The following is a 144,179-nucleotide window of genomic DNA, read 5'->3' as shown; positions in this document are numbered from 1 at the left end:
ATTCGGGCGCATGACCTTTAACGCGCCGCCCCTAAAGATTACAACCAGAACCTTTATCATGTTGTTGCTAATGGACACTCCTACACCAAAGGTTCAAGTTCAAGACTTCAGTTCACTTCGTTCTTGTGGGGGTAAAGTTAGTCAACTAAGGTAGTGGTTCAAACCGGAAGGTACCATTGCTGAAAGTATGATATGTTTTATTGCAGAATGTCTCTTTTTGCGCCTTGGTTTCCTCCCGTTTCATTCTTTGAATTTGTGGGGGAATGTTAGGTGTAAGAAAGAAGGGAGAGAAATTCAAAGAAGAAATGGGTTGTTTAGAGATAGAGGTCTTGATGAGGTAGAATAGTCTCATATTGCTTTTGCTTGAGTTTTCTGAGGGCTTTATAAGCAACTAGTGAACTCATACACTTGTTCCTGAGAACAAGGGAGTGGGATGGCCACCACACACACACACGCGCGCGCCCGCCGCGCCGTGTCGTGTCGTGCCGAGCCGAGCCGGGCCGGGCTCGGGCTCGGGTTCGGGTAATTGGCCCTTTAGGGCCATATCCAATCAAGACAAAGTACCTTTTTACCCAAAGTTTCTTTGGATTTGGATTCGGTAACGGGTTATGGGAATGGATAACGGGGCACGACTCCTCGGATTCCGTGCCCGTTATGAAACTTCGGATTCCGTAACGGATCTCGATCTTTCGAAGTCCGTTAACGGATCATGTCCCCTCGGATTCCGTAACGGGCTCCTTCCACGTTTCATAACCGTTCGTGGGTTATAAAAGCGTGGTCAGGGGTGGGGTTACGGAGAGGCTGAGCCGGACGGATCTCTGAAGTAGAGTTCTGCGATTTCCTGTGAGTTATCCCGAAAGGGGTGGTTCTACAACTGTGGTTCGAAGAGGCTGTTTTCGAAGGACGATCCGCCGGAGTGCACCGTTCGGTTCGTCGTGGCTATTGTATCCTGGGGGAAGGACGCCGGACCCTGATCTGCACAGTATGTGGGGGCGAATCTTCTCTAAGGGGAGTACTTTCGTACGCCTTAGCCTATTACATAAACTAAACATGTTCTTGTTGTTTTCTTTATGTTTTGTGCATATGTTTGTTTATATGCTGTCGTCTGGATTTTGGTCTGTTGCGGAAACCGACATGCCTGCACCCTGTTATTGTTTTTGTCGTCTGTTAATCATGCTATTTACACTGTTGTATTTTATTATTTATTTCGTGTTTTATATCATGATGACGATTGTGAAACTGTGTGATCCGAAAAATGATCCAACATATACATCTTCTAAAGCACTGGTTCTACCATGAGGGGCATCTTTCCCTACGCATGGTGGCCTTGGTGTGCTTCTATTGGGGTATGAACTTCTTTGCTTATCGTCAGGATAAGTACTTAGGGAGCAAAGTCCTGTTTGACATCTGGTTCTACGAGCACATTCTCGATCTACAATTAGAGCACATCTTCTTTACTATGAGTCTATAGTGAAGGTGTAATGGCTCAGAGGGGGCTCTAAAATGTCAATCCTTAAAGAAGTGACAGTCACTGTTGGACGGCTCGATCACTTGGAATGTCACGTCAGCTGACATCTACAGGAAGACCAAGTTCACAAAACCTTATCCCCAGAGGGTGCTCTAGCTAGCAGGACCATTCTACAAGGTCTCTTATCATCCAGATAGGTGTTTGTGTCAGTTCTTGCAGATCCAAGGAACGATGAATAACAAAGTCGCAAAGGACAAGCTGGGGGAGGTCGACATCAATTTTGTTGAGTGGAGTATCTGCTTGAAGGTAGTGTCTTCTTCCTGGGATTATGCAACTCCTTTCTTGGCTTGTAAGGGTCTAAATATTTCTCAAATTATCAACTAGTGAGGCAATGTCTGCCCTATTTTTTATTTTCATTATTCCCCTCGAGGAGCTTCCAATTGGTCTCCATGAATGAATAGATAAATGATTTTCTTGATGAATAAATGGAAATTTTATGAATGAATGTATTTTTTTGTCTTTTTCATGCAATTTATGGATGAATGAATGTAAATGTTGAACAAAATGAGTGCAAATGTATAAAAACTTAACTTTTGGGATCTTCTGAGAGATCCTGGAGGTCATAAGAACAGAAAAGTGCTAATAACAATTCATGACAAATCACTAACTACTAACGACAATCATGTTTGTCATTAGTCGACTACCCAAAGTCCTGATGACAAATGCAACTAAACTGCTAACGACATTCAAATGGTCCTAACGACACTCAGGTTGACTAGAATTGTCATAAGCACTTGAGAGAGTAAAAACCTTCTCTGGGCCTGGTTTTTGCCAATTTTTGAAAATCTTCCATTTTTCTGGGGTGAAATGACCATCACCCCAATAACGATGAGTTTGTGGAAGACCTTGATGATTTCGATGGGTCCAAATCCAATGGTGACCTAAGGTGATGATCTGATTAGGATCTTCTGCCATATACCTCCTTTTGACAACAAGCTCCATATGCATTGGTTGCGAGGAGAGTGTGTGAACTTGGAGGGTCCGGGCATAGCTCTGATGTATATCATCATCGAGCAACTTATCTTTTATACTTGATGGGTGCAATGATCTTTCCTTCTAGTGACAGGACCCGCGTGCCTCTCTGGTACATGGAGTTTGTGGAGGAGCTGATTGGTGTAGCAGTATGTTGGCCCACTCATTCTTCTACTTTAATCAGCATGTTTTGAGAAGAACAACTGACACACTGATGGGCTGCACTCTTCTTCTTGATGTATGAATCATGTTCCTTCTTTTTCTTCCATTTCTCTCCTACTCTCTTGGCTTTTGACATTTTATAACCGAGTTTGTTTTTTTATATCTTTTCAATTGTGAGGATACACTCGGATCCCTATTAGAAAGGTGGTCATTTCACCTCCTTTTGCTTTTCCTCGGTTGAGCTGGTTGTCAGCTGAGCATTTGAGGGATGAATATCCTTGAGTGACAGTCAAGGAGGAGATCAACTGTTCCAAGGTATGATGTTTCTGATTTTCTTTTCATTATATGATCCTTCATTGCATTTTTCTTTTTCTTTTTCTGCCCTTGCCTTCTTTTTTCTTTTCAAGTGACATGGCGATCTTACACTATCGAGGAGTATGAGGGTTGTGATGCTAGACTCTGCCCCATGCATTCTTTTGTTTGACCAGATTGAGGAGTTGTATTAACCAGATCGGGTGATGAGGTAATTTGGTCTTAGACAAAAGATCCTGACATTGTCAACAGGACATAGACTCTTTACTTGTCCCTATACAGAGGTTAGAGTAGCAAAGATGGCAGATGCTAGAGATGTTTGAAGACACTGGGGAGTCCTAGTGATCCAAGCAGCACCTTGAGAGCGTTCAAAGGATGATGCAGAGTACCTGGGTTGATACTCTATAGTCTACCTAGGCCTACTTTATTGTCGGTTGGCTAGGTTCAAAGCAGAGGATGCAGTCACAAAGTAGAGAGCAAAGGCACTGGAGCAGAATATAACTACCTCTAGTGATGTCACATTAGAGGGGGAGGTGAGGATGGATGGTGATCCTACCATCTTTACCTATGCTGAGCTGATATGCGACTCACCAAGACCTCAATGTACTCATGCTAGAGATGCAAAGGCAGAGGAGCCACCCCGACAATGTCAATGTGTAGAGTGTGTCTTAGATCCACAACCTTCTAGAGGGCTTAAGGTACTTTTCTTTGCTTTTCTTGCTCTGCGACTGTTTTCTTTTCCTTTCTTGTGTTTTTGTTCTATAGTGTAACCAATATCTAGGCTTGCTGACCTTGAGGAGGAAAGAGAGATGTACAAGGCTTAGCTCCAGAGCTTTGAGGAGATAGTAGCTGGTCAGGCCGGGGAGAATGAGTAGCTAATTAAGGGCTACTATGGAGCAATTGTGGTGTGCCTTGGAGGAGGCTCGGACGGCTTTGGACTATGCTTATGCAAAGGCCCAGGTGGCGGCAGAGGCAGAGTTGTTGCGACTTCAGGCAGAGGTTACACTCGAGTTACTTTTTCTTCTTCTCTCCTCTTTCAACTGCTCTTTTTGTTTAGAAATATAGGTCTTTAGCACTTACGATAGTGATATAGAAATTGTATCATGTTTATTCTCATAGACACACTTTATTTTTTTGTACAAAATTTGACAAAAATAAATTAATTTTGAAGATTACACTAATTTTCTGAAAATGCTCTTTTGCAGAAAGGAAAAGCATGTGGAGTATTATGAGAAACTAAGAATTGGGCTTAGAACGTTGGCATTGTACGCTCATTGTCACTTCTCTTGGACAAAGTGGAGTCCCTTGGTGTTCAGGTTTAGACACTAGGAGTCAGCTCATACTGGGGAAGGCCACTGATACTTGCGAGGAGTGGTGTGAACCCATAGACATGCTTGGAGGACACTGGGCGAAGATTTCTGAGCTCTTGCCTGAGGTATGAATTCCCAGGTACTTGTTTGAAAATGTATGGTCTTCTCAATTTGGATGTCATTTTTCCAAGGGGTGAAGCTCAACATGGTGAATGAACTTCATGACCATTTTGTTGATTTGGAAGGTTCATTCAATCACATGTTTAGAGTAATATCGTTCAATTTTTCTCATGTATTCATCATTATGCTTAGTTGCTAAAAGCCTTTTCTCATCTAAAAGATCCAGCTCAGCCAACCTAAGCTCTTTTTGTTGGGTTTCTAAAGGCATTTCTAAGGTAGCAAATATCTTGAGTGAGGGTAACTACATTTGCAAGGATAACATGGCCTGAGTTCCATACACCAACTCAAATGGAGTGGTGTTGGTGGGTGTGGGAATATTAGTAAGATATGCAAGCAATGCATCATACAACTTATCATGCCAATCACAACCAATTTTCATGGTTCTCTCAATGATACAAAAGATGGTTTTGTTGGTGGCTTTGGCCTGACCATTACCTTGAGGGTAATAGTAGGTCCAAAACTGATGGGTTATACTAAATTTCTTACTCATCTTTCTAACTTTCTTATTTTTGAAATGTGGTGCTCCATATTTCCTTGTCTACTGTTGGGCATCACGTAGTAGCAGGTACTAGTACAAAACTCGATGGAGAAACCATATATAGGACTAGGAGTACCAAATACTAAAAGAAACTCTTTGCATTTGTATTTAATTTAAAAAATATAAAACCATGATCCATTATGTTGTGCAATAACGGATTATTAAATACAATAATAATGAAAACGACTTATTGCCCCTGAATAATATGATTATAATCCTATATAAAAGGAGCATGAGTCACTTCAAAAGTACGAACATCAAGGCATGCTAATTATTTAGCAAAATATGTATATAATAAAATGCACATCTTATTATTTTTAGCATGAAATTGTGAACTATTCCACAAGTAAATTAATTTGAATCTGTATAGCGTAAGTGATTCGTCTGAAGCGAGCAAATGGTGAGATTAAATATACAAAATAGCTACTATAATTGTTCAATATCTTTACATAAAATATATCATGCAATTCTTCTAAATAATGAATCTTTTTATTGTTAGTACTTGTATCAATTGTTTTTACAAACAAAATCAATTTCATTAAAATCTTGTGGCAAACATTTTTTAAAGTTACACCACTATATTATCAAGTGAAGCCATGCCCTAAACATTTAGACATATGCATACCAGTACCAGTAACCCATATCCAACTCTGGCTACAATGATTATAACCCATAGGACAGGGTCAAAGTTGACCAGGACCTATCATGTAACTAATAACCAGGTTCAGATTTTGTCAGGTCATGAAAATAGAATTTCAAACTCAGACCCACATAATTTAAGAACTTTATTATTATTATTATTATTATTATTATATTATTATTATTATTATTATTATTATTACACGTTGGCACTTTCCATGCTCATGCCCCAAAAATTCAGATTCGGGTACTTGATACAAACCAGACCCGTTGACAGCCCTAGTGGATCCGACCTTATTTTGAGCGATTGCGGTGGGATACTAAATTACTAATGTGTTAAAACCTAAAACAAAATATTTAAAAAATAACTAATTTTTTGTGAATATTGCATTTTTTAACATTGAATGGATATTGAAAATATCACGTTAAATTGCTATGTTGTCAAAATATCGACGATATTCGTTGCCTTGAACAGAACATCCCGATTCGAGAAAAGTCAACTCGGCTCACGATTCATACCGACGATACTCCGATTGACGAGACGAATCGGATCGCCACTAGGGCTCCCGCTTTCTTTGTTCCTCCTCAATCCGCTCGAAGGCGGGAAACCTCTCTCTCTCGCCACTAGGGCTCCGGCTTTCTTTGTTCCTCCTCAATCCGCTCGAAGGCGGGAAACCTCTCTCTCTCTCTCTCTCTCTCTCTCTCTCTCTGCAACTCGCTTCATTCGTTCAATTCCACCATGGGAATCAAGGTAAAGTGATGACAAAATCTCTCTCTGGAGGGATTCTTTCAGGTTTTTAGGGTTTTGTCTTACTGTCTTACTGCATTTTAGGGTTTGACCAAATTGATCGCCGATAACGCCCCGAAGGCGATGAAGGAGCAGAAATTCGAGAGCTATTTCGGCCGCAAGATCGCCATCGATGCCAGTATGAGCATCTACCAATTCCTGGTTAGCATTTTTTCGCTTTTTGATTGTCGATTCCTTTTTACCCCACCAATTTCTTACGCCTTATGGTTCAGATCGTCGTCGGAAGGACCGGAACCGAAATGCTTACGAATGAAGCGGGTGAAGTAACGAGGTATTCGTTTCGAACAATGCACATTTTTTTCCGGAAACTATTCGGTTCGATGTTTCCATGTTTAATGCACTATGTCGAGGGTTTTTGGTGGTTTGTTAGGGTTTCACATCGTATGAGTGTTTTTTCTTATTGTATATAGTGAAGTGGATAGAATTTTTTGAATGCAGCCATCTTCAGGGAATGTTTTCGCGGACGATAAGGCTGCTTGAAGCTGGCTTGAAGCCAATGTATTATCTTTCTGTTTCTCCAGAAACTTGGTACTGTAATTTTTGAGTTCTTTGTAGCTATCTTGCTCGAATCTTACGTTTTTTTGTGCTGTAGATACGTCTTCGATGGGAAACCGCCGGATTTGAAGAAGCAGGAACTTGCGAAGCGGTCAGTTTCTGTGCTTTCGAAATTTCGGCATTCTTGTCATGAGATTGTGAAGGAATGGAGTGACAGTAGCTATGTCAAATCTCTTTGTTTGCAGGTACTCCAAAAGAGCGGATGCCACCGACGATTTGGCAGAAGCTATAGAGGTAAAACTCCTGATGTCTTGTTGATCCGTCTGTTTGCACCTCTTAAAAGGCTGATCAATTTTATCTTTGACACATGATTTGGATTCTTGTTTTCCTGTGATTCTATCAGGCAGGAGTGAAGGAGGATATCGAAAAGTATAGCAAAAGAACGGTGAAGGTTACAAGGCAACATAACGAGGATTGCAAAAGACTCTTAAGACTAATGGGAGTGCCAGTTGTAGAGGTGAAAACATAGAGGAAGATTTTTTCGGGGCTTAAATAACTGTTTTTTTCCATTGTCTGCTGCATTTTTTCTGGCTTTATGCACCTACTTTCTTTTTTCAAATTCTTCTATATGATGAACTTTTATATAAGTTTTTACTTTTGATTCAGGCTCCTTCAGAGGCAGAAGCAGAGTGCGCTTGGCTTTGCAAAAGTGGAAAGGCATGCTTCCACATTACTAGAGTTTTAGGCAACTTTTCTGATGAGTGAGGATTCCACTGCCTGAGGTTTTATATCCTGCAACTGCATTGTAGGTTTATGCTGTGGCTTCTGAAGATATGGATTCTTTGACTTTTGGAGCGCCAAGATTTCTTCGACATTTAATGGACCCAAGTTCAAAGAAAATCCCTGTAATGGAGTTCGAAGTTGCAAAGGTTGTTATAGCTGGGTTAATTATTTAGTTTTTTCGCTTTTATTCAAGCTGGGTGATACTCATTCTAGCATCTTGTTTTGATAGATATTGGAGGAGTTAAATCTAACTATGGATCAATTTATTGACTTGTGCATTCTATGTGGGTGTGACTATTGTGAAAGCATAAGAGGTATTGTTTCTGCAATGCTTGAGAGCCTCTGATAATTTTCGGTGTGCAAGTTTATCATCTTGCTGCATTGGTTTCTTGAAAGTATTTGACATGCGACATCATGTTCTGTTAATTGATGCATACTTTGCATATGTGCTCTTGCTGTATGGTATATGCAGGTAAGTTAACATTTTGGTTATTTAAGAACTGTAATGCAGAGGTTCTTGTGGAAGACTGAAGATGGGACTTGAAAATTGGTGTCTTGAGTTCATGTTGTTTCTCAAGCATAGTCACAAATATCGGTATCAGCTATATCTCGGCAAGTATAATATCGGGATTTAAAAAATAAAATGAAAAAATTGAAAACATAGGAAAAATAATGAAAACAGATGTAAAGCAAATGAGCCATAATATGACATAAACAACATGACAAACAACCTAAATATGCAACCATAATAAAATAAATCTTTTTTTTTTCTTTCCTTTTTTCTCTTCCTTCCCTTCTCTTCCTTCCTTCCCTCTTTCTTCCCCTGTCGCAGACTCGCATGGAAGCCACCTAGTCCTCTTTCTTTCCTTCTTTTCTTCTCTCCCTTCTCCTTTCTTTCATTCCTTCCTTCTTTCTTTTCTTCCTTCCCTTCTTATCTTCCTTCTTTCTTCTCCTGTTGCAAGTCAGCCACCGAGTTTTCTTTCTTTCCTTCTTCCTCTTTTTTTACTTCCTTCCCTTCCTCATTCTTTCTTTCCTTCCTTCTTTTCTTTCTTTCCTTCCTCTTTCTCTTCTTTTTTTTCCCTGTTGTTGCAGCCCTGTCGTCGAGATTATCGGGGATCAAGGTCGATCCCCTTACGCTACTTTTTCTTTTTACTTATAAGGTAACCCTAAACCAAAAACTAAATTTTTTTATACCAAAACTAACTTGTTAAAAAATAATAACGACATATGTATCCCTTTTTTTAAAAAAATCCCAAATACCCCTACACTAACAGTTTTAAAAAATTAACTGCAGCTGGGTTGCAATAATGATAATATCACGATATATATATATATAAATATAAATTTCTGATATTTTGAAAATATTGTGATATTTTACCTTTAATATAATTTTTCTAGTTTACAACTTTAATATCGCTATGTTTTCAAAAATATCGGCGATATCTGTGGCTATGTTCTCAAGCTGCAGAATGTGGTTGATGAAGCATAGTAGCTAGCAACATTTAGTCTCTTGGGATTGATTTAGCACCACAAGAACTTGACTGGATCAGCTCATAAACTGGGAGATTTAGAAAAGTACAGTTCTATTAGGTGTGTTAAATATGGTGGCTGGATTCTGCTTCTTTTGGAGGGATCATGGTTTAAATCAAAGTTGCCAAACTAGGAAGCGGAAGCGGAAAATGGTACGGGAAGCAGAAACAAAAAATGAGGCATTTTAAAATTTATAGGAAGTGGGAAGCGAAGTATCAATTTGAAAGCGCAATAGGAATAAAAAATGAAGCAGGATGGTAACTGAGTAGGAATCAAACCAGAAGCAAATAAAAACTAAATTAAATTTGATTATTCTTATTTTTCATGATTTTTCAATAAAAGAGTTTAATTTTTGTTAAAATCTAACAATGATGGTTACCAATTTAGAGAAAGTATATGGGAAGTGAGTGGAAGCATGAGAGGAAAAACCATGGTTGCCAGTTGAGGAAGCGGGAAGCGATACGGGAAGCGGGAGCGGGAAGTGAGGCACTTTCAAAATTTTAGGAAGCAGGAAGCGTGGGACCACTTAGGAGCGAGTCGGGAATCGTCTCGGAAGCGACCTAGGAAGCGAACCGTAAGCGAGGGGGAAGCGAAAAAAATAAAAATAAAAATAAAAAAATACAAAAAAACTGAAAAAAATTGGGGAAGCGGGGGAAGGGTGATGGGAAGCATGCTTCCCATTAAAGGGAAGCGTGCTTCCCATTTAAAAGTGGCGCTTCCCCGCACGCTTCGGAAGCGCGACGTTTTGCGCTTCGGGGAAGCGTGCTTCCCCTTTTACCTAGGCGTTTCCGGTAACTCTGGAAAAAACATGAAATAAATGTGAGAAAAACATATAGAAAGCATAGATCATGCATGTGGGAAGCATAGAAGCGTGGGGGAATCAAGATGTAGTATTTATATTTCATCAGTTTCACTATTGTGTTTAATGTTGCTGTAATGTAGTAGGTTATGCATTAGGCGATAATACTGGTGCTTCTTATAGCATATAAGACTGTGCTTTGTTTAGGCTTTATGCTATTTAATGGAAAAATGTAGGCAGTATTGCTAATATGTTCATAGACTCTGTTTTTGTGGCTAGAGTCTCTTACGGTAGGGGATGAAATTGGGTCAGATTTGGCTGAATCTTGCCAGATCCAAATCCGAATCCAAAATGTAAACATTAGGTCTGAATCTGGATCCAGATCCAAATCAGATCCGAGGAGGTATGGTTGAATCTGGATTCAAGATACATGTGGTAATACTGGATCCAAAAAACAAGAATAAAAGCAAGCTATTTAATGTAAAATATGCTGATCCGAATCCAACCTGAATATGAAAGTAATTTGGTTGAACAGATCCAAATCCAATTGGAATGCACATTTGAATTGTACTTAATGGATCCATATTTAAAAATAACTTGTCGGACTCAGATCGGATATCTGACCATATCTGATCTGTTTTGCAGCCCTACTTACGGTAAACTCATGGCTTCACAGGAAATGCCACCTACTCAATTTTGAGAGAGAGGGAAACCCTTTTTTTGTTTCCCCTTCTGAGCTTTCTCTTTCAAGAGAAAACTCAGAAAAGGTGTTTTTTTTACACCTTAACTAAGTAGAGTATAAAAAACCATTACTATCCAAGCCTTAACACTAATGAGAATAAATTATTTGATTGCTTGTAAAAATATTCTACTTGAGCAATTCCACAGCTGTTTTCTCCATTTTTTCACAAGCCATAGGGCACATTCAGATTATGCATGCAAATCAGTGCCACTTTTCTTGTTTGAGATTTTATATTTTTTTTAAGTGTTTGGTAATGTCGGTCTTGATGGTTTCTATCATGGTTTTGTTGAATCAATGCTATGCTATTCATCTGTGCTTATTTGTAATAGGTATTGGGGGACAGACGGCGTTAAAACTTATTCGTCAACATGGGTCAATAGAAGCTATATTGGAAAACATAAACAAAGAAAGGTACTTATCTTGAAGTTTATCTTACCTCTTAATATTGGTTTTCCCTGTTGTTAGCCTTTTCGCCTACAAGGTTGACCATTTGAATATCTTAGTTAGAAACTTTGATTTTCCAAATCAGTGATAAACTTATTTTGCTCCAAGTTTGGGCTATTGTTTATGTCTGTCTTCTATGGTGCAAAACTCGCTTAGTGCAGATATCAGATACCAGAGAATTGGCCATTTCAGGAAGCACGCTGTCTTTTCAAGGAACCTCTAGTGTTTCATGTGGAAGAACAAGAGGAGCCCAAGTGGAATGCTCCAGATGAAGAGGTGATGTATTGCATCATAAAATTGGATTCCTTTGTGAGTTAACATCGGTGCTGGCGCACTTCTGGACCTTTTCTTATTTGGTGCTTCTTTTTTTCCTGACATTCAGGGTCTTATAGCCTTTCTTGTGAATGAAAATGGGTTCAGCCATGATCGTGTAACAAAGGCATGTGTAGATGAGCTTATTTATTTGAACAATGGAGACACAGTTTTCTTGAGCTTTTGTCCTGATACAACTAAATTTGTCTCCTGTAGGCAATAGAAAAGATCAAAGCAGCCAAGAATAAATCATCCCAGGGCAGGTAATCGAAATCGTATGTGCTAGTGAATATTGACATATTGTTTCTGTATATTTGATGAGCCCTAATTCAACTATGGACATTTCCAGATTGGAATCCTTCTTTAAACCTGTTCCTAAAGACCCAACGCCCATTAAACGGAAGGTATGGCATCTCTTTGAAGAATTTTGCATGGACACCAGTTCGTTAACTTTTTCTTTTTTGTCAGGTAGTTTTGTTTAGCGATTGCACATCTCATGGGAAGTTTCTTACTGTTTGATAATTATGATTGAAAGCAATAGTTCGATTTTCAGTTTCTAGGTGGATTAGTTGTAATCTACATATTTTATGAAAAGAACCTTCTGATTAGCTTGCAATCAATTTATTTATTTTCTTTTTCTTTTTCATTTTCAGGAAATCATATACTTTCTTGTCTTTCTCATTCTTCCAAAATATGACAATTAACTTTATTATTTGTTCTTTTGGTATTTTACACATCTCAAATGTGGTTCTTGAATTGCAAACATGTTAGCTCGCTACTTGTTATTGTAATGTTTTTTAATGTATAATTATGTATTTTTATATATTTCATGTTCACCTGCATTCTTTTTAGTTCTAGGGGAAAATGATGCAGCCTTCAGTGGGCTGCTATAAAGGTAGCGAAGACACAGTTGCTGGAGGCGACCTCTACCCTCGCGTGAGCTTGATGGAGGCTGGAAAAGGAACGACTGGATACAGGCGTAAGCTGAACAGGCTTTAAAAACAATGGAAAACTCACCCAGATGGTGATGCTGAACTTGTTTATTAAATATCCAATGTCAATGATAGGTTGCTAATAAACACATTGAAAAGAAATGGTAAACAACGAACAGTAATGAAAGAAAAGGGGAAAACGACAGGGCAAGAAAAGTAAGGCTGCTGAGCAAAGAAAACAAGTTGTAATTAATTCTCCCAAAACTGCCTTCACGCAACCCTAAGCCATGCTTTTAAAGATGGCCATTGGATCCGGGTCTCGGGTCTGAATCCGGACCCGGACCCGGGCCCGGGCCGTTGCTGAGTTGGGTCTTCCTTTTTCTGGAATAAGTGCGCGTTATCTCCCTGCATTGAGTCGACTCACCGGTGTTCGGATCCTGCTGTTGGGTCCACTCGTGCCTTCCAAATGGTGGGTCGGGTTCCCTGGCCGTGCCAGGGTCACAGGGTACTGGTACCACCTGCTATGCATCATTCTCCCCTGGTTGGGAAGAAGTCGGCTCTGACGACTTGTTGTCTCCACAGTAAGCATATAGATGAGACACATTGAAAATCGGGGAAATGTTCCAATCGTGAGGCAGTTCTATGAGGTAGGCATTCGAACCTAGACGTCGTAGGACCTGGAAGGGACCATATTTCTTAGGACTCAGTTTATTATAAGTGCCCACAGGAAAACGCTCAGGACGCAGGTAAACCCAAACAAACTGACCAACTTGAAACTGAATGTCGCGACGACCTTGGTCAACGAAGGCTTTGTACGCTTCGTAACTCTCAATGAGTTTGGCCCGGACTTGCCTATGTATATCACGCATATATTCAACGACATCAAAGGCATCTGGGGCGGGGTCAGGGAGAGTGGACACTGGAGCTAGATCGACGACATGAGTGGGCGATCGACCATAAACCACTTGAAAAGGAGACTTGCCCGTGGACCTATTGATGGAACTATTATACGCAAACTCGGCTTGAGGCAAGACTAGATCCCAGGTTTTAACATTTTCCCCTACTAGGCTTCGTAACAAGTTTCCTAAGGTGTGGTTCACAACTTCGGTTTGGCCATCGGTTTGGGGGTGGTACGCACCAGTGTTTTAAAACTCGACGAGTCAACTCGTTGACTCGGTTGACTCGGCTTGGCTCGGCCCTCCAGCGAGTCAACCCGGCAAGGCAAACTCGGTTTGCCAAAACTCGGGCTTGACTCGGGCTTGACTCGGGCTGACTCGGCTTGACTCGGGCGAGTTCTGGGATGTTTTAAATTTGTTTTTTGAGTTTCAAATTACAGTTTTGAAATATATAAGTACATATATTTTAACAAGGGTTACCCCTAGATTTTGTATAAAAAAAAAATAAAATCATTTAAAGATAAAAATCATTTAAATCCATAGAATAAAATCGCCATGTTATTCGAACTACTGATCACCTTGTGCTATCAACTTATTCTAGCAAAATATTTTAAAGAAATGATTCTCATTATATATGGAGGGTCAAATGTGCCTTTGGAAAGTCACATTTAGGTTTCATCATCCATTTGTTATGTGAACAAGCATTGTACAGATTCAAGTATTAGTAGTCTTTTTATAGTTGTGCCATTAATATATTTTCTGCATTGTTTTATACATGAGAAAAATGCTTATTTATGTTGATATTGGGCATTCTGTAAACTGTCAATATGCACATATATCCCTATTTTACATTTATGGATTTGTTAGAGAGGGAATTAAAACTTTTAAAACAAGCTAGCATATATGATTGGCCATTTTAGGAACCTTAGGTAGTTGCAGACTGAACTCATGGTGACCACATCCTCTAATTCAAGTCATGAATTAGTCAAAGTGCTTGTATAGATATCAAATTCAATTATTCAAGCAAACCTCTATAGCTCTTTGCAGTTGTTTTTATATTCTTAGAGACATTTGGAGACTATGTTTACTCCAAAAACATGGTTTCAAACAAATTATATATTGTTTTTCTTTTAAAATCAAAAGTTAACAAAACCCGGTCCGAGTCACCGAGTTGACCCGCCGAGTCACGAGTCAATAAAGAACGAGTCGAGTTTCGAGTCACGGGTTTTAAAACCTTGGTACGCACTACTGAACTGAAGCTTGGTCTTCAATAAAGCCCATAACGATTTCCAAAAGTGGCTCATAAAACGCGTGTCACAATCAGAAGTGATTGTGTGGGGTAGACCATGGAAGCGAGCGACGTCCTTGAAATAATAGGACGCTACTAAAGAGGCATCGGTGGTTCGCTTACACGGGACAAAAATAGCCATTTTGGAGAACCGATCAACAACGACTAAAATTGAATCAAAACGACGTGGCGTTCTTGGGAGGCCCACGATAAAATCCATGGATACATGCTCCCACGACTGTTCAGGAATGGGTAACGGAGTATACAGACCACTGTTCTGACGATGACCCTTGGACACTTGATACACATGATACCCTTGGATGAACTTGACAACATCTTTGCGCATTTTGGGCCAAAAGTATCGTTCATCTAACAGAGCGAACGTCTTATCATGCCCGAAATGCCCTGCTAACCCTCCTTCATGTAATTCAGAAATCAACTGAAGCCTAAGGGAGAAATCAGGCACACATAATTTGTTCCCACGAAAGAGGTAACCATTATGAATACTAAAACGGGGGTCGAGGGTGCGATCTGAAGAGATGCACCCCTCCCAGACTTGTTGAAAATCTGGGTTTGTGGGATATAATTCTTTGCACTGTTCGAACCCAACAACCTGCACTGACATGGTCATCAGGAGGCTGTTCTTCCTGCTAAGAGCGTCAGCCACCTTGTTCAGGGTACCAGATTGATGGCGAATTAAAAAGGTGTACTCTTGCAAGAAACTGACCCACTTAGCATGACGAACACTCAAATTCTTTTGACTATTCAGATACTTTAATGCCTCATGGTCCGTGTACAAGACAAATTCCTTATAAATGAGATAATGTCTCCAATAACAAATGGCTTGTACAACGACATAAAACTCAACATCATAAGTGGAATACTGACACCTGGCATGCGTCAGCTTCTCACTAAAGAAGGCAACAGGTCTGCGATTCTGACTCAAGACTGCGCCAATTCCCACCTTGGAGGCATCACACTCAACCTCAAAGACTGCATTAAAATCAGGAAGGGCTAAGACAGGGGCACTGGTCATTTTCTCTTTGATGATAGTAAAGGCTTTTCCCGCAGCAGGCGTCCATTGAAAATTAGTACCCTTGAGGCACTCCGTGATGGGGGCCATGAGGGTGCTGAAGTTTCTCACGAAACGTCGGTAAAAAGTGGCTAATCCATGAAAACTACGGATCTCTCCAATAGTCTTTGGGATAGGCCAATCGACAATCGCACGAACTTTTGCGGGGTCTGCCTTAACTCCCTCAGATGACACAATAAAGCCTAGGAATACGACACTGGATGTCATAAACTCACACTTTTTCGCATTGACATACAATTTTTCTCTCCTTAAAATTTCTAAGACCTGACGTAGGTGACTCAAATGGTCAGACAAAGATGAACTATAAATCAAAATATCATTAAAATATACTACGACAAACTTCCCTATACAAGGGCGTAGCACTTGGGTTATCATATTCATGAAAGTACTTGGGGCATTGGATAGCCCAAATGGCATGACTAACCACTCATACAACCCATCACGTGTCTTGAATGCCGTCTTCCACTCATGCCCCTTTCGGATACGAATCTGGTGATACCCGCTTTTTAAATCGATTTTGGAGAAAATGGAAGCACCAGCCAACATATCAAACATATCATCCAAACGAGGGATGGGAAAACGGTATTTGACAGTGATGCGGTTTATGGCTCGACTATCCACACACATGCGCATGGACCCATCTTTCTTAGGAGTGAGCAAGGCGGGTACCGCGCAAGGGCTCACACTTTCACGAATAAAGCCCTTTTGCAGCAACTCCTGGACCTGCCTCAACAACTCGGCATGCTCGGAGGGGTTCATACGATACGCGGGGAGATTGGGGAGACTCGACCCTGGCACAAAATCAATAACATGCTGCACGACACGCATGGCAGAGAGACCATTTGGAAGGTCATCTGGCATAATGTCGCTAAACTCTTCAATAAGAGGTTTGATGTCCGTAGGAACTGGTAACGACGTACTCACTGGCGGTTTAGCCACCACAGCATAACAATAACCATCCTCCTGACATTGGTTCAAGAAAGACCGGTAGGATAGTCCAGCCAGCCGGGGGACTCGCTCAGGCTTATCTACTGAGGGAAATCCCGCCTCCTTGATGGGGAGAAGGATTATCTTATGACCCTTAAATATGAATGAGTACGTGTTCCTACGGCCATCATGAATGGTCTTGCGATCAAACTGCCAAGGACGCCCCAACAGGATGTGACAAGCACTCATAGGGGCTACATCACACCACACCTCGGTGTGGTAGTGCTCCCCCATGGAGAATCGAACTAAACAACGCTGGGTGATGGGAACCTCGTTTCCTTTCTTGAACCATGTCATCTTGTAGGGGTGAGACAGTTTCTCGGTTCTCAGATTCAAGGTAGACACAACACTCTCGGACACCATGTTCTCACAAGCACCGGTGTCGATAATAACATCACATGCATGACCTTCACAGTTGCATCGGGTTCTAAAGATGTTGTTCCGTAGCCATTCGGCAGAGGTCGACTCACGGGTTGCAGTCAAGACATGACGGATGAATAACAGATTGTCGACATTGCCGTCGAACTTTACAACTTCCCGCTCATCCTCATCCTCGACCAAAGACTCACTCTCACTCTCGGATGTTGACTCCACAATACCTTCGACGAGATGGGTGCTCTTGCCCACAGTGGGGCACCTAGACGCGACATGCCCTAGCTCTTGACACCTAAAACAACGAATGTTAGACTCACTAGGTTTGGTTTTAGACCGGGTATTGAATGCGGGTCCGGACGGATCAGGTTTGCTAAATTCTGCTCTAGGGGTAGACTTCGAATCCTCCTTCCTAGGGGAGCTCGCTCCCCTGGTTGGAAAACTCGACTTGGGTCGACTGGACTGTTCACTACCGGAGGTCCTATATTCCTGCCTTCGTTTCAACTTTTCCTCGACGTTCATGGCATAACTGCTGGCCTGATCTAATGTCTCAACCGTGATACAACTAAAGTCGTCAGAAATAACAGGACGGAGACCGGAAATGTACCTCGTGACTTGTTGGCGGGCAGTTTCCTCGATTTGCACCCGTAGGGAAAGACGATGGAACTCGGCAGTGTACTCCGCCACAGTACGAGTGCCTTGACGCAGGGCTAGATACTCCTTATAGGCTCTCTCAGCGTGATCTGAAGGCACGAATTTTGATTGCATCAATCTCTGCATTTCCTCCCACGACTGTACACGCTCTAGCCCTTGCCGCTCCCTCGATCGCTGCAGCTCCACCCACCATGTCTGTGCTAATCCTCTCAACCGAGTAGACGCTAGAGAGACACGACGGTGCTCGGCTACGGTGTGGTAGTCAAAGAAAAACTGCACGGCATAAGACCAGTCGAAGAACTGTTCCTCGTCGAACCGCCCTGCAAACTCTGGAAGGTCCAGTTTCACCCCATAAGTGGAGGGATGCTCCGCTGCTCTCGGTTGACGAGCTTCCACCATTCCTGCAGGATACTCGTTCCAGAACGCGTCATCATCCCACGCTGCTTCATTGTCCTCTACGCGGTACTGCTCGCCTGGATGTCGGTGCTGACGAACTCCACCGAGGGGTGGTCGACGCTCAGGTCGCGCCGCTCCCTGCTGACACTGTCGCGGCCTGGTTTGCCTGCGGGTGGGGCCTGTCTGTGGCTATTGCACTGGTATGTAAGGGGGTCCTACTAAAGGTGGGGGGTTGTGTTGGGTCTTTGTCTCTAAGTGGGTAGGAAAGGGGTAGTAAGGGTTTGGGTTATGATAATGGGGTAGGGTCGGGCGAGGTACTGGGTTTTGGATCGGGAATGGGTTATTGGGTTGGTTAGGGTTCGGGTATTTAGTTGAGTTGGGGTAGGACTGGGATGGTTCGCCCGACTGGATATGGATCGGGCCTAATCCTAAACTACTCGTCGGACCCAGATTGGGATAGGTCGGATCGGGGATCGAGTTGTGGGGATAAAAGGTTTTGTTTGAACTCGATCCACGGTCCATATGAAAATGGGTCTGGTTGTGACCCGGCTCAAGATCAAGCTGGAGTTCCGTCCGGGTCCGATACAGGTTCGGGTCGGTATGGGATCCATTTTGGGATTCAAAATTCACGGGTTGGGTCGGATTCGGAACGAACTGCGAACCCAACCCAACTGGGTAGGCTGGGTATGGGGCTGCCAGACCCGGACCCGCTCCTGAGAACCCAAAGGGTGGTCCTCGGTAATCGGGTCTGGGTCCACTTACCATTGGTTCTTGACTGGACCCTGAGGGATCCGAATTCATCCACAAGGGATCGATCCCCTTAGTCCGTGAAGGGGCTGCAATCATGTTTCCGGGCGCAGGCGCTGGGAGGGTCGACACACCCATCCCAATCCGAACTGACGTTGGCGTGCCCCCAAGAGGATCCAGTAGCAAACTTGGGCCACGCAGGTCGGGTCTGGCCTGCAGCCCCTGTGGTGGGGGTCGGTGCCTACCCTGCGCATGCACGACACTGATGGGAGGCTCTGCAATGGGCTCCAGGGTCGGAGGCGCTACAGTCATACCAGGGTTCATTGTTGGCGTACCTTGCTGGAGCACTTCTCGGTTGGTGGTCCCACGCACACCTTCACCAATGCCCCCCAGCAGTATCGCAGGCTGCAGCACTTCTCGGTTGGGTGCGATCATGGCAGCCGTGCCGATGCTCACTGCACCATCACCCACGATGGTACCCATGGGTTGTGTTGTTGCCGAGGTCGACCCTACCGTCGATTCCATGGCAACGAGTCGACACTCCATACCATCCATCCTCTTGGTGATCCCGGCCATTTCTTTGTTCATGCGCAGCATATTCTCTTGCATTTTGGTCATCATTTCCATCATGCGCATCATAGGGTCCTCGGTACTTACCTCTTCCCGTTCCTTGCCGTGTGCCGGATCGTTCCTCGCCTCTTGAGCCATGCGGCTATCGATGGAGGATGTCTGGGCTTTGATACCACGTTGATGCAGCCTTCAGTGGGCTGCTATAAAGGTAGCGAAGACACAGTTGCTGGAGGCGACCTCTACCCTCGCGTGAGCTTGATGGAGGCTGGAAAAGGCACGACTGGATACAGGCGTAAGCTGAACAGGCTTTAAAAACAATGGAAAACTCACCCAGATGGTGATGCTGAACTTGTTTATTAAATATCCAATGTCAATGATAGGTTGCTAATAAACACATTGAAAAGAAATGGTAAACAACGAACAGTAATGAAAGAAAAGGGGAAAACGACAGGGCAAGAAAAGTAAGGCTGCTGAGCAAAGAAAACAAGTTGTAATTAATTCTCCCAAAACTGCCTTCATGCAACCCTAAGCCATGCTTTTAAAGATGACCATTGGATCCGGGTCTCGGGTCTGAATCCGGACCCGGACCCAGGCCGTTGCTGAGCTGGGTCTTCCTTTTTCTGGAATAAGTGCGCGTTATCTCCCTGCATCGAGTCGACTCACCGGTGTTCGGATCCTGCTGCTGGGTCCACTCGTGCCTTCCAAATGGTGGGTCGGGTTCCCTGGCCGTGCCAGGGTCACAGGGTACTGGTACCACCTGCTGTGCATCAGAAAACTATGATGTTTTCATGTTCTGGAAGTTCGCTTCATTTGCAAGGAACATCTTGTTTTGAACTTCCTTGCATTGCATTCTGCATTATGTTCATTATATGATTGACAAAGACATATATTGCACCAACTTGTTCCTAAATCTATATGGTAGCAAAGCCAGGATTCCTGACCTGCTTCTCTACAAAACATGAAGAATTTAGGTAACTGGGCAAACTTTTGTGAGGTCCGAGTCACACAGACACACAATATGTCTGTCTGTAATCTGTATGCATGCATCTTTCTGTTTTTTCTTCCAACCAGTTGAACTTAGGGCAGATCCCTACTTATGATTGTGAAGGTCGTTTTCTATTCTAGAGACAGTACTTTCTGGCTCTGGTGCTTTTTTGCATTTTAGATTTTTTAAAGGATAAGTCTTCAAAATACTATCTTCCCATGAAAATTATAAATTTTTTTATTTGCTGTTCAATTTGTTTCGATTACATTTTCCCACTGAAAAGAATCTAGTGACTTATGTGCTTCTACATTTTTTCCTGCTAAGCTACAAATTCTAGTCTTTGGGACTCCTTAATAATTTTCTAATCTTCTTTGTACTTTCGCTGGGATTCTGTACTGAGAGAAGTGAGTTGCTTTTTCAGCTTACCCACTATTTTAGCTTGAATGCTCTTCTGAAGACATTTGAAACATCCATTTAATTTTGTGTCTCTTGAACTGCTTTTTCGTTGTTTATTACTTTGTTCTTGAGTTTTGCAGTGTTTTCCTTTGTTTATTTAGTTTGTTTTTGCCATTTGAACTTGGGAATCTCCAAGTTTCTCGTTTTCCTTTTCTTGACCTTTTAATCTGAGGCTTTCAAGGCAGTGTCTGGGAACAATGCATCGGGGTTGGTTTGTGGAATCCCCAATGCACTCCACCATTTGGAAACCGTGTTTTAACAAAACATTGGTAATGATGAGGTTTTGGAAGCTCCAAAACCCTCCTCAATGCACAGGTTTTAACACCCACCTTTAGAGGTGGTTTTTGTGGAATCCAAGAATGGACGCCCACCTTAAACCCCTGCCTAATGCCCAAATTATGAAAATTTTATAAGGCATTTTGTAAGGCACTTACTGCAAGTTTTACTTTGTTAGGCTGATAGTCTTGCTTATGATGGTGAGCTGTCATTTCTCACTACTGTAAACTTATCTATCACGTGTACTAAGGGTGGCATCCATTTATTATTCTTATGCAGGTCCAACAGTATCTTACATATCAGTGGCATGGTGATCCATATGATTGCTTGTGTCATCTGTGCAACCTTTTTTCCCTTCTTTTCTTGTTATACTTCTTCCTGTTTGTGCCTTCTTGGAGTTCTAGTTGGGGCAACATGCATGTTGACCAGGTTACTTTTGTATTTCAACAATATAGGTTATTTAGTTTATAACTAGAAAAAGCAAGCAGTTGTTTCAGAAATTATTTATCCATATATCACTAAAAAGCCAAAGTATTTATCACCGTAAAGCATACAGTTGTAAGTTTATGGGTACCTCATCTACTTATTTTGTGAAATAGTTGTCATAATAGTGAGTGTTTTTCTCAAATTAATTATCACTTTTACAGGTATGTTGCTTTTTTCTTCTTTTAAAGTTCATGGAGTTCCAAGCAGATGCTTGCTTGGTCTTTTATTTGCCCTGTAATTCTGTACACTAAAGTTCATGAGGTTCCACATAGTTAATTAACTTAATTGGCAGATATTGGCCTGATCTTTTGTTTTCCCTGTAAGTGGCAGATATTGGCCTGATCTTTTATTTTCCCTGTAATGCTGTCTAATTTTTGCCTGCTCTGACCCATCTCATTGGACATCATGAGATTATTCATGCTATCATTTCCATGCCTTAAAAATAATTCTCTTCTCACATGAAGCACCTTTAGTTGCATGCTGATTAGTGCAATAACATTCCACGTTTGCAGTAGGCTGCAGCAGTTCAATTGTTAGCTCTTTAAACAGTCAGTCCCCTTGCTGATTGGAAGTCTCTAATTGAAAGTAATCAGGTCTTCAAAGTAAAGAATTCTTCAGACATTTTCCTTGAAAATATGCTTGATTTGTTGCCAAGAATTTTAACTGGAGGAACAAAGTAAATTAATGCTATGGATAGAATCTAGCTTCTGTGGCTATAAATACTACCATCGGGTCTTCTTGAATGGTTTCAATATGAGAGTCAAGCTTTGGTTAAGAAATTAAAAATTTATCTTTCTGGAGGTCCATACGGAGCTAACTTCAAGGCTTTTAGGCTAGTACACTGCATTTGCAGATTGAAGGGCGATGTTAGTTTACATGAACATATGTATTGGACATTTTTTTTACGTTTTTCTGTTAAATTTTCACACTTTAGTGGTTGAGTATGTCAAAAACAGAAAGTCTCTTAGTTAAAGGCAGTCTCTCATCACATTAACTTATGCAAATAAACACCAACAATATGGGGAAGGCCAACAATTGGGGGGTTGGGCGATTTGGAGAGAGAGCTATCTTTGTTTGAGCTAATGATGCATGCGAAGGAACCTTTTCAAGCATAGACATGAAGCATATTGAAGTAGATTTTTGTCTGTTTTGAGGCATAAAATAAAGCTTGTTAATTTACTGCTAATAGTGAATTAAGACGAAGTTTATATTTTACAAAATGCTTGATATAAACATCTATCATGTGACAAGATTTGATGCCTGCAAATTCAGTGTTACCTTGCAGTTTCATGTTTTTTTCTGCAAACTGCTTGAAGAGCTCTCTTTTTTCTTTCGCCTTTTGTTCTTGGTGCATTGTGACTGCTCAAACCTTCTTCCAGTGGATGAAAGTATTTCTTTATTGGTTGCAATTAATAAAGGCAGGTGACAATCTGGAGCTGGTAATAAAGCCATTACTGGATATTGGAAACTATTTTGTTGGTACTGTTCTATGTTTTAAAATGTGTTGGTTTCTTGCTTACATAATAAATATTGCACTGTAAACTGTTTATTCACCTTAGACCCAGCAGACACATGTAGCTATAGATTTGGTGTAATGCTATGACTGATCCATTGGATTAATAACTTACTAGGTATATTTTGTCCTTTTGGGAATGCTCTAGCTGATAGAATTACACTTTCTTATGGACCACTGCATTCTAGGAATCAACTTGCAAACTTCAAGCTCCAGTCCGAGCAGTGGGTCCAAAGATGTTTGGGCTGCATGTATGCAGCATCTCAAGAGCCAAAACTAATGGAAGCTTGTACCTGCCTATGGCAGAGCTGAATTGTAGGCGCCCGGTTTTATGGGCCTAATCCCTTGGTGCATGAAGCCTAAATTGGGTGAAGTCTAGGTGACACACTATTGTCCTTTGCAACTTCTCTTTAAACTTGCCGTTTCAAAGTGCAGTGTGATTCTTCAATTTGGTGCTTCTGTTGGCCTGACATACTTCTGTAAGGTGCCACTATTGTTTATTTCCAACTATAGGCTGTTAAGATAAACTGTGCTTGATATCCTTGAAGCCTGTATTTATAAAAGGAAGAAAAAGATGGAGGTTAGGTATCGACATGCATCAAATTTACTTCTCATGTTGGTTCTGCAATATAAGTCAAGATGAAGTTGACGATTCTTTGAAGTTGATCTTTGTTATTCGTCCAACTTTCTAGTTGAAAAGACTATTGCAAAGCAGCCTAACCAAGACAACTAGAGGAATGCACCTTTAGGAATGTGAAAATCAAATCTGTTGTCAAATTTCACGAACTTGCTTATATAGTTATATTATTTTCACTTGTACACTTGTTTTCTTGTCATACTTGTTATATATGTAAATCATTGGTGGAGCATAATATAAATAGCATGGTAAATATCAAACTTTTATGCTGCAGTAGGCTGAACCAGTTAACTGCCACGGAAAATCATGTGCACTTACTCCTGGCTTTATAGTTCATTTGTATGATATTTTATGTTACCAAGTTACAGTGAATCAGAATTTTGCTGCTTTGGTGTCCTATGTTATGGGTTTGTCATGTCTCTTTTCACTTCCCTTTAAGACGCTTTCTTTCAAGGGAAATATTTGTATCTACTATGGTGATGGTAGAATCAACTCTATTTTGCTTGTCATTTAAGTATTTTCTATTATTCTCTAGTATTTATTACATGTGTATTGTTTTCAGGAACAACCAGAAAAGAATGCAAAAGATGTTGCAAGCAAGAAATCAAAGGCCGGTGGTGGGAAAAAGAAATAGACAATATGGACATTTTTCTATGGTTTTTTTTAAATAGTTAAGCTGGGAATATCCCTCGGGGGATTTGAACCCAAGACCCTTCAGTTATGATAATGTGATCTAACCGTCCAGCTATCTCATTCCACCCCGATTGTTTATTGTGGAAGGATTGCTATTGTTCCGGTCTGCCTTGTGAGTTGCTTGTGCGCTTAAAAGGTCTGCTTTTGGTGTTTGTGATTACCCGAAGCTAAGTTGCAGGGGCCTTCGCTTCGCTTCAAAGCCCATGACTGCTATACTCTATTTCAAAAATGCATTTTGGAAACCTTCAAATAAGTAGCAAACTTTTTAAAATTAACTACCAGTTAGTACAATTTTCTTTTTACCCTCTAACAATTAGAATATGCTCTTGATCTTAATTATGCAACCTTGCTTTGTGGGGCTTATGAATTAGTTGAATTTTAATTTGATATCTTTCTCAATTTTTTATTTTAGTATTTTTTATGTCTTTGAAATTGGCTCATCTTTAAATCATCATCCTCAAGCTGTAACAAATTGTTTCTTATTACAGGAAAGGTTGAATTTCAGAGGAAAATCTAGAAAAAGTAATTGATGAATTTTTAAAGGACACATTTGAAATTTTGTTATAATTTTAGTGTCAAAATGCCTAATTTTCTTAATTAACTATATCAACATTTAAATGCATTTTTTAAAGGGATTTTAAAGCGCAGGTGCACTTTTGAATTATGCTCAAGGTTGCCCGTTTGAAAATTGTCATAGAAAAATCTTTAATTGGTCGTACCATTTTTGCAAAAAATGGCATGCTTCTCTAAATACCTACCAATTTGACAAAATCTACATGTTCAAAATCTTGGAATTTTTACTTTTTTAGGGTATTTTGGCTCTTTGCACATTCAAACTTTTTGAGGTTTGCACAATATATATAGATTCTCAACCTTTCAATAAAAAAGAGATTTTGCAAATATCTTAAAATGCAGTATGACTTTCATAAATATAATACATTTTTTGTGAATTTAACTTGCAAACCTTAAGTAAATACTCTTCAAGGATATGTCATGTCATGTCATCCTTCAGACTAAAACGTAGTCATAGGTGCACTATTATAGCTCAACTTTGACACAATTCTAGAGTACAAATCCCCTTAAACTACTGTAATTGGAGAAGAATATATATTTGACCCGATGGGATAGCCATATGATTTCTCATGAGGTCAGTGTTGGCGCAAGTTCATATTTGACCCACTTGCTCGACCTCAATAGTATGAGTAAATGTCACACTATCTTTCAAAGTAACGTGCATATGTACAACTTTCTTATCTTTCTTGAACTTTTTCTTAATGCATGTTGTTTCACAAAGAATGCACCTACTCAAATATTATCACATCAGTAGTTGCACTCAGGTTAATACCCGTATATCTCATGCTACTCAATCAGGTATCTCATGAATATCATATTTGTCATTATTACAAATTAGAATACGAATAGCATGAATTCTTACAACAAGCAAGCATTTGAGTTAATACCCATAATTTATGTCATTTATCCATGCATCATATCGCATATCATTCATCAAACTTGTGAATATCTAAGACGAATAGCAAAAGCTCGCATTCGAATCAATCATTCGGGTCGATACCAAAAAATCCATGACATTAAATATGTATTGCCATGCATTTGCCAAATAGCCAATTATCAAACTCGAGTAACAAATCTTGCATTTGAATCTATCATATGAGTCAATGTCCATCACTTTCACATCTGAATGTATACGATCCACAAAACCTTATGAATAGTGAAACCTTTGCTTAAAGGAATCATTTTGGTTAATATCCATCACTTTCCCATTCAAAAGTGTACATAGGTACATGCATCACATAAACAATCACATATATGCCTCAATTGCACACGCACATACCACAACAAATAGTATTTGTATGTATGCCTTATATTTATACACACATATCACATCACACAAGTCTTCACACATATGCTTCAATTGCATACATGTGTGTTGCATATCGACACACAAATAATTTCAATCAACTTCAATCACATGTACCTCATGAATATCATCATTCACTCTATTTTTTCAATAATACAAGGCCTTATCAATGGTGATGTTCCAATCGAACTAAGCACTAGGGAGCCCGTCTGAGCCCAAGCGTGAGTGTATATTAACCCAACCCACTATGAACCAGTTAGCGAAGAGAACATACCAGATAAGGACTTGACTCTTGTAAATGAGCGCAACAGAAGTATACACCATAGGCTCATGCACACAAATATATTTCTCATACATATGTCATAATTGTATACATACATGTCACATTTATCACCCATGATTTGTCACATTCGCAAATGTCAAACCCAACCAGTGAAACTTCATCTTCGCAGGGATCATTTGGGTTCAAAACCCTTAAATTTATAACTAAATGCAAACCACACAAGCACATATACCTCATGATTATTACTGTTTATTTTACTTTTCCAATTACACGAACCTGATCAATGGCAACGTACCAACCAAATTAAGCACTAGGGGCCCTGCTTGAGCGCAAGCGCAAGTGTACATTAGCTCACCCTAGGAACCAGTTTGTGGACCAGACAGGAACTTGACTGCCGAAAATGAGTGCAACAGAAATATACACTTTGGGTACATACACATAACATAATTCTTGTATATATGTTATAATTGTATACATATGCATCATAATACACACAATTATGTATATGTCTCTATTGCATACATGCACAAATAAACATTCATTTGTATGTCATCCCAACACATACACAAATAATAACCTTTTTTTTTTACATATGCCACAATTGCATATGTATGTCATATCACACACGTATATGTGTATGCCTTAATTGCATACATGAAAATTAAATATTTTCACTCATCGTTTTGTATACCACAATTGCATATACACACATATCCTCGTTCACCATGGCGTATGCCATAATTGCATATTTACACACACATGTCATTGTTCATCGTGTCGTATACCATAATTGCAAATATACGCACGCATATCATCATTCATAGTGATCTATGTCATAATTGCATACATACACACATATCATCATTCATCGTATTGTATGTCATAATTGTATACGTATGACTTACATCAAACATACATTCATACATATTTTATAATTGCATACATACAATTCACATCAAACAAATATTTATATGTATGCATAATTGCATACGTACTCATCTTAACACTCATTCATACGTATGTCAAACTTGCATATGCATGTATTATATCAATATTTATACAAATGTCATACTGGCATATGCATGCAAACATATCAATCATTTATACGTATGCCACACTGACATACACACACATCATATAAAACTTTCGTACGTATACTTCAATTGCATATGCATATATTGCATATCGATAATCAGTTATATGCAAACTACCTTAATTATATTTCTCTGTATGTATTCCATGATTACATACGTATATGTTGCATCACGTAAGTCTATGTTATGCCTTAATCACATATGTGCACAAGTATATACTCGTATGTATGTCATCCCAATGCACACACATTGAACATACACTTTCAGTATTCTTACTTGCAAAATATGGAGTTTTATATACAGTTTTTATCTTGTAATGTATAGCATTCATCCTGCAACACAAAATACTTCTAAAAGTTTTGGATTACCCAGTTTTACAATTATAATTTTTTGTCTGTCAATTTCTCAACTCTGGTTAGTTAAATAAAACAATTATATATTATGAACCCCAAGAAACCTCTTTTGGGGTCTACATATCTTATCAAACGTCATGACAGAGCTTGCCTTATTTTTGCATGATTATCCTAAAGACACAGTAAGAAAACGAGGAACCATACCTCCATAGTTGCATCCTTCGTTTTGAAGATTTTCTCAAACTTGGCACGAAATCCAGTGGCATATTGGACGAAGGCAATAATGAGGAGACTGCGGCATGGATCATAAGGCAACACATGCATAGGCGGTAGTGGTGTGGTTCTCGAGGCAACATGCATGGATTTCTAGGCAATACATGGTTTATGAGGCAATGTGTAGATCTTGAGACAACTACGACAGTGACAATAGTACGATGGTGGCAGGGATCTACTGCCAGTGTTAGGGGGGCCACCCGGCCTGATGGTGATAGCAATGATGGTGGTGCGCCCGAACATCCTTTTTTTTTCTTTTCTTTTCCTTTCTTTCTTTTTCCTTTTTTTTTCTTTTCCTTCTTTCTTTTCTTCCCTCTCTTCCTTTCTTTTCCCTCTTTTTCTTCTCTTTTCCTCTTCCACTCTCACGGCAGAACCATAGTGGGAAGAGAGAGGATACGAATGAGGCAAGATGGAAGAGAGAATGTAGGAGAGATGGAGGAAGATGGTGATCGGTGGCCGAAAGAAGGCGATGGTGATGGCAAGAGAGACGTGAGAGACGAGCATGGGTGACGGTGGTTGCGGCCCACGATGGTCATCCGACGGTGGGCAGGGCAAGGAGAACCAAGCGAAGAGAGGGAGGCAGAAGGGAGAGAGGTGGAAAACCGTAACCCCCCCCTTCTTCTTTGTCTCCTTCATTTTCTCTTCTTCTTCATTGTGAAGAGAGAAAACCACGAGAGAGAGAGAGAGAGAGGGTTCTCGTGTAAATGAAAAATGATTGAAGAGAGAGTGGAGAGATAAGAAAGGGAGAGAAAGGTTGTGTGAAGAGAGAGAAAGGGAGAGTAAGACAGAGATAAGGGAGAGGAGGGTTTCATAGAAAGGGAGAAAGAGGAGAGAGAGAGGGGGTTGCCACGTGGCCGCTCCCTAATGGGTTTGGGGTATCCTCATAGGAAAAACCCAAAAATGTCCCTCTCTTCTTATTTAATTCTCCTTTCTTCTTATCTTTCTCATTTTGCCTCTACTTCCATTTATTTATTTTTTTAAATGCCCGTTTGATCTTGGATCGTTTAAATCACGATCCAAACCCTGCATACGTACCCGACCCGCTTTGATTAAACGAGTTTTTTGGATTTCTGGTCAATCTGAATCTCGCACGGATCGATCCTATGGAGTATGTATCGCTCCATCTCCATTTCAGACCAGATATCAGGTTTGACTCATTCCAACTCGCATTGAACTCAAACTCGATGGGTTTGGGTCGCTCTCATATCCAAACTTATGTAATCTTACATAAAAAACTGAATTTATATATTTAAAAATTCTTGACTATTGAATTTTTTGTCCTCAAAATTTAACTACAAATTATACTTTATACTTGGCAGAGTTCGCGGATTCCACCATATAATAATATCATCATTAAATAGTGATGGGCAGAGACTTGTTTCTCTTCTTGAGTGTCATGATAGATTTCCATCTGCATTATCTATGGGCAATTTGGTATGTCATCTTGCTAAGTATCTATGTGGTTCAATAGAGTCATCTATTTGTTCAGATTTTTGGAATATATTTAAAGATTTGTTTACATTTTTGAAGACCAAACTATTTAAAAACAAATATAAAGACTTCTTTCAAGAATTAAGTAACCAAACTATTTAAAAGAAAAAAAGGCTAGACAATAAAAGATATTTCTTTTGTTATGACCATAAGGTCAACTACTTTTTCAAGAATTTCCTATATCATGACAACTTTTAAAAAGTTACTCTCAAAACAATGTAAATATGTCAGTTTTTTGAACAATCAAGTTAATCGAAAACCTAAAAAAACACATGGACAATACCAATATATGACAAAAATGGCTTATATAAAAGACATTAGAAAAGAGGAGGGTCCAGTCAAATGCAATTAGAAAACAAAATGATCGTCATATAGGCAATATTGATGAATCAAAATATGCTAAACAACTGAGACAAGAAATCATAAATCAAGTAACCAAAAGCCTCACATGTTTACATGGTTGTCCCTGCCAAGAAAAAACTTCTATTCATTAAATCAAATGTCAATACTTGCATCTTTCTGCCGTTCCAACATTATGAGAAGAAAAACAAATACAAAAATGTAAACAATTCACAGATTTTTTATATTATCCCAATTACCACTATTATTCTGGTTTGTGGTTTGATTGAATTTTTTTTATCTTGGAATATAGAACATAAGAATTTTTTTGTGTGCATTTGGCTGGACCGACAAACAGCTACACCCAACAATCTGATATCTCTCAGCAAGTGTATGTGTTTTATGAGTCTCTAAGCCCTGTACATGTCCTCTTTATCCTTTTTTCATTGACATAACTCATTTGTGGATGTTGAGAAGGTATATGTTCTTTATTTCATTCTACATTTTTTTTGCTCATTTGTTTCCACAAAGGTTGGTTTCATGTTTATAAACCACTCATTGGCAAATAGCTTCTTAAGTTGATGATGCACAAAGAAGTTTGATAAGTATATTAGTTGGCATTTGTGTATCATAGTTCAAATGATGTGCTATATGCAGTGACCAAGCAATTAAAAGACTTGCAAAGATATGCTATATCCAGTGATGAAATTCGAGGTATGCTATTAATATGCATCAACATTAAATGCATAATCAATATAACTAGAAATATTCATTGCATTACTTATAGAAAGAGTTACATTTAAACGAAAGAGACCATGGTCAACATCATAGCGACCCCTAAGATTCATTTTCCATCTTTTTCAATAGTGACCTTGTCATCCCAAAAGCATAATTCGAAACTCTTTTTAGCAAAGTCTCCTACTGCTAAAAGATTTCTTCTCATGGAAGGTACATTTGTTAGTAGAAGCATGTTCTCTTCTATTTGGAGCCTGTAGGTTCATATTTCAACCACATCACTATAAGTGTTATTTCTTATATATACCTTGTGATCTTCAGGTTTTAGCTTTTTCAACTCCATGAGTCATTCTTTTAACTTAGACACATATTGTAAGACCCGCAAAATTTTCTGAGGGATTTACTGTTTGATTTGAGTTGAAAATGTATGCTTTGTGTATTTATGAGATATAACACACAAATTTGATGTAAATTGACTGTGCTTTGTATTTCTGCCTTGTACGCGTGAACCGAAAATCGCATAGTTTCATTGTGTAAGTAAGAAGTGTCTAATTCTGGATGAATTAACTTCTGAAAATTTAAGGGTTAATCTATTATATATTTTTATGGTTTGTCCCCGAATTTGGGACCCATACGATGTAAAAACCTTGTCAGTGCATGTGAATTACGAGTTTTGATCCACGATTGGATCCGAATCGTGATACGCTTAATTCTCGCAAACGGATGAGAATTTTCTTGAGAGGCTTTGACCATTTCGTGTTAATTGAGGTTTTGTAGAGCACTAAATGATTTATCAGAATTTATTTAATATTTTAATGCATAAAACAAGTGTTGTTTTGAAACCTAATGCATATCAATCTTGGATTTGGATCTGGGTCAACTAGAGGACCCAAACCCTTTGGGCGTCCCCTCTAAAGGATCATTTTAGGCTTGGTTGACCAGCTAGTCAAGGTTTGACCAGCTGGGTGGCATATTTGAAAGAAATTACATGGTTTTGGAAAATAAGGCCATGATTGGCCAGTGTTCTTTTCAAAACCCTCATAATGAAGCCTAGAGCTCATTATGGGGGGCGTCTTTTCATAAAAGGAGCATGGAGTCGGCGCCCCATAGCATTTTTGCAATGCTTTTGAACTATTTCAAATGATAAAATCTGATTGGTTGGGTTGAGTGGCAGCCCAAGTAAATTCTACAAGTTTTAAAGGCCTTTATAAAACCTTTCCAAGGGCGTTTTTAAAAGATTTCTGAAATGATTTTAAATGCATGGCATGCATTGGGCATGGATATATAGGAGGGGGGCGTGGAGCACCCCAGCCCTCCATCTAGGCTGGATTAATCCCAACCGTCCAACATGTTGACCCCTAGCTTCTTAAGCCTTCAAGAGAGAGAAGAGAGCCCCTTTGGGCAATTTTCCTTGGAGGAGCCTCTCTCTCCTCCCCTTCTTCTTCTTCTCCAAAACAGAGTTTGAGAGTGAGTTGTGAGTGTGGTGTGGAGCAGCTCCAGCCGTGGTACCTCTTCCTCTATCTTCCTCTCCTCCTTTTTCCAAAGCCTCGTAGGTGAGACGCCTCCTTCCCTATGCCTATTGTGGATTTCGTTTGGAACGTGTCCTACATGTTCTTGCATTTTTGTAATCATGTTGTAAGTTTTTTATTGAGCACTTTCAGTTTTGATTTCCTCATTTTTGTGTTTTACGAAATGGGTTGCATGCGTTGTGAATGAGCTTTTGGTTAAGCACATTTTTAGGCATCTTCCCCATGTAATATTGGCATTGTAGCTAAAGCCATTTGGTTCTTCATGCTTTCAATCATGTTTTAGCATCGACAATGTGGCCAAGGACACGTTTTTGCCCCTTGCTTTTTCCTCAAAAGCTTCAAGTGTTCTTCTTGCATGATCCGATTTGTAGCAGCAAGACTTTTCTAAAGTCTTGTTCGGTTGGCGAGGAGGCACTGCCTTGGCATAAGCCCAACAACTTACCCATTCGGGTTGACCTCTTTTGGGGGTGTTGGTTTATGCTCAAGCAGTCTCAGGCATGGGGAAATCGCATCCTTTCCTTCTTCTTTTTTCCCATTTTGTTTTTGCTTGCTGGCCCACGAACGCCAAGTCTCCTCTGATTGGCTTTGCCGGCTGGACGTTCCATCATGTGTGACCCAGGCCTATGGCAGCTGGTCAGCCTGGGGTTGGATGGGCTGAGCCCCATCCTGGTTTGCCCCTTTTCCACTTCGGTTGGGCGTCCAGAATTTTCTGAATGTTATATCTATTTCGGGTGACCCCCAGGCCGACCACAACAGGTCAGCCTGAGCACCCCTTATTCCCTCTCGGTGGTCGGTGACACCATTGAGCCGGACCCAATGGGGGTTCATGGGGTTCGTTCACCCCTTTTTGACCTGATCAAGGCTTGTCGCTCGCATGATTGTTGGGGCGTTCTCCCTTTCCCACTTCAGTTTTTCTTCAGCCTTTTTGCCAGCACCCATTTCGGGTAGCTGGTGCATTTGCATGGCCTAACATGGTCTGGACCAGGTTCGGTCCAGACATGTTAGAGGCCCCTAATCGAACCCAGTTTCGGTTATGGGTTCATTGTTGTGTGCAGCTAAGAGTTGTTTGCGTGGGGCTGCTGCAGCCTAGCCGCAGTACTTTAAACCGCAGCTGGGTGCAGGCCGGAGGCATGTGCCCCTTAGTTTTGTGGCAGCTATGCCACGGCTTGGGTCTGGACATTCGGTCCAGACCCTGCTCTATTTTAGAGCAGACAGTTGGTTGGCCTGGACTAGATGGTCCAGACCCGTGCCTTTCCTTTGCTAGTTGCAGTTGAGGGTTTCGGCCCTTGCAGCAGGGCCTTTTTGGGCGCCTTTTTACAGCATAGCTGCTGTCCTCCCTTCGGGTTCGCTGCACTGCACAATCGGGTCTGCTATGTGTGCACTTTGCCACTAGTCATTGAATGTTTTATGGTGTTTTGTCGGACCACACCATGCCGCGGCTGGACTTCTTTTCGCCTCACTCCTACTGGTTTTAGCACGCATCCGAATTGCAGCCTAAGGGGCTGCAATTGTGTTTGGAGCGGGGTCTAATACCCCAACGAGTGCACTAAGTGTTTTGACTACTTACAGTTTGTGCGATGAATGTACGTTGTCCGATGCGACTTATATATATGGTTATGATTGCGCGATAATTTGATAATCCCATCAATATGGGTAGCGTGGATGCGTATCCTATGCATATGTACGCTTTAGCATAGAACGCAATTGTTCGCAATGCTCGCAAATGACACTTCGTTAGTTGTCTTTTATAAAAATAAGGTTTTACACCCTATCGAGCACTTTTAAGCAAATGAGGTTTTGGCATAATTGAGGAATTGGTGGCATATGTAAATCGTAATAAATGAATATGGTTTCTTCCTTGTCTTACAAGGCTCGACACAAAAATAGATCAAATCAAAGCATTAACATGTGGTTGTGGCGTGGTTGGTGAATCTGTTTAAATGGTATGTACACGGCCACACACCCTTAAGCACGTAAGCGTTGCACTAATTAATGCAATCGTATGCTCACAATGGTGATAGTTGAATGTATAATTATGTTGGCAATTACATGTAACTTCTCTAAGTATGAATGGAGTTGTGGCACACTTATGGATATCGCAGTCTTGTGAGACTTGTGCGACCTTTTGGAACTCCTTGGCGAGTGCTTGTGGGCAATGGCTCTACTTAGCGAGGTGAGCTCGCTCATGGTTGATATATATGGGTTATGAACTTGGCACAACTTGTGAGTCACACTTTATCGTGACAAATGCTTCTAACTGTCTTATCATAATGTGAAATGTTTTGTATGGTTACTTGACTAGTTCTTGCACGTTTGACACAATGCACATACTTGCCCACTTGTATCTGTGCACAGTTCACGATGACACATCAGTTTGCATGTCACAGCATTCATATTGTTATATTAGAAATTTATGTTCAGTGATGCATACTATGTTACAATGTTATAAACTGTGTAGAGTTTTATGTTCCTTGATGCATACTGAACTACTTGATGTGATTTGCTCATGCTTTGCCTACTTGCATTAATTCATGCTAGTTGCAGTCTTTCATAGATCCATGTGTAGTTTTATATCTGCTCATGTTGTAATCGCTCAAGTATTGTAAGATTTGCATGCTATGTATGTTTTTTAATAGCTTGCTTTTGATTTCCACACTTGGTATATCGTGTTTGGTTTGTCTCACCAGCTCGAAAGAGTACTGACCCCGTTTTATGGGGATACAGGTTCTTACTTAGGCGTGCGATGGAACTCGGTGTGCTGCAGCGGACCTTGAACCCACACTTTTGAACCTCACCTGTTGGATCCTGGCAGTTTTGGTTTTGTATAAGGATTGGTTGTACTATTTGTAAAGATGTATTTAATAAAAGTTGTTTCATCTTACTGTTGTTTCGCACCTGTAGTGGCTGCCCAGGGTTTTCTACTTGTTTTCCTTTCTGGTTTCTTGCGCGCTTGTTTTAAAAAAAAAAATTACCTCAAATCCAAAGGATTTTTAAAGTGGGGAAATTCTGGGGCGCTGCACATATTGTGTCACCCCTTAATCAATCCACCATCCTTGAAGATCATTATCTGCGATCAATGATTCAGACACAATGCATATATTTCTCGTTCTCTATTTACTTGCTTTCATGGATTCTCTTTCTTGGTTATATTTGGGCAATTATTCTAAAAATGCCCAATATTTTTTTAAGAAAAACATGCTCCCTTGATTGCAATCTTGGAGTTCTTGGTTTGCACTGGACGTTTCTTGTTGAATTTATTCTTCTTAAATTTCTTGAAGAATGTGCCTTTAGGCTTGAACCTATGAGAGGTTGCTGGTAAGGATTCTTAGCTATTCATGATTTTTTTCTTCCTTTCTTTTGATATGTACATTTGCTCAAGAGCTAATTGTAAAGAGCGCTTAGTTAGAGATAGACTTTTCTGGTTTAACCTCATGACAATTGGCATCATCTTTCAAGTTAGAGGAAGGTTGTTCAGTATGATGGAGATTTGTATCTGCTCAAGAATATCATTTTTAGCTATGGCTAAATCCTTAGCCATTACCAGCATTCAATTCACATGATCGACTATATTGTCTGACTCTTTCATCCTGCATGAGTTGTATTGCTTCAGAAGAAGTTAAATATGGGTTTCTGAAGTCATATCATACTTCTTTCTAACTTCTTCTATCATTTTCTTTGTGGTGTCAAAGTCTTCAAATAATCAGATGAGGTCATCTTGCATAAATGTTAGAAGAGTTGCTCGAGCAAGTTGATCATCTTTGATAAACTTATTATGAACTTTCTTCTCTTCTTCACTGGATTTATCAGTCAATAAAGATTTTACATTATTCAATACATATAGAGTCTTGTCATGTGTTAATAGATATTCCATCTCCACATTCCAAATTTCGTCCCATTGAGTTTTTTATTTTGGACAACTCAACCATGACTCCTCGGTTTTTTAATTTTCCTAGTTATAAACAAATATTAGAATTAATAAAACTTATTTCAACTAATATTTATAAATGTAACTAGTTTTGATCCTTTTAAACAAGTTTAGCATGTAATAAGATATTTAAATATGCAAGAATATATACAAAAAATGCTAAATTCTAAATATTTTTAACAAAAACAAGTACTATATGGTCTTCAGATCAGGACCACTTTTTTGCAATTTCAAAAAATAAAAGAAGAGACTTTATGTAAACAAAAGCACATAAACCTTTTTCTGCAACTTTTTGAGTTAAACAAAAAGTTTTTGACCCTCTTTCAGCAATATTAGAAAAGATTAGATGCATTGTTCTATAAAAATTCAACAAGATAGAATACTTTCTGAAATTTCAGAGTTTATCAGAAAAGAGGAACCACCTTTATACAATTTTTAGAAAAGCAGAAGCCTCTCTAAGCAAAAACAAAATAGCAACCTCAAAATGAAATTTTTTTGAGTTAAACAGAAAGATTCAACCCTCTTTCTATAATTTCAAAAAACTGAAAGTTTGTTTCTGCAAAAAATGATAAACAAGGGTTTCTTTTGAAAAAAATCAGAAAGTAAGCCTCTTTTTGGAAATTCTAGAAAATAGTCCCTTTGAATTAAATAAAATATATGGATTTAAAATGAAAATTTAAATTTTTTTATAAGTAATGAGAGAAGAAGAGTTCTCGACCCTTCTTCTTCTCTAAAACCCTTGCAGGTTTCCTTCTCCAGTGACGAGGCCACCCAACAACAAAATCGACGACCAGTCCAACGTGAGCACGTCACACCAAGCGAAACCCAATGACTGGTCCGGCAGCAGCACGCCGCACCTGAGGTGGTAACCAGCAGTCACCGCACGACCTCAGAGAACGAGGCCACTGTCGGTGAGGTTTTGAGGGCTAGAAAAATCTGACCAATCAGTCTCTAAAAATGGTGTCACTACTGGGACCTTCAGTGGTGTATCCGGCCACCCAACCGACCGAAAAAGATGAGTACGGTTCTGAGCCCTCTAATTTTTTTTTTCGTTTTCCCTTTTTTGTTTCAACGGCTCAACCGACGTTGATGCAGGCGATTTTTGACAACGACCCACTGAAAGTGGAGGACCCACTCAACAAGTTGCTCTCAGCGTTAGGCAGCACCCCCAACGACAATGATGAAGGGAACCAACATTTGTTTTCTTCTTCTCTCTAGCAATGCGACCCCTACCGTAAAACCAAGCGGTCTGGGCCAGAAAAACCCTTGTCGTCCGATGCACAGTGAGAGAGAGAGAGAGAGAGGAAGATCGGGCCACCACCGGTGGTGGTGATCTCTTCCTTCTATACCCGAAAAACGAAACCGAAGAGGGCAATTGAGCCCTCTTCCTTTCCTTTTTTTTATGTTGGTATTTTACACCGTACGAGATATCTGCACGTTGGTGACTACTCGTTGATTTCTGGTGAGGGTCAATGTCCCTTTTTTCTTTCTTTTGAGTTTTCGCAATCGGGAACCCTTGGTTCACCGATTTGCCAAAAACAGAAAAATAAAATTGACCTTTTTGCACATTGTTTTAAATTTTTTTATTTATAGTGTTGCACATGATTTAGACTGGCGCATACAATCACCGATTAGGGGTTCTGACGAACCTCGCTCTGATACCAATGTAGACACTTAAATGCGCAAGTCCAGAATTTCTGAAGGGTGAAGTATACGCTGTTACTCGCAAAATTGCCAGGGAGATCCACACTCTCAACTCTCTTGCAATTGAATGCCTTAGTTCTTGTAACCGTATGTTTTCGTACTACTGTTTTGCATTTTTAACGTTGTAAAGAGTTCAAGTTTTGAACGCCTCTCTGGAAGAAATTCCTTCAACCCCAAGAGACACTTCTCTTTGCATTTCAAGCATAGTGACCGTTGAGATAGCCTCTCAAGAGTCACCTTATGGCCATATAGCCTTACAAAATATTGATCAGCTGAGATTTTCTTTGACAACACTTTTTTTATTTGTTAATCCAATGAAAAAATACCCGCTCATCACCGACGGCACATTGGCTGGCCTTCGGTTGGAAAAAACCCTTGAGGTCCCTCTACCTACAAGGGAGTAGGCCTAGCTTCGACCTTGCGGCAAGGGATGCCACCAATGGGTTTCTTTGACAGCCAATTGAACTATAGTAACTTCCAATTTAAAATGTGCACGGAAGTTATTGGTAACTCTCTCTTTTTTTTCTGTAGTTTATGTTTCATGATTAGAAGCACTAATAGCGTCTTATCTAACCTTAGCGTGACTAACAAAAAGAAAAAGTATATCAATAATTGTGGATTAAAGCATGACCATGTTCCAGCTCATGCACCCCATAAGAGTAAGGTCTAACCCATTTGGAATAGCAAAAAAGACATGAAGCTGTTTCTTATGCTCATAAAGCATCTATGTAAATGACATCCTTGATCAGATAAAGAGATTGGTAAGCATAAGAACATGCCAACCGCTGATGATGAGAATATGATTCACACGATGATGAGGTCATGATCCTTGTGAGATGGAGTCCGGATCGGGTCACAAAAACTTGTGCATTAGGACCCGATGGCCCTCCATCATGTCTTGGGTCCCACACCTGACAGGCCCTGTCCCCAAGATGAAGGGTGATCAGGTGCTTGATGCACAAATATTTGTGCAATCATATTGCACTTGCTTGTTATGTGAAAAAGGTATGCCTTCCTTAGGGTAAGGTGGATAATCGACTAGGATTAGATAGTTACTTTATTTTTGTTCGGGTTTTTTCGGATGTGGTTGCTAAAGTTTTCTTTACTATGAACGCACTAGAAGCTGAATAAGAACCTCATTTTCTTTTTTCCTTCGATGAGTCTATTGAGAACATAACTGTGAGATAGGGGCTGGTAAACAAGCTGAACGAGCCGAGCTTGGGGCTGTTCGGGCTCGGCTTGTTAAGGGTACACCCCAGCTCAAGCTCGGCTCGCGAGCTCGTCACGAGCCAATCATGGGATGGCTTGTTTTTTTAAATATTTTTAAGTATTTTTTAAGCTTGATAATATATATAATATATACAAAATACATATAATATATATGTAATAAATGTATACAACACATAAGATATGTACATTATATGTATATATATAATATAAAATGTTCTATAGAATGTCTGAAAGAAACATGGCTTCTTAGAATGTAACGATCAACTTATTTGGTTTTTCCATTAAAAAAAAGGTTTTCTTGAAGAAGGGATCTAAGAAAATCAAACGTATGGGTTTAACTGTTGAAAGGGTATTCAACTTTTTCAAAACATTGTATATGAGGGAGAGAGATCTTGGAATTTTAAATGAACAATCAAACAGGAAAAAAATTAAAACCTAGAACTTTTTCTAGTTTTTCAAGTGCATCCAAACACTAACTTTTTCTGGAATTTTTAAAACTGTAACTTTTGAACATTTGAAAAACTCAAAAACTAGAAAATTAAACTTCATGATTTGCAACCAAACAGACCCTAAAAATTTGCTAGTCAGAACTTGGGTCGGACCCAGGTCTGTTCTGAAATTTCATAAGCCATACCCGATCCCATATACTAATCACACCTTATGAATCCAACCCGGATTCTCACTCGGACATGCTCATTTACTGACAGAACAAGCAAGGATCGGGTTATACCCGACCGGTTAAACACTCTTGTGGGCCTACGCAATGCACACCAATACTGTGGAAAGCATAATGTTGTGGGGCCCTGAGGGTGCAGAATGGCCACCCTCCACAAATCTGTTCGGGCCCACCATCTAAGTGACACCACATGAGTACACGTGAAGATGTATAAGAATCATAATTGTCAGCACGGCTGCAAATCGGCCTGAATCAGTCAGTTTGGTATCGTATCGATACGAAATGATCTGGTTCGGCTTATTTTTTAAATATTAAAAAAATAAAATATTTTTTATATTTTATATTTTATATTTTATATTTTATATTTTTATTTTAATATCTTTTTGACATGTGTCATCTTTTAGTTAAAATTTGATCGATTTAATTTAGAATCCAAAACTATAGTTACCAGAAGCTGGAAGGAAGCACCACGCTTCCCCATAAGGGGAGAAACCCGCTTCCTGGTTCTTATTGATGAGAAATGTGCTTTTCACTCGCTTTTCAAATCGCTTCTCTTGTGTTTCTCACCTGCTTTCATTTCGTTTCTCCCTAGCTTTTCTCTTTTTTTGTGTTTTTCATGTTAATATTTATACTTTTTGCTTCTCCTGGCTTCCACTCATTTCTTCATGTTTCCTTTTTCGCTTCCATAATTGCTTCCAAAATAAATCTTACTTTTCGCTTCACACTATTTTTGAACACTCGCTTCCCTCCCTGCTTATCTATTTTGCTTCCTTGTAACTATGATGCTATCAACCAATTTTTTTAATCTTTATAAAAATCGATTCAATATGCAATACGATTCTGGCAACATTGGTTAAAATACCTAAATCCTCTTACCGTCCAGCCAAAGTTGACAAAGCAAGTAGCCACCTACAACTAACAACTCCCCTTTATAGCATACCAATCTGGAATAAGTCCTCACAAAAATTCCTGCCATGATGCTTGCTACTACTTGGGTACATACCATCAAATTTCACCCCCACCCAAATTTTAGGCGTGAGAATAGCCCTTATCTTTACCAATTTCTGTCTTGATGTTGATGTGAATTCCTGCCCAGAAAATGAGGTGTGGTAGTGTCCAATAGGCCAATTTGTTGGGTATAAAGTTAATATACACCTGGATCATGCCACTTGGTGTCATGGATTCCATATGTTGGCATCTTAACCAATACTAAATAGTGATATTTTGATGCTTTATGGGATGATACGTGTCATCCATTCTGGGACAGTGGAGAGCAGAAGAGAATGTTGCAGGGCTGTGGCTTTCTGAGGCAGAAGCAAAAGTACCCTTTGGATTGAAAAGGACTCTGGATTAAAAGAATAAATACCCCAAGTTGGATTCTTTTGCTATTGGGAAGTCCTTTGAGGTTGGATATAATTATAAATAAGGGGACCTGAAGAAGTGGTGTACTCAAGGATTTGGATTGCAGAGAGATTTCTATTGTTAGAAAGATTGCAAGGGTATGCCATCTTTGTTTATTCAGTTTTTCATTATTGCTCTTTTACACTTTTACATGTGCTTTTCTTTTTTCAAAAAATGGTTTTTTATAATTTTAAAACCATTTTTGTTCATATGATTAGGGTATTTCATTTGTACCTGGAAATTTTATTGGATTTTTGGAATGTTTTGATTGTTTCTTCATAAACAATTGAGTTTGTGTAATATTGTTTTTTTAGGATCTTAGAGATTTGAATGGTAAAATATGCATTTATTGATTTCTTCTTTTTTCTTCGTTTTCTGCATTCTTTTAAAGAACTTTAGCAATTTTTTATATTTAATATTTCTTCTGTAGTTTTTTCTGCAGAACTGATTCTTCACCATGGACGCCGTTGAGAGTTCGGTTGAAACCAAATATGAATGCTTGCTTTTTGGTGAGAATCTCTCTCTCTCTCTCTCTCTCTCTCTCTCTCTCTCTCTCTCTCTCTCTCTCTCTCTCTCTCTCTCTCTCATTACCAATTACACAAAACTCACATGAGTTTGAGAAATAGAACTCCTATTGTTCATTTCTTTCTCGGGAAAAAATATTTTCACAATTGCTAGCACTTCCCATTGGTTGAAACGTTTTTTCATGTTGCAGACATGGATGATACGCTTTACCCTCTGAGTACAGGCTTAAACTTGGCATGCCGAAAGAACATTGAAGGTAATCTGTGTGTGTGTGTTTGTGTAGTCTGCACTTTGTTTTAATTTTGCAGGCCCCTGTGGCCTTGCATATGTATTCAAGATTGCCGGTCAGTTTCCATGTAGTTTCTTCTATAGCATATGAAAAATGAAGAAATCTATTTTTTCAGAATATATGATTAATCATCTTCATATAGAAGAGAAGGAAGTCCCAAAGATGTGCCTAGAACTCTACAAGGAACATGGCACAACAATGGCTGGTCTCAAGGTATTACATGCTTTTCTCTGTTCTTTCTTTATTTCTCAACCAAACATGAAGATTGTAAAATGTCAATAAAAATCATGAGAAAACGTATGGAGCACGTTGGGGTTCAGAGAAAAAGGACTCACAATAGTAAACTGTGGAAAAAATTCATCAGGTGTTCTGTTTCTTGCCAACATCAAACCCTATAACCTTCATGGACCACAAGGGCATTGTTTAGAAGCAATTTCAGTCATTTTGTTGGATGTTGTCATGATAACAGGTTGACCATTAGTTTTCCTTTCATTTGATTCAATCATCTGATTTTCTGCTTTTCTCTCTATGCAGGCATTGGGTTTTGAGTTCGACAACGATGAATTTCATGAATATGTGCATGGCAGATTGCCCTATGAGAATCTCAAGCCAGATCCTGTTTTGAGGAAAATGCTGCTTTCAATGCCTCAGCGCAAAATAGTACGTGTATTTCTTTTCTTATAGTCAGAAAAAACACGTCTACTATCGCTTTCACAAATTAGTAAGCAGAAATTTTAGAATTTGCTGCATATTACAATTTAATGATAATCGGAGAAAATCCAGAAATTCTATCGTTTCTGCAACTAGGTAAAGATCAATAAAAAGATTAAAATATAATTGTGAATTTTGATACAGATCCAACCTATATTGCTGAGGAAATATTGTCTTCAAGTATGGAAAAAGTACAAAAGGATAGTTTTGTTAGAATGCATGGGAGATGAAGATTCATTACCATGTCAATTCTAACCAGCCAGCCATCAGTTTCAACCCAAAATAGTCAAGGTCCACCAAAATTGACATGATGAAGATTGCACTTGATCACCTACAGAATTATGAGAAAAAAATAACTGTAGTATAGTTCATTGTCATGGCCATATAAAAAGCTCCTTTGGAGATGTTATACATAATACAATGACCAATCCAGCGCATCAATCCTTAAACTCTATCAATTGGTCTTGGATATCCTGAGATGATGAATTTCAACAACAAACTAGAAGCAGGCAAGAGGATATTAATATTCTTTTGAAGCACAACCTCAAATGGTATGAACTCTCAAGTAACGCTGATCTTACTATAATTCTGATTGAAAGGTTAATATTTAAACTAATTGTTGTTCTTATGGCATGACCTAAGTATTCGCTAGAGCTTTCTAACAAAATCAGTAGAATGTAACTTTGAATTACATTTGGAGGTCATGGTGAAGGTGACCAAATTTACAAGAATTGTCAGTCGAAATACAGGAGTTCATGTATAACATGAACTTGGTAACTTTCCAGGATGCACCATTAATAAATTGGATTTACAAAGCTCCTCCTTTTTCTTCTGTTGATGGCTTAAAACATGTAATTTCAATCATTCTGCAGATATTCACCAATGCGGATGAAGCCCATGCTGCAAAAGTTCTCAGTAGGTTAGGCCTTGACGACTGTTTCGAAGGAGTCATATGCTTTGAGACACTTAATCCTCCAACTGACAATCAGGGTAATTCAGATAATTCCTCCATGTCTGAAATTGGCATGAATAATGTTGATTCAGATGATTCCTCAGAATGTGAAATCAACAAGTCAATCAGAAGTGGCTGCTCACGCTTGATCTGTAAACCATCCCCTGAAGCCTTCCAAGCTGCTATAAACATAGCAAAGATCAACCCTGAAAAGACAGTAAGTTTTCACCAACCACTTTTACTGCATGTCATTGTTTTCAGTAATGATGTAAGAGAAGAACTGCATGTCATTGTTTTCAGTAATGATGTAAGAGAAGAGACAGTAAAAGCTAATACTCTTCTTTTGCAGATTTTCTTTGATGACAGTGTTCGAAACATAGCAACAGCCAAGGCAACTGGTCTTTTTACTGTTATAGTAAGTTCTTGCTTCATAATCAATTCTCTTTTGAGAAATTTCTACCAACTTTGGTCCGTCTTCTCAAATAAAACTCAACAATCCTAATAAATAAATCATTTTAGATACTCTGAGATACTTTAGAGGTCAATATTCATGTCTATGTTAACACTACGTATTCTTGCAATGATTTATCAATATATGACAGGTGGGTAGGGAACTGCTGGTCCCAGGTGCCGATTTTGCGCTCAACAGCATCCACAATATTCGGGAAGCCTTACCAGATATATGGGAGTGTGGAGAAGAGGATCAGATGGAACAAGTTCTTCCCCCAACAGGAGTAGAAACAGCAGTCCTTGCATAAAAAGATGTCGAACACAACAATGGAATATTTCAAGCATCTCCACTTTAATTAATGAATGTAAACCTCTTGCATTTATAATGATTTGCAGAGGAAGTTGTCCTTTGAGCCATACAAATAATAGTAAATAATAACAAGCACTTATTAAGAGATCCTCCTTCCTCTTTCAGTTCAAATTGTGCGGTACCACAACACACACAGAGCTTGTGATTGTAAATCACAATCACAGAATTTCTCGAGTTTTTACAAACATGATAAAATGCAAGTTGAAAAGTCACTCTGTGAACTGAGCTTGAATCTGGTAGACTCAGAGGTGTGCATTAGATACATTATTTTTTAATTCACTTTGGATCAAGTCCTTAGTGCAATGGTTATTCATGTAATTTCTTTTTCAAGATACCACCGAGTTTTTACTTAAGGTATGTTCATGCCCTGCACTCGTGCAAATCCACACTGACCACCTTCAATAGCATCTTGACTTAATTAGGACAGAGCACACCCTAAGCTCTACAGGGTAGACTCTTGACTAAATCAGCCTAAACTCACTAAAGAGAACTTAAGAAAGCGACAGAGAATGAGAGATGGTTGAGGTATATAGACAAGCTCCAACCTACAACTAACCATAAAAGACCTAGACTAGCCAAACTGCTAACAATAAACGCTCGAACTACTAAGAAAATAAAATTTATAGGCTGGGTTATGTTCAAAAACCAAAAGGACAGTCAATCGATTATAAATGACCTTGCCAGCCCCAAAAGAGTCCAAAAAACATGCACAATCTAAGGTCAACATGGTTGGGCAGTTCTAGAATGTTGAAGCAATAAAGGGATCATGCAGGAATACTGGGTAGGTGATGCAGGAGGTTCACATGAAATTGGGGTTTAAGGGATCCATTTGAATCCAGCTTTAGTTTAGGTTTTTATTTTTATGTAATGGATCTATCCTAATTAAAGTTAGGATTAAGGTTTTCCCGTTTACCCTATAAATACTCCTTATAGGAATTGTAAGTAATTGGATGAAACCTTGTTATTTTTCTGAATTTTTATAATTTTAATTAATATTTTTTATTATTTCTTTCAAGCTTCATGTCGTGAGAGTAGGTGTAACTTAGTTTTTTTGTCGTAAATCTAACCCTGGATTTAATTCAAAGTGGTATCAGAGCTTTTGGAGATAATGCACGAAGTTCAAAAGGCAATGTTAAATAATTTATGGAGAAATGTGTGAATCAGATGGAGTCTGATGTTCAAGGGTTGCAAGCACACTTAGCCTAAATTAACAGAAAGTTGTACCAGGTGATTGGAGAACTGGAGGAGAGGGCATTGCAGTTCGAATCAATGATGGAGATGGAAGAGTGTTTGGTGCGAAGTTTCATAGAGCTTTTCAATGAACGTCTGCCCGTTCTCAAAGCCCCAAAAGAAAGGGGGTTGCCCTGATGCAACCAGCGAAACGACATGAGCAACAAAATCAAAACCCTTGGCAAAAATCCCTCCAAAGCCAAGTACCCATTGAGTGTAATCCTCAACCACTGGTGGTTCCACCATCCTATCACCCGCAGCCCCTTCGCTCCATCTCCATCTTTCTCACATTCCCTTCTTCTCCACCTCCACGTCCCCCTTTCTTTCCTCCTTTATCAGCACCTTCTTCTTGCCCTTACTCTTCTCCACTTGCCGCCGCAGTCTCACCATCAACCACCACATAAGGGCAGCAGTCCTGGCCACCCGGCTGGCGAGCCTACTGTTTTGCCCCTCACAGTCATTCCTCTCATCTCTCCCTTCCTTCTCTCCCATTACACCGGCCGGAAAATCAATCTCTGCTGGTCGGAATCCAGTGGGCAGATTTCCGCAGGACATCCTTGACCGTCGGCAGGACCATCCACCGGCCAGCGGTCCATCTAGCCGGATTCCAACTTCGGTGGTGGAAGGTGGAGGTCAAAAACCTAATTACCCACCACCCCCCTCTTCTCTTGCCTATCGTAGGTGGTGATGCACACATCCGAACCGGTTTGAATTTCGATCGAATCTAAACCGGATCGGCTCACAACTCCCTCACAAAAAACCTTTTAACTCAAGTAAAGAAACTGGGTTGTCTTGTTTAAATCGGTTCTCAACGTTTTGTAACCCTATCAACCCAATTTTGGATTCAGTTTCAATTCAAAACACATTTAAATCTACTTTGTTAAACCCACTTGGATCAATTCAACCAAAACTAGCATTAAACCCAATCCAAATTCAAAACTTATCTTACCCATTTGACCCAGGGCCTACCCAAGCTTACTTAAATCCAATTAAGATGAACTTGGATCCGAGAGTACTTACAGTTAGGTCATTCTACCTGGGCTTATATCTTAGAAATGGATCCATTTGAAGTTTTTATATACCACTCACCAAGGAGCAATAGGGTATAGATGTTCTCTTCATTTACATCATCCAAAAAACTGATCTTATCATTGTCAACTTCTCTCGATCGGTGCTTAATAGATCCATGTTTATTAAAGATCTTAAAAATAGCATGAAACTGGAAGAAGTGCAAGCGGGATCTTGACTCCAAGGCGAGTCTTCTTTAACCTAGGAAGAATGATGCAGGAGCGTATTCGCATAAAATTCGAGTTCAAAGGATCCATTTAGATCCAACTTTAATTTAGGTTTCCTTATTTAGATTAGGATTTTATTTTTATGTAATAGATCTATATCTAAGTTAGAATTAAGGTTTTTCTTTGTACCCTATAAATATTCATTATATGGATTGTGAGTAAGTAATTGGATGAAACCTTGTTAGTTATTTTTTTTTTGTAATTGAAATTAATATTTTTTATTATTTTTTGTTTTCCAAGCTTTCTTTCATACGAGTAGGCGTAACTTAGTCTTGTTATCATAAATCCTAGTCAAATTGCAGGGTCGGATTTACCTCAATAAGTGTAGGTTGTAGTCAATGTCAAAAATGATTGGTCAAAGCTCATTAAATGAGTCAAAAAAGGCTTCTGTTCAAGGTCCAAGAATGACCAAAACCAAATTAAACCAAACTGAGTCTAGTCAAACCGGACCGCTGTCTAAAGTTCAAATTTCAATTGACAAGCCTGGCTCAAAAAAGCAATTGTAACCCTTATAAAATCGTATGAAGATATCTCTTCTCTTCAATTGAATGAAATAAAAATTTAATAACTCAGGTAAATGTAAGAAAATGAGTAGGCAAAGCTAGGTTCTAACTCAAGACAAAAAAAAAACTTAACACAAAGTTATGATTGTAGTTTTCATTCTCATGGACACAAGGATGCATGACGTGGGTTTTACTCGAAAGTTAAAAAAAAAAGTTCAAAAATAGGACAAAAGTTTTTGTTTTTTAATTAATTAAAAATTATTTATTGATATTTTTGATGTTTAAAAATGTATTTTTTATTAAAATAAAACCTTCAAAAAAAAAACAAGATAATATTATAATATTGTCTGTACATATCAGTATCCATGTCCACGTGTCGGAGCATGTTCTCTCCGTGTCACGTACTGGATTTTAATTGCAAGGTACTCTGCCAAGTACTGGATTTGCTCTTATCCAATGGGTCTACTGCATGAACCCAGACACACCGAGAACTTGTTCAAAGAGAGGGCATTATGCCATGCACAGTGGACATAGAGCCACTAAGAGCTGACAGACCAAGCCAGACTTGGGTATCAGATCCAAGAAGTCGAGTCTCACCCCAACTACGTGGTACAACTGGCACTCTTGCAACAGAATGATGGGAGACTCATTCTAACCTAAGTACACCTCCTTCCTACTCAGCCTGCACCAGAGCTGGCTTGGTGCAGAATTACAAGGTCCATCCATCATCCTGCAAAGAGGAATTCGCCTCAGATGTCATGGTCTGGATGAATCTGACCCACATTCATGCAGGAAATTATACAATGGAATCATCTAACCAATTGTTTGATCAAATGCCTCGCAGGCATTCGGCATCTCGGAATGCCATGATACCTTGTTATTCCCAGCCTGTCCTTCACTTAGAAACATTGCAGACTTGCAGTAGGATGTAAATTCTAAAGTGGGTATCAATGAATTTACTCTTCTCAGTTTGCTTTCATCATGTTCTCGTGTTGGAGCTCTGGGCTTTGGTGAACAGATGCATCAGTTTGAGCAACAGAATGGGCTTCATTGACATGTATGCACATGTGAGTGCGTTAATGGAGCTATGCATGTTTTTCAGGGTATGCAACAGCGAGATGTTTATACATGGAACTCACTAGTTGTAGGTTTCGGTGCTCATAATAATGAGCCAATCACAGTTTTTGAGCAAATGAGCATGGCTGGATTCTGGCCTAATTCAAACAGTTGTTCTAGAGTGCTGATTGGATGCAGAAAAAGGGGTGAATTTATATAGAACCTGATACTAGGCATTATGGATGTGTGGAGGTTTGCTATGACAGTGCAAGTGAACTTGGAAAAGCACCAAACCAGTGCTGATGAAATAATCCGGACTTTGCTTGGTGCCTGCAGGATCCCTAAGAAGTCGAAACTTAGTGAAATTGCAACACAGAATATGTCACAATTAGAAGAGAGTGATGCAGGTGATTTCATGCTTCTGGCTAGAATCTATACCTTGATACAGATGAAACGGAGGGCATGGTTAAGATGATGAAAATGATTGAAAGTCAGGGAGCCAACAAGCAGCTGGCTGGATTTGGATTGAAGCTGGTGAAGTTATCCATAAATTTGTAGTGGGGGATCATTCACATACTAATTCGAAAAAGATTCATGAGAAACTGAAGAAGATCGTGAATTCATTCACATATGGTGACTAAAGATGTTCTGCAATCTGGATGTCATGAGTTTGAAACCCACTAGTGCCAGTGTTCCATGTTCATATGGACCATAATAATATATTTTCAGATTCCATTAACAGAAGACTAAATGACAAAATGGTGAATACTCACACCAGAATCCTATATATAATTCTGACTATTGCATTAGTGTGACCTAAGGTCACAGGCGATCAAAATATCTGCCTCGATAAGCATAAAAAACATGAATCCATACATACTACAGACCTGCTCAAGAAACTACAAATGAAACACAAAAAGGCGCCCAAGAGCAATTTAGCTGTCCAAGGGCAATTCTCCACAGTTAACAATTCTGCAAGGCAACCTGGGAACATCTGTCCTGCTAGTCTCTTGAGATTCAAGCATTCTCACAACATCCATTCCCTCCAACACATGTCCAAATACAACGTGCCGCTTGTCCAGCCATGGTGTCTGTATTACACAGTACAAAACTTTTGTGTAAGAATGTTACATTTTCTTGAGAGGTAAACAATAGTGGAATTGATATGAAACACCAAGCCTCCAAGCACAGTCAATATGCAAGATCAATAAACTGTTCATGTTCCTTGTTATTCTATCATGCTTAAACTTGAGCTCAACTGTCAAACAAAAGGAATTTGTCTCAGGACCAGTAAGCCAACAAGTTTGCTTTCAGAGAAAGAGTCATACTCCAGTGATCATATCATCATACACTATTAGCCCTAACAATGATGAGAAGATGAACATAACACATTTAGAGTGTAAAAGTTTGGAGAATTGAACATGCCATTTTCTGATCCATCTTATAGGGCATAAATTATCTCATTAGGACTATGCAGTGTAACAAGAGAATCCCCCGGATGTGTACAAGGCACATCTTAATCAGGAATTAATTTATTGAACATGGACTTTTAGAAATTTAATGATCCAAGTGTTCTAATAAATAATCTCTCTGTGTTTACTGCCTGGAAATCTTTTATTCGATACCTTCTCACGGTGGAATAACTTGACTAATTCCACTTCTCACTCATATCTTCCAGTTTAACTGTTCAGAATTTTACCTGGGTGTCTATCAAGGCTTTCCAATCATTAAACCAGCAAGTAATGAACTTTCATCAACTTGATATAAAAAGAAACAAAATTTGCCCCATAAAAAATGAAAGTAGTCAATATTAAAAAAAAAACAAAAAAGATGCAGCAAACTTGCCTTGACGGTGCATATGAAGAACTGACTGCTGTTGGTGTTTGGTCCGGCATTTGCCATGCTTAATACACCAGGCCCAATGTGACTTACTGCAGGGAAAAAGGGAAAAAATAAAAGGAAATTTATCAAGGTAATGGTAGAGGTTGAACTATACCTAACAGGACCAGAGAACACATTCTTTGAAATCTTGGCTAAACTAGAGATCACAACTCTACAGATTTTGCTTCAATAAAATAGTTGCATAATTGATCAGCAATAGGATACAACCAACTTTCTTCGCAGCATTTATCATTCATTGTCATAGTTTATCATTAAGCATTCACCTCATGCAAGCTGTGATTTTTGTTACCAAACAACAGTACTGATTTAGAAAACAAATCAGTTACAAAATTTATCCTAGATTCAAAAATATAAAGGCTTGAACATATATCCCAAATCATTTACAAAATTTATCCTGGATTTGAAAATATAAAGAATTGAATATATATTAGAAAGGCAGGAAGTTAAATGCATTGACTCCAGTCCAAGTGATGTAGGTGTAAAACAAAAAGCACTTACAAGAAAAATCCTCATCGTCAAACTTGGAACCATAGATACACCTTCCGCCTGTTCCCTGTCGCCAGAAAAAAGTGCTGCTCCATGAGTGCCAAAAGAAGCCCATTCTACCCTAGATAACTTCACTCGATAATTTAGTGATTGCAGAATTGGCCTAAGCAATTCTTCCCACTAAATGAGAACTACAAAAATGCCCAGCTATTTGGAGCTGATTTTATTCCCACATATATTGCTGAGAGATCATGTTTCCATAAATGATGCTAATGTTTGGTGACAATGAAAAGTACTTTACAATTTATTCCTAAAAGAATGAAAAGTGTCCATTTTTTAGGGGAATGACTCAAAAAAATGAAGCAACTCACTTTTAATCGTTTAGAAAATATTGAAAATACTGATAATGTGCCCAACTTTTTCATTAACAAATTGCTACACAAAAATTACCAAAAGCAGACCACAACAAGTCATTGAAAAGCATGGAGATATATTTGAAGATAAAAGCACGTCAATTTAAGATAAATAAATGAGACGGTCATTTTTTGCATCACTGAGCTGTAGCAGCATTCACTTAAACATTCTTAGAATAGGATTCCAATTGACAGTTTGTACCAATACTAACTAGAGATAGAACTCACATTTCCCTTAACAAAATCGCCCCCTTGGATCATGAAGTCTTTAATAATGCGATGGAAGGATGATCCCTTGTAACCAAATCCTTTCTCCCCTGTGGAATCAAAGAAATTAACAAGACCACATATGGCAGGTTCTTATCATGCATAACTCTAGCACTTATGGGAGGAGGAGAAGCAAACCTGTACATAAAGCACGAAAGTTCTCCACTGTAGATGGCACAACCTCACCAAAGAGGCCCATCACAATCCTTCCAACAGGTTCGCCTCCAATTTCAATATCAAAGAAACACTTGGTAGTTACTTTAGCTTGGAGCTCCAGATCCTATAAAATCAGAAGCAGGAAGCTAAAGCCCAATTGACTTGAGATGTGCTAGTAATTAAAAACCCTAGGAATCATTCGTTAAGACCAACAATTACAGAAAGTTAAAGTGGAATTATTTTGCAGTTTTCATAATCAGAAATGTTTCAATTTAGTATTATAAACAATAGACATAAGAATATATTGGAAAAAAATTGTGATTACCCAAAACATAAAATATGTCTGTCACTTGCTAGTTTGTAATCTCATTGTTTTGAGTAACCACTGCATAAGCAAACCCTAAAACTAATACCTAATTTCGTGGAAGCCATGTTTTTCTTATGTTTGCAGTTCATAAAGTTAGGAAAGGGAAAAAAGTTAATTAGAAAAGCAGAAACAGTGTTGCACGAGGAAAATTAAGATAGAAAAACATAAATGATGGGAAGGTCAGGTAAAGGGAGATAGCTTTATTTCCCTCTGTTCTTTCATTCTTCTGTAACATTTCCCATTTGTTAAGGACAAAATAAGGGCATGATATGCAATAGGGACTAAAAACGCTAAACAAAAGGGGAGAACCATGATGAAAGGTTATACATACAGAAAGGGAATGCTGTGTGGGAGAGATAATGCTCACTTCCCTTGTTATGTGATAAGATCATACATATGGTATCAGGTGCTAATTAATTATATGAGTGCAGTGACAAGGTTGCTCCCTCCTTTTCCTTTTTTCCTTTTCTTTTTCTTTTCCAAGGGGTGCAGGGAGAGGTAGGGTTCGAGGGGTGTTGGCTGTCAAAAAGAGAAACTTCATCCAAATAAAACAGTGCAGTGATGAGGTTAACCTTCAAGAATAAAAATGGTAGAGAAAACAGCACATATGCAATATTTTCACCTGCCACAAATTGATAACAGACACTTTACCAACCTAACCAATCAAAGACACCATCTCCATATCAAAAGTACATATGACCTTTGATCTAATCAAACAACTGAACAAATCTTGATATTCCTAATCCATTCATGTCAAGAAATGTTTCTCTGATATGCAGGATAACTTTTGTTTCTTCACTCCTTTTGTTACTGAAGAATCATATGATTCTTTCCAGCCAAATTAGCCACCAAGCCGGTGAAACCAACATATTCATAACAAAACCCACCTAGGACCCTCATCCAACCCAACCAAGATTATGATCCCAAATGCCCACTCCATGCAGACTCTGTGTCCATCCAGAGGCCATGCAGACACAGAAAAGCACTGGAACAAAGAGCACTGCCATAACTCATGAATGTGACCAACATCAAGCTTGTAATGTAAGGGCATACTAATAAAATGAAATCCCATTCTTTGCTAGTTGACATGTGCAGGACGTTTATCAAGAAAGACCAGCCACTAGAAAGTCATAGGGCAAAGCATCCTGCACAAAATTACCCCTTCCCAGACTCTACAAGAGCAGAGAAGAAAGATTTAACACAGAGAGCACCATTAATGGAGCTTGACCACTTTATAAAATCTAGGACACTGACATAGAGATGGTAATCTGAAAAATCATCAATAAGCTTTACCTTGTCCTGGGATTTAGGGTTTCCAGAACCCTTTCTATACCAAACAAAGAAAGAAACCTTTGTGAACTTAATTAGCTAGAGAAATCAACAACACTGCTCACATGCATGCCAACAGATACATGCATGCACACACCAAGCAGAAAGAGGCACACACATACACATCAAAACAAACAAGAAAAGCACATGCATACACAGAGTAGGAAGCAAACATCTTTTAATAGTTGTATTACCAAAAAAACAAATTTAAATACCAAGCAGTCTAAGTAGAAAACCATGTGTGCTGCTAACATTTATAATTTTCATCGATTTCCCTCTGATAAGTTTCATAATGACAGACAATTATTGCCTTCAGATGCATATGCAATAGAAGGTACCTACTTGTGTCATTGAAATTGAGCACACCATTCTCTTTTGTCCAGTTGATCTTGCAGGTGGAAAATGCCCAATACGAAGATTTTTTGGATAAGTAGAATAAGATTGCATGCCTCCAACTCCAGTAGGACACTTAACAGATTGAATGAAGGCTTCATTTTGGTTAACCCTTAAAGTTCCAGGAAACGTGCATGCTCTATGCACACTGGAAACATAAGAAGCAGAATTCCCCTGAAAACCAAAAGATAAAAGCAAACAGTAAGAAATAGTATCAACTGATGCCTTTTGAAAAAATAGTATCAACTGATTGTTGCAAATGATAACCTCTAGCTAGTACTGAAATACAGGTATGCAATAAGAAAACTGGTGCGAAAATTCTCTGAAGGGAAAGAGCAAGCAAGATTAATATGCAGTTTACCTATTGTACAAGTTACATGATTGCTTACTTCATGCATGTATAAATGACGAAGAATGGGTTACTTTAGCTGATTTAGAGCCAATATTACCCAAACTAATGTAAAACAAGTTTCACTTTTATAACCTTCATTTAAGAAATCCATTAGTTAATTGCTTGACATTGAACCACCATTTGGCAAAATTGAATTTAAAAATTTGTCATAAACAAAAAGTACTTCATGAAAATGGCTGGAATCACCAAGAAGTTTCCAAACTCTAAACATATGATGTAAATTTTTAGCACTGCTATTGAATAAAAGTTCTTCCAAATGGAATGCAATCAACAGCAGCCCTGCAAGTGTGTCAAACTTCTCGAAAAACTTACACATGATTTCAAGCTTATAATTTTCTCAGAAAGAGTGTTTTTCACCAAAAGGGAGGTGAAAAATATGGATTCCGCCATCATGGGGCTCGACCCATTGCCTAGTAAATGAAGAAAAAGCAAAAACAAGAAGAAATAAAAGACTTGGGCATGCCTGTTCTAGTCACATTATCAAACTAAGCTACCAAATCTGTTAAATGATGCGTCCCTATCAGTGTTGGTCGCACACTCACTACATCTGTTTCTATATTATTGGTGAATGTGGCACCCTTATTCCTAACATGGGTCATGCTCAATTGCTCATGCAAGGGTCAAGACTAGATTGAACCTTGTCCAGTTAATAAAACCACAGAAAATCAAACCAAGTCCATCCCACTCACGACTTGCACAGGTACATCATAACAACCATATGAGTGTCATATTCCCCACCCTCCAATATAAGAAGAGTATGAACGTGTGAATTGATGACCATGTTGGTGGCACTCTCATTGCATTTCTCTCTCCTATTTTCCTACCCATGCTAAAATTGAACTCCCAGCCGTCTACCAACAATAGATGTCTTTTGTAATTACAACTTATATACACCACAATCACTACCAACGCACTCTGTGTGTGTGTGTGTGTGTGTGTGTGTGAGAGAGAGAGAGAAAGAGAGATTGGTACTCAAGTGGTCACAGAATCGCACTATTTTTCCAACAAAAAAGGGGAAGAAAGAGAAGATAAATAGTGGGGAGAGAGAAAAACCCGAGTGAAGGCCAGTGTGGTGACGTCCACAGAGAAAGACGCAGCCATGACGAAAGAAGAAGACGTCGAGGGAAGACGAAGTGAGGATGCAGGGGAGAGTGACCGTTCGTTGGGTCGTCCGCCCGACGAACCCTTCAAAGGACAGATACACCCAAACGACGGGCAGCTCATCGTCTCGGAAGACTTTATGAATCGGATCGGGATTCTCCATGTTATATCGAATCGATACGACCCGAAATTGACATGACTCGGTGGGATGGAGGCTTCAACAGCGGGTCGGATTTGCTTGGAGTCTTGGACTAATGTTGCCAGAATCTGTACTGGGTCTGAATCGGTTTTCAAACGATTCACATAATCGGTCGATTCAGACTCTGAACCGAACTGAGCTTAATTGGTCAACTTTTCACCATCACATGTCACGTGTCATTAAAAAGTACAATATTATTAAAAATAATTAAACCGGATTGGTCCCTTTTAGAATCTGAGTTTAAGCCGATTTTCAATATAATCCACTGATTTAGGTTTATTCTCAACTATTTTGACAATATTGGCTTGGACACAAAACATCCTATCCAGGGAGCAGTGGCTGAGCTTAAGTTAGGTTGTAGAGAAATGCACATTAAAAAGAAAAAATTATTTCTATGAATAAAGTATACTAGCAAGTGCAAAACAATTTGAGGAATGATGGCGTTATATTCATAATTAAGAACCTTGATTGAAACTAAACAATATGTTTTAGTAATAAAAATATATATTTAAGAACCATAAAGTATCATAATAATATTTTCACAATTTAACTTTGTTTGATATAAAGACAAAAGAAAGTACCTTCTATGAATAATGCGGTGTAACTAAGCTCAAGTTTCGATCTTGAAATGCATTCAACAAGACGTGACAAATGAACACAAACATCCTGCAAATAAATAGCTAATTAATTAATCAATCTTTAAAATATTTATAAAATATATCATAAATATTTTATAAATAATTAAAAAAGTACAAGCAACTCAAAAAGGAAGAGAAACATCAAACAAATTTAATAAATTTTATGTCTTTCACCGGTTTATCTTTATCATTAATTATACACATTTTCTAATAAAAAACATTAATGTGTATTTATATATTAACATAGTTAAATGAAACCTATTTAATTATTTTTCTAATCAAATCACTAACCAACCTATTTAATTATTTTTCTATTCAAATCTCTCATCTATGCGAATTGAAACAAAAAAAACTAAAATTCTTAGTTCTAACCAAAGTCAATTATTTATTTTTCATATTTTAATGCTAATTAAAAAACTACATAACACCCTAAAAGCATAATCCAAAATTAATGTCATTTAAACAAATACAAAATCAAAACCCTAATTCTTATATCATCAATTATGCATTTATGTTAATCAAGCATATAGATTTTTAATTAAAAAATACAAAAATATCTAAATTAACTATTCATCTTATTTAAAAACAAAATAAAAATCTAAATGCTATTTAGAAAAATACAAAAAACTCTAAAACCTAATTAAATATCCATGCTCTTTTAAAAGAGTACTAAATGAAAACCTTAATCCTAACAAACACCATTCACAATTTTCATCCATAAGCTAATTGAAACAAAAAATAACAAAACCCCAAAAAAATTAACTATAATCAACCATGTGAATCATGTATAATATTGATTAAAAAATACAAAAATAACTAATTAGTATCTATTTCATTAAAAACCTAAATGCTAATTGAAAAAAAATACAAAAAGCCCTAAACCCTAGTTATTGAAATAAAACTACTTAAAAAAAAGTAAATCAAAACCTAAATCATAATCCTAACAAACAACAATCATAATTTCATATGATAATTGAAAAAACTGTAATAAAAATACTAATTAAAAATATTAATTAAAGTGAGCAGGAAAGAGAGAAAGTGAGAGAGAGAGAGGACCTCGTCATGTGCGCATTGCGGTTGTGGAGTGTGCAACGGCCGAAGGTTGCTGTAACACCCCGATTCGAGACCTCTGGAGTCTAAGTTCGTGGGTACTACTTCCTAGAGAGAAATACCAAAATAGCGCACAAAAACATGGCATAGATTCTTTTTTTCTAAATAAGAATCATTAATTAATGTTAATAAAACAAAAGCCACATAATCAAGCCACTAAGGCTACTTCATCCAAATGAGACATCACCTCTCATGTTCAATAAATAAAAGAAAAATAAGATAATTGATCTGCCGAAAAATGAAGCCACATATGTCCTGAAGAAAGCTGGCAACGTCCTATCTTCAAATATTGTTTCACGAAATCATCTGGAACCTACTGTTGTAATTATTAAAGGAAGTGAGTCTAAAACTCGATAAATAATAAATTATAAGCAAATTAAACTCAGATTTACAACTCTAGTGGGCTCTAAGCCCCTAGTCTTATTTTAGTTTTCGATCACACAACGCACACATGTTTTTGTCTTTTAAATCCCTCAGTATTATACTCAATAACACATATTAGCATTTTCTCAATGCTAACCATTATATACTTCGGCTATACCGATAATAGCCTGCTATGGACATATCAACCCTCGTAGAATACTCTAATTCTACAATGTTGGCTATATTATGAATTGCACTCTCTCTATCCACTGTAATGTAGGACTCCTTATAGCAAACTAGTAAGTCAGTAAGTAGAGTTATACCTGCTCCTAATCTTACTCTAGAGTCCCAAATCTTTAGGTGAAAACATAATTCCCTAGGACATATATAATATACATCTTATGCATTCTCACATGAACTCTTTCTCGAGTTCATATTCACAGTATCTCGACAAGTGTTCTTGAGGAACATTCTCAATTAAGCATTCTTAAGGGACAATCCTAGGGTTCTGATATTCATAAATTTTCTAAGCATGCAAAGATGTAGTATATTTATATCAATAAATCCTGAGGGCCTCGACAGTAGCGGCTCTCACACTAACTGTCATCAAATAGTCATTTTTACTGGTCACCTCCTGATAATTTATGGGGTTAAGCATCCTAAGGTGTTTCAAAATCACAGTAACACAATTGTAACTAATATGAGACTCAAAATCTCATTTCAAATACCATGTTCTCATGCATGTATTTCTAAGTCCTTCACAATCTCAAGTATACATTTTATCTAAAATACAATAATTCAATACATGTCGCTTATGTTAAAAATTCACAAATACATGAAATCATTTATGACATCAAGGCTAATTCAAATGCATTCATTATATTTTTCATAATCACAAGAAGGGTGTATTTCTAATATGTAATTAAAAACTCATTTGAATACAATTATGATATCAAGTAGATATGATTTCATGTAGTCTAATTCACAAAATATGTCAGCATACAATGTATTATTAACTAAACATACTTATAATTCTTTTACCTTGAACACAAATGTTGAACTCTAACCTATGGTCATGTTTCTCACAGTAGTAGTCAAGTTTGTATATAACACAAGGACTCATTTAATTACTAAATCACATTTCTTATATTTTATAAAATTACCAAACTACCTCTCTTAAAAGTGGTATGTTCATCCTATTTTTTTATATTGCATGTTTGGTTATGAAATAAGGACGGGCAGATTCCTCTCTGCATCTCGATTTCAATGAACCAAACCTCACCTAATTCTGAGTTCAGAGTGAGAAGCTATGACCATTTTACTAATTAGATATCAGGTCACACATACAAGAGTAATTTGGTTATTTCAACTCACTACGATCTGACCTGACTCAACCCATGTCAGATCAGGCTTGGTCTGAGTTTAGTACACTAGTTTTACTAAACTTAGTCTGGACCCAACTAAACTCTCTAAGTCCCATATCGGATCCGCTAACTAAGTGATGCAGATCCATACCAAGTTCGGTATAACTGGACTAGACCCAATATGTTCCAACTAGGAGTAGACTGGGCTAGATCGAGTTCTATTCTAGTCAAAGACAGACTGAATTGGTTTAGTTATTTTTAGTTAGAGACAAACTGGATTGGTTCAGTTCTGTTTCAGTCAAAGACAAACTGGATTGGATCCAATTTAGTTCCAGTTAGAGACAGACTGAACTTGATCCAGTTCAGTTCTAGTTAAGGATAAATTGGATTGGATCCAGTTCAGTTCTTACTTGGATCCAAAACTGACCCACTTAAGTACAGACTAGATCCAGACCTAGTTCAGTCTGGGTCTGATCCAACCTGAACCAGTGTCAGCCCAATTGAATCGAACTAGACCTAGACCCAGGCTGGTCCAGTTCAATCCAAATCCAACACATGGAACTGAGACAGAGCAGACCTTGTCTTAGTTCTTCCCTGATCATTAATTTTTTTTAATAACTTTCTAACCAAGCTCGGACTGGCTGAACTCAAACCAAGTTGGTCCTCAGTTTGGGTCGACCCGGTCTGGGTTCACACCCATATTGGTTCGGTCAATTCAACTTTGTCTGGTTTAGCCCAGACCAAGTCGGTCGGTATATGGCCAAAATGACCTCTTTTTTCTTTAAACTATTTTGGCCCAGGTCTCATAAAAATTGACCCGATCTAGGTCCCTAATAAATCAAACTTTGTTTGGGTTCGTGCCCAGACTAAGCAAAGTGGCCCGTCTCGGTCTGGTTTGCACCCAGACCGAGTTGGCCTTCTAACTCAATTTGCAGACTAGGTGTAGCCAAGACTCGGTTGCATCGACTTGCCATTCTTGGTGCAACCCTGCACCCATAACTGGGATGTCGACAACCATTACCAGTTGCCGACGATCAAGGTGAAAAGGCATGACCCCTCCCCTGACCTCCTCCCTCTAGGGCAGAGGTCGCCGACAACCACCTGGCTGCTGACTTCCTCTCTCTATAACTATGTCAGCAGTCGTGATTGTTGGCCTTCTCTCAGTAGACAAGCTGGCAGCCATGGTTGTTGGCCTCTCTCACAGAACAACAAAAAAAGAAATCAAGGAAAGGGGATTTACCTGTCAACAGTTTCTCCTCCGATCGGCATCCCTCCAGTCTCTCTCTCTCTCTCTCTCTCTCTCTCTCTCTCTCTCTCTCTCTCTCTCTCTCTCTCTCTTCACTCACTTGCTCTAAATCTCTCTCTCTCTAATCTGGTGGGGACAGAAGGATGCACTGTGAGGGCTCAAGGCTTTTATAGAGCCCTCATGGTGGGTGAGGATAACTCTCCCCCTCTCAAAATTGTGGGGAGAGTAAGGTTTATCTTCGCCCCCTCCCGGAGGAGAGAGAGAGGTGGTTCCTCATTTGGACGAAATGTTTCCCCCCCTTATCTTCAAAATTTTGTTTTTATTTTATGTTTATCCTCTAACTTGGGTCAGCTTGGCTAGGTTCGAGCCCACCCAACCCAGTCAAGTTGGGTCTTACAGCTGCCTTGGTGCCTCATGATGGTATGGGCCTATGGTTGTGGGGTCGAGTCATTGGGGTGAGGGACCAAATCGAAATTAGAGAGAGAGGGTATGGCCCAATGGCCCTTATGGGCATCTAGCTGTGTAGACTCACAAACAAGGGCAGAGGGAGAGAGACAATGGGGCATTGAGGGAGAGCCCCTATGGTTGTGGGGTCATGGGGAGGGCAAGAGAGGGAACACAGCAGTCGATACATGCCCCCTTGTGAGTGTGGGTGGTGGGTTGTGGGTTTGTGGGGAGGGTCAGAAGGGTTATGGTGCAAGGGCGTGCACAACTGCGCTAGAGAGAAAGAAAGAGGTTTAGGGTATCGAGAGAAGGGAAGGGGGGGAAAGGGTGGGGGTCGTTGGGCACAAGTGCCTACTCTGACCCATGTCATGGTGGGCACCAGCTACCCACACAGATGGGTCAAGGTGGGCAGTAGGGGGCGAAAGGGTGGGACCCTTTAGGCATGGGTGCCTACCCTGACCTATATCATGGTGGGCACCAGCTACCCACCGAGATGGGTCTGAGTGGGCACTGCCTGCTCTAATCTGAACACCTCAATTGAAAATTTTTGTGTCAGGGTGGACATGTGCCTACCCTCTCCACAACCCACTGTATCCATGTCAAAGGATTTATGTTGATCCTAGTCATCCAATTGAAGCATATGTATGACAAGGTTTAGTCCATATGCAAGTAAGAATGTGAACCGGTCCTAGTCATTTGTTGGATGGTTATGATTGAATGTAAAATAGATTCCATCATAATATCAGATGATGGGAACCATTTTCAAAACTATTACCAAGTTCAGATCGAATTGGACACTTAAGGTAAACGCATATACTTTTTTACATGTATTTGGGTTCATATGTCAGATTTAGATGCATTGTTCTAAAATTAATTTGATTGGTTTAACTAATTAGATATGAAATGCTCTGGAAATGGAAACCTAAAAAATGGGCACGGTGCTAAAAGAAACATGATATTAAATTTTTGATAGTTTTTTTGAAATTTTGATTATACAATTGTGATCTATATGCTTGTTTTTATAAGAATCACTTCTTGGAGCATTTGTTTACGATGCATGGATGGGTTTTTATAAGGTTTCAAAAATCAATGACCTATCATTTTCATAAATTTTTTAGGCTCCAAATACCTTTTTTTCATCCAAAATGCATGATTATCAAATTCTAGTAAATCAATCATGTTTAACACATCTATAGGATCAGAATTTCAAAAAAAAAAAAAAAACACTCAAAGACCAATATCATGTTTCATTTAACATAGTGCCCATTTGTAGGTTTTCATTTCCAATATCCGACTAAATGCTAGTTAGTCATTTGGATATCCTCCCGATTAAATGACATGCTCAAGGGAGTGTTTGTTACATGCCACCCCTAAGAAGCATGTTTCCTGTGAAACATGCAATTTTAAGGGGTTGTTTGTTTCATATTGTGAAAAGGAGAACCAATAGAAACTGAAATCCCAAAACTTAACATAATTGAAATGTAAAAAATATGAAAAAACTTTTAGATATTTTATGTGGACCTACATATATAATTAATCACTCATTATAAACTATCTAAGGTGAAGGCCCATTTAAAGTAATCTTATACGGTTGGGCCATATGACATATTATAAAGTATGATTATAATAATGTGTAGATACCTTATATGTGCCCTCATATGTCAATTTTTGATTTTATGATAGGCTAAATTGGAAAGAAGACTATAAGGTAACTTTACAATTAGGTTATGGTCCCCAAAACCATACATTGTGACTGTTCTCTTTTTCCTCGCCATCAAGAAAGAAAACTATCCATCTTTCATTAGGTTTAGAAAAAAAGAAAAGGCTACCAATAGAGGTTTTGAAAGATCTAACCCCATCAAGATATACCAGTGCAATGATGGATTTGGGTACGCTTTCGCATTGTGCTTTATTTATTTTTTATCTTTTTAATGATTTAGCATGAACAAATTTATGTACGAATAAAGATATTTTCGTAAATCAAATTCCACCAATTGGTATCAGAGCCTCTTGTTCGTGTTAAATCATTGAAATATTTGATTTTGCCATGATATTTCTTTTGGGTCGCCAGAATCTTATCAGATTTGTTTTTTCCTTTGACCGCCGACATTAGGGGTTGTTAATAAAAAAAAAATTATCACTACTGCAGTTGGTGGCATCGTTGGAGGGATTTGAGGACTAGCTACCAACCGCAAGGGGTGGCTCACCCTTTTTCGGTGGCCATAAGCCACCGGACGACGTTGGGCGGATTGCCGAACGTCATCCGGCTTTGTGCAGGCACCGTCAGGTGCCTACACAGGGTGATAAGAGAGAGCGAGGACCAGACGGTCATCCCCAATCCCTCACCGATTTCCGAAAGCGGAGCTGAATGCCTCCCCCTTTCTTTTTTCGTTCGGCAACAGTGCGCAAAGGCAGAGGAGGGTTGGACGACCCTCCCCACGCCGTCTGGCATCGTCCAGACAGAGGAGGGGTCGATCCAGCCCTTCCCCTTTGGAATTCGATGATCGAGAAGGATGGCTGGCCCTCGCTGGGTCGCCCTTGTCGAATGCCATGCCGGTGTCCGACGATGATGGTCTAGGGTCGGCTGGCCCTCACTGGGTTGCCCTTGTTGGATGCCATGCCGACGTCTGGCAACGATGGTCTAGGGCCGGCCATTTGCCCTAGACCACCGTAGGGTGATCTAGATTCGGTGGCGGGTGGGGTGGGTTCGGTCATCCCGTCAGGTTTTGCAGGGATCGACCCGGGGCGGGTCAGGTCAGGTCTGACCCAGGTCGGGTCGGGTTTGGTCTGACCTAACCTGCGGGTCGGGTCTGGTTTGACTCGACCTGACGGCCCACACCCTTGACGCATGTGCTTTAGAACCTTAAAAAAAAAAATTTTGTCTAAGCCATCATGTATGTCTTTTAGGTCACTTTAGAGGGTTAACTTCAGATATTTTCTACCTGATTTGGATTATGGCTTTAATTTTTTTATATATATACATATGCATACTTTTATATATTATATTTGAAATTTGGTATTCTTCTTCGGTATAAAGGTCTAATATTCTAAAATGAGTTTATTGAAACAACATGTTACCAAAGTAACCTCTCTTGTGAAGATTGGCTTATTTAAAAAATTTAGATGTTTGTATATTTGAAATTCATACGAATAGTGATCGACTCAAAGGAAGATTACTGTTTGACCAAGTTCAAATGTACATTCAGTAATAAATATGGGATGATTATCAAGTTTTTCATATGAACAATGAGTAAGTCCAAAGAAAGCCTTGTTATTTGATATGATTAATTGTTCATATTTGATTACTGTAATAAGAGTATCACTTACAAGTTGACATTTTTGTGCAAAGAGTAAATGACAATATTGTGTTGGGTATCTTGTGATGAGGGTTCACCATAGTTTAAATATGTCAATTAATGTTAATGTATGTGAATGCGTATATTGATTGTGAGCTTGTTGTGGTTTATTTTATTCTTGATTCAGTAAATTCTTTTGCTTCTACAATATCTGCAAACATCAATTCAATCACTGTTTTGAATGACACAAACTTAAAAATTGGAAAGAGAACGTTATGATTGTTCTTGGGTGTATGAATTTGGATCTTGCACTTTGAGAGGATCAACACACTGCTATCATAGGTAGGAGTTCCGCTGATGATAAAATTAACCATGAGAAGTGTGATCGATCCAATCGCATGAGTCTTATGATCATGACATATGCGATTTTGAAAACCTTCAGGGGTGCTATGTCAGAAGAGGTTAATGCCAATAAGTTCTTTGAGAAAATTAAAAAATATTTTGCTAAAAACAAAAAAGTTGAGACAAGAACTCTCCTTTCAAGTCTTGTTTCAATGAAGAATAAAGGTAAAGGGAACATAAGAGAGTACATTATAGAAATATCTCATCTTGCTTCAAAACTAAAGGCACTAAAGTTAGAATTGTCTAAGGACTTACTCATGTATTTAGTTCTGATATCTCTTCTTACACAATATGATCAATTTAATGTAAGATATAACTGCCAAAAGGATGAATGAACTCTAAATAAGCTCATTTTCTATTGTGTGCAAGAAGAGAAAATAATGAAATAAGAAAAGGCAAAAAGTGCTTACTTGGCAGTTACCTCTAAAGACAAATATAAAAAAAAGAAAAATGATAAAGAAGCTACAATAGACCCTCCATCGTAGAAGAAACAAAAGAAACATCAGGTTGCAAATTTTACTTGTTTTTTTTTGCAAGCACTAGGGCCACATGAAGGATTGTACAAAGTATCATGCTTGGTGTGAAAAGAAATGTATCCTCCTTACTTTGGTTTGTTCTTAGGTTAATTTAACTTATGTACCCAAGCACACTTGGTGGATGGATTATGGTGTTACCACTCACATAAGTGTGTCTATGTAGGGTTGCCTAAGTTGCCGAACACCAATTGATGCTGAAAGATTTATCTATGTGGGCGATGGCAAATCAGTGCAAGTTGAGGCAATAGAGACTTTTAGGTTATTATTAAAGGTTGATTGTTATTTAGATTTGAAAGAAACATACATTGTATGGTCATTTAAACAGAATTTGGTTCTTATTTTCGCATTAGACAAATTTGGTTATTCTTGTTTATTTGAAAATAGTCAATTCAAGTTATTTCTTAATACAAATATTATTGAAACTCGTTCTTTATCTATAATTGATAACCTATATTTGCTTGATACAGTTGTTTCATATCATGAAACCTTGCATGCAAGTTCATGAAGTACAAAACGTAAATTGGCCAATGAGAATTCTATTATATTATGACACAAGCGCTTAGGTCAGATTTCTAAACAAATAATAGAAAGGCTTATGACAAGTGAAATTCTTGATTCCCTTGATTTCACTGACTTTAAGGTTTGTGTTGAGTGCATAAAAGGAAAACGAACAAATATAAGAAAAATATGTGATGACAGAATAACAGACGTCTTAGAATTTATTCATATGGATATTTGTGGGTCATTCTCTATAGCTTCATGAAATAGTCAATAATATTTTATTACATTCATAGACGACTATTCACGTTATGGGTACCTATATTTGATTCATGACAGTCTCAGTCACTGAATGTGTTCAAATCATTCAAGGCTTAAGTTGAAACTCAACTTGGCAAAATGATTAAAGCCGTCAGATCTAACCGTGGTGGTGAATATGGTAGATATGATAGATCAAGTGAACAACATCTAAGGCCATTTGCTAAATTCTTAGAGGAATGCAGTATTGTTCCACAGTACACCATGCCGAGCAGTTTTAGCATGAATGGTGTTGCTAAGAGACAAAACATGACCTTAAATGATATGGTAAGGAGTAAGATTTGTTATTCTACTTTACTAGAATCCCTCTGGAGAGAGGCTTTAAAGACTGCAGCTTATATACTTAACAAAGTGCCAACTAAAGCAATAACCAAAACCCTATATGAAATGTGGACAGACAAAAGGCCTAGTATGAAGCATTTTCATATTTGGGGATGTCCAGCTGAGGCAAGGTCATATAGGCCATATGAAAGGAAACTTGACTCAAGAACGGTTAGCTGCTATTTTGTTGGATATTTTGAAAGATCTAGGGGTTATAAATGTTATAACTCTATGAATAAGTCCTTTTTTTGAGATAAAAAATGCTTGTTTATTTGAGGATGCTGAGTTTGGGAGAGGTGATAAGGTAAAAGACATTGCTTTTGAAGAAGAATTTGTTTCTCTTTCTACAGTTGTTAATAATGATTAGATTTCAATTTCTGACATTGTTCAAACAAATCTGGAACAAGACAATGTTCAAGATCTCCCTATCCAAAATCAAGAGTTTACTTCTGCAGTACAAACTCAAAAACCTCAAGTAACTAAAAAATATGTGTCATTGAGAAAATCCACTAGAGAGAGGAGAAGGGCAATTCTAAATGATTATATTATTTTTCTCCAATAACATGAGAGTGATACTAGCTTAAAGAAAGATGATCCAATAAAATTCCATCAAGCTATAAAGAGTTATAACTCTTAAAAGTGGATAGATGCCATGTATGAAGAGTTTAAATCCACGAAAGACAATGTATGAGATCTTGTCCCATTACTTGAAGGTGTGAAACCTATTGGTTGCAAATGGATATTTAAAATCAAGAGGGATTCAAAGGGTGATGTGGAAAGATGTAAGGCTCGTCTTATTGCGAAAGGGTTTACTCAAAGGGAAGGCATTGACTATACAAATACTTTTTCTCTAGTTTCTACGAAAGACTCTTTCAGAATAATGACGGCACTTATAGCTTATTTTGATTTGAAAATATATCAGATAAATATAAAGACTGCATTCCTTAATGGTGACATTGATGAGACAATATATATGGTGCAACCAAAATATTTTGTTTCAGGCGATGCAAAGAAAATTGTTTGCAAATTAAAGAAATCCATCTATGGGGCTTCTCATCAATGGTATCATAAATTTCATCAAGTTGTCCTCTCATTTGGTTTTTAGATGAATATGGTTGATGAATGCATATACCATAAATTTAGTGGGGGTAAATATATTTTCTTGGTTTTATATATTGATGACATACTACTTACCAGTAATGATATAAGCTTATTGCATGAAACCAAGAGATTTCTGACAAAGAAATTTGAAATGAAAGATCTTGGTGACACCTTTTTTGTATTAGGAATTCAAATACATTGAAATCGTTCTCGAGGTATTCTTGGATTATCATAAAAGTGCTATATCAAAATGATTCTTGACATATTTGACATGAATGATTGTAAACTAGGTGACGCCCCTGTTGCTAAGGGAGACAAGTTTAGTCTCGCTCAGTGCCCCAAATACCAGTTTGAAGTTAAGGATATGAAAAAGATTTTGTATGCATCTGCTGTAGGGAGTCTTGTATATGCTCAAGTGAGTACATGTCCGGATATAGCATATATAGTTGGAATATTTGGCAGATATCTGAGTAACCTAATAATCGATAATTAAAATGCAGCCAAACTGGTTATGCAATACTTACAAAGAACAAAAGATTATATACTCACATATAGGAAGTTAAATCAGTTAGAGAAAATTGGGTATTCTAATTCTGACTTTGTCGGGTGCTAAGACAGTCGCAGATCCATGTCGGGTTATGTTTATCTGTTGGCCAAATCAGCTATCTCTTGGAGGAGTGCAAAGCATACACTCATTTCTTCTTTCACTATGGTGGCAGAGTTCATAGCCTATTACGAGACATCCAATCATGGAATATGGTTGCACAATTTTGTCATTGGGCTATGAATTTTAGATAACATTGAAGGACCATTAAAGTTGTTTTATGACAATAATTCAACAATACTATATTTCAACAATAATAGAAGCTCGTCAAAGTCAAAACATATATACATTAAGTTTCTTGTTGTTAAAGAAAGAGTGCAGAATGATCAAATTTTTATTGAACATATTGGCACAAACTCTATGATTGCGGATCCATTTACCAAAGGTTTACCCCACAAAGTCTTTCATGAGCATACTGCTCGAATGGGTGTTATATCATTTAATGATATGTTGGTTTAGTGGGAGTTTGTATTTGGATGTTCTGAAATAAAATAAAGTTTTATCTTATTACTATCGTATAAGACTCAAGTTTTAGTTTCATTCTGTATTCATTTATTGTGATCTCACTAAAGAATAAGGCAAGACCAGTTGAAAATAGGCATGTTCACATTACATGTAATTTCCATACTTCACATTCATATGTGATCTATGTCGTTGGTTATGTCAATATACGTGATCATTTGAGTCTATTTATGATGAATGTAACGAAGATCACTTTGGTTCTATGTTGACATGATCGATAAACCAAATTGTTAGAGATGCCATCTGATAAGACCGTGTTTTTTAGCTCATAAGGTTATTATATAATGCGTGATTGTATGGTAACATATGTGACCCAAGTGGGAGATTAGATATTTTATATGAGACTACATATGTAATTAATCACTCATTATAAACTGTTTAAGGTGAATGCCCATTTAAAGCGATCTTATACGGTTGTGCCATATGATATCTTATAAAGTATGATTATAATAATGTGTAGATACCTTATATGTGCCATCATATGTCAATTTCCGATTTTATGATGGGCTAAATTGAAAAGAAGACTATAGGTGGTTATAATTTGGCTATGGTCCCAAAAAGTATATATAGTGGTTGTTATATTTTTTCTTCCCATTAAGAAAGAAAATTGTAGCTCTCATTAGGTTTAGAGAAGAAGGAAAGGCCACCAATAGAGGTTTAATTGGAAGATCTAAGAGTGCAACGATGGATTCAAGTACGCTTCTGCATTTTGCTTTATTTGTTTTTGATATTTTCAATGATTTAGCATGAACAAATTTAGGGCTGAATAAAGATGTTTTCCCTAAATCAAATTCCAACAAATATATCATACTTGAATCTCAACCTACAATAAAACCTTAAAATGGATCATACTTTTGACCAAAAGCCCACTTATCCTTAGTTCTAAAACCCAAACCAATTGTACCCCTATTTGAACCTGTCCTAAAACCAGTCTTATATCCAAACTCATCTCCATAGTGACAAAAGTAAAAAAATGGCAAAATCTCCACAGCAAAAAACTTGCAAAAAACAATTTTTTTGTAAATCTTGCATTTTTTTCTGAAAAATATAGGCAATAAAAAATAAATTTAAAAAATAAAAAATAAACTTTATAAAACTATAAAATAAAAATATAAAAATAAAAAACATATGGTTTTTTTTACGATAAATAGCCTCTAAAACATAAATATCACGTTTAAAATGTGATATTTATGTTTTTGACAAAAAAAATGCAAGAAATTGAAAAAATCATGAGAAATTAGCGTTTTTAACTTTCAAGTAATTTCTCACAATGATTTCGCGAGCTTTTCACAAATCTTGCGAGATTTATCACTATGCTCATCTTAAGGGTTTTACCAACGGGAGGTCAGTTCTGGGGTATGGGTTTTTTCCCTTGGACTATAAAAAAAAATGCATACCGGTTCATTTGATGGCTCGATTTTTTTTTTTTGACTCAGACCCCAAGTGGGTTCGCGGCCAGATCAAATTAGTAAACTTCAACCATTTACGAGTGTAAAAGAACAGATCAAGTTCACGAACTCCAACTTTCCCACTGGTGCAAAAGCAGATCAGGTTCACGAACTACCAACATTTTCACGAACAGAGATTTTCTTGGCACGGGAAAATCTCACGATAAATTAAAAAAGAAATTGTTTCTTGGGATAGTCCGGGAAGAATATGTGGCATAATATTTACAAATACAAACCAAAAGGGGCTCCGCGTGGTCGGTAGGAGTTGTCAGTGCACGTCTCCTTATGGTGGGACGTTGTAGGCTCAAACCCCAGTGGTATATTGAATAATAACTGGTGGGGTCTGCCTAGCCTCAGATTAACTTTAAAAAAATAAATAAATTACAAATACAAGAAGATTTTGCAAAAAAAGTACGAGGTGTTATAAATAACATAAATTAAAGTGTTAATATCGGGTTAACATCACGATAAAATCACAACATTTTGAAAAAATTTGAAATTATTGAAAATACGCCCGAAAATCAACCGTCACCCAAACAGGACCTAAGCAAAAACAAAGGGTGCTTTCGTCAGAAAAAAAGTGGATGAGCATTTTGGTCATTCAGCAGAGGGAAGCGATGATCGCCTCCGCCGCGCCCTCTTCGCCAATCCCTTCCCCTCACGAAATGACTAAAATGCCCTTGCGCGCCATCCTCTTCAAAATCTCCGGAGGAAGGCCGCCGACTTAGCCTATAAATTCGCCGCCGGAGGCCGCAAAAATGGCGGGCGCCGTCGCCGTCTCTCCGATCCTCCAGGCGCCCCTCCCTCCTCGCAGAGAGCACCGCAGGAATGACGGAAATTTCCCTCCCTTCCTCCAATTTTCCATATCCTCCACTCCACCCCAACCGTTTCCCCTCCACCGTCGCCACCGCCGATCCGCCGGAGCCCCCTTCTCTTCCTCCGGAAGAACCCCAATTTCCTCTTCTTCCAATCCCGCTTCGGTCGGTCTTGTCGCCGGAGAAGCGGATGAAGAAGAAGAGACGTCCGTTTCGCCTGACGGAGCGGTTCCGGCCGAGGGCGGCGGCTTCTACATAAAGATCGAGAAGCCCGGCGGGAACCGCCGGAGAATCCGCGCCAGGATCTGCGTTGCGGCGAGGCTCGAGGCCGTCTGGAACGTCTTGACTGACTACGAGCGGCTCGTGGACTTCGTCCCCGGGCTGGCCGTCTGCCGGGTGATCGAGAGGAGCGGCAGATGCGTTAAGCTGTTTCAGGTTCTAGTTCTTATCTTCTTTTGAGTTTGTTCTGGAATCGATTCCGTGTTTTTCTTCTCTATGTAGTTTGTAGTAATCTTGATTCGATCCGTGATTGTTCTGTTTAGCTGTTTCAGAAGGATCTTGTGTTTCAATTTCAACGGAATTTGGAAAATTAGTTGAGTTTTTGGCTCAATCGGATAGATCGAACTTGACATTTACCAAGAAACGACTGAATTTTACGTTAATGAATCGAGTTGATGTGGATTGATGAACACTTAACGCGGTTTGCTCCAAACATCATATTATATATGCTGAATTATAATTTTTTTTTCTCTCTTGTATCTTGCTAAGAGTGAATTTTCCTTTTAATTGTGTGTATAGGATGCTATATTTTCAAGTTGCTGCAATGGATTACCAATGTTTCATCATAGATCATATTGTATAGAATCACTACCGGACGATTTTTCAATGCGAAATATCAAAACATGCCTCTCTTGGCATCTGCGCTTACTGCTCTACGCCTCAGTGCGAGCGGGTTGTGTAAAAGACTTAAAAGAGGGAACTGTTTGTGAGTGTATTTAGTGTGACACTTGATTTTTAGTTTGAGGTTATAATTAGTTCATTGCTATGTCTCCAATGGTTGTGTTTTACGGGAAAATTCTCCAAAATTGTGAATTGGAATCCAATAAAAGAGGGTGTGATGCTTACCCAATGTTTTTCCTAGTGCATATGTCTGTTATTAACGCTTTTGCATAATAAGCGGATTCATATTCTGTAGAATATCAGCTAATAAATCTATAGTGGTCATGTGTGTTGTAGCTCAACGCCTATCTGTCTAAGCTAAAATGCGAAGGAACCTCCTGTTTATGACGTGCATTATGAAGGGCTTGATGGGTTAGTATAAGGAATGAACCAGTTAATGTGTAGAAGATGGCAACATTGGGAGAGTTGATGACTAACTTAATGGTGATTGCCTATTAAAAAGCATAGGAATGGGAAAACTAATCACTTTAGGATGGTTTTGATTAAGGCAATAAAGGGCAAGGTGCCTGATTCTGAAGCAGCCACGGAGCAATGTCTGGCAACTTGTGCTCATTTTCTGATAGTTCATGTAAATGTAACACTTGTACACTGAGGGCACGGTGTGTGCATCTCATCAAATGGTGTGTTTTGGTTACTTAACAAACTTATCTTGGCCATACTTTTGCATGGTTGTCAGCAAAGTAACATGCTTACATATTTGCAATGTCTTGTTTAACCACGTGCAAACATTAAAAGTTGAACATTTAGAAAGTTTGGTGGATGCAAGTGTCGGACAAGTATCTCAGACTGTGTGTAACGAATACCTGCCTAAGACGAGTGCAGATCAGACACCTGAAATTGGAACCAACTGTTCATTCTCAATAAATAATTGTTTGAACAAGCTGCTGCTGTTCAATGACAAGAGCATGTCGAGTTCTTATGAAGATTGCCAAAACAAAGTGGGAACTGAATGGAAGAGACAAGGATAGCATCCTACTTTTCATTAAGAAAGAATGACTGCAAATTTCTACATTATTCGATAATTGCGACAAGTAAAAGTCGGGTTTACAAAACTAAAGCTTTGTCATTATCTATTGGAGTGCAATAAAAGTGAACAATAAAACACTGATAGTCTGATACTGAAGATAATAAAATTGTTATATCGCCTAGTATCCTAACAAGATGCTCAAGATATGCAGGGGCTGCATCTTGTGAAGTGTTCTTCAATACTAATATATGCAATTCTCCATAAGATTCAAAATTTGTTGGGATGGATATGGAGCCATCTACAATATATGATAACTCTTTCAACTAGGAGTAGATATTACTGAACCCAGGAAACATTAGCAATTGACCATGGTGCATCACAGGCCTAATCAGCATTCTGAGAATTTAACACCTAATAGCAATAACAACAATGAAGAGCAAGGATGCAACCAAGAGGTCATTAATATGACCGTTGGGGCTCCCAACGACTGGAAGGGAGCCCCTATGTGGTCCCTCTCTCTACCTTTTTCTCCTCTATAAAAAGAGAGCTCTCCCTCTTACATTGTATGGGCTTTTCACCCACTTCTCTTCTTTAATAATATTTGTTTTTGCTGTTTTGGCTCTTTACCCCTTAGTGGGTTACGTATGCACTTTAAGTGCTTGTGTTCTTGGCTCCTCATTTAAAGAGTGCTTTGCATTGTTGGGCTTCCGCTAGTTTCATTACAACTTTCCCTTGTATTATTGTATGTCTTGACACCTCAAGCTCCTTTGCTTTTTCAATAAAGAGATATATTTTTATGCCTTTGTGCATGTGTGCGCTACTTTTATGCCTTTGTGCATAATTATTTAAGTGTTCTTTGGGTGCCTTTGTGCACATCTCTTGGGAGGAATTAGTGCTTGTATGCATATTGTCTCTTTGAAGACATTTTTACATGGTATCAGAACGAGGTTATTATAGAAGTGAATAGTGTGTCACTTCATTTCATCATGCGCCTCGAAAGTCATGCACTTATCTCTCTCTTGGATTTCGACATGAGGACCTCTTTCCATTTGTATCAAGAAATATACGTCATCAAGTAAGCTCCAAGAAATCCATTTAGTGGTAAAAAATTCTTCTCTTCATTTTTTTCTTCTTTTCTCAATGGGGGAAAAGGATTCACACTTTTCTCTTGGGTTCAAATTAAATGGCTCAAATTATCATGTTTGGGCCGAAAATATGGAGCCTCATATCAAGGAGAAAGGGCTTCGGGGATATGTCCAAGGTTCAATACCAAAACTGGAACCAAAGATTACTTTGGTAGAAAGAGGAGAAATAAAAATTCTTGAATTTGAAGAAAGAGATAAAGCTTTTGAAGACTATTCCAAGAAGCATCAGGAATGAGAGAGGAGAAATTTTAAAATCTTATCATGGATTTTCTCATCCGTTGAGACAAAAATCAATGCCAATATCATAAAATTCAAAAAAGCTTCTCAAGCATGACAATATCTTGAAAAAATGTATACTTCAAGAGATTTATCTCACAAGTATTATCTTCAAAAAAGGGCTTTGACCCTACAACAAAATGAAATGACTATTAGAGAATATTTTGCGAAATTGTCATTCATTTGGGATGAACTTGCCATGCTTGAACCCAAATGCAGTGGTGAAGCTATTGAGCTTAGGTATAAGCAATTGGAGGAGGATCGATTTTTCAATTTTCTAAATAGGCTTAGACCCAAATTTGAACAAATACGATCCTCCTTTCTTTCCTCCTTTACTTCTCCTTCTCTTGAGGATGTTATTACCAAACTAAGTGGGGAAGAAACTCATATGAGTATAAGCAAAAACAATCCGTGTCCTTGCTACATCCTCAAACCAAGAAGAAAATGATGGTGTAAATGCCGTTTCAAGACCGGGGAACAATTTGAGAACCTACAAACCTCCCCACTTCAAAAATCAAATTCAAGGAGGTAAAAGAGACTATAGCAAGATTGTGTGCCACTTTTGTAAGGAACCGGGACACATCAAACCAATTTGCCCAAAATGGAACAAGTTGCTAGCTATGACTACCACATCTTAATCCCCAAAAGAAGAAAGTTTATCATCTTCAAATGGAGCTCTTTCTTTACATTAAATTGTGAAAGCACTTCAACCACTTCTCAAGGGGCAATTTTCGGAGCGGCCATGTCCACCTTCTCTCATCCCGGTAAGACTTCTTGCCTTTTGGATTCGGGTGCCTCTTTTCACGTGTCCCTAATTATTTATTTTTTTTCCGAATATTTAAAAAGTTTCTCTCCAACTTTTGTTTCAACTGCGGATGACACTTTTCTTGAAATCAAAGGAATTAGAAATTTTGAAGAACAAGGTTTTTATATCCCTAAAATTAGATTTATACCAAAATTAAACTTAAATTTGCTTTCAGTCTCTCAACTCTCGGACCATGGATGTGATATAAAATTCTCATCTAATAAATGTTGGATACATGATCGCCCATCCGGGAAGTTGATTGGGGAAGACTCTAGGAAGGGAGATCTATACTATGTGGACTTTCTTCGTATTCTAAAGAATCCTTTTTGTAATGTTGTGCAACATAAAGACATTAATATATGACACAAAAGACTTGGGCATCCCAATGTCACCAAAATTTCTTATTTACCTTTTGCCAAACATCTATGTAAGAATAATTTCACTTGTAATGATAGCACTCTTGGAAAAATGAGAAGTTTGCCTTTTTATCAAAGATCTATGTTTACTACAAAACCATTTGAACTTGTTCATTTGGATGTTTGGGGATCAACACCCGTTATCTCAAAAAGAGGGTTTGCAACTTTGCATATTATTCTAGATATTCTTGGATATACTTTCTCAAACATAAACATGAGGTTTTCTCAACTTTTAAAACCTATCATATGATGATTAAAAATCAATTTAACAAAAATTTAAAAATTTTTAGAACTAATTCCGGAGGAGAATATCTCTCAAATGAATTTAAGAGTTATCTTGAAAAACATGGGATAATCCATCAAAAATCATGTCCCCAAACCCTTCAACAAAATGGTTTGGCCGAAAGAAAACATCGACACATCATTGAGACATCTAGGACCTTACTTATTTATCAAAACATTCCAAAAAGATTTTGGGCGAAAGTGGCTCTTGCGTTCGTCTATCTCATCAATCGTCTTCCATCCAAAAATTTAAATAAGGTTTCACCATTTGAAATTTTGTATAAAAGAGACCCTGATTATAGTAGGTTAAGAATTTTTGGGTGCAAGTATTTTGTTCTTACAGATAAGAATGATAAACTTTCACCAAAGGCCATTCCATGTGCCTTTCTTGGATACTCCGAAACTCAAAAAGGGTTTCGATGTTATGATATTGAAAACGATAAATTATATGTGTCTAGAAATGTTAGTTTTTTAGAAAATGTTAGTGGATTTGAAAAACGTGAAACTCATGAGGAAAATGTAGATTACTCTTTCCTATTCGATCTATTATCTAGAGATGATGACATTAGTGATGATGAGTCCACACAAAATGATCTTAACAATGATGAAATAGAAGAAAATAACAACTTTCCTCAAGAGATTGATGATAGAACATACAAGGAGCCGATCACCTATACACATAGAGACAAAAATAGTTTTAGAAGTGCTATAGAAAAATATAGTGAGCCTAATAAAACAACTACATTATGTAATGAAAGTTCGCAAAGAATAGAGAGAAATAGGAAACCTCCTTCTAGGTTCATATCCTATGACTCCTCTCCCAAACATAGAGCCTGTCTTAGTGCCATTCACTCGTACATAGATTTGAAGAAGCCAAAAAGAGTGACGAATTGATAGAGGCTATGGAAAATGAACTTAGAGCTCTTAGAAAGGCTAAGACAGGAGAATTTGAAGATCTTCCCAAAGGTAAGAAAACTATAAGGTATAGATGGGTTTTTAAGGTAAAAACCAAGAGTGATGGGACTCTTGAGCAATATAAAGCTCGTCTAGTTGCTAAGGGTTATGGTCAAAAATATGTGATAGACTACGATGAAAAACTTGCTCCTGTTGCACGAATGGTTACAGTTAGGTGTCTTATTACCATTGCGTCAATTAAAAAGTGAGACATATACCAAATGGATGTTAAAAATGTCTTTTTAAATGGGGATTTAAATGAAGAAGTTTACGTAGATGCTCCTCCTGGAATGAATTGTCCTAAAGGAAAAGTTCTTCGCTTACGAAAAGCGCTCTATTGTTTAAAACAAGCTCCCAAGGCTTGGTATGACCGTTTTAACAATTTAATGACAGAAAATAGATTTATCTCATGCTATACTGACACTACCCTGTTTGTGAAGAAATCTAATATAGAAATTGTAATATTGCTATTATATGTTGATGATAATTACAGGTGATGATGTCAAGGGAATAAAAAGAATTAAGCATGCATTGACAGAAAAATTTGAGATGTCAGACTTGGTTTCTGACATATTTTTTAGGCATTGAAGCTGCCTTTTCTCATAGAGGATATTTTCTATCCCAAACTAAACTTGCTTGTAAGGTTATTGATAGGTCAGGTATTATTGATGACAAAGTTTGTGAAACCCCAGAGATAGTTGGATCAAAGATGAAAATTGATGATGTGATTTCCTTGGATAATCCCACTCCCTACAGACAGCTGGTTGGATCCTTGATGTATCTTAGCATTACCAGGCACGATATATCTCATGCAGTTCATATCACTAGACAATTTCAACATGTCCCTACATCGGTGCATATGAATGCCATTCTTCGCATCATCAGATATATAAAAGGGACTATAAATAAGGGAGTCTTTCTTTCTTCATCTTCTAAATTAAATTTAATTGCATATACTAACTCTGATTGGGGAGGTGACCCCAATAACTGTCACTCTACTACTGGTTTCTGTATTTTTTTAGGAGAATCATTGGTCTCTTGGAGATGCAAGAAACAACAAAAGGTGTATCTATCCTCTACTGAAGCTGAGTATCGAGCCATGACGTCTACAACCATGAAAATAGTATGGATTCGACGCTTACTAGAAGATATGTGAGTTCACATTCAAGAACCAACAAAGTTGTGTTGTGATAACAAGAGTGCGATATACATTGCCAAGAACCACACCTTTCATGAGCGCACGAAGCATATCGAGATGGACTGCCACTATGTTAGAGAAGAATACCTGAAGAAGGTCATCGATCTCCCGTATGTGACATCCGAGTATCAACTGTCTGACTTCTTCACTAAGGCGCTATGCTCTCCTAGATTTAATTTTCTTCTTGGCAAACTTGCGGTCATCACACCGGAAGTTTGAGGGGGTGTTAAAATGTATCTTTATTGTATATATATCTATATATATATAGATATAGAAATACATATACATATATATCATTACATATATGCATACGTATCTCTATGTATATATACATAGATATATATATCATTTACCTTTTTGTAATACTCGATAAGGGGTAATTTTGTCTTTTCTCATTTTACACATATTTCAATAGAAATATGTTTGTACATTTTTATTTTCTTTTTACTTTTTTCATTTTTTATTTTTTGTACTTTGTACCTACCTTGGAGGGCCCAATATAGTCGTTGGGCCCCTCCAACCGTCACAATTGTGACCGTTGGAGGGGCTCTAACGACTACATTGGAGCCCCTGCAAGGTCTCCTTTAGTGGGTTATAAATAGGGGACTTCCCCTTGTATTATCGTATGGCTTGACACCTCAAGCTCCTTTTCTTTTTCAATAAAGAAATATATTTTTATGCCTTTGTGCATGTGTGTGCTATTTTTATGCCTTTGTGCATAATTATTTAAGTGTTCTTTGGGTGCCTTTGTGCACATCTCTTGTGAGGAATTAGTGCTTGAATGCATATTGTCTCTTTGAAGACATTTTTACAATAATACCATTGACATAATACAAAAATAAAATGAAATAAGCACAAGATATATACGCCATTGTATACACGATCACTAAAGTTCTCTAGTAAAATAAGCACAAACATATGTATGCCAGTATACACAAAAACCTTAGGCTGTGTTTGAATGTCTCAGTTCTCAATTCAGAGGGATTGCATTTGTGATCCTCAGGAGGCCCCTTCTGGTTGGGCCAAAGAACTGAGGATCCCTGAAATGTGCATCTCAGGTCTCTATAAGTGAGGATCTATGGTTATTTGAGTGCCTCGGATCTGGATGTGTGTCTCGTGCTATATCAGCAGTTAACCTGCATGCAATAGGTTTATGTGTTGGGTTGACTTTCAATTTATGATCCTAGTGCACCAAAAGTCAATGGCAAACACATGCTGCTTCATAATTAGAAAATAAGATTCCTGTATTTATTGTTTGACCTCTCAAACCTTCTCTTAAACTGTTTGTGAAAATGTTCTGTTTACTGTGAGGCATGGAGTTTCTTGTACCTATTACACTGTCAATATGTAATTACATCATGAGTAACCATGTTAATAAACAACAAGTATTTACTAAGCTCTAAGCTCATGATAAACCCATTCATGTTTGTACTTTAACGAAAGCTATCCAATGAGGCTTGAGATATCTGCTTCAAAATGTCTTCAAAATGTATGTCTTCTTCATCTCTTTAATTTGAAGTTTATTTTAACTATATGATTGACATATAGGCACCCTTGATGTGTATCAAACTAGAAAGAAGCAACACAAGAGAGAAGAAGATAGAGCAATGAAGAAGAAAACTTCATTAACTAAAAGAATGTCCTTACTCCACTAAAAGACTAATGTTTAACTCTACAACTAAGGAAAGTTTACAAGAATACCCAAATAATGATATATACATAGAGAGAGGTAGCACCAAAAGAAGGTAAAAACAATATTTCTCAACTCCCCCTCAAACTTGAGATAATGCGTAGAATCCCCAAAATCAGTATCACAATAGGTTGTGAGCTCACAAGAGGTGGAGGACGAGAAGAACATCCCATACTGCATAGTGCCTCTGACATACCTGATTATCCTCAGTACAACAACAAGATGCACTGACCTTGGCGCACTCATAAATTGATTAACTGTGTGTACAATATAAGAAATGTTTGGTCTGGTTATGGTTAGGTATATCAAACTTCCAACCAATTGCTTGTATATAACAATATCATCTAGTTCTTCTCCATATAATGCCCTTAATTTCACACTAGTTTTCATACGAAAATTCACTCTCTTTGTATCATCATCAAGTCTTTCTTTTGAAACTAATTCAGTAGCATATTTGTGCCGAGCCAAATAGATTCCTCGTCTTGAATATGCCACCTCAAGACCTAAGAAGTGCTTCCCCAGATCCTTCATCTTAAACACTCTAGCCAACTTTCTTTTCTGTGTCTTCAATCTTTTGTACATCATCCCTTGTAACAATCATATCATATACATATAAAAGAAGTATACATTTTCCTCGGCTTGAGGATGACACAAACAATGTTGGATCATAATGACTTTGCTCAAAACCTAAGTCACACGGACTCGGCTATAAGGTCGACGCACCCGCGTCGACACCCCGCGACACGGGTGCGGCTTCAGACACGGGGCGGACACGGTCAACCAAGTGTCAGACTCGGTCAACGCACCGAGGCTGAGTCCATTCACATTTTGGACTCGGTCAACTTTGATCGTGTCTATTTTTGTCTATTTTTAGGGCAAAAGACGTATAAAAACTAAAAAAAAATCATCTTTTTATATATATTTTTTAATATATATATATATATATAGCCGAGTCTTATTATTGTTATATATATATAGCCGTGTCCCCCAATGGGCACAACTTTGACCGAGTCTTATTATTGTTATATATATATATATTTTTAAAAATATATATACATATATATAGCCGTATCCCCGTGTCCAAATTTTTTGAAATTGCTCCGCATCCGTGTCACACCCGTACCCGCACCCGCACCCACACCCGCACCCGCACCCGCACCCATGTGACATAGCTCAAAACACAATGATTTTATCACCAAACTAAATTTCTCGAACTAGGCTCTTGGAGCTTGTTTAAGACCGTGTAATGCTCTCCTTTAACTTGCACATTCTTCCTTCAGGATCAGAAAATCCTTGTGGAAGCTCCATCTAAACTTCTTCTTCTAGGTCCCAATTTAAGAAATAATTCTTCACATTTAACTGCTACAAACTCCAAGACTTAAGGCTTGCCACTGCAAGCAAGGTTTTGATGGATGCCATGTGTGCCATAAGAGCAAAGTATATTCAAAATCTATGCCATTACTGTTGACTGTATCCAACTCCGCCTATGTATAACTGTTTAGTTATACACTTCCGGTCCCAAGCCCGGATAAAGGAGGAGGGTTGCGGTAGGCATGTGACAGCCAGCATAAAAACTTAGTCATACCCTATGAATATGAACCAATATGAGAATTTCGTTGGGGCGTTCCCTACTGAGCGACGCGCTGTACTCTATAGGCCCGGAGGCAGTGATAAATGGGCAAGGGTTGCTAGGTCGTCGCCCGGAAGCGACGCGTCACACCGGCGCCCGGGTGTGGTGTCAAATAGGCAAGGGTTCCCTCACTTTGTTGGACGGGTGGGGGTAAAGAAGTTAGTCCAAGACCATAACATTAGGTTAGCCACTTGGAACATAGGGTCTTTAACTGGTAAGTTGGTAGAGTTAGTAGATGTTATGTGTAGGAGAAAGATTGATATTTTATGTCTACAAGAGACCAAATGGGTAGGTGAGAAAGCAAAAGTGATAGAACCTTGGGGATATAAGATTTGGTATACATGAATAAATAGGAATAGGAATGGAGTAGGGATTGTTATGAGTCGTGAGTTTATAGATAATGTAGTTGAGGTCCGTAGGAAGGGTGATAGGATTTTACTTATTAAATTAGTATTAGGTACGTATATTATTAATATTATTAGTGTTTATGCACCTCAAGTAGGTTTAGATGATTCCATTAAGCGTCAATTTTGGGAAGATTTAGATGGAGTAGTACAAGGGATATCTTATGGAGAAAGGCTTTTCATCGGCAGTGACCTTAATGGGCATGTAGGCATTAGTAGGGATGGATTTGAGAGTATCCATGGAGGTTATGGTATAGGAGAAAGAAACGAAAGTGGAGAAAGGATTTTAGATTTTGGTTTGTCCTATGATATGATCTTAGCAAACACTTGGTTTAGGAAGAGGGAGTCTCATCTAGTAACATTTTAAAGTGGGGTTAATACGAGCCAAATAGATTTTTTCCTACTTAGAAAGAGAGATAGGGGTTGTTGCATCGATTGTAAGGTTATACCGGGAGAAAGTATAGCTACACAACATAGAGTCTTAATTTTAGATCTTAGAATTAAACGATGCCGCAAAAGGGATAGACATATGATAAATCTTAGAATTAAGTGGTGGGCACTGAAAGGAGCTAAACAGGGAATGTTTGTAGAGCAGGTAGTTAAGGAAGTTGATTGGTGTCTCGAGGAGGATTCAGAATCAATGTGGAATAAGATAGCGGGTGGCATGAGAAAGGTGGCTAAGGAGGTATTAGGTGAGTCTAAAGGCAGTGCACCGCTAGGTAAGGATACATCGTGGTGGAACGAGTGTTAAAATGTAAAACTGTACATATATGTATATATAATAATATTATATTATTATATATATATATATAAATACATTTTTCATTTCTTTTTTTTCTGTAATTTTTTTCCTTTATTTTTATTTTTTGTCTTTATGTCATCTAGTTCAGTTTGAACTAGAATGACTATTGCTAGTCAAGTCCTGTCCAGACTTGACTAGCAATAGAGCTGTTGGACTGACACATTCCAACAGCTCTAAATAGAGCTGTTGGACTGTGCCCAACAGCTCTATTGAGTCCTCTTTCAGCTGTGTATATAAAGGGGTGCAACCCCTCTTGTATTTTACTCCAATGCTTCTTAAGCAATTGGTTTTTCATATCAATAAAGAATACATTTTTATTTTTATTTTGTTTCCAGTTATACCCTTTTTAAGGGTTATGCTTTAGTGTCATTCTTGACACTTGCTCTTGTTAATCTAAGCTCGTGTTTCGAAAATCCCCATTTCATTTCATGGTATCAGAGCCGCGGAAGTACTAAATCTTGAGAAAAAGCTGCCTCGGTTTCCGTGCCCATTTGCAAAAGTGTTCGCCACTTGAAGAGAAGTGTTTTATCACTTCATTGGAGAAGATTTCACATCTTGTTGTATTGTTTTTTTTTCTTTCTTTTTCATTTTCCTTCTTGTTTCTCTTCTATCCCTATTCTTTCTCTCCTTGTAATCGATGGATGACAATGATAAAGTCACCATCATGCCTATGAAACTAAGCGATACGAACTATGTAACATGGGCTTCAATCATGAAGCACCATATATGGGGAAAAGGCTTATGGGGGATTGTGGATGGTTCCGATTCGGAACCTAAGCTATCTCTTACTAAAAAGGAGGGAGATAAAGAGGTCCCTCTATCGAAAGAAGAGAAAATCAAGGCTATTGCCTCATACGAGAAGAAATGGAGAATATCTCATGCGAAGATAATGTCATGGCTTATCAATAGCGTTGACATTAAAAAATGCTCAAGTCTTGCCAAATTTGATCATGCCGATAAGGCATGGGAATACCTTAAGAATATGTATTCCCTTAAAGATATTGCACACGTGTGCAACCTCCAAGAAAAAGTTCGAATGATGACACAAGGAGACAAAACTATTCGTGAATATTACAATGGGTTGTCCGAACTTTGGGAAGAACTTTCCCTTTTAGAACCAAAGTGGCATTGTGCCGAAGACATCGAGCTTCGTCAGAAACAACTCGATGCCGAACTTTTTTACCAGTTTATCACTGGATTAAGGCCGAAATTTGAAACCACTAAATCGGCCCTACTTCACCGGGGAAAAATTCCTTTTATTGTTGAAACTATTGAAGAGTTAACAATGGAAGAAAATCGTCTCCGGAAAGGTTCTTTAAAAATTGAAGATGATTCCGTTTTAGCTGTGTCTAGACCAGGGAATCATGTTCGATCATATAGGCCTCCTCACTTTAACCGACAAAATGGTGACTATGATAAGAATAAAGTTATTTGTCATCACTGTCATGAACCGGGACACTATAGGCCACAATGTCCCAAACTTAAGGAGCTGAGAGAAAAAAAAGCTGCAATTGCTGGATCGGAGCCTAAAGATCAGGATGCACCAGTTTCCCTGGCCCAACTAATGGAGATTCTTCAGCCTCTTATCAAAGGTGCCTCTTCCTCATCTGAAGCTTCAACCGGCGTAGCAGCCTCATCTTTTTCTGATCTAGGTAAAATTTCTTGGCTTCTTGACTCTGGTGCATCTTTTCATATGACCCCAAATAATCAAAGTCTATCCAAATGTGTTAAAAATAAAACAAGTGTGTCAAAGGTCTTTACTGCTGATGGGACTTCTCTTGAAATAGAAGGAATAGGACATTTTGAAAAAATTTATAAAACAATTTTTTTTTTATTCCAGAAATTAGACATGTTCCCAAATTAAATTTAAATCTTTTATCTGTATCTCAAATTTCTGATTATGGGTGTAATATTTCTTTTTCTTCTCATGGTTGTTGGGTACAGGATCGCCAGTCAGGCAAGCTGATTGGGGAAGGCCATAGAGAAGGAGGACTCTATTACATGGATTTTTTGGAAATGCCGAAAAAAGCTTTTTGTTATAATATTCAAAAAATAGAGTTGGAATTGTGGCATAAGAGACTTGGTCACCCACATATAGCCAAAATCCAACATTTTCCAAATCTAGGGAAATTTTGTAACTCTGAATCATTTGATTGTAAAGATTGTATTCTCGGCAAAATGAAAAGATTACCATTTCAGAACAGAACCTTTTTATCTTCAAGACCACTTGAATTAATACACTCGGATGTTTGGGGTCCTGCACCAGTAATTTCTAAAAGAGGATTTGTTTACTATGTTATTTTTGTCGATGATTTCTCCCGACATATGTGGATGTACTTTCTCAAACATAAGTCTGAAGTATTTTCATACTTTCAAACTTTTCATAATATGGTTAAAAACAAGTTTCAAAATGATATTACTATTTTTCGCACAGATTCAGGGGGAGAGTTCTTATCCACAGATTTTCAAAATTATCTTAAATTGCATGGCATCACACATCAAAGATCTTGTCCTTATACACCTCAACAAAATGGACTGGCAGAACGAAAACATCGCCATATTATAGAAACCACTAGGACTTTATTAATAGCAAATCAAGTCCCGAAAGACTTTTGGGCAGAAGCTGCCTTAACTGCCACATATCTCATTAATAGGATGCCATCTTCTTCGTTACAAAATATCACTCCCATTGAAAAACTTATGAACATTTCTCCAGACTACTCTAGACTAAGAATATTTGGGTGCAAATGTTTCATATTTACTGACAAAAATGATAAACTTTCCCCTCGTGCGATTCCCTGTGCCTTTTTAGGATATGCTGAAAACCAGAAAGGTTATAGATGTTTTGACTTCAAAAATAATAAACTATATGTGTCTAGAAATGTTTCATTTCTTGAAAAGGAAAGCTTCTTTGATTTTAGAAAATTAAAAGACGTCACTGAGTACTCATTTTTGCTAGATCTAACATCAACATCTAATGAATATGACCTTGACTGTAACTTTGATGATGATCAAAGAATTATTGATCTTAATGTTGAAAATGAAGAAGTTCATAGAGATACTAGTATTCAATATTCCAGGCGACAAGAGTCTAATCCTCCATGTGCACTTGAGAAATATTCTAACATTCCAACTAGACAATCAATCCGAATCTCGAGGCCTCCAGGAAAGTTTGTATCATACGAGTCTTTCTCACCCACATATAGGGCAGTTATTGCATTAATTCACACATATGAAGAACCATCCACATATTTTCAAGCAAAAAATGATATCAAATGGATAGAAGCCATGAAAGCTGAATTAGATGCACTTGAAAAGGCTTCTACATGGAATATTCAAGATCTTCCTCCAGGGAAGAAAACTATAGGATGTCGATGGGTTTATAAAATTAAAACCAAGAGTGATGGTACTCTTAAAAGATATAAAGCCCGTTTAGTAGCCAAAGGTTATGCCCAAGAATATGGGATTGATTATGAAGAAACCTTTGCTCCGGTGGCTCGTATGACTACTGTCCGAACCTTAATTGCCTTAGATTCTATCAAAAAATGGTCTATTTTTCAAATGGATGTCAAAAATGCTTTTTTAAATGGAAAGCTAGTTGAAGAAGTATATATGGAACCCCCTCCTGGTCTAAGTATTCCTAAGGGTAAAGTCCTTCGCTTAGAAAAAGCTCTTTATGGACTTAAACAAGCACCAAAAGCTTGGTATGATAGGTTTAGTCGTGTTATGATTGATATTGGTTTTCAATTCTGTTTAACTGACACTGCTTTGTTTATTAAGAATTCTGATGCAAGGATCATTGTGCTTCTTCTCTATGTGGATGATATGATCATCACCGGAAGCGATAAACAGGGAGTTGAAACAATCAAAACACTTCTTAAATCTCATTTTGAAATGACTGATTTGGGCTTGTTGAGATATTTTTTAGGCATTGAAGTTGCTTATTCTCCTAGAGGATATTTATTATCTCAGACTAAATTTGCTTTTGATATTGTTTTCAGGTCTGGTATTACTGATGATAAGAAAGTCGACACTCCAGAAGTTGTTAATGTTAAAATGAAGATTGATGATGGAGAACTTCTTGCAGACCCTACTCCTTACAGACAGTTTGTCGGGGCACTTTCCTATCTATCCATTACCAGACCAGATATAGCACATGCTGTTCATACAGCAAGTCAATTTCAACATGCTCCTACTTCTGTTCATATGGGAGCAGTCATGCGTATTATCAGATACATCAAGTCCTCTCTTTCACGAGGACTTTTCTTATCTTCCTCCTCTTCTCTTGATTTAATTGCATATACTGATGCTGATTGGGGAGGTGATCCCAATAACAGACACTCAACCACTGGCTTTTGTGTCTTTTTAGGGGAATCATTAATCTCGTGGAGGTGTAAAAAGCAGCAGAAGGTATCTCTCTCATCCACCGAAGCTGAATACAGAGCCATGGCAACCACGACCATGGAAGTAGTTTGGCTCCGACGACTGCTTGCTGACATGGGAGTTGAAGCAACAAAGGCTTCACAAATGTGTTGTGACAACAAAAGTGCGATCTACATTGCCAGTAACAGAACATTCCACGAACGCACCAAACACATCGAAATGGATTGTCACTACGTCAGAGAGGAATATCTACACGGGATAATTGATCTGCCATATGTCACTTCAGAATATCAGTTAACAAACTTCTTTACAAAGCCTCTCGCTGCTCCCCGATTTCACTTTCTCTTAGACAAACTTTCGCTCATTGTACCGTAAGTTTGAGGGGGAGTGTTAAAATGTAAAACTGTACATATATGTATATATAATAATATTATATTATTATATATATATATATAAATACATTTTTCATTTCTTTTTTTTCTGTAATTTTTTTCCTTTATTTTTATTTTTTGTCTTTATGTCATCTAGTTCAGTTTGAACTAGAATGACTATTGCTAGTCAAGTCCTGTCCAGACTTGACTAGCAATAGAACTGTTGGACTGACACATTCCAACAGCTCTAAATAGAGCTGTTGGACTGTGCCCAACAGCTCTATTGAGTCCTCTTTCAGCTGTGTATATAAAGGGGTGCAGCCCCTCTTGTATTTTACTCCAATGCTTCTTAAGCAATTGGTTTTTCATATCAATAAAGAATACATTTTTATTTTTATTTTGTTTCCAGTTATACCCTTTTTAAGGGTTATGCTTTAGTGTCATTCTTGACACTTGCTCTTGTTAATCTAAGCTCGTGTTTCGAAAATCCTCATTTCATTTCAACGAGGATGTCAAATTAGCTATTAAGGTTAAAAGAGAGTGTTATAGAAATCTAAGTAAGAGTCGTGATAATGAGAATTTGGAGAAGTATATGATAGCAAAGAAAGAAGCTAAAAAAGTAGTTCGGAACGCGAGGGATAAGGTATATAAGGAGGTTTATGATAAGTTGGATACCAAAGAGGGCGAGAAGGATATTTATAGGCTTGCAAAGATGAGAGATAGGAAATCGAGGGATCTGGGTATGGTTAGATGTATCAAAGATGAAACGCAAAGGGTTTTAGTCAAAGATGAGGAGATTAAGGAGAGATGGAAAGATTATTTTGATAAGCTATTTAATGAAAGGCATGCTCAGGATCTTGGAGACTTGTCCATTCCTTTTCATGAGATGAATCGTGACTTCATGCGCAAGATTCAAAAGAAAGAAATTGCAGAGGCTTTGAAGAAAATGAAATCAAGAAGTGCAGTTGGCCCAGATGGTATACCTATCGAGGCTTGGAAATGCTTGGGAGAGAAAGGTTTAGAATGGTTGACAAATCTTTTTAACAAGATTTAGCGGACAAATAAGATGCCTAATGAGTGGAGGAAGAGTACTTTGGTGCCTCTATATAAGAATAAAGGTGATATACAAGATTGCACAAACTATCGTGGTATAAAACTCATGAGTCATACTATGAAACTTTGGGAGAGGGTGATTGAGTCTAGGTTGAGGAAGGTTGTCATGATATCGGAGAATCAATTTGGTTTTATGCCTGGAAGATCAACTATGGAAGCTATACATCTTCTTAGACAACTTATTGAGAGAAATAGAGAGAGGAACAAAGATTTGCTTATGGTTTTTATTGATTTGGAGAAAGCATACGATAGAGTACCTAAGGACGTTCTCTGGTGGACAATGATGAAGAAAGGCGTTTCTCTTAAGTACATTAGTATAATTAAAGATATGTATGAAGGAGTAGTAACCAATGTCCACACTTGTGGAGGGGTAACAACCATTTTTCCTATAACGGTTGGGTTACATCAAGGATCTGCTTTAAGCCCTTTCCTATTTGCTATAGTGATGGATGAGCTTACGAGATCAATTCAAGAAAATGTGCCGTGGTGTATGTTGTTTGCTGATGATATTGTTTTGATTGATGAGTCTAGAGCTGGGGTTAATGCTAAGTTAGAATTATGGAGACAGACATTGGAAGCAAGAGGTTTTAAGTTGAGTAAGAGTAAGACAGAATACATGGAATGTCGGTTTAGTAAGCAACGAAGTAGTGCTGGGAGTGTAGTGAAGCTTGGTGAGCAAGAAATACCGGTGGATGATTGTTTCAAATATTTGGGATCCATCATTCAAAAGTATGGAGAAATTGATGGAGATGTAAATCATAGGATAAAGGTTGGGTGGATGAAATGGAAAAGTGCAACTGGAGTGTTGTGCGATCGTAGAATGCCATTGCGGTTGAAGGGAAAGTTTTATAGGACGACTATTAGACCCGCTTTACTATATGGTACGGAATGTTGGGCTGCCAAGAGACATCATATTCAAAAAATGAGTGTAGCTGAGATGCGTATGCTGAGATGGATGTGTGGAAATACAATAAAAGATAAGATTCAGAACGAGGAGATACGTAAGAAGGTAGGCGTTGCACCCATTGAAAATAAGATGAGAGAGAATCGTTTACGGTGGTTTGGACATATTCGGCGAAGGCCTAATGATGCTCCAGTTAGAAGGATGGAGAAATGGGAAAATATATTAGTTAAAAGAGGTCGGGGTAGGCCTAGGAAGACATGGATGGAGGTGATAGGAAAGGATATGAATGCTTTGAACCTCACCGAGGACATGGCATTGGTTAGAAATGATTGGAGGAGAAGGATTCATGTGGAAGACCCAAAATGATTTTCTTTTTTGGTTCATATCGCCGACCCCAATTGTTTTGGGATGAAGGCGTAGTTGTTGTACTGTTGACTGTATCCCTTGGCTAACAATCTGATTTTATATCTTTCAAGAGACCCATCTGCCTTAGTCTTAATTTTGTAAACCCACTTTCATCTTACTACATTCTTTCTAGGTGGTAGTTTCACAAACTCCCAATTTTGCATTCCTTCCAAAGCACTCAACTCTTAGGTTCAATATAGGAATGAATTAGGGCTAGGAATGCACAATGTTTTGGAGACTTATATGAAACAAAACGAGTGGGAGGAAGTGAGATACGAGAACTATGACGTACCTAGAGAGTAGGAGGAGAGGTGGCTTGAATTGCATCGACAAAATCAGTTAGAAGGGAATTAGAATTGACCTCTAAGGGTTCAATCTCTTCTTGCTCCACCCTTTTTAAAAATGATATAGTCACAATTCCTTGTCTCCTTGTATAGCTCAAATCTATCAAACGACACTCTAGCATCACTCTGAGTGTTCGTAACCTCAAATTTCCTTTCTCTTTCAAGATAAGACATAATAAAGGATATATCTTGCTTATTTTTTGTTTCACTCCTATACTGCTCAAAATAAGGTACATGTTTTAAGAGCTCTACATGCCTGAAAATCCAAATTTTTTATTAACAGGATCATAGCATTTGTAGCCTTTTTGGCCTTCTGCAAACTCCAAGAAATAACATTTCACAATACGAGGAGATAATTTATCTCTATATCTCCCAGGCAGTGATACAAAGCATATAATGTTAAAATGTATTATGTATATGCCATTTGTATTTATTTGTGTTTTGTATATATATATATAGTTTACTATGTATGTAAACTGAAATACCCATCAAGGGTATTTCAATCATTTTATGTTGTAATAAGAGTCTGTCCACTAGGGGCTGACGAGTTTTCTATTTTCAGTTTTTTTTTGTTTTTTTTTTCTTTTGATTCTGACAGCTGACAGTTGACAACTGACAACTGCAACTAACAGCTGACAACTGATTGGGAGCTAGTCCAACTAGCTGTTGGACCAGCCCCAACGACTAAAAATCTAGCTCTTAGGGCTGGCCCAAGAGCTAGTTGGGCCAGCCCATTTATGCATGGGAGTGCGTATATAAAAGCACTTCCTCTCTTGTATTATCTATGCTTATATAGGCACTCCCTCTCTTGTATTATCTATGCTTGTTGTAAAGCATATTGCAATAAATATTTTATTATTTTACTTGTGCTCTTGCTCTCTTTTGAGAGTTTGTGTGTTGGCCCTTAGTGGCTCTTTGTATTTGGCACATTAGAGGCTTGTGTTTTTGTGTGTGTGCACCTTTGTAGTCACTTTGTGGCATCGTATTTACGCACTTGTTGTTTCATTACATGGTATCAGAGCCTTTGGTGCTCTTGGGTAAAAGCTTGAACAGGAGATTCGTGGGATTGGTAGAGCATTGGTTCGTTGCCTTGAGAAGCGTGACATCAAACTTCTTCAACACTTTTTCCTTGTTTTCTTCTCTTTTTCTTTTTTCTCATTCTTATCTCGATTCTTTTCTCCACTGTGGCCGATAAAAAAATTGTAACGGTTGTTCCCATCAAATTTGATGAGAAAAACTTCAACATATTTGTCGCGGCGGTGAAAAGAATCCTCATGGGTAAAGATTTGAGGCATTTTGTTGATGGATCAACATTGAAACCACAACCAATTCTTACAAAATTGGTTATTGAAGCCGATGGTGGATCCAAAGAAGAAAGCCTTAAGGAGATTGAAAAAGAAAAGACTGATTAATTACAAAAAAACCTATAAAGAGTGGGAAGAAGGCCATGCCATGGTTCTTTTCCTCTTTATAGATAGTATGCATGAGGAGCCTTGCTTCAACATTTTTGAATTTGAAAGCGCCGATAAGGCTTGGGAATATGTTAGACAAACATATACCCAAAAAGATGTGGCACACAAATGGGATCTCAAAGATAAGGTATATAATTGCAAACAGGGTGATAAGACCGTGAGAGAATACTATAGTACCCTCAAGAGACTTTGACATCAATTGGCTAAACTTGAGCCTATATGGGTGACACCAAAAGATGCTCAAGAATGGAAGAAATACAAGCATAAAGAATAATTGTTTCAATTTTTTAGAAGACTTAGACCCAAATTTGAACAAGTTCAAATCAATATTATTCATAGGAAAACTCCTCTTCCCTTACATGAAGTCTTTGCTCAAGTATGCATGGAGGAAACAAGACTTAAATCTATGTTCGAATCTAAGGAGACAAAGGATAATGTGTTGGCAGTCTCAAGACCGGTTGCCAATACAAATGTTCATAAACCACCCCATTTTTCAAAGCCTTACAATGGGAAGCCTGGATATGATGATAAAAAAAAACTATTTTAACTTGTCATAATTGTGAAAAACCTTATGATATTAGGTCATTTTGCCCCAAGTTCAAAGGAAGAGAAGACAAAAAAGTGACATCCATGGGAGCATCTCACGAAGAAAGAGGTGAAACCAATGAAGATTCTAAATCTATTGGAACCATGTTCTCTCAAATCATGAAGGCCCTTCATCCATTAATAAAAAATTCTTCTCTATCCGATGTTGCGGTCTCTACATCTTTTCCTCTTGGTAAGGTTTTTGGATTCTGGAGCCTCATTTTATATGACTACATTTCTCTTTACTTTCCAAATATTGCACTAATTCAACAAATTTTTTTTTTACCACTGATGGATCATCTTTTAGCATAAAAAGCATTTAAAATTTTGAAAACACTTCGAAATTCTCTATTCCAAAAGTTAGACTTGTCCTAAATCTAAATTTAAATCTTTTGTCTGTTTCACAAATTACCGACCATGGGTGTAGTGTCTTCTTTTCATCCAAAAAGTGTTTTGTGCTGGATCTCTAGTCCGGAAAGCAGATTAGAGAAGGCTATAGAAGAGACCTTTACTACATGGATCATCTTCTTTTTTCAAAAGCAATTTTTGTTATAATGTTCAAAATGTAAATTTAGCTTTATGGCACCAAAGATTGGGACAACCTAGTTTGTCAAAATTATCTCATGTACCTCATTTAAGCAAATTTTGTAATAAATTTTTTTATTTTGAGGATTGTATTCTTGGCAAAATGAAGGCTCCCTCATTTCTAAAAAGAACCTTCTTTTCTTCTAAATCATTTAAATTAGTGCACTTGGATGTATTGGGACCTTCTCCCATTTTATCTAAAGATGATTTTTCTTATTATGTTATATTTGTTGACGACTATACAAGATACTCATGGATATACTTTCTTAGTCCAAAAATGAGGTTTTTGAGAACTTTAAAAAATGTAATAACTTTATCAAAAACCAATTTCAGAACAAAATTTCTATCTTCTGCTCTGACTCTTGAGGATAATTTATGTCAAATGATTTCAAAACTTATTTTGAAAATATGAAATTATTCATCAAAGATCATGTGCCTATACTCCTCAACAAAACATATTAGTTGAGAGAAAACATAGGCACACAATTGAAATTACTAGAACTCTTTTAATTGAAAAAGATGTTCCAAAACTTTTTTGGGTTGAAGCGTGTTTAACGACTGTATACCTCATCAACCGATTCCCGTCATCTAAGCTTCAAAACATCTTTTCTTATGAAAAACTTTTCAAAGTTTCTCCTGATTATCTTAGATTAAGACTTTTTGGATGCAAGTGTTTTGTTCTCACTGACAAAAATGATAAATTCTCTTCCAAAGCCATACTGGATGCTATCTTTGGATATGGAAAAACTCCAAAAGGCTTTAGATGTTTTGATTTAAAAAATAACAAACTATATATATCCAAGAATGTTCACTTTCTAGAAAATAAAAGTTTTTTTCAAAGTGTGCCTTAGAAAAACTCTGAGTATTCTTTTTTGCTCGAATTATTGCCTCATTATAAGGGTAATTCTTAGTAGGAGAATGATAGAGAAAAAGAGCCTTAATCAAATTAAGATGGTGAAAATGTTGAAACTAGAGAACATCGTATAATTCAATATAGGTTGTACATGGGTGTATAAAGTTAAAACTAAGAGTGATGGAACCTTAGAAACAAACAAGGTCTGGTTAGTTGCTAAAAGGTATGTATAAGAATACGTAATAGATTATGATGAGACATTTGCACCAGTAGCAAGGATGACTTTAATTAAGACCCTTATTGTTGTTTCTGCTATTAAAAATTGACCTATATATCAAATGAATGTTAAAAATGCATTTTTAAATGGAGATTTAAAACAAGAGGTTTATATAGTTTCATCTTCTAGATATGAAGTCTTCTCTTGTAAGGTACTTCGATTGAGAAAAACTCTTTATGGTTATGAAGACAAACAAGGAGTAAAGGATATTAAATGTATCCTAAAAAATATTTTGAAATGACTGATCTTGGATTTCTCAGATTTTCTATTGGAATTGAGGTTGCTTACTCTCATAGAGGATACTTGCTTTCTCAAACCGAGTTTGCTAATGATATTATTGACTGGTCTTTCATTACTGTCTACTGATAATTACTAATGAAAAGATAGTGGACACACTTGAAGTTATTAATGTTAAGATGAGAATTGATGATGAGATACCTCTGGATGATCCTACTCTGTATTGCCAAATGATTGGAGCCTTGAGTTATTTAACTATTACTAGGCCTGATATTGTGCATGAGTTCATACTCCTAGCCAATTCCAACATTCTCCCACCATATGAGTGTTGTGATGAGAAATGTTAGATATCTACAAACCTCTACCTCTAGATGACTTTTGTTATCCTCCACTTTCTCTTTTGAGTTGATTGCTTATTCTAATTCAGTTTGGGGAGGAGGTCCAAATGATTGACGCTCAACTATTGGTTTTTGTGTTTTTTAGGTGATTCTTTAGTGTCGTGGAAACAAAAACAACAAAAAGTATCATTGTCATCCACTGAGGCCGAGTACTCTGCAATAGCTACTACAACATCAGAGATCATTTGGTCGCAAAGATTACTTAAAGACATGAGCGTTCATCTTTAGACACTCTTCAGACTATATTGTGATAACAAGAGTGCAATATACATAGCCGACAACCATACATTTAATGAAAGAACCAAACATATAGAAATGGATTGCCATTATATTCGTAAAGAATTTCTGAGGCAGATCATCACCCTACCTAATGTTACTTCCGAGTATCAATTAGCAGACTTCTTCACCAATGCGCTTTTGTCACTGCGATTTTCTTTTCTTTTTGACAAACTTTTAGTGATCATACCGTAAGTTTGAGGGAGGGGTACTAAAATGTATTGTGTATATGCCATTTGTATTAATTTGTGTATATATATATATATAAACTGGAATACTCATCAAGGGTATTTCAGTCATTTGTATTCTAGCAGTGACAACTGCAACTAACAGCTGATAGTTGCAGCTGCAACTGACAACTGATTGGGGGCTGGTCCAACTAGCTCTTGGGCGGCCAACCCCTTTATGCATGGGAGTGCTCTTGTATTATCTATGCTTGTTGTAAAGCATATTGCAATAAATCTTTTATGATTTTACTTGTGCTCTTGCTCTCTTTTGAGAGTTTGTGTGTCTTTAGTGGCTCTTTGTATTTGGCCTATTAGAGGCTTGTATTCTTGTGTGTGTGCACCTTTGTAGCTACTTTGCGCCATTGTATTTGCGCACTTGTTCATTATATGAATACAACCAAAGATCTTCAACATATTATAATTGGGCTCTACACCCTACAATTTTTGATAAGGTGATATACCTTTTAATACTTTAGATTGCATACGATTAATTTGATAAATTACCACACAGGTAGCATCCACCCAATGAATTTTAGATACATGACGGGTAAACATGAGTGCTCTGATGGTTTCAACGATACATTTATTCTTTCTTTCTGCTGCACCATTTTGCTTTGACATACATGGGAATAATTTTTTATGAATAATATCTTTCTCCTACAAGTTCTCAAACATGCAACAAACATAATACCCCCTGAATTTGAGCAGAATATTTTAATTCTAGAAGAGAATTGAGTTTCAATCATCACACAAAATTTTATGAAAATCTCAAAGAGTTCATTTCTATTTTTCATTCTAAGTGTATCTTATACAATTGTCAATAAAAGTAACAAAATAAGATCCTCTCTTAGACAACACTGGTGAAAGTCCTCAAACATCAGAACACAAGATCAAAGGCTCTAACTGACTCTACTATCCTAGACCCAAAAGCTTGAGCATGACTTTTTGCCAAGTTTCAACTTTCACATTCTTTGACATGTTTAGAGTCTTAGACACACTTTGGATTCTTTAAAACTGCTAGAGGACAAAAGATACTGAAGCTGAGAACTGAAAATGTGACCAAACCGACGATGCCGTAGAATGAAATAATCTAAAACTACTGCTTTTAGATTGACTTCTGATCATTCTGCAAGTTCATATCCAGCCAATCTAGGTAGTAGAGGTCTCCCTTAAGGCTAATCCCAATCCGCTTCCCTGATAGTTTATCTTGCACGATACAATCAAGTGGAGAAATGGTAACATTACAATTAGGCTTGATTAGTTGTCCAATAGAAATGAGACTCATAGCAAGTGAAGCAACATGACAAACTTGAGAAACATTCAATTTTCTCCCGAGACATGATATATGAGTAACAAATCTAATCTTAAAAATAAGTCTAGAGGAACCATCTACAATAAGAATAGAACCACTACAAGGGAAACAATTGACTAAAATTGATTCATGAGAAGTCATATGACATGAGGCTCCTAAATCTATTAGTTGATCAGTAGAACTATCAAGGATACTTGAAAAGGCTGTACCAGAGAAAAAGGAGTAGAAGAATGAGAAACAATGACTGATTGAGACAAGAACTGTTGGATCTCTTGTTGGATTCACTCGAGTGCTGGAGTTTGACCACCTGATAATGTATCTGAAGTGCTACTCAGTAGGTGAGGATGGCTGTGTAAAAGATCCTTGCAAAGTTTTCAAAGATCCTTGCCAATCAAGTTTTCAAATAACTTGATACTTCAAATACTCAAGACATATGATAGCATAAAATAACATTTAAATGCTTTACACCACAAAAGAAGAAAAGTGCAACAAATGCACTGTTTTTATAAATGTAAGGAGACAAAACCCCTCTCTATATTACACTACATTACAATGGGCTCACAGCCGTTATTTATAAGCCTAGCAACTCTTAAAAGAGTCATTGGGCTATTCCCAACGACTCTAATTAGAGCCGTTGGGAATCAGCCCAACGACTCTTTTTTTTAAACTGTGTACAACAGTCAGTGGTTGACTGTTGTACACTGTACACAGTCAGCTGCTGACTGTGTACAGAAATAGTACATAAAAAATTAAAAAGAAAAGTTAAAAAAATAAGAAAAATTAAAAAGGAAGAATTACAATCATATTTAGAAAAATGAATATGCGTAAAATATAGAAATGACTAAAATACCGCTATAGCTAATTCAAGAAATATATATATTTTATATATATAAGTAAATGGATACATGTACATATATATGAAATATATATGTATATGTATATGTATCTTCTTTTATACATATAAAAAATATATAGAAAATACATTGTCTTATGGATTACAATTTAATACCCCCCTCAAACTTATGGCATAATGACATAAAGTTTGCCAAGAAGGAAGTTGAATCGTGGAGAGCACAATGATTTGGTGAAGTAATCTACCAACTGATATTCTGAAGTTACATATGGAAGATCTATGACTCCTTTCAGATATGTTTCTCGGACATAGTGGCAGTCTATCTCGATGTGTTTGGTCCACTCATGAAATGTGTGGTTTTTGGCAATATAAATTGCACTCTTGTTATCACAGCATAGCTTGGTGGGCCCTTCTACATTAATCCCCACATCTTTTAGTAGCTGATGAATCCATACAATCTCCATGATAGTGTGAAAATGTCTATGATAAGACAATACGCATACGAACACAAATAATATAGAAAAGATGTGCACGAAGGCACTCTCACAACACTTGAACAAAGTACGCAAAAGCGTAAAAATAATAAACATGCACTATGGCATGTATTTCATAGAAAGAACCGAATGCTTGAGACTCTCAAGCTTGAGAAATACAAGGGGGGAACACCCCTATTTATACAAAAGCAAGAAGGTGCAAAGGGGGGGGCCCCCAACGACTCTATTGGGGGACCCCCAATGCACATTAAAAAAAGTGAAAAAAGAAAAAGAAAAAGAAAAAAAGAATTACAAAAAATAAAAAATAAAAAATAAAAAGAAAGTTACAACATATTCCAAAAGGTAATATGCGCAAAACAGGAAATGACGAAAATACCCTTTCGGGTAAAAGTATATAAATATATATATTTATATATAGAGAGATATATGTACATATAATATATTATATGTAAATATATCTCTATGTATATAAATATATATATTTATATTTACAATAATGATAATGATTTTTAGGAGATACATTTTAACACCCCCCCCTCAAACTTACGGTGTGATAACCACAAGTTTGTCAAGAAGGAAATGAAATCTGGGCGAACATAGAGCTTTTGTGAAGAAGTCGGCAAGTTGATACTCAGATGCCACATATGGTAGATCAATGACCTTCTTCAAGTATTCTTCTCGGACATAATGACAATCCATCTCTATATGCTTTGTTCGCTCGTGAAAGGTGTGGTTCTTGGCAATGTAGATTGCACTTTTATTGTCACAGCATAGCTTTGTTGGTTCTTTGACAACTACTCCCATATCTTCCAAAAGACGTCGAATCCATACAATTTCCATTGTAGTGGATGCCATGACTCTGTATTCGGCTTCAGTGGATGACAAAGAGACCTTCTGTTGCTTTTTACATCGCCATGAAATCAAAGATTCACCTAAGAAAATACAAAAACCAGTGGTGGAGTGACGGTTACTAGGGTCACCTCCCCAATCTGAGTCAGTATAAGCAAGTAATTTTAAATCAGAAGAAGAAGATAGAAATACTCCCTTATTTATTGTGCCCTTCAAGTATCGGATGATGCGAAGAACAACACTCATATGAACGGTTGTGGGAGCGTGCTGAAACTGACTGGCGATGTGTATAGCATGTGACAAGTCAGGTTGAGTAATACTAAGATACATTAACGAACCTACCAACTGCCTGTAAGGGGTAGGATCAGTTAAGGGAACACCATCGTCAATTTTCATTTTTGCTCCCACAACTTCAGGAGTTTCGCATACTTTGTCATCAGAAATCCCGGATCTGTCAATAATCTCACAAGCAAGTTTAGACTGAGATAGAAAATAACCACGTTGCGAATAGGCAACCTCAATTCCAAGAAAATATGTCAGGAAACCCAAATCTGACATCTCAAATTTTGAAGTCAAGACAGACTTAATACCCTTGACTCCTTGAATATCATCACCTGTGATTAACATATCATCAACATAGAACAATAAAATTACAATTCCTGCATTAGATTTTCTAGTAAACAAACCAGTGTCAGTATAACATGAGAAAAATCCATTTTCCAGCATTACACTGGTAAACCTATCATACCAAGCTTTGGGTGCCTGCTTTAAACCATAGAGAGCCTTACGAAGACGAAAAACTTTATCTTTAGGAATTATCATGCCTGGTGGGGCATCCATATATACTTCTTCGTTGAGATCACCATTTAAGAAGGCATTTTTAACATCCATTTGAAAAATGTTCCAATTTTTAATAGATGCAATAGTAATGAGACAGCTAACCGTAACCATCCGAGCTACAGGGGCAAAGGTTTCTTCGTAATCAATTACATACTCTTGCTCATATCCTTTAGCAACTAAGCGAGCTTTATACCTTTCTAGGGAACCATCGCTCTTGGTTTTAACTTTAAAGACCCATCGACAACCTATAGTTTTCTTTCCTATAGGTAGAGATTGAAAATCCCAAGTTTCGGCCCTTTTAAGAGCATCAAGTTCACTTTGCATGGCCTCTTGCCATTCTATACATTTTTTAGCTTCTTCAAAATTTCTTGGCTCAAAATAAGAGTGAATGGCACTTAGACAAGCTCTATATCGGGGTGAAAAAGAATCAAAAGAGACAAAACGATTTGGAGGTCTTCTATTCCTTTCAGATCTTCTATGTTCAAGAGAGGTGGAAAGCTCACTATATTGATCAATAGCACTTCTAAAGGTGTCTTGGTTTCTACGAGAGTAGGTTATAGGATCACTTGGAACTCTACTTTCTGGTTCATTGGGTGAATTATGTTCACCAATGTCTTCATCATTTTCCTCATCATGGTTTAATGATACATCATCATCACTAGATATGTCATCATTACTAGACAATAAGTCAAATAAGGAGTAATCAAAATTTTCTTGTTGAGAAACATTTTTTTCCAAACCACTTTCATTTTTTAAAAAAGTTACATTTCTAGAGACATATAGTTTATCATCTCGAAGGTCATAACAACGAAAACCTTTTTGAGTTTCGGAATAACCAAGAAAGGCACAAGGAATAGCTTTGGGAGAGAGTTTGCCATTCTTATCTGTAAGTATGAAACACTTACATCCAAAGACTCTTAACCTATTATAATCAGGTTCGATCTTATGTAATACCTCGAAGGGAGATATTTTACCTAATAGCCTAGATGGTAAGCGATTTATCAAATAAACAGAAGCAAGAGCTGCTTCAGCCCAAAAATTTTTAGGAATATTTTGAGATATAAGGAGAGTCCTAATGGTCTCGATAATGTGCCTATGTTTTCTTTCAGCTAACCCATTCTGTTGAGGTGTCTTAGGACAGGACCTTTGGTGAACAATACCCTGATCCTCAAGATATACCTTAAATTGATTGGAGAGATATTCTCCTCCAGAGTCACTTCTAAAAATCTTTATGTTACTGTTGAATTGGTTCTTAATTATTGAATGAAAAATTTTAAAACATGAAAACACTTCATGTTTAAACTTAAGAAAATATATCCACGAATATCTGAAAACATCATCCACAAATATTACGTAATAAGAAAAACCTCCTTTTGAAACAACAGGTGCAGGTCCCCAAACATCCGAATGAACAATTTCGAAAGTTTTAGAAGAGAACATAGTTCTTTGCTCAAAAGGTAAACTTCGCATTTTTCCAAGAATACAGTCATTACAAGAAAATGAACTTTTACATAGGTCTTTTGCAAAATGTAAGTATGATAACTTGGTGATATTAGGATGACCAAGTCTTTTGTGCCACACATTTATATCTTTATGTCGGGCAATATTACACAAAACTTTTGGAACTTGAAGAGATTCCATATAATATAAATCCCCTCTTCTAAGGCCTTCCCCAATCAATTTCCCGGACTGGCGATCCTGTATTAAACATTTATCACAAGAGAATTTAATATCACAGCCATGGTCCGTGAGTTGAGAAACAGAGAGGAGATTTAAGTTTAGTTTAGGTATAAATCTGATTTTTGGAATAAAGAACTCTTGAGTTTCAAAATTACCTATTCCTTTAATTTCAAGAGAGGTTCCATCCGCAGTGGAGACATAAGATGGAGAACCATTTTTAGAGTAATCAGAGAGTGAAAAAATGTTTGGGGACATATGAAAGGATGCACCGGAGTCCAAAAGCCAAGAGATTTTACCTGGAGAAGAAGAAGTGGACACGGCTGCACCGGAGGTAGATCCCTTGAGGAGGGGTTGAAGAGCTTCCACTATTTGATTTATAGAGAGGGTCCCACTTGAAGATGCCTCCTCTTTCTGTGGTACACCAGTGGTAGCCATGGCTAAGAGCTTCTTCCATTTGGGACAAACGGGTTTGATATGCCCCGGTTCTTTACAAAAATGACAAATAGTTTTGCTATAGTCCCTTTTCTCTCTTTGTCCACCATTTTCTCCTTGATTTTAAAATTTAAAATGAGGGGGACGATAGGTTCTTACATTGTTTCCGGGTCTTGATACGGCATTAACCTCACTATTTTCTTCAATACTACAAGGAACCGCAAGAACATTTGGTCCTTGTTTACATAAATTCATACGAGTCTCTTCACCACTTAATTTGGTGAGAACATCTTCAAGAGAAGGAAGAGAAAAGGAGGAAAGAAGAGATGACCTTATTTGCTCAAATTCGGGCCTTAGCCCATTCAAAAAGTTGAAGAAACGATCTTCTTCAAGTTGCTTGTGACGAAGCTCAATTGCCTTTCCACTCCATTTTGGTTCAAGCATTGCAAGTTCATCCCAAATAGAGGAAAGATCGGCAAAGTATTCCCTAATCGTCATTTCACCTTGGGTAAGGGAAATAGCCTTCTTTTGAAGGTAGTATTTATGAGAGAGATCCCTTGATGTGTACATTTTTTCAAGATAATGCTAAGCTTCCGATGCCTTTTTGAATTTAATAATGTTGGCATTGATCTTAGTCTCCACGGATGAGAAAAACCATGAAAGAATCTTGAAATTCTTCATTTCCCATTCATCGTGCTTCATGGAGTATTCTTCAAGGGCTTTGGTTCTTTCTTCTCCCTCAAGAACCTTAATTTCGCTTCCATTTACCACGGTAATCTTGGGTTCCGGTTCCAGAATTGTACCAAGTACATATCCCCATAGGCCCTTCCCTTTTATATGAGCCTCCATATTTCCGGCCCAAACATGATAGTTGGACCCATTCAATTTGAAACCAAGAGCAAAATGGGACTCTTTTTCGCCCATTAGAGAGTAAAGAGGTAGAGGAAAAAGCATGGTTGCCAGTTGAGGAAGCGGGAGCGGGAAGCGATACGGGAAGCGGGAGCGGGAAGCGAGGCACTTTCAAAATTTTAGGAAGCGGGGAAGCGTGGGACCACTTAGGACCGATTCGGGAAGCGTCTCGGAAGCGACCTAGGAAGCGTCTCGGAAGCGAGGGGGAAGCGAAAAAACTAAAAATAAAAAATACAAAAAAAATTGAAAAAAAGGGGAAGCGAGGGGGAAGCGTGGGGGAAGCGAGGGGGAAGTGTGATGGGAAGCGCGCTTCCCATTAAAGGGAAGCACGTCCCCCATTAAAGGGAAACACGTCCCCCATTAAAGGGAAGCGCGCTTCCCAAAAAAGGGGACGCTTCCCCCCACGCTTCGGAAGCGCGACGTTTCGCGCTTCCGAAGCGCGCTTCGGGGAAGCGCGCTTCCCCTTTTAGCTAGGCGCTTCCGGTAACCCTGGGAAAAAGCGTACCAACACAATATTTCCAACACCAATTTTGCACAAGATTCTTCTAAAATATTTGAGAAGAAAGATCCACCACTTCAAACTTCAAAGATCGGAAGGCACGTTTTTCGAGGCACTCGAAAAATGGAGAATCCCACGATCTTCAATAATCAACCTTGCTCTGATACCATGTGAAAATGTCTATGATAAGACAACACATACGAACACAAATAATATAGAAAAGATGTGCACGAAGGCACTCTCACAACACTTGAACAAAGTACGCAAAAGCGTAAAAATAATAAACATGCACTATGGCATGTATTTCATAGAAAGAACCGAATGCTTGAGACTCTTAAGCTTGAGAAATACAAGGGGGGAACACCCCTATTTATACAAAAGCAAGAAGGTGCAAAGGGGGGGGCTCACAAATGTGACCGTTGGGCGACTCTATTGGGGGACCCCCAATGCACATTAAAAAAAGTGAAAAAAGAAAAAGAAAAAAAGAATTACAAAAAATAAAAAATAAAAATAAAAATAAAAAGAAAGTTACAACATATTCCAAAAGGTAATCTGCGCAAAACAAGAAATGACGAAAATACCCTTTCGGGTAAAAGTATATAAATATATATATTTATATATATAGAGATATATGTATATATAATATATTATATGTAAATATATCTCTATGTATATAAATATATATATTTATATTTACAATAATGATAATGATTTTTAGGAGATACATTTTAACAGATAGTAGTTGTCATTGCTCGGTATTCAGCTTCGGTAGAGGATAACAATATCTTTTGTTGTTTCTTACATCTCCATGAGATTAGTGAGTCTCCTAAAAACACACAAAAGCTAGTGGTGGAGTGACGGTTATTTGGATCACCTCCCCAATCAAAGTCAGTATAAGCTATTAAATTTAATTCAGAGGAAGATGATAAGGATACTCCCTTATTCAACGATCCCTTTATGTATCTGATGATCCACAGAATTGCACTCATATGAATGGATGTTGGTGCATGTTGAAATTGGCTTGCAGTATGAACTGCATGTGAAATATCTGGTCTAGTATACTCAGATACATCAAGGAGCCTACAAGCTGTCTGTAGGGAGTGGGGTCTTTGAAAAGAATTTCATCATCAATTTTCATTTTGGTTTCTATTATAGCAGGAGTTTCATAAATTTTATCATCTGTAATACCTGACCTGTCAAGAATCTCAAAAGCAAGTTTAATTTGAGATAAAAAATAATCTCTATGTGAACATGCAACTTCAATTCCGAGAAAGTAGGTCAAAAATCCTAAGTCAAACATTTCAAATTTATCTTTTAAAATAGATTTTATGCTCTTAATTCCTTTAAAATTGCTTTCAGTTATTAGCATATCATCGACATATAGAAGCAATATTATTATTCCTGCGTTGGATTTTCTGACAAATAAAGTAGTGTCAGTAAAACATGAGGAAAAACCATTTTTCAATATTACAGAGTTAAATCTGTCATACCAAGCCTTGGGGGCTTGTTTTAGTTCATAAAGTGCTTTCTGGAGATGAAACACTTTTTCTTTAGGAGTCTTTATTCCTGTAGGAGCATTCATATACACTTCTTCATTAAGATCACCATTTAAAAAAGCGTTTTTAACATCCATTTGGTAGATATTATATTTTTTAATATAAGCGATGGTAATAAGGCATCTGACAGTAACCATTCGTGCAACATGGGCAAATGTTTCTTCATAGTCAATCCCGTATTCTTGACTATATCCTTTGGCTACTAGACGAGCTTTATATCTTTCAAGAGATTCATCGCTCTTGGTTTTGACCTTAAACACCCATCTACACCCTATGGTTTTCTTACCCTTAGGAAGATCTTGAAATTCCCAAGTCATCGCTTTTCTGAGAGCTCTAAGTTCATTATCCATAGCTTCTAACCATTCAATATTTTTTTTTGGTTTCTTCAAAGTTTTTGGGTTCTACATATGAGTGAATGGCACTAAGGCAAGCTCTATGTTTAGGTGTGAATGAATCATAAGAAATGAACCTAGAAGAAACTTTTCTATTTCTCTCAGTTCTTTGTGGTTTTTTCTTATTTGAAGAGGTAGTTTCACTAGATTCGTTATATTTTTCTATTGCACTTCTAAAACTATTTTTATCTATATGGGAATATGTGATAGGATCTCTAGATGTTCCTTCATCAATATGTTGATAGGTAGGTGGGTGTAATAAAGAGTTATTTTCCTCAACTTCATTATCATTAGAGTCATCATGTGAGAACTCATCATCACTTACATCATCATTTCTAGATAATAACTCAAATAAAAAAGAATAATCCATATTTTCTTCATGAGGTTCACATCTTTCAAAACCACTAACATTTTTCAGAAAACTCACATTTCTGGACACTATAATTTGTCGTTTTTAATATCGTAACATCAAAACCCTTTTTGAGTTTCGGAGTAACCAAGAGAAGCACATGTGATAGCTTTTGGTGAAAGTTTGTCATTTTTGTTCGTAGGAACAAAACATTTGCATCAAAAAATTCTTAACCTATTATAATCAGGTTCTTTTGTATACAACATTTCAAAAGGCGATTTTTTGTTTAAATTTTTGGATGGAAGCCGATTTATGAGATAGACAGATGTGAGAGCTGCCTCGGCCCAAAATTTTTTTGGTATGTTTTGCGAAATGAGAAGGGTTCAAGTAGTTTCAATAATATGTCTATGTTTTCTTTCGGCTAATCCATTTTGTTGAAGTGTTTTCAGACAAGATTTTTGATGGAGAATACCATAACTCTCAATATATCTTTTGAATTCATTTGATAGGTATTCTTCTCTAGAGAGTCAGTTCTAAGAATTTTTAAGTCACCATTAAATTGGTTTTTGATCATCATATGATGTGTTTTGAATGTCGTAAAAACTTCATGTTTGTGCTTAAGAAAAAATATCCAACAATATCTAGTGTAATCGTCAACAAAAATCACATAATACGAAAACCCCCCTTTTGATAAAACAAGTGCCGGTCCTCATACGTCCGAATGGACAATTTCAAATGGTCTTGTTGTAAACATAGATCTTTGATTAAAAGATAAACTTCTCATCTTTCCAAAAGTATAATCATTACAAGTGAAATCACTTTTACAAAGATGTTTAACAAAAGGTAAATAATTTTTTTTAACAATATTGGGATGTCCAAGCCTTTTATGCCATACATTAATATTTTTATGTTGGACAACATTACAAAAGTGTTTCTTGGAATTTGAAGAAAGTCGACATAGTGTAGATCTCCTTTCTTAGAGCCTTCCCCAATCAACCTCCCGGATCGGCGATCCTGTATCCAACATTTATCAAATGAGAATTTTATATCACATCCATGATTCGAGAGTTGAGAGACTGAAAGCAAATTTAAGTTTAATTTTGGTATAAATCTAATTTTTGGGATAAAAAAACCTTGTTTTTCAAAATTTTCAATTCCTTTGATTTTAAGAGAAGTTTCATCCGCAGTTGAAACAAAGGATGGAGAGAATTTTTTTGAATATTCGGAAAAGGAACAAATACTTGGAGACATATGAAAGGAGGCACCCGAATCTAAGAGCCAAGAAGTCTTACCGGGAGGAGAGAAAGTTGATATGGCGGCTCCAGAAATTGCCCCCTTGAGAAGAGGTTGACGTGCTTCCACAATTTGATGCAAAGAGAGAGCTTCATTGAAAGAATATGAACTTTGTTCTTTTTGGGGTTAGGATGTGGTAGCCATGGCTACCAACTTCCATTTTGGACAGACCGGTTTGATGTGCCCGGTTCCTTATAAAAGTGACACACAATTTTGCTATAATCTCTTTTTCCGCCTTGCCCACTATTTTTCCTTGCTCATTGATTTTGATTTTTGAAGTGGGGCAGTTTGTAGGTTCTCAAATTGTTTCTCGGTCTTGAAACAACATTAACACCTTCACCTTCTTCTTGGTTGGAAGGTGTTGCAAGAACACTTGGGTTATTCTTGCTTATACCCATACAAGCCTTTTCCCCACTTAATTTAGTAATTACATCTTCAAGAGAAGGATGAGTGTAGTTGAGATGCGGATGCTTAGATGGATGTGTGGAAATACAATAAAAGATAAGATTCGGAACGAGGAGATACGTAAGAAGATAGGTGTTGCACCCATTGAAAATAAGATGCGAGAGAATCGTTTACGGTGGTTTGGACATATTCGGCGAAGGCCTAATGATGCTCCAGTTAGAAGGTTGGAGAAATGGGAAAATATATTAGTTAAAAGAGGTCGGGGTAGGCCTAGGAAGACTTGGATGGAGATGATAGGAAATGATATGAATGCTTTGAACCTCACCGAGGACATGGCATTGGATAGAAATGATTGGAGGAAAAGGATTCATGTGGAAGACCCAAAATGAATTTCTTTTTTGGTTCATATCGCTGACCCCAATTGTTTTGGGATGAAGGCGTAGTTGTTGTTTGTTGTTTGTTTGTTTTACATCTTCAAGAGAAGGGGAAGTAAAGGCGGATAGAAGAGATGATCGTATTTGTTCAAATTCGGATCTAAGTCCATTTAGAAAGTTGAAAAAGCGATCATCTTCTAATTGTTTATGCCTAAGCTCAATGGCTTCACCACTCCATTTGGGCTCAAGCATGACAAACTCATCCCAAATAGATGACAACTCCGTAAAATACTCTCTAATAGTCATTTCGTCTTGTTGGAGGGTCAAGCCCCCTTTTTGAAGATAGTACTTGTGGGACAAGTCTCTTGAAGTGTACATTTTTTCAAGATATTGCCATGCTTGAGAGGCTTTTTTGAATTTGATAATGTTGGCATTGATTCTTGTCTCAACGGATGAGAAGATCCATGATAGGATTTTAAAATTTCTCATCTCCCATTCCTCATGTTTCTTACTATAGTCTTCAAGCGCTTTGATTCTTTCTTCACCTTCAAGAATCTTTATTTCTCCTCTTTAAGTAATCATTGGTTCTGGTTCCGGTATTGATCCTTGGACATATCCTCAAAGCCCTCTACCCTTGATATGGGCTTCCATATTTCCGGCCCAAACATGATACTTTGAGCCATTGAGTTTGAACCCAAGAGAGAAGTGAGAGTCTTTTTTCCCCATTTTGAGAAGAAAGGAATATAGAGTGAAGAAGATCTTACCACAAGCGAGTCTTTAGAGCTTACTTGATGTGGTATGATTCTCTCGATATATATTGCAAGAAGTCTCTACGCCGAAAATCAAAAGAAAGGTAGGTGCACGCCTTTCGAGGAACACGATCTTCTTCGATAATCACCTTTCTTCTTCAATAATAACTTTGCTATGATACCATGTAAAAGATCCTTGCAAACAATCAAGTTTTCAAATAACTTGATACTTCAAATACTCAAGACATATGATAGCATAAAATAGCATTTAAATGCTTTACACCACAAAAGAAGAGAAGTGCAACAAATGCACTGTTTTTATAAATGTAATGAGACAAAACCCCTCTCTATATTACATTACATTACAATGGGCTCACAACCCTTATTTATAAGCCTAGCAACTCTTAAAGAGTTGTTGGGCTATTCCCAACGGCTCTAATTAGAGTTGTTGGGAATCAGCCCGACGCCTATTCTTTTTAAACTGTGTACAACAGTGAGTGGCTTTGGTCAATTTTGATGACATAATTTTTTTTTAAGAAAAGACCGACGAGTACGATAAATAAAAGAAGATTAAGAGATCAATGAAAGAATAACAAAGGAGCACACATAATCAGTCTAACAATAAAGAGAATTTTTTTCTGACTTTAAATAATATCTGCATTTTTTTTTGCGCAGATTTTTGCTTTGGTCAGATCAGAGTTCAACAATGAGGATACACATCAAAAGTGATACGACTTGTTTGGAAACAGAAAAGAAATCACGTCAATTAATATTAACGTGTTTTTTTTAATCAAGATCACATCAAACTAATTGGACGTGATTAGTTTTTTTTTATTCAAAACCAGACAAAAGGAAAAGATTTTGAAAAAGAAGTCTGATTGATTGTTTTTTGAAATCGACCGAGGAGACGTCTTGCAAAGAGGAAGGAAGATCAGATTTTGCGAAGAGAAATGAGATCATATTCGACTAGGATTTGATCAGATATGTTGTTGATTATCAGATTTGAACATGACATAAAAGAAATCACGTCAGATCTGACTAGGTTCAGATATGATTCGAAGAGAAAGAAAAAGAGATTTAGGGTTGAAGAAAGAGGAGAAGGATTTGAAGGTGAAGCGAAGAAAGAATAGCCAAGATCAATGAGGTTTACCTCATTTGTTTCTGCACAATAAACAGACAAGAAAAGAAGAAAATAAAGAAAGCAAAAGAGAGAAGACCTGTGGATTAGAAAGGAAGACGTCATATTAGATCTGACGTCTTTTCTTATATTTATATGTGCGTGACGTGTTATATTATGGATTTGGATCCAAATCCATATCCATATCCATATCCATATACAAACAATGCGTATTCTTAACATGATTTAGTGGGAATCGTCTCTTGGATTATCTTTTTTCGACGAAAAAATGTGATTTTATTAGCCAAGAAAAACTGATACCTTCATAGCCAAGAAAAACTGATACCTTCATAGCCAGTTATTTTGGATCACCCAAAAAACCCTATATACAGGTTAGATTTCGGTGATCCAAAAGCCGGTTCCCACTAAACAAAACCTATAGATCACATCTATGGTGTTAGATGTGAGAAGTCGCAAAAAAATGCGATTTTTGAAGGGGCCTAATGGGGCAGAACGAGAAAAGGGGCAGCACCAACGCATTATATATATATATATATATATATATATATATATATATATATATATATATATATATATATATATATATATATATATATATATATATATATATATATATATATATATATATATATATATGAACCAGAGTGTGAACTAGGCATTTCCAATAATTTTTTTGCAAATCCAACCCTGCAGATGCATTCGGCATGGTCCATTTGTTAGGAATCGTTTTTTGGATCATATACTTTCGATGAAAAATGTGATTTTTGGTTGCTTGAATATTTATGAAAATTCTGAGCCATTGATTTTCAAGTCTTAAAATATCCTTATGCATTGTAATCGGATGATCCAAGAGTCTTTTTCTATAAAACTAAGCATCTAGATCACATCCGTACGGTGAAATTTAAGAAAAAAAAAACATGAAAATCTTGGTTCATACTCTACTTTACATATTTCCAGTTAACATATTCTAGTGGCCCTATATATATATATATATATATATATATATATATATATATATATATATATATATATATATATAAAGAGAGAGAGAAATGGGTCCGTACTAAATGGTTTTTTTGGTCTTCCGGTGTTTTTTTTTCCGCAGTTCCGACCCCATAAATGTCTTGGGCATGGCCAATTTACGAGGAATCCACACCTGGATCCTGTGTTTTTGATGAAAAAAATGATATTTGGAGCCTTGAAAATTTACAAAGATTTTGGACGATTGATTTTTCGAACGGTATTAAAACCAGAGTTATCGGAAGCGCCTATACAGTGGGGGAAGCGCGCTTCCCCGATACGCGTTTCGGAAGCGCGAAATGTCGCCCTTCCGAAACGCGCTGGGAAGCATCCCTTTTTTCAAGAAGCGCGCTTCCCTCTTTTTCATTTTTTTATTTTTATTTTATTTTCTTCTTTTTTCGCTTCCCCCGCGCTTCCTAGGTCGCTTCCAAGACGGTTCGTGATTCGCTTCTAAGTCATCCCACGCTTCCCGCTTCCTAAAATTTTGAAAGTGCCTTGCTTCCGCTTCCAGTATCGCTTTCCGCTCCTGCTTCCTCGACTGGCAACCATGATTAAAACCCACCCATGTGTCGGAATCAAACACTTCAAGAGCTGATCCCTATAAAATCAAGTACATAGATCACATCTGTATGGTCAGAAATTAAAAATAAAACGAAAAAATCCTGAAAAACTCATTTAGCATGTTTCATTTACCACGGACCCATTACTCTCTCTCTCTCTCTCTCTCTCTCTCTCTATATATATATATATATATATAACCCTCAATTCTAACTCCTTTTTGGTACCAGTAAGGAGTGTGGATGGAGGATGGAACAAATGATGTAGGTTGATTTACCTACCAATGAAATTATAGCCCTGTCGATGGGAGGTTCTAAGAATGTTTTGAAGGGAATGTGTTTCAATGTGGCCTAATGGTGATTTAACAATGGGCACACTAAGCAAGACTTGGAAAGTGACTTGGGGTACATTTGCTTTTGCATAGAAAATGGGAACATTTGGTAGAAATGCATGGGTGCCTGTGCCATTTCTGCAGGCCCCAATGTGATGCAATAATGGAAGCTGCTTTCCTTGCAGAAAGCTGCTCCCATTTTCAATGTTCGAATCCTCATTGCCACAGGCTCATTTCCTGGGGTGTGGGATGGTGGTGTTGGGTGTCGGATTTGTGTTCTGCGGAAGCGGACGCTGCAGCAGGCATTTCCTTGATTCCCTGTTCCATAGAATGCAAATGTGCCCTTGATGAAAATGAGGTGACAAACACCTGAAATTCAATTCATTTAGCAACCAATATAAGGATCGACCATGGTTAACTAAGCAGCAATATCATTAAGTTTGTTTATGTACTTAGTGACGTTGATGTGTCTTGCTTGCATCCATGGAACTCAACACAGAGATACATGACTTCAAAAACAAAAAACCCAATATTTAAAAGAACTCCAAAATGAAAATTTCACATTAATATCATGATACAATGTGATAGTTTCATGTTTTTTATTGAAATATCATAAGTTTTGCATTTTATTTAATTTTTATTGCTGGAAACCCCAAGATTTTGCTGTGCAAAATCACTTGTTAAATTCTAGTTAAATCCCTCACTGATATTATTCCAAGACTGATGTTCATGATTACTATTAATAGTATTTTTTTTCTATTTTCCTCTTATTGACTTTGGAACACACTAATGACTAGCACTTACTGATAGTCCATGTAATGAATGATAATTGGTTATGCTATTTGATTGATGTACAATTTCATCAAAATAGAGAAATGGCTTTTCTAAAACCTGCTTTGCTGTACACGAACATGCATTTTGAAAAACATATTTGTTTATGTACTTTGCATGATGCTGTGTAGTGGGTCAAAATAGCTTTTTCTTTTCCACTTTGTGTGGTTGTTGTATCGTCTGCTGTACATGTTCATGCATATTGTGCGGATATATTTGCTTGCATAGTTAAATGCTATGTACATGACATTATTATTTAATGTTTTTGAAAGAAGCATTGCTATCTTGAACAGATGGGTCAGCAGAGCCTTGCTTTTGGGATTAAGTTTAATGCAAAAGGGATTGTGGACTGTTACGAGAATGATCTTGAGCATCTTCCTTTTGGCAAAAGGCGGGATGTTGACTTTACAATGGTTCAAGGAGATTTTCAGTTATTTGAAGGCACATGGTCAATGGTACAAGTAAGGAATTTGTATTTTGTTAGTTTTATCAACTTCTGATGGCATAATTTCAATCTTTACATGCCTTGCAGCATCACTGCATCAGTTATTCATTTTTCAACTTCATTCAAAGCTTGCCTTTAAGTGTCCTATGATTCTTCCATCACACTAAATCTTCCTCGCCCTTTTGCCAATTGGTCTACCTTATGGAGAAGAGCCACCAATGTTAAATCAAAATCTTTTCCTGATTCTCCACATCCATCTAGTGATAATGAGTCCTGGACAACTCATGAAGGTAGAAAGTAGGACATCCTCCTTTCGCCAAGTAAGATGGAGAAGGGCCAATAGGCAAACGCAAGCAAGGATGATTCGTCACTACGATTGTAAAAGGATCAACCATCCGCTAGACGATAACCCAAGCTTGTGGAATATCAAAGGTGAGTGGTGTGTGATTGCCACCAGTCAAGCAACCCAATGTGGAAGTCCCAAGCTCCAAATCGCCTTATTGGGGAATTGAGCAGCCAGTGGCTCAGAAAGAAACAAATAGCAATCTTTGACCAAAAAGGTGCTTTTGTTGCCTTTTCCTGAAACAAAATGATCTAGGGCATGTTTTTTCAAGCCATGTCGCTAATTAGGGCCATCAAAATGATCCACTATCTCAGCTCCTTACAAGCCTCTGACAAAATGACCCATCACTGCCCCTTGTCTGTGAAGAAGTATTGAATGTAGCAATAAAGTGCCTAGAGCAAGTAGCAAAGTTTCTGACCCAGTCTATGAGAGGTTTCTCTGTATTCCTTATTTTTATAGTATAATATACATGTTGGATACATATTCAAGATTGCACAAACTATCGTGGTATAAAACTCATGAGTCATACTATGAAACTTTGGGAGAGGGTGATTGAGTCTAGGTTGAGGAAGGTTGTCATGATATCGGAGAATCAATTTGGTTTTATGCCTGGAAGATCAACTATGGAAGCTATACATCTTCTTAGACAACTTATTGAGAGAAATAGAGAGAGGAACAAAGATTTGCATATGATTTTTATTGATTTGGAGAAAGCATACGATAGAGTACCTAGGGACGTTCTCTGGTGGACAATGATGAAGAAAGGTGTTTCTCTTAAGTACATTAGTATAATTAAAGATATGTATGAAAGAGTAGTAACCAATGTCCGCACTTGTGGAGGGGTAACAACCAATTTTCCTATAACAGTTGGGTTACATCAAGGATCTGCTTTAAGCCTTTTCCTATTTGCTATAGTGATGGATGAGCTTACGAGATCAATTCAAGAAAATGTGCCGTGGTGTATGTTGTTTGCTGATGATATTGTTTTGATTGATGAGTCTAGAGCTGGGGTTAATGCTAAGTTAGAATTATGGAGACAGACATTGGAAGCAAGAGGTTTTAAGTTGAGTAAGAGTAAGACAGAATACATGGAATGTCGGTTTAGTAAGCAACGAAGTAGTGATGAGAGTGTAGTGAAGCTTGGTGAGCAAGAAATACCGGTGGATGATTGTTTCAAATATTTGGGATCTATCATTCAAAAGTATGGAGAAATTGATGGAGATGTAAATCATAGGATAAAGGTTGGGTGGATGAAATGGAAAAGTGCAACTGGAGTGTTGTGCGATCGTAGAATGCCATTGCGGTTGAAGGGAAAGTTTTATAGGACGACTATTAGGCCCGCTCTACTATATGGTACGGAATGTTGGGCTGCCAAGAGACATCATATTCAAAAAATGAGTGTAGCTGAGATGCGTATGCTGAGATGGATGTGTGGAAATACAATAAAAGATAAGATTCGGAACAAGGAGATACGTAAGAAGGTTGGCGTTGCACCCATTCAAAATAAGATGAGAGAGAATCGTTTACGGTGGTTTGGACATATTCGGCGAAGGCCTAATGATGCTCCAGTTAGAAGGATGGAGAAATGGGAAAATATATTAGTTAAAACTTAAAAGAGGTCGGGGTAGGCCTAGGAAGACATGGATGGAGGTGATAGGAAAGGATATGAATGCTTTGAACCTCACCGAGGACATGGCATTGGTTAGAAATGATTGGAGGAGAAGGATTCATGTGGAAGACCCAAAATGATTTTCTTTTTTGGTTCATATCGCCGACCCCAATTGTTTTGGGATGAAGGCGTAGTTGTTGTTTGTTGTAATATACATGTTGGATACACGAACAAATGCCATTGAGTGAATCATTAAAGATTATAGTGGCCTTGTTGATACATTTCTTGCAGTACAGTCAGTATTTAATGTACTTTGGATCAAATGATTTGGCAGTCAATTCTACTCCTTTAGAGCATTGTTTGTTCAATAACTAATATCAATTTCTGTTACTCTCAAAAGCTCCGTTAACTATTAAATTTTCTCATTTTGAGCACGTGAGTTCCTAGGTATCCTGTTAGTCCATCTAATTTTGCTGTTTTTGACAGTGGTTCTTTTATAATCTCTCTCTCTCTCTCACACACACACACACACACACACACACACACACACACAAATGCTGCACATATCTGCATTACTGTCAACTAGTACCATCGTTCTTTCCAATCATTGTCAAGTTTGGTGCTTGATCCAGGCTGAAGAGAAGCACAATGGCTCTTCCTTTTCAGAAATACAAAGCACAAAAACCTTCCTTTCATACATTGTACATGTGGAGCCTAAGCTATGGTTGCCTGTTAGTCTTGTGGAAAGAAGACTCTGCAGTGAGATTGAATTGAATCTCCTAAGTGTTCGAGCGGAAGTGGAGAAGAGGGCTGCAACAAATGCCCCCTCTGTTTTTCCATGATCAGTAAATTCCTGCCAACAAATGGAAAAATCCATCCCTGCAATAACATGTATGACTAGCACTTACTGGTAATTATACCGGCGTATTTAGAGCCGATATTGATTTTATTCTGCTCATTTATTCACCTGGTGAAATGGCTCATCACCCTTAAAAGCTGCAGTTTCATGATTTGGCCTCGAGTCGTCATCATCATCTCATCTTCAAGACAGTTGGCTGCTCTGAGTCTCAGGTGGGACATTAGACTCCAGCTGCCTTGGTCAGCAGCTATTTTTGTAATATTATCAGCGTGGCTGGTGGTCTAAGCCCCGCAGGTACGTTATCAAATTAAACTGGTAAAATGCAGAGGGCATCTGTGATGGAATAAAAGCAATATGTAGCACCCATTGTTTCTGTAGTGACTCATTTTTTTAAATCTCTCTCTCTCTCTCTCTCTCTCTTGGAATGCATTTGTGATTTGTTTATCATTCTTTTCATTTTCTTAAACTGATATGTAATGAATTTGTTGAATTGTAGTTGGGCTAACATGCCGGTTCAACTTTGTAACTTGGTTGGGTTGGCCCAGACACGATTAATCTTGTACTATCTAATAGTAATAGATTGTGCGGGTTCAAGTTGACTTGCACATTTTTCCTTTTTCTTTCTCTTTTTTTGGGGGGGCTAGGCCAAGAGAACCCCCCCCCCCCCCCTCGCCTCACCGACTGCACATTGGCAGACCCTCCAGTTGGTAAAACCCTTGAATTGGACTGGTAAGCTAGGCTCGACTTATCGAGCTCAATCTCTGAGCTGAGCCGAGCCGCAGCGAGCTGCTCGTCTTGTTTCCCAGCCCTACCCTTGAAGTTCTTGCCCATTGGCGAAATATTTTTGAAGTTTGACCTTGTGGCAAGTGATGCTCTCCGTGGGGTTTTTAACTCATGGCATACTGTTAACTCAGTGATGTTCATAAGTCACCCTTGGGGTGCGACTGGTGTGTCCCCCCTGAGATACAATGATGGGGAACAAAGTGGTCCCTGCAGGGACTGCTTTGTCCCCACATATCAAATGCGGGACAGTGCTCAGGCAGGGATGGGTCTTTCGCGGCTCTGGCGTGTCCTGCGTATCGAACACACCCTATGGAATCCTTGTGGCCAAGCTTTTTTTTTTTTCCATGAATCGTGGGCTAGCTGACTTGTGCAATCAACTCGGATGAGCTTAATGCGAGTTTTCCAGAAGGGATGTAATCTGGCAGCGTATTTTAACTAAAGTGGCTCTTTAAACGAATTGGGTAATTTCCTGTTAATGATCTGCCTTTTATCTAATATTCCATGTCAGGTACCATCTTTTCTAAAATTTCTGATATAGTCCTACCTTATTCTGACAATTGTCAAATGAAGATCTGCCGTAACCTACTACTAACCTGACCTAGTTAACCAGAGTTAAATATTCTAAAATCCCAAACATACCACCCCCCATTTCTTTCCACATCCCCATTTCTTCTCTTCTTGCCCAGCCCTTTCCTTGGCCCCAACGCAAGCCCTTTCCACATCCAGTAATGCTAGATCTGATTAAGTCTGGCTCAGTAAGGCCTAGGTCTGACTTGAGACTATCCCTATCCAAAACGCAATATGTGGGTCAGATCCATTTCAGATCTGGGTCTGAAATTTTATTCATTTTGGAAATGCGTAAGTTCCTAAAATGGGAGAGGGAGGAGGTACAATAACTCGCTGTAGGGGTAGTTAGGTATTTCTTTATTGTTAAAGGGTAATCAAAATACTTTTAGAAATAAGGATAAAATAGGAATTTTGTAGTACTTGAAAACGTTTCCTCTGGTTTGAGTAAGGCAGGTTAACCACAGGTCCCTGTTTGACAATTGTCAGTAAAAGTTGGGAGTATATCAGGAATTTCAGAAAATTTGATACCTGACATGAAATATCAGGTAAACGGTAGATCCTTATCAGGAAATCCAAATGAATTCTTGACTCTCACTGGTGAGTTTGAGAAACTATTTCTGACAATTGCAGGCTGCCACCTGTAAAACTTATTGATCAAAGTATTTTTGACATTATTCAATTCGTCAAATAAGATGCCTAATGAGTGGAGGAAGAGTACTTTGGTGCCTTTATATAAGAATAAGGGTGATATACAAGATTGCACAAACTATCGTGGTATAAAACTCATGAGTCATACTATGAAACTTTGGGAGAGGGTGATTGAGTCTAGGTTGAGGAAGGTTGTCATGATATCGGAGAATCAATTTGGTTTTATGCCTGAAAGATCAACTATGGAAGCTATACATCTTCTTAGACAACTTATTGAAAGATATAGAGAGAGGAACAAAGATTTGCATATGGTTTTTATTGATTTAGAGAAGGCATACGATAGAGTACCTAGGGACGTTCTCTGGTGGACAATGATGAAGAAAGGTGTTTCTCTCAAGTACATTAGTATAATTAAAGATATGTATGAAGGAGTAGTAACCAATGTCCGCACTTGTGGAGGGGTGACAACCAATTTTCCGATAACGGTTGGGTTACATCAAGGATCTGCTTTAAGCCCTTTCCTATTTGCGATAGTGATGGATGAGCTTACGAGATCAATTCAAGAAAATGTACCGTGGTGTATGTTGTTTGCTGATGATATTGTTTTGATTGATGAGTCTAGAGCTGGGGTTAATGCTAAGTTAGAATTATGGAGACAGACATTGGAAGCTAGAGGTTTTAAGTTGAGTAAGAGTAAGACTGAATATATGGAATGTCGGTTTAGTAAGCAACGAAGTAGGGATGGGAGTGTAGTGAAGCTTGGTGAGCAAGATATACCGGTGAATGATTATTTCAAATATTTGGGATCCATCATTCAAAAGTATGGAGAAATTGATGGAGATGTAAATCATAGGATAAAGGTTGGGTGGATGAAATGGAAAAGTGCAACTGGAGTGCTGTGCGATCGTAGAATGCCATTGCGGTTGAAGGGAAAGTTTTATAGGACGACTATTAGACCCGCTTTACTATATGGTACGGAATGTTGGGCTGCCAAGAGACATCATATTCAAAAAATGAGTGTAGCTGAGATGCGGATGCTTAGATGGATGTGTGGAAATACAATAAAAGATAAGATTCGGAACGAAGAGATACGTAAGAAGGTAGGTGTTGCACCCATTGAAAATAAGATGCGAGAGAATCGTTTACGGTGGTTTGGACATATTCGGCGAAGGCCTAATGATGCTCCAGTTAGAAGGATGGAGAAATGGGAAAATATATTAGTTAAAACTTAAAAGAGGTCGGGGTAGGCCTAGGAAGACATGGATGGAGGTGATAGGAAAGGATATGAATGCTTTGAACCTCACCGAGGACATGGCATTGGTTAGAAATGATTGGAGGAAAAGGATTCATGTGGAAGACCCAAAATGAATTTCTTTTTTGGTTCATATCGCTGACCCCAATTGTTTTGGGATGAAGGCGTAGTTGTTGTTGTTGTTGTATTCAATTCGTCAAATATGCCCCCTTTCTTCTACAACTGGCACCATGATTATCGGGAACTTGACTTGTAGGTTTTTCTTGGAAAAGGTACCTCTACCCTTATGGCATGGCAAGGGTAGTTGACTAAAATGAGTATTAAAACTCAAACTTTATGGCCTGGGGATGAAGACACGTGGCATGCTGCTATTGGTTGTGGCTGAAATGTGACAGGGACACCAAACCTGCAGCTTCTCCTGCACAACTAACTCCTTGTGGGAGAGCAGTAACCTGCCTGGGGTAGAAGGGTTTATTATCCTTCTGTATTACTGTTTCCTCATGAAGAAGAGAAACGCTTGAATCAAAGGTCAGAGGACCATCTATCTCCCATTTTTGTTTTACTTATAAAAATTCCAACACCCCCTTTTGTGGTGTGTCACATCTGCCAACTAACCCTCATTTTAGTGGAATGGTTTTGGTGTCTTGTTTTGTGGTAAGAGACAAGGCACCACTGTAATAGAAGGCACAAATGCAAAGAGGGTGAAGATGATATCAACATTAATGCCATTTACATTATTATTGTGGTAGATAGACAGACAGATAGGAACCAGGAGCAAGGTTATGATGTTTGAAGCCTTAAACAATGTGGGACCACAATTAATTTACACAACAGTCAACCACTACCCAATTGAGTGGACGTGCCAAGAAAACCATATTTAATGGTTGGCTCTACCCTTGTTCATCCAACAAGTTGATTTGAGGGCATTAATAAAAGATTTTACTTGATAGTGTGGAGCTGGAATTAGGGTTTTTTAAAATTAGCAATCCTTCGACAATTGTGTCGCCATTGAGTTGAAATTGCTTTTTATATCAACAACTATGCCTGATGCAGGATTTGATGACTTGGACTTTTTGGGGTTCATCGTTACCCACTTCCAACCACCTTTTTTCCTATTTTTTAAACTTTGTATTTCTCGATATTCTTGGCTATTCTTTCTGCAAAGCTCCTTTGGAAATTGTTGGTCTCGGTCCTAGTGTTGTCCTACCATTTTGACAATATTGGCTTTTGGCTTTTTTCAGTTAACACTAGGGATGTCAATGGCTTGGACGCAATCCGACATTGACCTGAATCCAAAACCGATTGGTCAGATTTGGTAGCCAAATTCGGAATCAATTGATAATCAAATCTGGATTCGGTATTTTTACATCTAAATCAGAATCTGATTATGCACAAATATCGAATTTTGAGCTAGTTGGATCCATATTCGTTTTTGTCTAATCTCATCCGACTCTGAATCCAAGTTTGATTATCTCATATCCGATTAGGTTGGACTTGGTATGGCTAAATCCGACCTGTTTACATCCCTAGTTAACAAAGATCCCTTGAGTAGTTGAATAGATGCTTATGCTACCTTTTTTTCCACTTCATAGAATGACAAAGATATCACAAATTCTGTCTTCAAGTCCATGGAAATCTGGCCTATCGTGAAGGGGGGGGGGGGGGGGGGGGGGGACCAAAGTGACTCTTTATTTAGGGCCTGTTTGGAATCTAGGAACGGGGATAGGAGTTAATGCATTTGGCAAAAAGTTGGTCAAACTACCACCCGGTGGCTGTTTGGAAACTGGTAGCTGGAATGGGAGTTAATGCATTTGGGATGGGAAGTGGCATTGTATTTACACTAATGAATGGAATTGATAGCTGCCACTTCTTGAAATACCACTTCCCATCCCAGCTACTAGTTTCCAAACAGGGCCTTAGTTCTTTTGCCTATCCCTTGTCCCCAACTCCTTGGAAACGTGTTGGCCTCAACGCTAGTTCAAGACTGCAGATCGCCTACATTGTCTTTTGACACAATAGAATGATAAGAAAACCATTTAGGTTCACCCATGCTCGTACTTTTGATAGGTTGACTGCATTGATTAGTGACAAAAATGTCCTGTTTTAACTGTTGCATGGCAGCAAGAAAGATGATAGCATTGCAATAATGACTATGCCCATTTTGTAATTTTTCAAGGGCTTCTAAAGTTATTGATGCACAACTGTTTGGTTTTATTTCCATTTATAATTATGTTAAATAAGCCTCTTTTCTCTTTGATGCGTTTGACCAAAAGAGCAGGTAGATATTGGTCAAGTTTTTGGCATAATTCAAATTGGGTCATCTTTAGGTGGGCCCCAAATGAATCTTTCTGGTCAAATTTGATGTAGTAAGCCTGGTCATGGCATCATGTTTGATGTCCCCTTGCATTTGGATGCATGCAAATATATGGTGGTTGGAGCTACAAACCACACACACCTCATCTTTTGGCTTTACTTGGTTTGATATGTCATGGTAATGGTGCAGGTGGGGCTGGACAGTCACCACATGACATCTTCTTGCTTTTTCTCCACAAGGTAAAAAATGATAAAGTCAAAGCAAGGCAAGATTTTTGGTGAGGTTTGGCTCATGCTTGTATCGTGCATGCATGATTGTGGAAGAACATGCATGTCCTCTGACTCATTCTCACATCATTCATGCATGAGTGTGTTGTGGCCAGAGTCAATCAATATTCACACGCCTGTCCCATGTGATCTGTATTGGTGTACTTATTCAATGAGGCAGACAAACCTGACACTGGCTGTTTGACTTTTTATAATGACATAAATAGCGTTACATGTGGAAATTTGCAGGGACACACAAGGCGGGTGCTGTTAGCCTGTTACTGAGTTGGTACATGACCTTGAGATTCCAACAAATGACCATTATGTCATTGACTTCTTGATTTAAAAAAGAAAAAAAAATTGTACAAGGTATTTTGGGCATTTAAGAGAGTATATGTCATTAATTTCATTTTTTTAAAATTTGGGTATCTTCTGTCATCTCCTGAAATTAGTCAGCCACACTTCAGTAATTTTTCTCAAAGTCAAACCTATGGCCATAAATCACTTTAAATGGGCAACGTTTTCTCATGAAATGTCAGTGTAGTTGTATCTATCTATATTAATTATCCGTTCTCTCTCTAACGGTTTAGAATTTGTATAAATATCATACATTTTTAAAACTTAAAAAAATATTTTTAATAAAAAAAACATGATCCAAGTATAGTTTCGTAACAGATCGATCATGCGGAACGCATATGCGTGATTAGATTTAGGAAACACAACTTGAAAACCCCTCTGTAGGCAGCTGCTCCCTTATATATATTATATACTTAATATTAATAATTATCTCAAATGAATTATTAACCCTGGTTGCTAATTTCTCATACTTTTCTTTAAGTTGGGCCCATGTAGCTGGACTAATTGTTGAAGATGATGTGCTTTATATTTTTGAACCTTGTTTGTATGTGTCAAAACTCAAAACTGAAAAAGTCCTCCCAGGCACCAACTGCATCCTGTTACATCATGATGATGGTGGATTTAATGATGATGATTGAGATGATGTGCAAATCAATCATTCAAACCAAAATTAAGCAAATAAAAAATAAGAAAAAGCAGGAAAAAGGGTGTCGGGTCTGACTTTGTTTACCCTCTCAAATGTTTTGAAAAACCCAAGAAGGGAGCTCACTGAAACTTGATTGATTGAAGCAAGAGCACCCCGTTTTCCCCTCTTTTGGCTTACCTCCTCTCTTCCCTCCCCACTATCCTTCCCTTATCCTTACATCTCCTTCCCACCTTAATCTCCCTCCCTTTTTTCTGTTCTGTATTGGATCCCTTCTATGAGCCTCAATTCCTGTCTGTTTTGTATATTTCTTTGATTTTTCTCATGTTGGTCCTCTTCAATTCGAAAAATAATTGATGGGTATCTCTTGTTTTTGCATACCATCTCTCATTCTCAAGCATAGCTCGTTTCTCCCGTTTTGAGTACCCAAGAAAGGCATCACCTTTATCTGATCCACTGCTTGTCTTCAAGATTGGAGATCCCTAAAGAGGTTAGATGGTTACCACATTTTCCATTTCCCCATTTCTTGTGCATTTTGGATTTTTTTGGGTTAGAGGTTAGATGGGTTCTACTTGTAGATGGGTTTGTTCAGTTTTGCCTTTGGCTCTGAAGATATAGGCTAAGCTCTATCATGAGTATTTTCTTGATAAACCCTAGAGGGGGAGCATTTCGGTTGAGTTTGTTCATCTTGTATTTGCTCAAGGTTCAAAGCAACAAAAACCCCCCTATATGTGCATCTCAAGGGTGTAGTGTAATGTTTATGGGTGCAGCAATCCTTGTTTGATTCCAAAGGCAATGGGAAATAGCATTGGTTGTCTTGTGCCCCCCGGAAAAGGCAAGGGTGGGGTTGACATAGACTTCCTGGAGCCATTGGATGAGGGGCTGGGCCACTCGTTCTGCTATGTTAGGCCTGTGATCGAGTCTCCACCAATAACCCCGTCAAATTCGGAGAGGTTCACCATTGATTCCAGTATGATAGATTCTGAAAACCATTCTGGTTCATTTAGACAAGAGGCTGTAGAAGAGTCAGGTCTACAGAGACCCAACAAGAACACAGCTGAAACTACCTTTAAGGCCATATCCGGGGCGTCTGTAAGCGCAAATGCGCCGAGTACACGCACTGTTGCAGTATATGATCAGTGCAGCTTGTTTGCGGGCGACCCGCAAGACCGTGCTGCTTCGTTTGAAAGCACTGCTTCTTTCACTGCACTTCCTCTGCAACCTGTGCCTAGAGGATCTGGGCCTCTCAATGGATTCATGTCAGGGCCGCTGGAGAGAGGTTTTACCTCTGGCCCTCTCGAAAGAGGCAGTGGATTCATGTCCGGGCCGATCGAGAAGGGCGTCTTCTTGTCCGGGCCGCTCGAGAACACTGACAAAGCCAACTTCTCAGCACCACTTGTATTTGGGCAGAGGAAGGCTGTTCTTGGGAGATTGATGAGGAGCATGAGCAAGCCCATGAGAAATGCTCTTTCACGGACCTTCTCTAAGAATTCAGGGTCTGGTTGGGTGCGGCGGTTACTCTTGCACCCTGCTAGTCAATTAGTTTGGCAGTCCAAGGAAGCAAAGTTTCGAATTGAAGAGCCAAGAAACTGTTTCGATGCTTCACTAGCGTCTGGCATTGGAACATCCGAGGGGGAGCGTAGCAGTGCCCGCAATCTTCAGTGGGCTCATGGCAAGGCGGGCGAGGACCGAGTTCATGTTGTGATATCCGAAGAGCATGGTTGGCTGTTTGTTGGGATCTATGATGGTTTCAATGGCCCTGACGCTCCTGATTTTCTAATGAGCAATCTTTACAGGGCAATTGATAAGGAATTGGAAGGGCTGCTTTGGGATTATGATGATTACCCTGGATCAAATCCACCTGAATGTGGCTCCCAGAGTGAGCCTCATGAAGGTCTCACTAATATGCCAGATTGTAGAAATGAAGAGAATTTTCTTACTCGGTCATGTGAAGTGGCTTCCCATGATAGATTAGAAACTTGCCAAGCTGAACCAGCTGTTAGTAGCTCTCTACCGGCTTCAAGCACAGGAATTAGCAAATTGGAGAGAGCCGCAGATGATTCCGACAGTGGTAAAAGTTGTGCAGTTGGAGTTTCAGATGTACAATCTACTGAGGTGTCAGAAAATGTGCAACATGTAGTAGTGGAGGAGAAGGTTTCTACCGGAAGTACCGAGACTGAGTTGGAGATATCTAGCCAAACTGGACATGTCCTGAAGAGTGATCTGTCAGGATGTGATAGGATGGTAATAGACAGCACCATAATGCAAGATAAATCCTGCACATCTCCGTCAAAGTTGGCGGGGCATGGCAGGAAGAGCAAGCGTCTTTATGAACTTTTTAAGATGGAGGATGCTGATTTACGCAGTTTGTCCTTAGGATGGGATGTTGACATGCAGAGAGTTGATTCTCTGGATATGCATTCTAATGCAGGTGCAGGTGATATGCACTCCAGAGAAAATGTACCAATAGCACAGACTTTGTCATGTTCAGGAAGCGGCAAAGGAGATAGTTTTAGCAGTCTGAGAGATGATGGAAATTCATTAGAAGGTGGAGGGCCGGTTGGAAAGGAATCAAATGACAGTGCCGGGGTTCCACCCTCTGTTACCGGGTCCAAACACATCGTAACGGGATCTCTGATTGGTTCAAAGCTTAGAAAAATGTACAGAAAACAGAAATCTTTGCGTAAAAAGTTGTTCCCATGGAGTTATGATTGGCATAGAGAGCAGACGGATGCACCCAAGAGAGTGGTAGACTCAGTTGCACCTCCTAGGAGATGCAAGGCAGGGCCCGCTGATCATGCAGCCGTCTTGAAAGCTTTGTCACGTGCACTTGAAATTACAGAGGAGGCATACATGGAAATGGTAGATAAAGTGCTTGACAAAAACCCAGAGCTTGCTTTGATGGGTTCCTGTGTCCTTGTGATGCTGATGAAGGATCAAGATGTTTATGTCATGAATCTTGGTGACAGTCGTGCTATCCTAGCACAAGAGAGATTGAATGACCACAACCTTGGAAAAGATGATATGAGGCATAGGATGAGGTCCAGGGATCCCTTTGTTCGCATGGAACTGGACAGAATTTCTGAGGAGTCCCCTATGCATAGCCAGAATGGTCAATGTAGTAAGATTAGCAAACAGAGAGAGATCTCGCTCTGCAGTCTAAAGATGAGAGCGTTTCAGCTGTCCACTGACCACAGCACAAGTGTGGAGGAGGTAAGCTGTATATTTAAGATTCAGAAGTTCATGCTTTTCAACTTTACTTCCCAAAAGAAAAAAAGTCTTCCTGTAGTATTTTTTTTCATTTCACTTGTTTTTTCTTTATTTCTTAGAACTGATTGAGAAATCAACTTCTTCAAATGATTCAATTAGAATTTCAAACTTGAACACATGGCATTCTCAATCTACATCTAGATCCTTGGATAGACCATAAATCCCTGAATGTGTAGTCACAAGGTTTTAGGTTCAGTACGATAATTTAAGTCAGGCTACTTAAAAACTTGGACACTTTCCATTTCAGAATTTGCTCACTGAAAAATGAGCATTTGTTTGTTGTAGTCATTTGCATATGAGCCCAGACTGTTTAGCCATCTCATGCTGAGTTGGTTACGGAATGGTCTGCTGGTTTCTGGACATGTTCATTTTCCATTTTTACCTTAAAAGTTATTGATATCTTCAGTCCTCTATCTCCATGCTTGAGAAATTCCTAATAATGATCTGAATACATATATATTTCCAACCTAAGAGATTTTATCAAATCTTAGGTATCAAACTGAATGTGCAACTGGAAGATTAGTAGTTTGTTGATGGGACACATATGTTCGTTTAAGATTGAGTAGCAACCAGCTGATAACTATAGAGCTCATATTAATAGACAAAGGGACAGCATGGTGCAAAATCTGTTCTTTATTGTCTTAATTAAAGGTACCACTTCAGTGTCTTTGTCTGAATATTTGTAATAATGGACTTTCCAGCTTGAGGAAATCCACGTGTTTATATATTAGGACTGCCTTTGCTCCTTGTAAATCTATTACAAAACAATCCTTGCAAGCCTTTCTTTTTGGGCCATTCTTCAGTAGCGCAGATATGCTGTTTGGTAATGAAGTGAGTGAAACCCCATCTTTCATGTAAATGGGTGGTTCTGGGATAAATGCAGATTTCATTAACCAGGGACTAATCACCAATGATGGATGTAACAGAAAGGCGTGGTGAGGGTATTATAGTCTTTGTCTATATACATTTATGCATTTGTCCATACACAATAAGAGAAAAATGGAGAATCACCTCTTGTAATGGTACAATGTTGGACATTGATGCATAAACCTGTACACAGTACGGGAAAACAAATTGATGCATTATAGTTCTTGTTTCATGTATTGCTAGTTATACGATCACTACTAGCATCTGTGAGTCATCTCACAAGCTGCTGCATTGTTTCTATGCCTAAATCATAAAAAAACTGTGGAATGACATTGCTGCTTAGTGTGTTGCTCATTTCATCAATTATTTTATCCTACACTTTATTGAAATTCAATTATTGTAGTTGTTTGTATTGGCTGTAGTACCTTTCAGTATAGTCTGTAATCATGTGCTCTTTTTTATGCAAAATATACATTTCTATTAGCTTCATAAGCTGCATTACAGACATATCCAAATTAATACTATCAGCCATCAGGTCATGCCAATTGGCTGAGGAAATTCTATGCGTGAGCTTATAAATGGCAACTTCTTCTGCTTCCTAATTCCCTAATGATGTTACTGGAGTTGATCGAGATCATTTAATCTAATTTCAAGAGTTTTTTTTTTTTTGGGGGGGGGGGGGAGATAAAAGCACAGGTTTTCTATAATGGTTGTAGCCCAGCTAATGTTATTAATGACTGACATTGATTGATGCAAACAAAAAAATGGAAAAAAATGGATTTTTTAATAGCATCTAATATGTGCACATCTATGTGGTCGTTACTTTGTTTATTTGTTTCTTCTAATTTTTTGTTGCCCTGTCAGTGACCTTAGCCTTAGCCTTAATAGCTCATTTTCCCTGTTTGGAACTGCTCTTAGAACTTCTGTTTAAAGTTCAGATAAAGACTTGAGTTAGGGGTGTCTTTGTGCTTACCTAGTTTATTCTGTTCTTGGATGTTGGCAATGAAGGTAAGAAGCTGCATGGTTCGGACAATAAATCAAAGTATCACTCACACAAATATCTCTTTAATCATTTAAACTATTTCAAAGTCATTAGGCAAAGGATGCAAAATCTTCTTATAAGATGTTTAAAACATGCATAAACTGATGCTAAGAGGTCATGCTTTGTGTTTTTTATTGAGAATGAAACCCACGGAATTCTGATACAGGACTGAAATTTCGCATTGTCTTGATTAAAGGAAAAATTCAAGGTTGCACAACATGTTTTAAAGAAAAAGATTTCCTTCGGTGTAGGAAAGTAGGGATGACTTCTGATAATAAAAGTATGGATCAAAGATAATGGACAGAAAGACATCTGCTCAATTTAAAATTTGGCAGAGATTAAATACTAGGTTGAAGATTGGATAATAGATAAAATACTTAACAAGGTCATTTAGTTACATTATGTATGTGCATGCATATCATCCTAGTCATGGATATTGCATAAATTTACAGTAGGCCAAAATATTTTGTGAGATACACAAAATGAGTCTTCATGATATTTTGAAAATATTGTCATCTCTGAAATAACAGGAAATATCGTAAAAGTATTGAAAATGGGAATAGTTATTCCTGGAAAAGCATTACTTCTACACTGTCACTTTCCCAAGAAAATGCATGCATGTTCATATACACAAACACACGCTTTTCATGACAACTTGGAAATGGTTGATATTTCCATATAGATAGATGCATAATATGCTATGTCACACGGACTCTTCTAACATGGCACCGCACCCGCACCTGCCTGGGTGCGACACTTGGACACAGCTTCCTTTGTGTTAGGTGAAGTCCACCACACTTGAGGTCCATTTCTAACCAAAAGTAGATTCAATTAACCCTAATCAAGTCCATTTTTATCTATATTATATAATATAAATACATCAATGCACGCACATACACTTAGTGTTAACTTAAAACTGTTAAAAATTCTCTCTCTCTCTCTCTCTCTATATATATATATATATATATATATATATACCTCCGTTGCATCCCCGCACCCAAGTTTTTTTAAAGTGCCGCATCGCCGCACCCGCACCTATGTGACATAGATAATATGTAAATATGAACTTTTTGAAGTTTTCTTCTATTTTTTATTGAAATATTCTATTTAATTGTCTCACATAAGCAAACCACATACCCCTATTCACTTTCACAATATTGTCATACTCTCTCTCTCTCTCTCATACACACACATGCACTTTCATGCGAGCACACATGATAAATCAGAGATGTTAGGTTGTGTTAAATGAGCTTTGATAGAAGAATGCATGATAAATGAAGAAATTTATGAAAGAGTAATTCATGAACTATGTAAAAGAGGTGACAAGTGTCATTGGATGCATCAAATATTCTTGAGAATAAGGATCCCTTATTGAAGTCAGATACAACAGCTTGCATATCTGCAACAAAAAGGATGGATAAAACGTTGGATGCAGGCTGTTTTCCCAGAAAGGATGATTAATTTGGAATGTTATTTATGCCTTTTTAGTGGAGGTGATTGGTCCATACATGATTGAATGAAGTGTCCTGCACCGACTAAAACACCACTATACTACAAAAGATTGAGTTATTGGAACAATAGATACTGGATGGCAACTTGAATGATTTCTAATATCAGCCATGTGGAGAAAAATACAAAGTCATTTTCTCCATCAGTGTATTCCATTTTTCAAAACATTAAATATAATTTGATTTGTACTACCTGCGTCATTAAGCAACCTAGAATGAGATATTGCTTTGTGTGTCGGCCTTCTGGAATGTTGTTTCAATTTCTGCTTCTCCTGGTGATAATTTTGAAAGCAAATGCTAGTAAGCTAGAGAACCTAAAATTTCAGATGTTTAATTTTGAATGTTGTCAGTAGCTTTCCTGTTGGGATTGTATTAGGAACATGGGTGTTGAAAAAAAAAGTTGGTAGTAGTAAAGGACCAGAAATATAAAATCGAATATTATTACATAAAATTACTAAAACTCTTTTTTGTGTAGGTGAAGCAAGATGCTTTTTACCTTCAGACAGTAGCATTCCAAATTTTGCAAATGATTCTGAGGTTACTTATGCCAGGACAACTTTAATGGGAATAATTTTTTAAAATACTGATAATTAAACAAATGTGTGGTTGGAACTGCATGTACTTTCAATAAATTCTTGGAAACACACCTCCACTGTCTATTTCTACTTGACAGCATGTAGAATCCAAGAATTACCTTAACATGATTGGCAGAATTGTTGCATATGTAGTTGCTAGGATGGAAAGCAAATGAGACAAGCAAGAAGGCTATGTCAGTGTCTCAACCATCCAGAGAAGAAATCAACATATATGTGCCTTAGGTTGTGAAAATAATTTTTTTCTTTCATTCTTGTGGATTTGGAAGCTTGTGCTCAGAGTTGCAGCTATACTAACGTTTTGAAAGATGAACTGTTATGAGATCATAGGACTAAAGGAGTTTATAAGAGGATTTGAACTTAAGCTGATGGGTAGTAACTGGTCTTGGATTTTCTTTTGAAGGAAACTGGTCTTCTTTGATTTGATTGCTCTAATTTTGTCACACCCTGAAAATATGAGGAACTCAAATTAAAGTTTCTGTTGGCAATGGTGAATATTTGATTTATTTTGTAAATAACTATGCTATGTCATTGTTTGATTTCACTAATAGATTGATAGTACTATTTCATGTTCACATTAGCTATTCTTGTCAGCTACTGTTTTTACTATACACATCTTATTGGGTGATTGCTGTCATTAACGTGTTTATTTTAGTTTACTATAATTAATATGCTTGTGTTTCAAGATCTGTAGTTTTTGCAATTCGCTTGTTTTTCTCGCCTCATGTCATCTGATAGATAAGCCTTTCATTTGTCATATGATACAAATTGCAAAGTCAGCTGCTATTTCTTGTCACTGGGTTTGATTTGTTGGTGAAAGTATTATAAGTGATAAAAGTACTAGAGCAATCTCTGCAGTTGCACAGTGAGCAGTTGGTTTTCCAGTAGATGGCTTTGTGAGATTTCAATCGCTTTCTTTTCCACCTTTTATATGCAGTAACCAAATCTGTACACCCAGAATATTTAGGATGTTAAGGCAACCTGTATTCATTGTCTCAAGAAATAACCATGCTCTCATTGTTTTATTGTTCAGGAAGTTTTGAGGATAAAAGAGGAGCACCCTGATGACAATGAAGCTATCTTAAATGATAGAGTGAAAGGGCAGTTAAAAGTTACTCGGGCATTTGGTGCAGGCTTTCTAAAGAAGGTTGGTAACATACTATTCCAGATCCTTAAAAACATTTATCTGTTCATACAACTTGCAGTGGTGATTTCTGGAGTAACTTTTCAGTGATATTTGTTCATAAAAAATGTTGGTGTCTTGTTCATGTGAAGTGCATGTGTGAATAAACTAGGTCATGGACATTGCTGCATCTTGCATTTTCTTCTTCCAGTAAAGAGAAGTAATAGGATCCTTTACTAAAATTACAACATTATATGGACCTTTCTTCTGTGATTAATGCTACACATGCATGTATCTGATAAGTCATCAACTTATTAGAGAACCGGTGCATAGGATGTGTAATTTATTTTGTGTTCTTTACTGACAGGCCAAGTGGAATGATGCTTTGCTGGAGATGTTTCGCATTCATTACATTGGAAACTCTCCATATCTGAGTTGTATTCCTTCCATTGTTCATCACCGGCTATGCTCCAGTGACCGTTTTTTGGTCCTGTCTTCAGATGGACTTTACCAATACTTTAGCAATGAAGAGGTAGTATCACATGTTGAGTGGTTCATGGAGAATGTCCCTGAAGGTGATCCTGCACAGTACCTCATCACCGAGCTGCTTTTTCGTGCTGCAAAGAAAAATGGTTAGTGAACTCTCTCTCTTGTTTAGTGCTGCAAGAAAAATACGTCAGCTGGTTGATATGCATTGACTTCATTGATCAGGCCATACATTTTGATAGAATGATTGGCTAGCACATATGCAAGACAGAAATGTCACTGGGTGCAGGGTATCTGCATTCTCCACAGGATCTCCAGGCATCACTGCTGCCCTTCTTTCTTCTTTTTTTCTCTTTTTTATGGAACTGTTGCCTAACCTCCTTTTCCCTGGCTGGTGGTCTGGTAGTAATTCTTTCCTGTGCCTCCTAGACAGGAAAGAGAGGGTAAGTTGCCTTGGGCAGAAAACTTTTTGTTTTACTTGTACAGAATGGATTAGCCAGTCACAAATACTGGTATCGGCTACATCTCGGAGAGGCTATTTCTTGCCTATGTCATCTGGGTTCGGGTGCGGGTGCAAGTACGGAGGGTACAACACGACAATTCCAAAAAATGTGGGTACGGGGACACGGCTATATATATATATATATTAAATATCACATAAACACACTGAATATGATTAAACATATATGCTATATCTAAAATATATATTATATAATGAAAATATAAAGTTATAAACTGAAAATATAATTATAAATTATAAATTGAATACAAACTTGTATGTACGGTGGGTAAAATGATGTGTCCAGGTGTTGACACGGGGACACATGTGTCGACATGGGTACGGAGGGCAAAATGGAGTGTTCGTGTGACATAGTTTCTCGCGATATTATAGGTTTGGTGATAAATCTCGGGGTTAAAAAATATATAAAATAACAAAAATAAGTAAACAAATATCATGTTTAAACAAAAAATGCATAAATAATAAAAAAAAAGTAAAAAATGTAAAAGAAAAAAGAAAAACATATTTAAAATGTAAAAAATAAATAAAACAGTCAAACTAATTGATGATATTCTGGTAATATCACGAGAATATCATGATATTCTCGTGATAATATCACGATATTATCAAATTGGCGATATTTTACCTATATTATCATTTGCTGAATTTACAGCAGTAATATCGTGTTATTTTGAAAATATTGCTGTTATCTGTGACTATGGGATTAGCAGCAGTACTTTGTAGAATGAGTGGAGAATAAAGATACAATCTTCAAGCTATGTTTGTCGGTGATGTCTTAAAATTATAGGGAAAAAAAGATGCCCTCTTCAAATGCAATGTTCTCAAAGATGGTTTCCAAATATATGGAGAAGAAGGATATCCTGTACAACTCGGATAAAGATGTACCTTCTCATATTAGAAGTGCTTCATAAAAAGCAGTCTTTTTCATGAACATTACTTAAGGGCATGTTTGCAATGCCCTGAGAAAGTTGTATTTTTACAAGTTCCTGTGATTGCAAATTCACAATCACATCACTTTCTCAAGTTTTAGTGAAACATGAGAGTGCATGTCGTTATTGTGATTCACTTGAGAATGCTCCTCCCTTGAAACTTGGGAAAGTTGGTAATAAGACTGATCTTGTGACCAACAATCACAGCTTGAACTTTCTCAAGTGTAATGGTTAATCCCACCTGTAACAAAGCAAGCATGCCCTTCACTTTTTTTTTGTAAAATCTTGTTTATCTTTTTTATTTTCACATCTCAGAAACCTAAACAAGTAAATGAAGTAATGATTTCTTGACCTAGCTGTAGGTTTTAAAAAAACTAGTCTTAACATGGCTGCTGCTGTGAGCAATGTAATGGATTTTTCCCCCTAAAAACACCTTTACCTTTTTCACTGATTCCAAAGCTGCCGCTGAATGTTGTTTAACTGAGTAGAAAATGATGTGAAATAGCTGTTTGGGTTCTATCTTAGTCACCTGTATCACTACTCAATTTACATATGCTCCAGTTCAGATTCCATGCAAGGGTGCTGGACTAGTTAGGTCTGATGTGGTTTTATTGCCCTGTTGAGGTTCAAATCTCTTGTACAATCATGTCTGTTATCACCAGTGGGGTTACTCATATTTTCATGATCTGTAGTAGCCTAACAACAAATAAGGTGTAGGAAAAAAGAGATCATAGGATATCCATTGAACCAGAGCAGCACGTTCAGCAATCTGATTCATCCGGACTGGCGTTGATCAGTTGCATTGAATGTGTAATTAAGGTGTGTCTTATGATGTCATTATGTATGAATCACTTCTATTATTCTTTGCAGGGATGGATTTCCATGAGCTGCTGGACATTCCTCATGGTGATCGGCGAAAGTATCATGATGATGTTTCTGTCATGGTGGTTTCCCTTGAAGGAAGAATTTGGAGATCATCAGGCTGATTATTTTCTTGTGACAGGTTTCAAAGAAAAGCTTTTTTTTTTTCATATGTTGTAACAAGTTTCAAAGGAAAGCAATTTTTTCCCCTCTTATTTTTCTTTACCCTTGCTTTTCTTAATTTCATTGGCAGATCTCATCCACATTCTACAACAAAATGACAACCATACCACCAAGAAAGTGAGGAGGGTAAAACACACTTAATTACAATCATCTATGACTATTTTGGCTCAGGAAATGTGGTCATAATTGGTTTCAGATCTCAATTGATTTCCAAAATGATTCAGAGAATCGGCCAACTCAGACTTGAACCTAATCATCTGAACCGGTCAATTTTATTTTTAAATTTTAAAAATAATAAAATTCAAAAAATGAAATTTTTTAAGAAAAAGGGCTGACTCAACCCTGATTCAGTCAGAATCGGCCCCTGGCCGAACACGGGGATGATACTTGATTTGATTTTGATGGCTGTAAGGTTTTTGTTGATGGTCTCATCTTTGGTCTTGGCTTGACACTCACACATTTTACACTTAACAAGTGTTTTAAAGTGAGTGCACGTTAGAGAAAGATGACAAGAAAAACAACACCCCCCTCCTCCCCCCCTTGGCACAGAGAGAGAGAGAGAGAGAGAGTCACAAAAATAAAAATGCACCTAAGTTTTGAAAAAAATTAAAAACACACCAAAAAAATTATGGTGGTTATTTAAAAAGGCCCAATAGTTTACCACCGTCAAGTTTGTTGTTAAATGTGATATGAATGAAATTACCATTTTACTCTCAACATCATATTTCTAAAAATACACTTAAAATAGAAAGGAGTCTTTGAAGGGTTAACTGTTAAATTAACCCTCTTGACTCATTCTGTGTTAGTGATAACTTAGGTTACATGGATGGAAGTTTTGTTTTTGATCAACGGTGCAAAAAATTTAGCTGGCTTTTTAAATTTTTTGAAAACTTAGATGCATTTTTTATTAATGCCTAAACTTTAGGTGTGGTTTTGAAAAATTTCCTAAAAGAAAATTGGCAAATGTTGAAGATATACAAAAATATAAAAATAAGAAAAAGAAAGTGAAAACAATTAAAGAACACAAATATATGGTTAAAAACATAGTAAAGTAGTGGCACATTGAAGCAGGGCATTAATGTATTATGTTTTTCGTATTTTGTGACAAACCTAAATCGCCAATGATGTTTGTGCTTACTGTACCCTATGCCACAAAGATACGCCAACAGGAAGACGTGACACAGGTTCGATTGATAAGTCTGTTTTTTTTTCAAAAGAATAGGACATGAGGACACACAAATATTTATTTTTTAAATTAATAAAAAATTAAATTTTGGTATTGAAGTTAGAGGTGGCCAATGGATGGCCTGGCTCAGCCAACCACAGCCGGGCTGGGCCCGAATATATATATATATATATATATATATATATATATATATATATATATATATATATATATATATATATATATGTGTGTGTGTGTGTGTGTGTGTGTGTGTGTGTGTGAATTTTTATGTACTTGTGTGCAGGGCCTAAGAGTTGCACAAGAGTGGGTTAACCAGCGTGGCTTGTTAGATAAGCCTACCTCATTTAAAAAAATTACCCACAAATGGGTGATTAGCAAGCAACAACTTTGCCTTTTTTTTAGATAACTAGAGAAAACTACACCTCACTCTCGTGCTTATTCGTGCACACCTAGCTTGAGTTTTGCAGCAAGGGCAGCCTACGGGGTAGGTCTAGGTTCAAGCTTCGAACTGGGTTAGGTTGGGTAGGCTAAGACAGGGTTATATTTAGTTTAGGTTATGATAGGTTTCGAGAAGATATCAGTATGCTCAAAATACAACAGATAAAATGCTGCAATGTTAGGAGTAGGTTTAGGACATGTGGAAGTAGGTCATAGTAAAAATTCATAGTCAAACTCCATTGTATTAAGGTTTTATGAGCTCGAGGATAAGGTTGCAGGAAAGTGAGTTCAGACTGGGTCTGAACTAGGTTTTGGGCCCGATAGGGTTTAGTAAAAGATTCAATTCTCTTTATTGGGTTCGAATCTGGAGCTGATTTTTTGAAAGTTGGTTGGGTACACATGAGAGTACATATGGTTAAAATCTGAAGCTTAGATCAGGTCAGGTTAAGGAAATATGACTCAAAGAAGTCAAATCAAATTCCGTAGTTTACAACAAAGAGAATATGTTGGGTTCTTGAGATCAGTTTCAGTTAAAAATAGTGCAAACATGAGTTTGGGCTTAAGTAAGGGATGGTTTGATCTACTGAGACCTATAGTGCACTTTTGAGAGTGTCTGCTACAGATCTTAAGGTTCAGAGGGTTGTTTGGGCCCAGGATGGTGTAGGAGGGGTTTGGTCACCGTCAAGCTCGAGTCCACTATCCACACTTGGCTTATGACAAGTATCAAGGTGTAGACCTACTTGAGGTTTAATCTTGATGCAATGTGAGAGAGGGCCTAGAGGCCAAAGAGAGAAAAGTGAGGAAGGCCTAAGAGCCAAGGGAAAGAGAAACAAAGATAGATGAAGGATTTTGAGAGAAAGAGGCAATTTTAATTCAATTCCTATTATATCATATCCAAAATACAATACAAGAAGAATTTATATAGATTGTAGAGAAGGTATTTACACCTCTCCACAAGTTTTCAACATAATTTAAAAGAAACTTAAATATAGAAGACTTTGCCATCAAAACATAAATCGCTGTAACACCTTCCAAGCTCTTACCCAAGAATAGGTAAGACTTTTCAAAATTAAGAACTACCTTCTTTGACTTAGCTAGAATTAGAGAGGCTAATTCTAGCCTAGCTTTAACCCCTTTACACATCCACCAAGGCATCTCAAGAGGGAAGCTCGACCTTCTTAGTAGTCCCTACATAGCTGGCTGGTCCTTGATTGCTTTCTGGATCCAGGTCCATCCAAACATGTTTGGTTCATTTTTGCTTTGTTCCGTCTAACATCGAACTGGAACCGCGTCTCAAATGTGAAATGAAGTAATGTCTCAAATCAAATGTATCTCCTAAGTGAGGAGGTTGCAAATGTTAATATGACACTTTAGGAGTGGGCTCCACTGTAGGATGGAGCTTGGATTTGGATTTGCAGAAAATGGATCATCATCAATTGTTTAGATCATAGAGCTTAGATTCGAGAGTCTTTGATATTTGGCTTTGTAGCAATGTTTGTATTTACCCAAATCTCTTGGTATAATGGATTTGAATCTGAGTGCACCATACTTATATCTATTTGGATCAATTATGTTAAAATGCTGTCTGTGGACTAAGACCATTTTCATTCATGTTTTCCATTGAAAACAATGTATCTTTTTTATGCAGGATCATTTGCAATGCTGCGGCAGCCTGGTTAACACTTCTCTATCAAACTGGTCCTATGGGGTCTAAATCTCAATTGTCAACACTAACACCCCATAACCAAATCTTTGTTTTTACCAATAGCTTCTATTATGCCTACCATGACCATGCTAGCAGTTGGTGCTACGAGCAACCCAGCATTGGGTGCTGCAGGAACTCCAGCATTTGGTGCTCTAGGCACATTAGCCTTTGTTGCATCAAGAATTCCAACATTCATTTCCTTAGTATCCCCACCATTTGGTGCTGTAATTATTCCATGTGGTGCCATGAGCCCTGCAACAGTTGGTACCATGAGCAGCCCAGTGTTAGGTTCTTCTTGCACTCCAGCATTTGGTGCTACAAGCACTTCAGCTGCAAGCACTCCATTTGCTACAACCCTTTGTGCATCAAGCAGCCCTGCATCTGGCACAACAACCTCTTCATTGTTTGGTGCCACAAGCACTCCAGCGTTTGGGGTTACAAACACTCATGCACTTGATACCATAAACTCTTCACTGTTTGGTGCTACAACCAATTCAACCTTCAATGCCATGAAGACCCCAACATTTGGTGCTTCAAGAGCTCCAGTATTAGGTTCTACTAGCACATTAGCTTCTAGTGCTACAAACATTCCAGCTTTTGGTGTGTCAAGCGCTCAACCACCATTGGCTCCCTTATTTGGTGCAAGAATCTCTCCTTCATTTGGGGTTACAAACATTCCTGCACCACTTGGTGCCACAAGCTCTTCATTGGGTGCTACAACTTGTGCATCAAGCAACCCTGCATCTAGTATAACAACTTGTTCATTATTTGGTGCCATAAGCATTCCATCATTTGAGTTTGCATACCCTCTTGGACCTGGTGCCACAAGCTCTTCAACATTTGGTGATACAAACAATTCAACCTTCAATACCATGGCCTGAGGATTTGGTGCTTCAAGCACTCCATTATTTGGTTCTACTAGCATATCAGCTTCTAGTACTGCAAACACTTCAAACTTCAATACCATGACCACCCCCCAACATTTGGTGCTTCAAGCACTCCAGCACTTGGTTCTACTAGCATATCAGCCTCTAGTGCTGCAAACAGTTCAACCTTCAATATCGTGACCACCTGAGCATTTGGTGCTTCAAGCACTCCAATATTTGGTTCTACTAGCACATCAGCTTTTAGTGCTACAAATATTTCAGCTTTTGGTATGTCAAGCACTCAGCCACCGGTGGTTCCCTCATTTGGTTCGACAAACTCCCCTTCAACTGGAATTTGCTACTTTTTTTTGTTTTAATTTTTTTTTATCTCTAATTTTTGAATGGTTATAAAAAGCGGCAAAAGGGGTTCATAACATTCAAGTGGGCTCATGATGAGCCCACCCCACAAGTTAGGGGCTGACAATGCTTGCAGACCTAGCTCTGCATGCATTGGCCCAAGAAGAGGTGGTTTTAAATGCCTCCTCTTTCTTTTAAACCACATTTTTTACTTTTCAAAACACCTCAATTCTACAAAATAATTTAAAAAACCCTACCTTTGTAAAAGCTTAGTCAATGTTCATGAGACCAATATGGGTTTCACATAGTTGACCTGGCTAGTCAACCAAGGTTGGGACAACTATGTCTCTCAATGTCAAAAATACCCCTACAAGGCTCCGAATTTACTCGAATTGCCCTTGAAACTTGCCGAAGGTGTTTCAAAGTCAATTCAAGTTTGATTTGGATGAAATAAAAGTCAAAATTCATCAAATTTTTATTATGAATCCATTCTCAGCTTCAAAAATAGGGTTTTCTAGCCCTAAATATCTGAATTTATTTTTGAAAGAAAAATACTCAAAAATTAGATTTTTTTACATTCTACCCTCCTAAAAAAAATTCTTCCTCAAAATTTAACCTGAATAACGAAGGATATCAAGCTCGCATGTCTTCCTCTGGTTCTCAGGTGCACTCTTCCAAACTATGATGTTGCCATCGTACCTTTACCAAAAGAATCACCTTGTTTTGCAAGACTCTCTCCTATCGATCAATGATCTCAACCGAGCTTTCCTCTGCTATCGTGTTCTATCTTACCTCTTGGTCCACATAATTGATCATGTGTGAAGGGTCACCAACGTATTTTTACAACATTGACACATGAAATACGTTATGAATTTGAGCAAACTATGTCAGTAAAGCTACTCGATATACAAAACTACCAATCCGCTCTAGAATCTTGAATGGTCCAACAATCCTTGGACTCAACTTTTCCTTTTTTTCAAAGCGAAAAATGCTGCGGGAGGGTGAGATCTTTACAAAAACATGGTCTCCCACTTCAAAAGTCAGTGAACATTGTTTCCTATCTGCACAACTCTTTTGCTTGCTTTGCACCGTAAGTAATTTTTGATGAATTATCTACACTTGATGCGAGTAGTGTTGAATGTTCTCTGGTGACTCTAAAGCTCATTCACCAACCTCACTCTAACAATTCGGAGAATGACAATGCCTCTCGTACAAAGTCTCATATAGGGTCATCTGAATGCTCGTATGGTAGTTGTTATTATACACAAACTCTACAAGTGCGACATGCTTATCCTACTCTCCATACCATTCTAAAACACAAGCATGTAACATATCTTCTAAAGTCTGGATAGTTCTCTCTAACTAATCATTGGTTTGAGGATGAAAAGTTATGCTAAACTTCAACTTCATGCCAAATGCATTCTGTAACTGCTTCTAAAATTGAGAAATAAAATGAGGGTCATGATCTGATACAATAGATCATGAAACAGCATGCAAGTGAACTACTTCATCGATGTACAACTCGACTAGCTTCTCCAAAGATCTATCTTTGCTAATCGACAAGAAATGCGTTGATTTTGTCAACTTGTCCACAATCACACATATTGAGTCATTACCTCTACGAGTTCTCAGTAGACCAATGAAAAAATCCATCATAATATCATCTAATTTCCAATAAAGAATATCCAACAGTTGCAAAAGACCTGCAGGTCTCTGATGCTCGATCTTAACATGTTGGCAAGTGAAACATCTTGCCCCAAACTCTACTACATCATTTCTCATGCCATTCCACCAATAATGTCTTTGAAGATCTTTAAATATCTTGGTACTCCTAGGATGAATTGAGTATCTCAATTTGTGCGTTTATGCCAATATATCATCCCTCAAAGTAGGATTATAAAAAATCCATAATCTCTGCATAAAACATTTCACACCATCACTGCTATACAAATATTGAGACTCAACTTTATTAGCCCCAATCGTAAACTTCTCATAGTCAGGACTCGCTTTTTGAGCAATAGCGATCCTATCCAAAATTTCTGTCTAGCAATTAGATTCGCACACACCAGCTGGACAGAACTCTCTACAAATGGATGCCAATCAATAAAGCTTTGTAGAATATCCCAATCTCGATTGATCAAACATGAAATTGAAGCATTTCTACTAAATGTGTCTGTAACAACGTTAACCTTTCTTGGATGGTATGATATAACAAAATTGTAATCCTTCAGGAACTCTAGCCATCTTCTCTGTCTTAGATTTAACTCTCTCTACGAAAAGATGTATTTGAGACTCTTATGGTTAGAGAAGACCTTAAAAGTCTCACGATACAAATAATGTCTCTACAATTTAAGCACAAAAACCACTGTAGCTAGCTCTAAGTCATGAGTTGGGTAATTTTGCTCATGAGTCCTCAACTGTCTTGAAGCATATGCGATCACCCTACCATACTGCATCAATACACAATCCAAACCAATACCCAAAGCATCGCTATACACCATGAAGCCTTCTAAGCCCCTAGGTAAGGCTAGAACTGGGGCTGAAGTCAACTTCTCCTTCAAGGTTCTTAAGCTCTTCTTGCACTGTGGTGTCTACACATACTTCGCTCCCTTACGCAACAACTTCATCATAGGGGCAACAATTCTGGCAAAATCTTGAATAAATCGTCGATAATAGCCCGCTAACCTAAAAAAACTATGGACTTTTGCGACACTCTTCGATGATTCTCATTCCATCACTACTTTCACATTCGCTGGATCAACTTTGATACCATGGCCAGGAATTATGTGGCTAAAAAACATCACTCTATCAAGCCAAAACTCACATTTTGAGAACTTAGCCTAAAGTCTATGTTCTCTCAACATCTCCAAAACAATACAAAGATTAACTTGATGTTGCTCTGCATTCTCTGAATACACCAAAATATCATCGATGAACATGATCACAAACTGATCCAGGTACTGACTGAAAATTTGGTTCACCAGATCTATAAAAACTGTAAGAGCATTCATCAACCCGAATAGATCAAACAAATGATCGAACAAATCTTCAATTCTCAACTACGTGTACTTATTCTTAATTGTTACTTGATTGAGCATCCTATAGTTGATGCACAATCACAACAATTCATCATTCTTCTTAACGAAAAGAACATGAGCACCCCACGGTGAAATACTTAGCCGGATGAAACCTTGCTCCAAAAGTTTTTCTAATTGCTTCTTTAATTCTATAAGCTCGGTTGGAGTCATACAGTATGGTGTTTTGGATATGAGAGTTGTACTAGGCACCAAATCTATCGAGAACTCTACATCTCTTGGTGGCGGTAAAACAGACAAGTCTTCGAGAAATATGTCCACGAACTCTAGAACAACTTTCACTTTATAAATTGATACTTCCTCATGAATCAATGCAATCACATTGGCGAAGAACATCTGACCTCCGAGATGCATGAAGAGGCTCTCAACGAAGAGATCACCCACCCATCACAAGAGGGCTGAACAACACAAAACTCGATTAGGGGCTGACCAGGTCTCTTCAACAAGATCTTGTGCCCATGACACTCCAAACCGGTGAAGCACTCACAAAGCCAATCCATCCCAAGGATGACATCAAAACTTGACATCTTGAGAAGGATAAGGTTCACAGGGAACACACAACCATCAACCGACACCGCAACTCTGAGGAGATAAAATCTATAACATGCCTTAGCTTCTAAGGGTGTGGTTATCTCCACACAGTGATCCATCACAGCGGCTGAAATATCCGACAACTAAGTGAAATCCTTCATCACAAAATAATGTGTCGCACTAGAGTCAAACAACACTCGAGCTAAGAAGCCAGCGAGGTCTAAGGTACCTTCTATGACTTGATGGCTCGATCCTGCTTCATCTGCAGTAGTCACATGCACATGTCCTATTGTCTTCCTTTATTGTTATTGTGTTGGTTGCGGCTGTTGTTGTCAAGAAGCATGCTGATGATGAATTTGTTGCGGCATCGGCTGCAACTGCAAAGGCTGTGGAGTATCCACCCTCTGAGGACAAAATCTAATAAAGTGGCACATGCGCCAGTCTCTTTGGGACAAGGTTGTTCTGTATGATCTCTTTAGCATCTACCAACAGTCTGTCTCTGCTGCTGGTGCTACTTTCTCTTGTACCTCTGCTGCCTCTAATATGGGGCTTGCCTATGGTTCTTCTGAAATGTCTTTTTAAAGATTTTTTGTGAATCCTTCTTTGTCTATGATGATGATGGAGATGGCTCCACCTTGCTCGAATTCTTCTTTGAGGACCTCCAATCCTCATCAATGATGCTGGCTACCTCCATCACCTCAAACAATGTTTGAGGGTGCCCAACCAAAACCTTGCTACACATTCCATCACAAAGTCCTTGCACGAACTTCAATGCTCATGCCTTATTCGTTGAAAAAGTATTAAGGCAATATCGCTCCAAATGTCAGAATATGCTCGTGTACTCTAACAGAGTCAAGCTACCCTATTTTAGCTCTAAAAATTCCTGGGCCTTCTTATCCCTTGCAAAGTCAAGGAAATAAGTCTCCAGAAAAGTCACTCTAAACTTCTCCCATGGAATGACTGTGACTTATTCAAATTTGATCTCCTTAGTTGTCTTCCACCACTTCGTTGCATCATCCACGAGTCGATAAGATCCAAAAAGGGTCTTCATCTCATCTGGTACGCTAAGGATCTCGAAGATTCCTTCGATCTCTTGAAGCCAAAACTCTGCACGCTTGGGATCCGACTTCCTCGTGAAGGAAAGGGGATTGAGGTCCATGGAATTTTTGTATGACACCACCTGAGCTGTCTGCGGTTGTGCCTGGGTCTGAGTATGCATTGTCTCTATGGGCGTAGCGAGGGCTTCTAGGACAAAGTCCCTCTGGCTCATCCAGTCTCTTGGATACCACGACATCTAACAAAGAAATAACCAAATAATTAAATTATGATAAATCTCTTGGCTATACTTGTAATCACAAATAAACAACTAGTTATCACGAGAGCAAACAAATAATTCATTCACATCATAATTCATTAACTTTTACCCACTTTTAAAGGTTAGGCAGTCGACAAAATGCGTAACTTAAGCTTCCAGATCAGATCTTGAACTATTCTGGGAACTCTGCTCTGATACCAAGACTGTAAACTAAAAAAAAATTTGAGGCAATTTTTTTTTTTGAATAGAGCACACAACAAAAATTCAAACATTTATTTATTTTTAAAATATTTTCTAGAATCTTTTGCAAATATTTTTTGGCGCTATAGAAAGAAAAATTCTTTTAACAAAAATTTCATTCCATTAATGTATGCATGAACTAATTACAAAATTCAGGAGTGAAATATCACTGAATCTCTACAAAATTACATCCAAGTATATGTTTGATGAAAACCCAAAATACAGAGCATTCCCAGGAAGAGAATGGTCCATGATCTAGTTCCAAAAGTACTCCAATTATGCACATCTATCGTTGCCAAGCCCACTCACTTGTGGTTTCCTTAAAAAAAGTAAATAAGCAGGGGTGAGACAAACTATAAGTCTCAATAAGTAACACGATCACCTACTACGCAATAGCGAACATGGGTAGGTCACCAAGCCAAGTTGGACTCCAACTAAGTCCATGGCTAACAATGAGTCTCAAACCCTGACTCTCTGAGGGATTTGACTTGACAAGACCTCTAACTCAAGAGGTCACTCAAACAACTGTGCATAACCTAAATGCATGCATGTATATATTTTTTTCTCTTTCAATTAGGTTCATCTTTTGCTCTCTATCAATGCACATCACAATTTACTTAAGTTCTCACTTTTATTATTATCTCTATGAGGGCACCATTGCTTCGGGTCGTTATAGGCTTCCCGGTCTACATGGGGGTGTACATTCATTCATGAGTGATTTAAATATTTTATTTTAAAACCCCATAAGAACTCGGTTTGTCAGCACCAAGGTATAAAATTTTTCATCAAGGAGTTTCTTTTCTTGGAAAAGTCATAGTGCACTACCGCTAGCGTATGTAGCTGGACCTCCAACAATAAAAAGAAGATTGTGTTCCCTAAGCCACCATGGTCGGAGACTATTCCACCCTTGTGAACAAAGCAGAGTCCACAAAGGTAACATGTCACTGCCAGCTGAGGAGGAGTCCATCGGCAACTTAGCTCAATCCCACGGGGTTGGTGCAAGCTTGCTCACATGACAAGTAAAGAGTCACTCAAGGTGACATGTTACCCTATCTTTCAGCGCATAACCAAAATATGTGTATCTTGTTTATGTTAATTTTGATTCATTATCAAATTTTTAAATTTTTCAATGTACCCTTCAGGTACTCATAGCCTTGCCCAACAAGACACACTAAATTTTTTATTAAAGAGAAAAATTCATTTATCTAAACTAGTGCAAAATTCATTGCACTCTCAATGAGCCTTTACTGTGCCTGACAATAAGCTCTCACTTGGG

General features: G+C 38.0%; 5 protein-coding genes across 8 annotated transcripts; 4 read left to right on the top strand and 1 right to left on the bottom strand.

Moving 5' to 3' along the window:
* Positions 1-6,271: 6,271 nt before the first annotated feature.
* On the top strand, positions 6,272-24,600 carry LOC149843970 (5'-3' exonuclease family protein). The gene is made up of 16 exons (XM_090000202.1): positions 6,272-6,392; positions 6,474-6,590; positions 6,662-6,720; positions 6,888-6,947; positions 7,042-7,095; positions 7,190-7,238; positions 7,348-7,461; positions 7,611-7,661; positions 7,754-7,873; positions 7,957-8,041; positions 11,128-11,209; positions 11,404-11,518; positions 11,625-11,681; positions 11,771-11,817; positions 11,904-11,958; positions 24,405-24,600. Exons 1-16 carry the CDS (start codon positions 6,381-6,383, stop codon positions 24,474-24,476), a joined length of 1,149 nt encoding a protein of 382 aa, XP_089856328.1. The 5' UTR covers positions 6,272-6,380; the 3' UTR covers positions 24,477-24,600.
* Positions 24,601-41,441: 16,841 nt separating this feature from the next.
* On the top strand, positions 41,442-44,833 carry LOC149843969 (uncharacterized protein C24B11.05-like). 3 transcript variants are annotated; one of them, XM_090002004.1, is made up of 8 exons: positions 41,442-41,545; positions 41,890-41,956; positions 42,163-42,228; positions 42,377-42,474; positions 42,796-42,921; positions 43,845-44,141; positions 44,274-44,339; positions 44,527-44,833. In XM_090002004.1, exons 2-8 carry the CDS (start codon positions 41,905-41,907, stop codon positions 44,680-44,682), a joined length of 861 nt encoding a protein of 286 aa, XP_089858130.1. In that variant the 5' UTR covers positions 41,442-41,545; positions 41,890-41,904; the 3' UTR covers positions 44,683-44,833. The 3 variants fall into 3 exon arrangements, with proteins under 3 accessions (XP_089858130.1, XP_089858131.1, XP_089858129.1); XM_090002005.1 differs by having other exon boundaries at positions 41,456-41,545; positions 41,878-41,956; positions 42,407-42,474; XM_090002003.1 differs by having other exon boundaries at positions 41,457-41,545; positions 41,878-41,956.
* A 4,685-nt stretch (positions 44,834-49,518) lies between these two features.
* On the bottom strand, positions 49,519-55,713 carry LOC149843968 (uncharacterized). Its single transcript, XM_090002002.1, has 7 exons — positions 55,607-55,713; positions 54,091-54,315; positions 52,035-52,176; positions 51,858-51,946; positions 51,229-51,283; positions 50,674-50,759; positions 49,519-49,919 (listed from the first exon to the last, which is right to left on the bottom strand). The coding sequence occupies exons 1-7, from the start codon at positions 55,652-55,654 to the stop codon at positions 49,764-49,766; spliced, it is 801 nt and encodes a 266-aa protein (XP_089858128.1). The 5' UTR covers positions 55,655-55,713; the 3' UTR covers positions 49,519-49,763.
* Positions 55,714-70,704: 14,991 nt separating this feature from the next.
* Positions 70,705-115,557, top strand: LOC149843967 (Polyketide cyclase / dehydrase and lipid transport protein). The gene is made up of 3 exons (XM_090000201.1): positions 70,705-71,314; positions 111,996-112,163; positions 114,732-115,557. The coding sequence occupies exons 1-3, from the start codon at positions 70,823-70,825 to the stop codon at positions 114,939-114,941; spliced, it is 870 nt and encodes a 289-aa protein (XP_089856327.1). The 5' UTR covers positions 70,705-70,822; the 3' UTR covers positions 114,942-115,557.
* A 6,355-nt stretch (positions 115,558-121,912) lies between these two features.
* Positions 121,913-133,292, top strand: LOC149843966 (protein phosphatase 2C 32-like). Of its 2 annotated transcripts, XM_090000200.1 has the most exons (5): positions 121,913-125,001; positions 130,102-130,215; positions 130,559-130,823; positions 132,997-133,129; positions 133,241-133,292. In XM_090000200.1, exons 1-4 carry the CDS (start codon positions 122,584-122,586, stop codon positions 133,110-133,112), a joined length of 2,913 nt encoding a protein of 970 aa, XP_089856326.1. In that variant the 5' UTR covers positions 121,913-122,583; the 3' UTR covers positions 133,113-133,129; positions 133,241-133,292. The 2 variants fall into 2 exon arrangements, with proteins under 2 accessions (XP_089856326.1, XP_089856325.1); XM_090000199.1 differs by lacking the exon at positions 133,241-133,292 and having other exon boundaries at positions 132,997-133,212.
* Positions 133,293-144,179: the final 10,887 nt, after the last annotated feature.

The sequence above is a fragment of the Nuphar pumila genome, chromosome 3 (genome assembly GCF_984573655.1).
Source record: "Nuphar pumila chromosome 3, dmNupPumi1.hap1.1, whole genome shotgun sequence".
In the NCBI taxonomy this organism is placed as follows: Eukaryota; Viridiplantae; Streptophyta; class Magnoliopsida; order Nymphaeales; family Nymphaeaceae; genus Nuphar; species Nuphar pumila.
The sequence above is the reverse complement of the archived record's forward strand: the minus strand, read 5'-3'. Positions and strand labels throughout refer to the sequence as shown.

Coding starts and splice junctions, on each gene's coding strand:
- LOC149843968 (XM_090002002.1), bottom strand. CDS start 55,654: ATGGCTGCGTCTTTCTCTGTGGACGTCACCACACTGGCCTTCACTCGG. Junction 54,316..55,606: donor CCACACTGGCCTTCACTCGG/GTTTTTCTCTCT, acceptor TTTGGTTTTCAG/GGGAATTCTGCTTCTTATGT. Junction 51,284..51,857: donor GCGATTTTGTTAAGGGAAAT/GTGAGTTCTATC, acceptor TTCTGGCGACAG/GGAACAGGCGGAAGGTGTAT.
- LOC149843967 (XM_090000201.1), top strand. CDS start 70,823: ATGGCGGGCGCCGTCGCCGTCTCTCCGATCCTCCAGGCGCCCCTCCCT. Junction 71,315..111,995: donor GATGCGTTAAGCTGTTTCAG/GTTCTAGTTCTT, acceptor TATCTTGAACAG/ATGGGTCAGCAGAGCCTTGC. Junction 112,164..114,731: donor GCACATGGTCAATGGTACAA/GTAAGGAATTTG, acceptor TGCTTGATCCAG/GCTGAAGAGAAGCACAATGG.
- LOC149843969 (XM_090002004.1), top strand. CDS start 41,905: ATGGACGCCGTTGAGAGTTCGGTTGAAACCAAATATGAATGCTTGCTT. Junction 41,957..42,162: donor ATATGAATGCTTGCTTTTTG/GTGAGAATCTCT, acceptor TTCATGTTGCAG/ACATGGATGATACGCTTTAC. Junction 42,229..42,376: donor ATGCCGAAAGAACATTGAAG/GTAATCTGTGTG, acceptor CTATTTTTTCAG/AATATATGATTAATCATCTT.
- LOC149843966 (XM_090000200.1), top strand. CDS start 122,584: ATGGGAAATAGCATTGGTTGTCTTGTGCCCCCCGGAAAAGGCAAGGGT. Junction 125,002..130,101: donor ACAGCACAAGTGTGGAGGAG/GTAAGCTGTATA, acceptor TTTATTGTTCAG/GAAGTTTTGAGGATAAAAGA. Junction 130,824..132,996: donor TCGTGCTGCAAAGAAAAATG/GTTAGTGAACTC, acceptor TATTCTTTGCAG/GGATGGATTTCCATGAGCTG.
- LOC149843970 (XM_090000202.1), top strand. Junction 8,042..11,127: donor CTATTGTGAAAGCATAAGAG/GTATTGTTTCTG, acceptor TATTTGTAATAG/GTATTGGGGGACAGACGGCG. Junction 11,818..11,903: donor AATAAATCATCCCAGGGCAG/GTAATCGAAATC, acceptor GGACATTTCCAG/ATTGGAATCCTTCTTTAAAC.